This window comes from Diadema antillarum, unplaced genomic scaffold (genome assembly GCF_040938485.1).
Source record: "Diadema antillarum isolate AM-2024a unplaced genomic scaffold, OU_Dant_1.0 seq00001234_RagTag, whole genome shotgun sequence".
In the NCBI taxonomy this organism is placed as follows: domain Eukaryota; kingdom Metazoa; phylum Echinodermata; class Echinoidea; order Diadematoida; family Diadematidae; genus Diadema; species Diadema antillarum.
This window is the reverse complement of record NW_027272022.1, coordinates 1797396-1915224: the sequence shown is the minus strand read 5'-3', so window position 1 is coordinate 1915224 and position 117829 is coordinate 1797396. Positions and strand designations below refer to the sequence as shown.

General features: G+C 37.9%; 3 protein-coding genes and 1 non-coding gene across 5 annotated transcripts; 1 reads left to right on the top strand and 3 right to left on the bottom strand.

Moving 5' to 3' along the window:
• Positions 1-380: 380 nt before the first annotated feature.
• Positions 381-462, bottom strand: Trnal-aag (transfer RNA leucine (anticodon AAG)). The gene has a single exon. It is a non-coding gene; the product is annotated as a tRNA-Leu (tRNA).
• A 16555-nt stretch (positions 463-17017) lies between these two features.
• On the bottom strand, positions 17018-92233 carry LOC139745111 (uncharacterized). Of its 2 annotated transcripts, none has more exons than XM_071655532.1 (7): positions 91142-92233; positions 45421-45709; positions 30762-32207; positions 30080-30343; positions 27661-27781; positions 23123-23321; positions 17018-19636 (listed from the first exon to the last, which is right to left on the bottom strand). In XM_071655532.1, the coding sequence occupies exons 1-7, from the start codon at positions 91205-91207 to the stop codon at positions 19355-19357; spliced, it is 2667 nt and encodes an 888-aa protein (XP_071511633.1). In that variant the 5' UTR covers positions 91208-92233; the 3' UTR covers positions 17018-19354. The 2 variants fall into 2 exon arrangements, with proteins under 2 accessions (XP_071511633.1, XP_071511634.1); XM_071655533.1 differs by having other exon boundaries at positions 17018-19621.
• Positions 92234-97581: 5348 nt separating this feature from the next.
• Positions 97582-99853, top strand: LOC139745134 (large ribosomal subunit protein uL30m-like). Its single transcript, XM_071655553.1, has 3 exons — positions 97582-97623; positions 98874-99071; positions 99544-99853. The coding sequence occupies exons 1-3, from the start codon at positions 97582-97584 to the stop codon at positions 99763-99765; spliced, it is 462 nt and encodes a 153-aa protein (XP_071511654.1). The 3' UTR covers positions 99766-99853.
• A 4849-nt stretch (positions 99854-104702) lies between these two features.
• On the bottom strand, positions 104703-109302 carry LOC139745101 (methionine adenosyltransferase 2 subunit beta-like). The gene is made up of 5 exons (XM_071655522.1): positions 109174-109302; positions 107999-108113; positions 107213-107365; positions 106409-106602; positions 104703-105124 (listed from the first exon to the last, which is right to left on the bottom strand). The coding sequence occupies exons 1-5, from the start codon at positions 109297-109299 to the stop codon at positions 104861-104863; spliced, it is 852 nt and encodes a 283-aa protein (XP_071511623.1). The 5' UTR covers positions 109300-109302; the 3' UTR covers positions 104703-104860.
• Positions 109303-117829: the final 8527 nt, after the last annotated feature.

Below are 117829 nucleotides of genomic sequence, written 5' to 3'. Positions count from 1 at the left end.
CGCATGTCCTGTTCTTTGCACATTTTTGTTCCTGAAAATTGGAAGGGAAAGCAAACTACTACGTATTCGCTACTGAGTGTCTGATGGGATTTAGGAAAAATTCACATACTGCAAGAGGATTATACTCTCTTCGTCAAAGTAAGTTATGAACACATTGGATAGAGCGTATAACTTCTCCACGGCATACATGGATTATACACCTGAAAGGAAAAGGGGACAAATAGATAGTTGCATGATTTCTCCTCCTTCTTGAGCAAGTCCTCCTTGCTCAGACCCAGCGGCAGTTCAGGATGCCTGGACAGGTCAGCTCCCCCGTATTTTATGGAGTGGTTTTCATACAGAAAACGTAAAATCATGTTGTCGATTTTGACAAAAAGCTGTGGCAGCGGTGGGATTCGAACCCACGCCATCGAAATGACTGGTGCCTTAAACCAGCGCCTTAGACCGCTCGGCCACGCTACCTCGGTGGCTGCGGAGGTGTTCGTAACGACGAGATCGATCAATTCTGTCCCAGTTGACATGCGCGTTCAACACACCACAGTGCACAGTGATCTATGGGACACGTGCGAATGGCAGGTTGCCCTTTGAACATACGTGCAGAATCAATGTTGACTTTGGTATACAAGACTTTAGTTTAAAGGAAATATTCCCGACAGAGATGATATAAGTTCTCTATTATGTTGCCTTATTTGAATTAACACTCTTCTTCCCATCATTAGTGACCTTGTCGTCAATCAATTTTCATCAAGTAATATTATAGACCTACGAAGATTACAGAATTCAATAGTGTCCGAAAAAAAGTTTCTTTTTAATGAATTAGTGCAGCACTGGTTATGCAATGCTTCCACTCGTTATCTATAATCATTTATAGCGTCATCACTCAGATCTATCTTTATACGCTGCACATACAGCTATTGTCTTGTGGTAAATATTGACTCTTTGTTGTTGGTAAACCAGCAAGCCTATACACAGTACTAGTATTCATTTTATGATTTCGTCGATTGAGTTATTTTGCGAGCAATCATGGCAATGTGTTCAGAAGATAACTGATATTATAGTCTTGTAAGTCTGTGCTGTATACATGCGAATATTAATTTTTTTGACTTCTGGAATTATTATTCTCTCTCTCTCTCTCTCTCTCTCTCTTAATTTGTAGTTTTCATGCCCTCTAAAAAGTCATATTTACGCCTTTTTTACTTTCACATTATTTGTAATGGTTCCATGTTCTACATTTCATAATCACCATAATTATAATGTCATACAAATCATGTTAATTTCCATTTGATATCAAGAGAGAAAATAACACAATACAAAACAGTTGATTTGTGATGGAAAGAGAGACATATAAACCAAATACAAATAACGTGCGTAATACGAGGAACTTATTAAAAAGCAGAGGCTTGTAAAATGTATTTACAGGCTCTTAAAGTAATGGTTTTAATAGTTTGTTACAATGAATGTCTTAATGACGAAAAATGACGAAGCTAAAGTTAAATATCTTTGTACGGGTACCGATCGTGCAAGGGGAGGGTATACAATGGAAGGGCGTAGCTCCCTCAAACAAGAGCGAGCTTTTGCATTTTTACAATAAATGCAACGATCTGGCGCACACTCTCTTTTTATTTGGTGGAGTATGTGGGAATTTGTCGATCACTATATCGTGAAGTAGGTATATTAATGGTGGAAGATCGAGTGTAAAAGGGGGATGTTGGTGGGGGTATCCCCCTCAGCGAAAGCTTTTGCATTTTTAGAATTGAAATGAAATCATTCTGCTGCATATTTTTGTGTAGCATTTGGACAATTCTTAATCCCCCAAAGGTTTTAAACTTATGGAAGCGAGTAAGAGGGAGGTGGTGGTGGTGGCGGTTGGGGGGGGGGGGGGGGGGGTATCCATCCTCAAATACGAGGGGTCTTTTTTTTTGGGGGGGTGATTCCGCCCGAGCCTTTTTAGGATTTAACTTTTATCTGTCAATATTAGTGAATTTTCTTCATTCTCAGTTCTTTCTTGTCTCCATGTTCGATGCTTTGAACAAGAAAAGAGTAAAGCTGGATATACTTTGAACTACGAAAATATGAAATAGACCGGTTCTGTAATGTATTCAGATTCTGTGCATGCTTTGTTCACAAAAGCTACCTTGACAATCACAAAGCTTACCAGAGGTTTGCCCGACCAAACAACAACTAAGCGAATTTCTGCCTATGGAACTCAATGGGAAAGCGCAGGTGAGTGAAATACTTCCTTATTACTAGGCGGTTAGGGGAAAAAATGTTCAGTCAAGTTACTGCTGAAGCATTTATCTTGAAAAGTTTGTGTCATTGCTCTACGAACTAAGTAGGTCTATATACTTACAGTATGAGTGTAAACACATAAAATTGCTTGTTGAAGTAAGTTCTTTATCGAAATATACGTGTATGCTGAGTTACCTGAGTAGGAGAGAGCGTTAGACACGACCGTGTCAAACATTTTGCAAACACTGTCAGTGTATTCTTTGTAGATATAACACGTACAAAGAGTAATTTGTAGCAATTATTCTACACGTCCTCGTTCGTTTGGAATCACCACGGCTTTAACAGAGGTATCGTTCAACCACATTCATCGAGGCACGTAATGATCTTTGATTACTTTGAGAGCCTTGAAGACGAGATGAGGATAAAACACAGTTTCATCAAAAGACAGTTTCTCAACACGTCCAAGGAAAATTAATGTTTCTCCTCCAGTAGGACATAAATGCACGCAAGGTATCCAGTGAACATATTATTTGATACAATCTTATTTAATTGCAACACATCATGGAGTATTTGGCAGATATTTAGACAATGTGCAACGTGTTTTTACTCTGTTTTGCTGGCCAGCATGTTGCCCATAGTCTGGGTGCCAGAGGCTGTGCCTTGTTTTACTGTCTACCCGATGTTTTTGGATTGTTCTACCCTATTTCGAGGGTGCTGAATTCGAATCTGGATGATGCAACTCTTGCATCCTTGAGGGTTTTGAGATATTCAAACTGGCCGCCAAAATGGCCGCCAAAATGTGAAATTCCGATATATTTCCTAATAAATGGCAAAAAATGGACAAAAAATATTGATGTAAGAACATCAATATTTCACATTTTTCACTGTTTCAAAGGAAATATATGGGAATTTCCCTTTTTGGCGGCCATCTTGAATATCTCAAAACCCTCAAAGATGCAAGAGTTGCATCATCCAGATTCGGATTCAGCACCCTCGAAATAGGATAAAACCATCAAAAAAACATCGGGCAGATGGTAAAACAAGGTTAGGTCCAAATTCTGACTTTGGCACCCAGACTATAGAAAAAAATCATGCACTTAATGGTAAAAGCACCATGTTATACTTGATACACATGTACATGATGCTAATACAAGTCATTTCTGATATGGAAGCCACTCTGATTCTCCCTCTGGCGGCCGTGGTGGCCATTTTTCAAAATGGCCGCCATGTGATACAGCAATGCTGTGTATTTTGGAAACTATAAGTCTGATTGTCGTGATTCTTGTACCAAGTATAAGTTTTGAGGGTCAAGGATTGCAATAAAATAATTTTTGAGAGGATAAAACCATGACAACCTACTTATTGGCGGCCATTTTAAAAAAATATGGCCACCATGCTAGATATAACATATTCTTAAAACGTATGGACAAAGGGTCATGACTCTGGTACCAACTTATATGTTTTTGGGTCAAGGGTTCCGATAAATACAACTGTAAGTGAATATGAATCGTTTCATCTTACGTTTTGGCGGCCATTTTAATAAATATGGCTGCCATACAACAGATAATGAATATTGTATCTTCGAACTCAAAAGATATACAATCACGATTCAAGTGTAAAAGTATAGTTTTGGGGTGAAGGTTTTCAATATAATGATGTTTTAGCAAAGTGAATAGGTTCATCACATCCTTTGTTTTGGCGGCCATTTAATGAATATGGCCTCCCTCCTGTTATATAGCGTATACGAGTGTTATGAAAGCGGGATGCCCATTGTAGATTGATTCTGGTGTAAACGTTTGTTTTAGGGGTCAACAATTACTTGTTCACTCATTTTTAGTATTCTAATTTGGAACATCTGGGCATAGTTAACTTTGTAAGCATTTTGGAAAATATGCTCAACCTACTTTATAGGATTTCTGTGTGTACAGTATGTGAAAAACATGATCTTCACAATTTCATGTCTAAAATACAGATTAATCAATATCATACATTTTTCTAGAAATATAGACTCTCGCTTTCTCTGGTCCCTGGACCATGGAATGAACATCCGGCACTTGTATGAGGTTCATCATTTTCCCTCATCAATACAGAGCGAAGTTTCTTTTTACCAAATTGAATTCTGCATCTCTTATGAAACTTTGCAGAGTTCCTTTGTAATGTAGTTTCTATGCCGTCTCCATCATTAAGGCGTGAGATGTTCAGCGTAGTGGGTAAAGAATCGGCCTCATGAAAAGATATCAGATCTTCTGCCAAAGTTTTGTATCCTTTACCAACATCATTTCTTTTAGACAAAGCTGGACATGATAGGTTTTTTGTGTCATCATCTTGACATAATTATGATGCACTTGGTCCAATCTGTTTCTTTCCTGGGAGCTGGTTTTTCGGTTCAAATGAGTTTTACTTTTGAAGCCATGTTATCCTGCAAATAAAACCAATCACCAATTACTTAAAAAGATAACATTTTATGTAAATGTGCTGAACAGAGGTAAAGTAAAAAACGTATGTGTACATTTTCTTTTTCTAGAAATGTGACAAACATTTTCTTTAAATGGATTTGTGGTTGTGAATTTTACCTTTTGATGTACAATAATTTGTAAAGAACAAGAACAAGGAAAAATCAAATTATCTGTTTCTGTGTGTAGTTCTACTCTGAATACATTACTTGTTATGGTTGATTTATGCATTAATTTTTATCAATGATTTTAGCCTCTTGAACTGAATTTCACTCTACCCTAACCCCAAAGAAATTATACACATTTGATGCATTTGCCATTCTCTTATGGAATAAGGATTAAGGTTTCAAAATTCAAAAGCAACTTCTACAGGTAAATGGACAGTGGGCATTCAAACACAATTTTATAACGTAAGAACGCCCATCCAAAATATAAACTACAAGAAAAATTATGCTTATTTGTAAATTTAAGGAAAACCTCAAAAAATACAAATTTCTAGGTTCATAATTATTGGAAGATAAAACTGCAGAATAAAAAATTCAGTAAATCGATCTTACTTACCGGCACCAGTAGAAATACTGAAGACGTTCTCTGAAGCGCACCTGCATCTACATATATGCATTCACGTTCATCATCGCTCATCAGTGGATGATCAGGAACAATAATTGTTTTGGATTGTCAGAGCTTATTCGATTCCTTCATATGATTCCTTATAATTTTGTGTAACAGTTTTGACAAGGTCATACTATGAAATAACGAATAAGAACTGAAAACAAACTTTAGAAATCAGTAGGTCTTATAAGACTGCAATAATCATGTCTTTGTGGCTGGAAACTGTGACAGTACACTATAGTTGTAATCTCCTGTCTATGCATCCAAAATTGTGGTTAAAGTCTTCTATTCCATTCTCACCATTTATTCTATTATTAAACATAATTATCTTTAGTATTCCAGGTTGCAACAATTGCACTTATGTGATGCATACCTACTTGAATAGTGAATGTGATCGAGGTATGGTCAATCAACAGCAATCAATGAACAATGAAGAACTAAACGCCACATTAACAAAGGAGGTTCATTTTTTACCAGTAATGGGTGAACACGATTCTTGTCCATGGGACAATACATATGGCAAGTAAAGGTGTGTATATATATAGTATATAGGCTATATACAGGGTGGCCCCTCAGAAAACGGAAACGAATATTTTTTTTTTTCAAAACCAAAACGAAATTGTCCAATTTGGTTGAGTGCTTTTCTTTCTAGACATGTTTTTGTTGATCATTAATTTCTTACTTTATTTTATCAAAGCTCAGCAACGGAGACTACCCAACAGTTGAAGGTCAATTTTCGACAATAATCCTATTCAAGTATTCCACATTGTGATATGCTGCCTCAATTCTTTGTTAGTCTCCCAAGGCAGTGGCTTTTGTTCGATGCTGAAGTTTGTTGAATTGAGCTAAGAAATTTACGCTCGACCCGTCTTTACAAAAAAATATGTAGAATGAAAACTGCTCAACCAAATCGGATGATTTTGGTGTCATTCTTCTTCTAGATAAATTCTCTATAACTCTATGTCATTCATTTTTGCATCAAAGTAATGCAAATGTGCAAATATTTGCGAAAACTTGCGTTTCCGTTAATTCTAGGCCACACTGTATATAATGCGTGTGTGTGTGTGTGTTTTTTTGTGTGTGTGTGTGCATACTCTATGTAGTGCGGCAGGCAACGTCATCAAAATTGACATGAAAACGGAATGTGTTAGTTCTCGTCATCAACAAAAGAATGCTTGTTTAAAATCGTTGATCCCAATTAGTTTCAAAGACGTATACAGTATAGTATGTATGCGGTGGCCATGTTTTAAAATGGCAGCCAAAACATAGGATGTGATGGTTGTATACACGAAAAGATGTATCCATTTAAATAATTGAACCTCAAAAACATATTTTTGAACCAGAATCATGAACATGCATCCATTGGTTTTTTAAGATAATATGAATAGCATGTAGAGCGGCAGCCATGTTTTTTTTTTTCAAAATGGCCGCTAATAGGCCTAAGTAGGTTGCATGGTTTTTTCCTCTCAAATCTTTTTTTTTTTTCAATCCTTGACCCTCAAAACCTATACTTTGGTACAAGAATCACGACAATCGGACTTTTAGTTTCCAAAATACACAGCATTGCTATATCACATGGCGGCCATTTTGAAAAATGGCCACCACGGTCGCCACAGGCAGAATCAGAGTGGCTTCCATATCAGATATGACTTGTATTGGCATCATGTACATGTGTACCAAGTATGGTGTTTTTACCATACATGTGCATGATTCACCCTACATGTGCTCTATATCCGTTGGACTGTGTACATTTATTCATCTCTGTTCATGAAAATATAACAATAGATCATGCTTGATTAGGCAGGGTTTTGTGTGTGTGTGTGTGTGTGTGTGTGTGTGTGTGTGTGTGTGTGTGTGTGTGTCTAGACATAATTGTGTGTGTGTCTAGACATTCAGATTATGTCTAGACACCAGAGTCCAGATGGTGTTTTACCATGGACCTACTACACACATGGACTATGAACGCGGGTCTTTCTTTGATCCGACCTGCATCACCGCCACCTGATTATGTGCATTTCGATGATACATTCAGATGTTCGGACAATATTGTGTAATCATTCATCGTAACTGACAAAAGAACCGTTTCCCTAATTTCGGTTTTATTTCGCTGAGGTGCCTTTTCAGACTTAACTGCCTTTGGAAAATCGACAATGATGGGGAGCAGCAAACCTCAAATCCTGACAAATTTCGTGTCACAAAATTAGTAATTACTGCGCATGTAACGTTGCTTAATGGTAAGACATATAATTATGTCGTCTACCATTACTGTCCATGTTTTAATACTCTGAAACAATGTGCGAAAATGGGAAAGATTAGATTACAAATTACAACCAACCCGCCGAAATACTTGCTTTCTCTCGTCAAGCACGTGCATTTCACAAATGAAATTAACTGAGCAATGATTTGCCAATGTATACAACTGCACATGCATTTTTCTTGATTTAAGAGATTTATTATCTTCTGCGCGTGTAGTTTGTAGGTATCTCAAAGCGCCTTCTTGTTTTTACTCCAGGCTGGCAGTCGGTGATGCACGATGAGATCAAAGCAGGAAAGCACCTTTAAAATGTTATTGTGACGCTTTTAACAGAAACAGGTGTTTGAATTAATAAACGAGCGAGGTATGTCCATGTGTGGTAGGTCCTCTTTCATGAAACGGGCACAACATTGGAATGTGCAACTTATTGCAACTTCTGGCATAACGCCCTCACAAGTTCATTTTCAGAACAGGCTAATCACATTAACGTCCTTTTATTTCCCCCGAAATCTTTGAATGCCTCAAACAATTAAATCGCAAAACAATCATTAATACCACGTATGATGATTGCATGTTCTGCAATAAAGTTTAGACCAGAAATTGTAATTGCATACAATAGTTTAAACGGATGGTACAGCTTCGGTTGAGATAGGGTTGAGATTCCCAATTAACGTGTTGTGATGATGGTTTTTTGAGAAAATGATAAACCTCTTAGGAAAATATGAAAGTGCATATAATTCTAAGAGGAATTCAAAGTTTATTTGATTAAAATTGGTTTTGAAATGGCTGAAATATCTAAAACAAAGCAATCTTAATAAAAGGTGGGACCCATCTTTCATCAAGATTGCTGTGTTTTACGTTGTTTTGTGATATCTCGGCCATTTCAAAACCACATTTTCATCCAATAAACTTTGAATTCCTCTTAGAATTATATGCTTTTTAACATTTCACTAAGTGATTTCTAATTGTATCTCACAAAGGGTTAAAAGCTAAATTCTCACCTCAACCAATATCATACCATCACTTTAAGAAACACTGAAATGAAAAAAAAGAATGCCTAGCTTGGAATTTGCATAAGAAAAGGAAACCAGCTGCTACATGGCCCATATTCCCCCTCACCAAAGCCCACATAAACACACAGACACGCATACAGAACACACGCATGTCATTACAAGCACTCCCATGGCCTCACATGCAATGCTACCATGCACCACAGATACATGGATACACACCAACACTTACACACACTCCCACACCCTCACCTTACCCGTACATACCCTTTACTAAACACATACCATGAATATAATATACTTTGGGCTGCTAAACTCAGCGGGAACTCAGAGAATTTCAATATCAGTTATTCAATTTTTTTTAATTCATTTATCTATTATTATTATTATTATTTTTTTTTTTTGGGGGGGGCAGTGATCCTCATGCCATAGGCCTACCCAGTGCTCGACTAGGCTTGCTAATTCCTCCTCCTGCACAGCTAGGCCATAATGTTGTCGACAGAAGCTCCTTGGCAAAACCTAAGGTTGGTATTATTCCGCCTCAAATTACATGCATGCAAGAGCATCTCCCAAGTTTGATTTTATTGCGAGGCATTTTTTTTTCGGTCAAAGTACAGAGACGTATTTACACATATTTTGGAATTGTTCATAAGGCTCAAGCCTTGTGTCAGGATACCATTGAAAGTTTGGATTTATGGGAGATCAGAAAAAGCAGACTACCAAACCATTTATCAAGGCATCAAACAATCTCTCAATGTATACAACTTCTTTGGAGAGATGGAGAAAACTGGGAGAATGTGTAAACATAAGAATTCATCCAGATAAAGTCACAGAAACTTGTCACTAAACGAACATTTATGTGGTGTATATCACCACGCTATTTTTTTCCCAAAAGGTGCTAAATCCACAAAATCCCAACGAGATAAACATTCTTAAAACTCCAGTGTAGATACATATATTTTTTCCACAGCACATTTTCTTTTACTACATTGTGGGGTACTATTATCAGACATAAAAGTCATTGAATGAAAACACTAAAAGCGTGTGAAATAAGTACTGTATTAAGGTTTTTTACCTTTCAATCAAAAGTGGATTTAACACCTTTTGGAAAGGAACTTATACAAAGGGCGGAAGAAAAAAATGCTGAAACAAAAAGTAGAAAATTAGGAGTTTACCTACTAAAATGGGAAGATTATATAATCTGTGTTTTCCACTCAAATTCTGAAGAAAATAAAAGTATAACTCTCTGATTTTACTTACGGTGTTAAGAAGCTGTCATAATTCTAATGTAAGCAGAAAGGTGCTGATGAACATTGGATTTTTAATGCAAGGTGTAAGAGGTCTATGTATGTGTGAGATAGGTGTGGGTTTTTTTCTCATTCTAGATGATATTGCATACAATTACCAATTCTGTTTGCAATTTACATAGTAGCAAATGTAACTGTAATATTTGGTTTTACTATTGTTTTGTTATTACAATTTTTTGAACAAAATCAAGTAAAGATTTCAGAACCTGCCCCCCTTAAAAACAAATAAATGAATGAATAAATAAATAAATAAATAGATAGATAGATAAATAAATAAATAAATAAATAAATAAATAAATAAATAAATAAATAAATAAATAAATAAAGTGTGTAAGTACATATTGCTATGTTCATGTTAGTCAACCATCTCATTGTAACCACCTCACTATTAGGAATACAGGAGACTGGGGACTTCACACACTCTGCATTCACACATCACGTACCCCCCCCCCCCCCCCCTCCCCAGTCATGGACATCCTCCGTTGGTAGCTATGCACTACTCCTATTAACTACGCAAATACACACACACACACACACACACACACACACACACACACACATTGCATCACTTATGCATTTTAGCTTTTCAGTTTAACACAAATTAAGACGAAGTATGACACCTGCAGTGCTGTTGTATGTCATATATTTATTTACATATGTTTTGGTACATGAAACATATATATCAAAGTTCCTGACAATGCCTTTTTGATAAAAAAATCAGCTACATTTAAATTCTCACAATCAAATTTCTGCCTGACTCAATTACATCATTATGATTAGAGGAGCAACTATATCCTCCACAAGAAAACACGGTATTGCTTATCAGACAACAAATCCCCAAATATTATTCATGACGTCTAAGATTTACACCTATAATCACACATACATAACTTTAAAGAGGCCATTCATTGGAAGTTACACCCCTCATTAGGCAAATTGCTTACACAATTATTTACATTCATATAAAACTTCTAGTACGTACCATTAAATGTCAGTTCCAATGCCATTCCATACGCCTTCACTCTCTTCAAATAATTCACCAGATTATATTCAGCGGTCAATCAGCCATAGTTTACCAAAATAATCAGACAGTCCAAATGTCAATTCATCTGACAAACTTTGCAAGAGGGCTCCCTCTTGGGGTGAGGATTAGGCAAAGAATTTAAAGAATCTCTAATGACACTGATTGCTGGTGACCACACTGCAAGGTAAGATTTCACTTATAATATTCGGGGGAGGGTTTTGTGAGTTAAGTGTGTGTGCTTGTGGGGGGGGGGGTGTTTGTTTATTAAAAGTGAGGTTATGAGAGACAAAATCTAAATCGTTTTCATGATCATTTCTTTCTTTACAAGGATTCACCAGTACAAAATGTGCCATCAAATCAACTAATAAACTATGTACTGTAAAACATGATATATTCGCGGCACAAAATTTTCGCGACTTGGAGCTGACGGCCTTTTTCATGGCATGAAATTTTTGCCACTGGCATTCAATGCATATAGAGTAGACAAGAAATTTCACGTGCATTTTAATTTCGTGAATCTTGGCACTCACGAATTTTGTGAAATTAAAATGCACGTGAACATTCCTCGTTTTACAGTAACTTAAATGTAAGAACTTAACATAGACAATGTTTGATACACACAGAATAGTAAACAGGAGCTGATGAATTAGCCCTAATATCAACAACTCTGCTTCCTAACTGTAAATTATTTATGCTCCCACAAGTGACAATCAGTGACAAAAAGAAGAAGAAGAAAAAAAGAACATACTTCAGATTACTGAGAATTCCTTACTTTATACACTGCTAAATCCTGATGTATCTATGGTGATTTGTGATGTCAAAGACTACAGAAAAACAGTTGCAGGAAAACATGGCAAAGAAGGCAAGTTAGTTATTCACCATGCGTATAAAATGGTTACTATGGAAACACCCTACATTTACAAATCAACCCTCGGTAGTACCTATAGTACTGCACAGTCATAGAACTATTGGTGTGTGTTCATAAAATGTTTTGGCAACAAATACATATAAATGTAGGTACTGGCATTTGACTCTGGGAGTGAACTACTGAAAAAAAGTAGAGATATAGAGCACTTTAAAATGTATGGGAGGGCAATAACAACAAGCTCATAAACTTTTTACACTAATGCTTTCAGTTTCAATGACGAAAAACCAACAAAAACAAACTAAAGCAATATCATATCAAACCATATTGACTGATTCACATGGGGGGGGGGGGGGGGGGGGTAAAGTGAAATTGAGGAAATTGAGGAAAACAAAATTGCCACACTATAGACAAAATATCTTCCTATACAAGACTGACCAGCCACTGACTTAGAGTCAAAAGGGTGAAGTCAATTTTAGGTATTCCAGCCATTAGAAGCATAAGAGCAATACTCATTCTCATCTATGACGTGACACTAAAATCTCGAGTTAAATTCACTGATTTTTTTACAAATCATTACAAAAAAGGGCACATGGCAGGTTCTGGGGGAATTTTGCTCCAGAAATCATTATCTTGTCATCATTTGTATTAGAGAAAAAATTGAACTGGTGGAATTCATTAGATCTGCACAAAATCAGGAAGATATTTACCAAAGAGGGACACAGAAACTTTCAATCTTCTAAAAAGGTTGCCAATTTAAAAATCAGTGCAAGATTTACAAATGAACAGCCTTTAAAAAAAGGCTATAAGGCCAGATTACAAGGATTAGAACCAGCACTGGCTGTCGGGTTGAAGTTGGTCAAGTGGATAAGGCGCCTGTCTGGTGATCAGGAGGTCATAGGTTCAAATCCTGCCCCAGTACGTATGCCTATGTTTTACTTTTTGTTTGTGTTTTCTTTCATGGCCACTACTATTAATTTATTCAGTCCTTATTGACATTGATATAGGGCAATTTGTCAATCATTTGCATAGTCTTTTAGATTATCATGCACTATATCTTACAAATTATTTTTATCATTACAAAAAGGAGAGATATTTAGAAAAGAGTTTCTGCTGACTAAGGAGAACATGACTCAACATCCCACAGAAATTGGTTATAATACGAACTTTAAACATAATGCAAGGACACTCGGAATACACTAATGTATAATGCAATGGGAAAGCTGAGAACATACCACTAACAAAAACAGGCATATTTTGTGCACAGAAAACCAAGAAACGAGAACAATAACAGCTACTCAGTGGCTAACTGCAAAGAAAAACAAATATATCTCTCCCTTGATTAATGACAGGTGAAAAGATATGACAGGAATACCTTCATTATGTGTACACAGAAGAAACTGTACTCCTAAAATGGATCCAATATTCTGTGAATTCTAAGATAAACATCATGGCTCAGCAAAAGCTTGAGGGGAGAATGGACAAGTATAAAGTAAGTAATGACCATACCAAGGATCGTATACCATCTAAAGTTAGTATCTGAACATACCATGATAGCTGCCATGGTTATGTAAGTGCAGTTTTGTGTGTTTTGACTCTCACTTTGGTATTACATCTTTCATTATAATCTGATTTGCTCTAAAAATAATGATCCTTCATGCTTCTCTATAAGATATATAAAAAAGAACAGCCATGACATACTGATATTCAGGATAGGAAGGTAATCTTCTTGAAGGGAAGCAACATCACTGTCAAATATTTTCACATTTTCTTGTTTACCCCATAGAGAGAGCAGAAATTTCTGTGAACCCCAAAGTCTTTGTCAGATGAAGAAAGTTATCTAGAGGTCACCACGGGACACAAAAATAAATGACTATTAATACCTCTATCAACCCTCTGAGGGCAACTACCCACAGTCCTCCCCCCCCCCCCCCCCCCCCCCAGCTAAATACTGGTTAGTGATAAGGTCAGAGTAAAGATTAGGGGTAGGGGTAGGTTTCGGGTATAGAGTTTGGGTAAGGGTTAGGATTAGGTTCAGGATTAAGATTAGGGTTAGGGTCAGGGTAAGGGGGTAATTGCCCAGGGGATAATTGCCCTAGACCCGTAATAACATATCAACTTTCTAGGTACAGTTGTACCTCTCAGATATCACAAATACTTTCACTGACAACAAATCAAACAAATCTTCTAAGGAGATAACTGTTCTTCTACGGTTTCTATGGTTACAGAAATTAGACTAAATCTTATTGGATAAAACATTCTCGGGCTGCTGGGTCCAATCAACACAATCAGCAGAACAGGCTGCCACTTGCTGGAAGGTCTCATCCCACTTCATAAAGGGTCATTCTGATCCATGGCAAAGAAATTACAACTCTGGATACACACACACTCAAACTTTGAACACATGGTTCCTTCATAATGGCATGCTGTCTGTAACACAGGCATGTCTTCTTTCTTTTGTAAGTATTTGTGATTTATATTGTAAAATTTATGTGTAACATGTTGGAAAAATATGTCTTGAAATTTCATCCACCTCAGGTTACATGCAATAAAACCCAAAACTGTAAGAATTATTGTATATTCTATACGAGTTAAAAAAAAAAACCCACAAACAAACATGAGTGTTAACTTCTGTGGCAGAATTCCACATGCACATTGACAATTTGTTACAAATACTCGCACATACAGATAGGATTGTAATCGTATCAGGACATATATAAGCTGCATTATCAATAAAATATCACAAAGGTATTGCAACTTTATAGCAGAAGTACTGTTGTTACATTAATTCTTACTCTAAAATTAGTGCATAGGCCAGTTTTTGGCATTTTCCATTTCATTCTGACCAAAATGAGGGCTGTCAGCTCAGCGTACTTCTACGGGAGGGGAGAAACCTCAAGAGGACTGTAACCATGGCAACAGATGCAGACCGCAGCAAGAAAAACTCTCACTTACACAGGTGACTCTATCCCTCTCATGATTCTGCTTGTCAATTTTCATTTTACATGTGGATTTGAGATCCGACAGAAGAGTTTTGTAAAGTTCCCTCCCTTCTCAGGTTTCTTGGTCACATGTCTCTTTCATTTAGAGGACAACTTGCCACAAACTCTAGCATCAATGAAACTGTTTCCATACTTAAAGTCTATACACCCTTTTACTTCTCAATCTTCACTCCAACATTCACCCTATTTACAGCATTTTTAAGCACTTTTGTTCCACAGACATGAGCAACTATCAACTAGCCGTGCATGATTTCAGCAAGACAATTCTATCTGGTCAGTTCTGATGTAAAACCTTCACTGCATTCAAAAGTCCATTGTAACAGCTTAGTTGAGACCAACAAAAATGGGGATAAATGTGTTGAAGCAAAGTTTAACTCCAAAGAAACAAAGACACTACATATTGTACATCTCTTTAATCAAAGACAGCAGAAAATATCCCTTATCATCATATCTTTATGGGAGCAAATGCACTTTTTTTTAACTATATTTTTTACACCATAAGCACTGAAATGGCTCAACACATGAGAGATATATCTGAGTGAAATCACAAATAATATGTAAGGATTGTTATGACCAATGAAATATCAGTGAATGAACTAGAAGTGCACTCTGGACGAGTACATGAAGCTAAGACACTGTGCCATTTTGACATCTTTCATACACATGAAAGAAAGGGTTTCTCAGGACATTAGAGGGTATATGTAGACCAGATGACACACAGATTGCCAGCCATAATGTACACCTACAGAAGAGACCATGATGTGGCCATACACACAGTCAAACAATCACAAGGTTCACAGCTCTCAGCTCATGATGCTTAAATACATTAACCCGTTGAAGGCTAATCTTGAGTAAATCGGTACCCAAGCAGGTGTCTACCAGTCTACAGGTGTTCTCTATGGATTAAGTCATGGATTGCACACACATCTACTGAGCCATACAATAAATACAAATTCTCAACTTTCAGAGTTCCTTCAAACTCTGATGACATAAAATCCAAAATATACAAATAATTTCAATCCTCAGCCCCAACTACTCCTGATCTAGATAAAAGACCACCACCTAAAAACATTTTCTGCACTGCTTGACAGACGTGGAGTGACCTGGTTTGACCCCTGTGATGTCACATCAAATGCTTTGGTTGAATTCCTAATGATATTCTGTATCATCCACTAATATTCTTGGGTGAAGGTATGCTTGCCTTGTCTTTAGACTGCTTCATATGTTCAATGAAAATGTTTCTCCACAAAGAAAGTTTTTCCCACATGAATAGATAAGGCCTTTAAGAAGTATATTAGATGAATTGCTAATACATGGGATCATTTTCATCAATTAGACACACAAATAAAATTACTTTAATAATCCAGTGATTCATAGTATCATCCCCATCAACATTATGTCTTGACATTAAAGGGAACGCAAACCCAAAGAGCAATGTGGATTGAGTGAAAGCAGCAACATTAGTAGAACATTTTAGTGAAAGTTCGAGGAAAATTGGACAATTGATGCAAAAGTTATGAATTTTTAAAGTGTTGGTGTTGGAACCGCTGGATGAGGAGACTAATAGAGGTTATGACGTATGAGTGGACAACAATATAAAGAAAACATAAGTAAAATTCCACAAAAATTCATTTTTCATAAAAATTACAATTCCATCAACTTGATACCGACATATGTTAAGGGCAGCAATTATTCCCCCTGCTTTCTGAAAGCGGTTAGTCAAATGCTCTTTGATAATGCTAGAAAAGTGAATTTTTGTTGCTCTTTGGGTTTATGTTCCCTTTAAAGCTGCAGCTTCTAGGAATGGCCTGATTAGTTTTGATGACATGCAAGAGAGAATTGGGGGAATCCAATTCGTCACAATAATTACACCCATAATCATTATCTGATATCAAACATATAATTCCAGTTCAACTGGCTCCCAACCAACTCCCCATGTCAAACAATCACAAAGGTTTACAATCTAGGTAACCCAATGCTGGCTTTACTTCATCTTCTGCCGACACACTTGTAAAGTCCTCAGACTCTTTTCAAAACGTGATTTAAAACAGACTCATACTTTTGAATGTTTAGCTCAAACCACTTCCACTTTCTGAAGCAGCTCTCTAAACTTGCTCTGTTCAGCTGCAGTCTTTCTCTATACAATCCTGGTCTATGTAGCATGCATAAGCTAGATTATGGCCCCTAATCTAAAGCTTAAGTTGCACAAACATTAATCCTAAATCTTGCTGTTACGATTCTTTCAAACCCCCCCCCCCCAAGAAAAAAAGAAGAAGAAAACACAAATTGATAGCTGGTTTTGGTTTTTGTTTTTATCACTGCAGTGCAGAATCATTATAGAGACTGACAATACTTCATGGCTTATATAAAAAAAATCTTGTGGCTATGATGCAACGTTCTACCGAGAAGTGTGTCAAATCATAGCCCAGGACAATCACTTTTGGTTCCAAATTTACTGAAGCTAGAGAACCTACACCGTGCTCTGGGAGGAAGAAGAGGGAACTCTGTATCAAGGCATACAATGAAGCAGGAAGTTAATAATGGGGGAAAAAAAAGGACTGAAACTCAGCTAAATATGTGATCTGTGGTTAGACAGTGATGTCCTATCAACTCGATCATAGCCTGAAGGAGAAACTGATATAGAGGGAGATGATATGATTTTGTTCTAAGTTGCTCACAACTTTCATTCGGGGTCTTCCATTGAATTCAAGACTGTTACTGAGTCCTTGTAAGAATAGAACAGTTTTGGTACGTCAAAGGCCTGGAAATTAAAAGCACTCTCACAGACAAAGAGTATCATCAATCACTATACATGGCTGATGATAATATTTCCTGCTTCTAGAGTAATTCAGAATCACTGTATAATCCTCTTTCTCCCCTTCTGCTCTTTCAAACAAACTGGTTCTGTTTCAACCACACCTTTTGAACTCCATTCAAATGAAAAACAAAATATTATTATGAAAGTGATGATGCCGGAAACTTGGCCAAGAATATTTTTGCTTAGTCATGCAGGCATGGAAAAATGAACCCATAAATCAGAAATAGTTTGAGTGATGATGACTGCATGAACAGAGAAGGAAGAGCATTTAAATGCCCATGAAGTGACCAGCATGGCATCAAGGGGTTACTTAACTATGATGTTTTCTTGATAAAACCTTGACTGTTCCATGTCTACACACACAGAGAAGAAAACAAAGTGGAGCGATTTATTTTCCCTTCATTGGAAGAAACTTACCAGTGGCGGATCCAGAGGGGGGCGCAACCGGCGCACGCCCCCCCCCCCTTTATTTTTCGTAAAAAACAAAAGAAATGAAAAGAAAAACAATGAAATGAAACTTGGAAGTGGCACCAGAAATATCAGTCACGCCCCCCGTTTACAGAATTCCTGGATCCGCCCCTGCTTACATTATTTTCATATCAGAGAAAGTTGTTCAAAGCCTAGTCCAATGCAAAAAAATCTTACTATGTATTGTGTATTATAGGAAATATACCTACTTCTAGTCCCAAATGGGCATATGAGCACAGGTACATTTAAGAGGTAAATAAGCATTCGTTATCACTTGCCCAATTGTGAGTTTTACTTGCCCTGGACAGGCTGGCAACTGAGTTTGTAACATCTGTGATATTTTACAATGGATGCAGTCATATAGAATACCAATGGCATAATATGTACTGGTAATATAAAGTAAAAAAAAAAAATACAGTCAAATGTAAAACCATTGGAACGTGGAGAAATTTGCTATTTGTGAGTTGTACAAAGGATCTGATGTTTAAATGGTCAAAAAGAACTGTTACATTTGTTTGCCTGAACTTTCTCACGATCACATTCTGCACTTTTTCAGCTTTATTATTCCTTTTATGACCACTTTCTCTCATAGAGGAAATCCTTATTACACAGACAGTTGTCCATCGACTGAGCCAGAACTCCAACATAAACTCCAACGAGCAAAATTCAGCTCAAGAACCCCAACAGAGATTTGTCACAGACATCTGCCACCTTCACAGCACAAAGGATAACATGAAAACCAAAGATGGATGGAGAATGAAAATTGGCATGCAGAAGATATGCTATACTTTGCTATTAAAGAACAGAATATTGATATGAGAAGCTGTTTCTAACTATATCTTTTACTGTAAATCCTTGGTTAAAGTTTGTACTGCAGATATGAATAAACCATACAAAAAACATATTCTAATCATGCTTCTGAAATAGTAGAATATCAAAAACTATGCATAAAAAAACAGTATGATGATATCAGTAACAGAAGAAATGATTCTTTCATTGGTATGTTCAACAGATATATGAACACTTGCCTGTCTGCCTGTTCAGATAAATATGCAATGCCACTTATGCATGAGGGTCATCAGAGATGTGAAATGCCCAATCCCCATTACAATAGAGCTTTTGAAATACGAAACTCACATGAACAGTTTTATGGCAGAGCCGACATGTGTGCACACTGCATACGTAGGAAGGTGTGTTGAAACCTACTTGAGGAGAAATGGGTTATCTTTAATATTCTTATGTTGTTGTTTTTTTCATTTTTTTTTTCTTCAAAATAATGTTTCATTTTTTTCCACCACCAGTAGAGATGGCATCATTTCTTGAGAGTACCCGAGTCACTGTTCTTAGGCCGGTAGCACTCCTCCCGGTTTTGAGTCACCTCCTGCAGTGCTTTAGTCTTCTCCAGATCAAGATGGATGTACTCCACCTGGTCCTTGGGTGAGGTGGCCTTGGGAGGGGGCGCGCTGCTCCCCTGGGTGTCGCTGTCGTGGTCCAGCTCTAGGTACTCTACGGTGTGGCTGCGGGGTGGGAGTGTCGGCGAGTGGGGGTGGATGGCTGAATCGATGCTGGCGTGGCGCGTCTGAAAATGATGAAACTGTCGTTGGTCATATTTGCAGAGGGGGAAAGTGGCAGGTTATTGGTGATTTGGGAAGGTGGAGGAGGGGGTGGGATGAAGATGTTGAGGATGACGGTTGAGGAGACGAATCCCGAGAGGAAATAGTGCACGGCAAGGGAAGAAAAGAGAGAGAAAGAGAAGAACATTTTTGTTTGAATGTACCACAGCACACAGGACAACACCAGCGATTGCTTTCATCAACCTTCTTTTCTTCTACATCAGTTCCTTTTCCTAACTTGAAAAAGAAAAAAACAACAACAACAACTAAGTGGCTATAGTTTGCAGGCAGGTTTGCATATGATTTGAAAATAAAATTTACTAACAGGGGCAGGCAGTATAGGCTAGGTGGATATACTACCATTCAAACTAAATGTGCTAACTTATAGATTGGCAATAAAATTGCAAACTCATTTGTATTTCTTTCATTGAGGACTTTAATGCCCTTTATAATTGATTCCCATTTCCCAATGCATCAAATGTTACTTGTGATGTGTCGGAAATCTCACAAATCATGCATGTGATTAAAATGAATGCTGAATCTAACAGCTTCCCTTTACACCATCTTTGGGTTAGCTGCATCTGTTTCCGATATAATTCTTAAAATCATTTTGTCATGAGGCGAATGCACTTTGCACAGAAGTTACAGCTGTTTCCTTTCCGAACAGGATTTAAAAAAAAAAATATGCCTCTAATGACAGGGAAATATCCATGCCTCTTTATATGTGTAGGAGATGCAAGTTCAGAGAGAAAAGCAGAAATTTGAGTACACTTAAACCCCATGGAAAAAAAAAGAAACATTGAATAGTTCCGTACTTGAGAATGGCTTGAAAAGCTGAGTGATTGTGCAACATAATCTTGGTGCATGTCGTGCTGTGGTGGTACATAGCAAACAAAAACAGATAGGAAGGCTAATGTGCGAGGGTACACAAAGAAACAGCAGGTGAACTAAAGCAATATAACATGGTGAGATGAAAACAAGTGTATCCAAAATAAACACCAAACTGATGATGTCATAACTTGCAATGGATGAAAAATACATCTATCACTGGATCTTATTAGAAATCCAATTCTGCAATCATATGTGACCCGCTACAACAAAAGGATTCGAAAGTCGAGGGAGGTCGATTTTCTGAAAATGACATGGCTTTATTCCCTTACTCTTCTGCTTCAATCTCATATATAACATGACTCATAAAAGTAGCCAGTTGCGGAATGAGACCATGTTGAGTGGTCTAGGAAATCAGCATTTCAAGAAAACCGCATTCAAGAAAACCGCCTTCAAAGTTTTCTTTCCAACCCAATCGTGATCAAGGGGAGGTAAGACAGTTTTCACCTCTTGACAATGGAAGGTCCACTCATAGCAACACCCCCCCCCCATGATCATTCAAGCTTAGTGCCAGCGGTCTACGCATGACCAATCAGTAACCAGGATGCCACGCACTGACCAATAAGATCACTCCCTCATTGCTGGGGGCGGAGTTTATCTGCCGCACTACATTCAAATCTTTGGACACATTACTGTTCCATTGAAAGTCAGAAAATCATGGCCCAGAAAAATGATAATTTCTTGCCTTCATTTGAATAGCTTCGAAAATTTGGCAGATGATAGACGAAACAGACTACAACATCATGCCAACAACAGAAGTTCGGTGGTTCTGACTGATTTTGATGATCTGACTTCAAACTAGATTTTCTTGACTCAGCCGTCAGTGACTTTCGGATCTTTTTGTTGTGGTGGGTCACATATGGGAAATATCATAGCATGTAATAAATAGATGAAGGATGGTAATAACATTGCATGCATAATAAACTAAAAACCAAAGCAAAATATCTTCTATCCATTAATTAATCACATATGATGGAGTTTGGCAAACTTCATCTCATTTTCATTGGGTGCTTGTGGAATTTTGGGTAAAATCAAGATGAAAATGATGTTTCTGCTGTAAATATTGCATTAGAAGGTGCAATGAAAAGATATGACAACGTCTACAAGACCAGCCAAACTATCACAAGCTGCAAGTACCTATTGTCTGTTTACTACCTCTATAAACATTGCAGACTGTATTACATCATTAGTTTAATTGACTCCATATAAAAATCACATGAGAAAACATCACAAACACATACAATACTACCAAAATGTTGTACTTTTTGTATGTTTATATAACATTAAGACATCAATCGCCAGCCATAAATAATGCATCCTATAAACATATATTACTTTGTATAAATTTCATAATAACAAATGAATAACCAACAGCCTGATATAGACAAGCCCACTACAATGTTTACAAAGGCATCTACAAAGGCTTTGATATAACTTCTGGCATACCAGGAAGAAAAGAAAAAAATCTAATCATGGCAGCTTACACAGTGTCATAAAATATATGTCTGACATGGAGACTAAAAACTGGTGATCATTTTGAAAATTCCTCTGAACAGATTAAAGGGAGTAATTCTACACTTTTTGTGAAATATTATGTAATAGATGGGGAAGGTATATAGGGGAACCCCAAAATAACAGGCAAAAATTTTGGGTTCTTGGTGTGAATGTAATGTATGCCCACAGGCATTCTTTTCTCTGTATGAAATTGGAATCAGGCTTTTTGGTTTCAAACAAAATGATAAAAGAATTAAAAGGACACATCAATTTCTCTACTGAAATTGAGAATTATCACATCTTCTTCAGCAACCAACTGTCATCTTAGCAAAAGTTTTCTGACAGGAGTGGGGGAGGAGGTTTGGGGGCTTGCAACATTGGCGGTACTTCCTTGAATTCATTGATAGTGGAGCAGAAACAGGAGATAGCCATATAAGGAAATCTGCAAACTTTTGAGGCTTGGATGCTGATCTTAAAATGGATAATAAACACAGACTGCTCTCTGGGACTCAGGATGCTCAGAGGACTGTCAAACACACATTAATGCCCATAGGAGGAAGTTTGGCTTGGCTAAGCCAGCGACTTACGTCACAGCTTGGCTGGCGTCTTGTTTCGAGCAGTTACACTGTCTGTATCCTGGGCACAGTGACTTCCATACTTTGTAAATGCCTATTTTTCATATCTTTCTAATGACCTTCTGCTAGTTTCAAGTCTTAACAATGCTTCTAGCACCCTGGGATTAGGGGTGGAAGTAAACAAAGCCATTTGTGTCTTGGCCTTGGATGCCACTTACAAAATCTAAAATAGTACAGTCTGTGCATGCTTTGTTGTTGCTTTGTTTTTGCGCTGCCAGGCATAACAAATCTGCCTGCCAGGTACAACAAATCTACCAACTACATAATAACATGGTCACTTCTCACAGGGTGGCAAGTACAGTAGTATGAAGTAATCTGTAGCATTCCCAGCAAAGCACTTGAAAGGAATTTCAGAGCATTGGGATATAGTAGCGGACACAAGTTCATTCTGAGTTCCAGTCACCATTGTCAGCCATTGCTACAGAGGAGGTGCTGTTCTCAACTGCTTACCTCTATCCTGGGCTTTGTGGAAGGCGGCGCGTCCGTGAAGACGTAGGCATCGTCAACCAGAGATGTTGCCGAAGATGGGGGCACTGAGTACGGGTCTACCATCAGCTGGGAGTGGTCCGGGTGGGAGCTGCTGGAAGAGTGGATACTCCGGTGGGGGCGTGGTGGGGTGCTGGGAATGGGCGGAGAATCCCGGTGTCGGCTTCATACAAAGAAAAGAAAGAGAGAGATGATGACAATGATAATGACGAGTGGGGCACATGAGGTTGTGAAAACCAGTAAATGGAGACCCTTAACCTGTTCAGGACGGTTTGATTTTGCTACAACACGCATTTCCCATAGACACTTGCCCGAGTATACTCAGGGCTCGTCCTCATCTAGGCAAAGCTTATTTTAACTCCTTGTAGTGAAAGGAAAATATTTCCAATTAATTTCTTTCCTTTAAAAAAAAAAAGCCCCATCATCATTGGATTTTCTTCTATGGAATTCGAACATCATCTTGGTGGCCTTTAATCTTGACCTTTGACCCTACTACCACCATCATATGCAAATTATGCAAATAATCACTGAATAATTTCTATCCCATCTGTCCACTGACATCACTAAGGGTGGGATTTCACGGAGCACGCGAACGATTTGCAAAGGACGCGAATGACAAAATCCAACATTCGGAAAAGTTTTTCTCCGAATGTTTTCCGACAATGAAGCCGAAAACTATTCTTGCGCAATTTGTGCGAAGTTTCCACGACGTATGTGCGAATGTCGTGTGTATCATTGCTAAAGTACAGCATGTTACGTACACGAAGAACAAGCGACGGAAATGCGAACAACGAAAAATTTTCAATAATCATGGGAGAAAATGTACCCAAGGAGAGGTGGAAGCTGTCTTGAGTTGAATTTTTTTCTTCCTCTATTTCTCCTTTCTTTTTCTCTCATTTCTCTATCGTGTGCTTGCCTACATTCTTTTTCTTAATACCTATCTCCACTATAGTAAGGAGCATTTGATTTTTTTTTCAGTTCCTCCGACACATAATCTCTATAGTTCAAATGAAATTTTACATAGTTAAGATATATTCTAAGTGTATTCTGCGATTTTTTTGTATATCAAACATCTCTTTATCTTTGCTAGTCTTTAATTTCTTTTGTTACTATAGTTGTTAAAGGACAAGTTCACCTTCATAAACATAAGGATTGAGAAAATGCAACAATATTAGTAGAACACATCAGTGAAAGTTTGAGGAAAATCGGACAATCGATGCAAAAGTTATGAATTTTTAAAATTTTTGTGTTGGAACCGCTGGATGAGGAGACTACTACAGCTTGTGAGTCATATGCGTACAACAGGATAAAGAAAATGTAAAGAAAATTCAACATATTTTCACTTTTTTCGCATAATAAAAGAGCACTTGACTTGTCTCTTTCTAAAAGCAGGGGGAATAATATTACCCCTAACATATGTCGGTAACGAGTCAAGGGAATATGTACTTTTTTCAAAAGATGGAATTTTGTGAAATTCTCTTTATATTTTCCTTATATTGTTGTACGCATGTGACATCTAAGTTATTCATACACTGCAGTAGTCTTCTCATCCAGCGGTTACTACACAAAAACTTCAAAAATTCATAACTTTTGAACGGATTGTCTGATTTTCCTCAAACTTTCAATGATGTGTTCTACTAATATTGCTACATTCTCTCAATCCTTATGTTTATGAAGGTGAACTTGTCCTTTAATAATTCTTTGATGTTTAGATGTATTCTACAATTTTTATCTGCAGAAAACGTATAAGTCATGCATCACCCAAACGTGCGCTAAACGTTCGCGAGAATGTCTCAAAAGGTACGCGAACCGTTTGCAATTACGTCGTAAAATGATCGGAAAAACTTCGCAGATTTCGCGTAACATACGCGAGATATTCTCCAAAGTTTCGGAGTCTGTTTGGGGTTTCACGAACATTTTGCGAACATCGCGCGTGTCTTGCGAAGGTCTTGCGCATATGACGAAGCTTTCAAGACAATTTCGAGAACAATTCACGAGCAAATCACGACCAAGTGTGCGGAAAAGGTTCGCAAAAAATTTCAAACTTTTTTGAAATTCTCGCCGAAGTAAAAACGACATTCGCGAACAACTGACGACGCTTCCGAACGCTCACGACCGTTTGGCGAACTTTTGCAGACTAAAATACGAATGCTGGATTTTGCCATTCGCGTCCTTCGCAAATCGTTCACGTGCTCCGTGAAATCCCACCCTAAAGAGCATGGTCAGCTGAAGTGTTGTCAAGGCATGTCTTTCTATTTTTTGCAGAACTACCATACAATTTCACCTTTTCCATTCATGTTTGGCCAGAGGTTTTATGACTTTTGAGCTTTGCTCTAAAGGATTTCCCCCAAAAGCAACTCAGCGCATCTACACCTCATGAAGCATACCTGGGCCAAAGCATTACAAAAAATCCCCAGACCTTGTTTCTGTTTTTAAATGACAAAATCTGCAAAACTGCAAAATCTGGGTGAGATGGACGGAAAGACTGACAGACAACCAGAAGACATGTTGCCTCCCACACTCTTCAGTACAGAGTCATAATTATGCACCAAAAAACGCTTGCACATTTCATGTTGTTTCAAGCTATGAAGTTTTTACACAAGTTCTAAAAGAAACTGCTGAATGCGACCATTTCTTCATTTCAGAACACTAAATATATTGACTCCTTTACTAGCAGTAATGACAAAAAAAACCCCTAAAACTTCCAAATTTGATTCCCATTAGTTTCACACAAGAAAAAGGGAGAAAAATAAGTTGAACAATGCATTATAAGATGCAACCTTGAATGCATATAACATGGTTTCAATGCCTCTGTTTCTATTTTGTAGGCAAATTTCCTCTTCTGCACTGAATATTACATCACGCTGTCAGGGGGTTCCCCTAAACAAGCTTTGTCCATTGTCAGAAACTCTGTTGAGGAATGATTGCTATCTACTAAATATCTTAAAAGACCTGGAAAAGCTGAACTTTAACTACACCATAAAATGTTGTTTGTAATTTGAAGGACAGTACCAAGAAAAAAAAAAAAGGACAGAACCGAGAAAAAAAAAAGAACTCTTAGTTCATGGAGCAAAAAAACAACAACAAAACAATAAAATACAAAAATTTTAAAGAGGAAGGTCCGAGAAAAAAACCCAAAACCAACGTGGCCATGGAAAAAGAAATAGAACGTAATTTTCACTTCCCGCAATTACTATCAAAAATAAAATAAAGATTGCTGTTAGACTGACTGTGAGTGTGGAGCTAGCAAAGGGCAATGCATCTTTCACTGATACAATACACACACCATTTATTTTGTGGGGCTTTTATTTCCATGAATTTCGAGAGTCAGGTGCTCTTTGTAAATTAAACAACACACGAAAATATCAACTCTTATCCCAACATGAATGCAACATCTACGCATACACGTACTGGTTTGTAGTGCACAGTACATAAACAAGGTGCATGAAAATAATATACAGTAGTATAGTAGACACAAGTCTCAGCGTACCTACTGTGTGAATGGATGCACTTACTTCATTATTTCTCCGTCCATTTTCGTACTTCACGATTGCAAATCTAACCACAAGCAAAATCGTTGGGAAGTCCCGATTTGTGAAAAACTAGACTCGCTAAATATACGGTGTATACGGAATTAATCTGAAAACAGTTTGCATCTATATTGAGTGTGAGAGTTCAGTCACCGATGATGCTATGTCCAAGCTTTCTTTCTTCTTTTTTTGTTGTTGTTGTTGATTAAAATAAGAATGACAGAGGAAGAAATGTAATGGTATCACAAGACTTATATGGTGTGATGACTAAGCTACGGGATTTTCTCAGCCAGTCAGCATTCACAGCACACAAAGAGTTGAACGAAAGGGAAATCTTACAGGGGAACTACTAGACCATACTACAAAAGGACTGAACAAGATAACATCGACTCTTTCGATCTTTGCAAACACCCAGTGTGCCCTACAGTACTGCCAAACATTGGCGGAGGAAATGAAAAAAAATAAATGAAAACAAATCTACACTGTATGCGTAAAGGTGCCATGGACAATACATACAGTGAGACGGGGCTGAGTGTGGGACAGGTACCTATTACTTGATATTGATTGTCAAAGACTGTTGCAAGCACAATAGTGTCTGAGCACTAAAAAGAAAAGTCGTAAATGGTTCACTGCTAAGATAGTCAACCATGCAAATGTAACAAAAAAGTTTTCATACATTGAGGACTTCCCTTTTTCTCGAAGAGTTACTCAGACATGCGCATGGCAAAACAAATACACATTTAAGTCATTCATCCTGATGGTAGACTAGCAAAAATTTATGACTGAATAAAAGTGCATGGGAAAGGCTTTGTGATACTTGTGAATGATAGGAAAGCATTTTTAAAACTTGAGATGTGCAAAATGCGCAAAGGAAGGATTCTAACAAGCAAAGATCAATGGCATGGACTTGGTGCAAAAGGCATAGACATTGCCATGGATGTTACCACGGCAACCGCATCCTGCCCATCTCACCTTGACGATTTCCTGCTGAAGCTCTTGGTGCGATGGTTCTGGACGGGAAAGTCTGGCGGAAGCTCCGGTCCCGTTGCATAGAAGCTACCCTCCATGCCAATCATGTCTGGGTTGATGATGCCTGGTTGGTGGTGGGGGTGGGGTGGGGGGAATAATACCATGAATAATGGTGAATACAATAAAAGAGGTTGGCACATCCAGAAGACCACTGCATATATGGCAAGTTTTTATTTTAACAAATTTTGTGAGTCTGGTATACTCTTTGCAAATTTCACAAAGTCTGAATATATCAACACTGATCCCAACATGAATGCTACAATTTTGTATGTGCACGCGTACCAAGACAAGTACTGGTATGCAGTACACAGTACAATAACAAGGTACCTGATAACACTGTACATTGTAATCATGAATTTGACCACTAGCAAAAGAAAGTCCCGATTCACAAAAAATTAGACTTGTTAAAAAAACAAGAGACCCGCGGGTCTAGCGCTCACCTGAGTATCGCAAGTTCACCTTTCACGCAGTCACTAATCTAAATTATTCACAGCTCTACCAAAATTTGACCAGGCATTCTCAAGTAGAAGATGAAACTGTACAATAAGGGCCCAAATTTTTTAAGATTCCTTAATTTGGGGGGGGGGGGATTGGGGCCCCCTGGGGCCCTCTGGGTGGGGCATGGTGCCCATTTTTATAAATTGAGATTCTGACCCCCTAGGGATGCTACCTGCCAAGTTTGATGAAAATACATCATGAGGTTTTCAGGAAGAAGATGAAAATGTACAATTCAGGTCCCCATTTGGACCTTCCCAACCAACCCCCCCCCCCCCTGCCCCCAAGAGGGGCACCCCTTGATCTCCTATGAACAAACTTGAAAATACAGTCATTAATGTACTCACTCATAGTATTATCTTACCTCTATAACTTCTGATTCTAGAGAAGATTTTTAAAGATTCCTTCATTTTGGGGGTTTGGGGCCCCCCTGGGGGCCCCCTGGGTGGGGAATGGTGCCCATTTTAAGAAATTGAAATCCTAACTCCCTAGGGATGCTACCTGCCAAGTTTGGTGAAAATGGGTCATGGGGTTCTCAAGAAGAAGATAAAAATGTACAATTTAGGCCCCATTAGGACCCCTCCTCACCCCCCTCCCCTGGGTCCCAAGGGGGGCACCCCTGATTCTGCCATGAACAAACTTGAAACTACAGTTATCAATGTACAAACTCATAGTATTAACTTAGCTCTATCACTTCTGGTTCTGGAGAAGAAGATTTTTACAGATTCCTTAAGTTTGGGGCGTTTGGGCCCCCTGGGGGCCCCCTGGGTGGGGCATGGTGCCCATTTTAACAAATTGAGTTCCTAACCCCCTAGGGATGCTACCTGCCAAGTTTGGTGAAAATGGGTAATGGGGTTCTCAAGAAGAAGATGAAAATGTACAATTTAGGCCCCATTAGAACCCCTCCCCACCCCCCTCCCCTGGGTCCCAAGGGGGGCACCCCTAATTTTGCCATGAACAAACTTGAAACTACAGTCATCAATGTACTAACTCATAGTATTAACTTAGCTCTATCACTTCTGGTTCTAGAGAAGAAGATTTTTACAGATTCCTTAATTTTGGGGGGTTTAGGCCCCCCTGGGGGCCCCCTGGGTGGGGCATGGTGCCCATTTTAACAAATTGAGTTCCTAACCCCCTAGGGATGCTACCTGCCAAGTTTGATGAAAATCGGTCTTGGGGTTTTCAAGAAGAAGATGAAAATGTAAAAAGTTTACGCACGACGCACGACGGACGCCGGACGACGCACGACGCACGACGCACGACGCACGACGGACGCCGGACGAAGGGCGATCGCAATAGCTCACTTGAGCCTTTGGCTCAGGTGAGCTAAAAATTTACTCATTATAATATACGGTCTATACAGTAAGCTAGCTGTAGTTCTCATTTGCAATGCATGATGTAATGGTTTGGACACATATTATAATAACACTCTCACTTTCTGGTAGAATACATTATTGCTGCACATAACTGTCACATTAAGAGATTTAATTTCCCAATCCAATGAATATGAAAGAATAGCTAACTGATAAGACACTCTGATTGATACCACTTTTGATTACACAGCAGTCCTAAACATTCAAGCTCTCATGATCGTCAGTTTGATAATGAAGCATAATTAAAATTTATATATACTGCAATCAATCTTTAGTTATATACATACTGCAGTCAATCTTTAGGTATACATAAAGCAATCAAACTTTTGTTTCATATGGGCCAGGAAGGTGAAATTTTATCTTTTTCCAATAAAACGGACTAAGGAGCAACAGTGAAGCTTTATCTGCAGCTGGGCTACTAATCACCGAATGTGAAATCATGTAAGTGGAGGGTGCACTCAGAGGTAGACTTAACACTACGTAGAGCGACATACTAGAGTCTGTACTCCTGGGCTTGTTTCTCCTGTCAATAGGGGGCGGCACACTGTCGCCACTCGTCGTGGATGAGATGCTGATGGTTGAACTGGTGCTGGGGCGGGGCGGCCGTCGGGGCACGGCTGGGGCGGCAGAGGGAACCTGGGAGTTCATGTTGGTGTACATGTCTGGGCTGGCCTCGTTCTGACTCTGCATGGGCATGTAGCAGTCCTCGGTGATGGCGCCCCCTAGAGGCAGACCCATCTTGGGACTCTCGCTGCTTCCTGTACAATGACCCATACACATATCCATTGAATCAACATACTTTAGCTACGGTACAAAATCATTGCCCTAGCGAGATCTGAAATCAATGTGGTGTGAACATATTCTAAGTTGGCTAAACTTTGGTATATGAACATATCTTTTGAATGGAAAGTATACCCAATACTTCAAAACATTACCTGTTGTTGGGGCAAAATTAGGAATGCAATGGACTTAGTAGTAATGACCATAGAACAAGTATGGATGCCATGAGATGAAAAGAAAAGGGTCTTATAAAAATGAAATGCTTCTGACTCAAGGTGTGCATTTAGGGACGTTCATTTCCAGTAAATTTAATGCATTCCTAATAACAATTCTCATCTTCTTATCTTGCAGACAGGTTGATCCCAGAGAGTAAAGAATGAGAGTGCACTACTATACCTTGCATGGCCATGTAACTACCAGGTTGCTGCTGCTGGCCTATTGGGGAGGCACTCTGGCCATTCTGAAAGCCCAGTGGCACACCACTGGCTACTCTCCCACCAGCCAACGTGTTGGACCTCATGGCCAGGTAGCCTCTACCAGGCGGCATGTGGGAGTTGGGCCTAGCAGCAATGGAAGAACTGGAGCGCTTGGTGTTGATGTAACCCACGGGAATATGCTGTTCTAGCCACTTGTGCTGGCCTCCCATTGTTGGTGGGAGTGGACTGTTCTTCTGGGGAGGGGTGGACCCACTGTTTAGCTCCATGCTGCCCAACCTCCTGCGCACCTCTTGGGGAGAGATATGGTGGTTGGACTGAGGCGGGATGCTGTAGGTTTCGTCCACACTTGGTGGAGGTGTGGGTGTGCACATGTAGGAGGGCTTGGCGGGGCGAGGAGGGGCCTCCATGGCATCCGAAGCCGGGCCCATGTCCCTGAACATGCTGAATGAACTGTTCGACCCGATGGACGAATTTAGGTCCATTGCTGGCACAGGGTCATAGGTAGAATGTTCAAGGTCTCCGTTCGCAAAGGACTGATGCGCATTGTTTTGAGAGATCTCTTCAAAGGACCGCGCCAAGTCATCGGTGGATTTGCTGAGTGGTTCTGACGGCCTCAGGTGCGAGGGAATGGGCTGCTTTGGGGTTTTTTGAAGCGGACTTGGCAAGACATCGTACGTGCTCTCAATTGGTGGGGACATGGGTGGAATATCATAGGTATTCTCTTGCTGTTGGTCAACACTGCCCCTCACAGGAGGTACCTGGTAGATCTCGTCAGTAGTTGGAGGGGGTGGGGGTCTCGGTGGAGGTGCATCGTAATTTGACTCCATGACATCACTCTCGGTACTCTCAAACATCATGCCTGAGTTCCTTTCGCTTGACCCGCGCACAAAATCATAAGAAGAATTCCCACCAGTGTCATCCGAATTTGAAAAGGACCCTCTACTGCCCGCAGAAGAGATCTGCCTATCAAACTTGTAGCTCATTGGATCCTTTGTTCCTGGGACCACTTTATAGATGGACTCCTCCGTTCTAGGTCTCCGCGGGACAGGAGGGGCATCACTTATCTGGGCTGGAGGTACATCATAAATATCCATAGCGCCCTCAACCTGCGACACTGGTCTGGATTCCGGTGGAGAGGGCGCTGTATCACTGGGTGCGCTACTTGACGTGCTGCTCAGAGTGTCCCACTTCTTCTGATGCTGCTGCGCCTGCAAGGCGGCCGACAGCTGGCCGTTGACCTTCGGAGGCAGCTGGTGGTTGGACGAGGGGTTGTCACCCGTGTTGCACTCGTCCAGCTGGATGTACGACTCATCTCCATTTGTACGTGCGACCGGCTGTGCTGTCACCAGGGTGGTCTCCACCGGTTCTGGTGGCAGGCCGTCAGGTACATCACCAATGTCTGATACTGTCAATGCAAAAAGGAGATAAAAGATAATGATAAGAGGATCAGCTAATGAAAGGACATAGTAAATCCTCTAAAGCTGCCAGGTACAAAAGTTTTGCAACCACATGGGACTGTTATAAACTTTACTTAATGCCACAGACAGAAATATGGACAAATGGGAAATTTAGCTCCGCAAATCATCTATCAGTCTACATAGCTTTATACTCTCTGCAACCACTGAAGGGAAAACACAATCCATTTGGAACAGAATACCAATTATCCTACGAAAAAGTAGAATGAGTAAAGTATGAAATCTAATGAGTCTGACACACACAAATCATTGGACATGGCTTTCAAAATTGAAAGGATAACATCTTGGAGTGAAGAAAGTTTTATTCTACTATGATTGAGCAAAAGTTTTTTTTTTCACTGCCTGGAATGTTTCTCACCGCCCTGATGATTTACTAAAGCACCAAATGCAGCAGACAAAATTCTGACATCCTTCAGGGTTATCTACTGTGTCACTGATAATCACACTGACTTGATTAACAAGACCATACTGTATACGCTGAATATTTTGCGAGGTTTTTATTTTTGCTAATTTCGCAAGTCAGGTCCTATTCGTGAAATTAAAGACACGCAAAAATAATGACTCTGATCCCGATATGACCATGATGCACACGTATACATTTCTTTATTCAGTACAGTTGTACTCCACGATCACGAATTTAACCACTTACGAAATTGTTGGGAAGTTCCGATGCGCCAATTATTTAAAATAGCCTCATATATGGTGTATACAGTATCAGATGTCAATATTGCAACTGTCTGCCTGGTCTGAACCAGGTACGACCATAAAAGGTGTCACACAAAATCACTGAATTGATCAAGTTTTTTGCTGTTACTTTACATCAGTGCTATATAAGGCTTTCTTTTTTCATCAGTGCCACCCTTTTTTTTTACATTCATACATTAGGGTAAAGATGAGCGCTCTATTAAATTTCTTAATCTTTTCGGGACAAGGAGAGTTAACTTCGTTTTTGTGTGTGTATGTGTGTGTGTGTGCAAAATAACAAAAGCCATTTGCTGGCTACACCGCTAGCTTTTACCCACGATGCATCTGAGACATGAAATACTTAAAGCTAGTCTGTGTGGAGCTTCTTATAAATGTTTGAGCACTATCAAAACTAAACGTCAATAGCTCTTCCTGTATGTGCCCAACAACACATACCATGTACACACACGTTACACGCAAACACACAACACTGATAACACAACAAACACACATTTACCACAGCACAAACACTAACGCACTGCATGCAATTTTGAGTGCAGACATTCTATTCACTACCCTCATGCTCTTCATGACAGCTGTACTTTCATTAAAACAAAACAAAACAAAACAAAACAAATTTTCCTGAAGATCTGAAATCTGAATCCTGCTCAGTTAATCAAACATTTTGAAGCTGACAATATAAATGCACAATACATACTTCATATCAACACATAGTGGACTACAAGTGTACCTCTATGACGAGCATGGGATTGATGTCCTAACAAAGCACCATGGATTGGGAGTTAATCGTCAAGCTGTACTAATTGGGGGAGGGAGGATTACTTTTTCATTTCTTGGCCCATCCAAAACAACACTTTAGCTTTAAAAGATAGTATAGTTTTGGTTGAGATGGGTTTCATGTTTCCAACTTTTTTTGTGAGATAATGAGAAACTTCTTATGAAGTGTAAAAGAGCATACAATTCTAAGAGGAATTTAAAGTTTATTTGAAGAAAATATGTTTTGAAATGGCTGAGATACCCAAAAACAAAGAGGTCCCAATGAAAGGTGGGACCCACCTTTTATTAGGACAACTTTGTTTTACTTTATGATATCTCAGCCATTTCAAAACCAGTTTTCATCAAACAGACTTTGAAATAAATAAACAACAAACTTTGAATTCATCTTAGAATAATTGTATGCTCTTTAATATTTCATAAGTGGTTTCTAACTATCTTGCAAAAAGTTGAAATCTGAATCCCCATCTCAACCAAAACTATACCATCCCTTTAAAGCAATAAGGAGCATTTCACTTAGAGCTGGCCTCGGAAGATGTCGCCATAGATACCAGGAGATACCCTGGATGACATCAAACATTAGGCCTCTATCATATTAGGTTTTTATGTTGCAGTGTTTCTGTTTCTACTCTCGCTTGCATTATCTTGACTTTGTAATCACATAATATCAATCATATGCCCTGCCCATTAAACTGATACGGGTCCCTTTGAGGAATCTTGGGTCTTTGAAAACTTCTTAATCAATACCTGCCAAGGATAGCAAGTCATTTACTTTGACATCTCTTCTTTAAACTGCATCATATAAAGTGATCATCACTGTTCCCTGGTTCCATGAAATTTGCTCCAGCGACAATTGTTCCCATGAAATATCTGCACGCTAAGCCACACATAAAACCTACTCACAACATAACCCTAATCCTAATCCTCATCTGCGCATTAAACTAAATCTAAAAGCCTATCATACCCTTACCCTAACCCTAAGTCCTTGGAAAAAATTACACCGGAGCAAATGTCGCAGGAGCAAACCTCGTGCCACCCTGTTCCCCAGCTCTTTAAAGTAAATATCAGTTTGCAAATGAAGCTTTAAGTCATACAATTATGCCCAAAATTAATCATTTTGACTAATTCAACAAAAGTCTGAATATTGGATTGTTACTATCACCATCATTACTATCAGTCATCACTATAAGGAGCAGTTGTAGTAGTGGTCATAGTAGAAATAGTAGTGGATTAGCATAATTGTCATTGGTCCCTTTTCTTCTTATTATTATTATTCTATTTGACACTTCATAACTGATAGATTTCTATGTAATTTAAAACGATATAAAATGCCCATAGTGATGATATGTGTGAACAATTTCCTTTGCATCAGTCTGAGCTGACAGAATACTGAAACAGTTGAAATGATAAATACAAAGTAGTCCTCGGACCTTCCTCAGTGTGGTCAGACTAATGTCTAGTCAGTAATATAATATGTCATATACATATATCACTTTGTTACCAGTCAAAACTGGTTCCATGACATTTGCTCCTGCAACAATTGCTCCCATGAAATATCTGCACGCTAAGCCATAAATAAATTCTACCCACAAACATTATCCTAACCCTAATCTTAATCCTCATGTCAAACTAATCCTAAAATCCTATCACAACTCTAACCCTAAGTCCTTGGAGAAATAAGACTGGAGCAATTGTTGCAGGAGCAAATGTCATGTCACCGAGAAACTATGGAAAACAATTGCTCGAGGAAATTACATGCTTAACTGTCTATCTTTTTTTGCCAGTGTGGGCATAAGAAATCTCACCAAGTAGCATGTTCAGCATCGCAATCCAAGTTTCAGGAAATCTTATGATTATTACGGAATTTATCAGGATTATTTGAGAAATAGTGCTATAATTTGTACCACAGCTAGTGTCTGAATGCTGGAGCAAATAATCTATTAGATTTTCTATTCAATCATCGAACATCACAATAGCACTTCAACACAAGGGAAAGGGTCTTCATTTTAGCAGATTTCAGACATGTGCAGTTTGGTTGACATTTTATCGTGATTGTAATTAGTGGGACATTTCTGTCCATAAAAACAGGCACAAAAATTTTGGTATATGGATCATGATTGACATCCTACTAGTTTGTCCGTGTAAACGCGTATTGACAGTTCACATGTCACACAAGATAGCATTCATGTATCTTTCTTAACCCACTCCCCCCCCCCCCCCCCCCTTCCTGTTGGTATAGATACAAGTAGCTACTTGTATGCAACACTTTTGTCTATTGCACTTTGAACAAAAGACAAACATTCATGTTTATTGACTCAAGGTGAACTTCTGCACTGTGTTGACTGATTTTATGGGCATGTGGGATATTGTGCACAAAAATATGACATCTTTCTTCCTCCTTTTCCTATGGGGAGTGTGTACTCAATGTCATGCTTTATTTTCATGTTGGAATACTGCCCAATGCTATGCAAAGAAGTATAGGAAACTAATGTTCAAGCTGGTTGCTGGTACACAAGCTATGAGAGGAGAAACTGGATGCCATTCTAGTGCTCGTATCCCATCTAAACTCTCGGTATCGCTTGCTGCCAGAAGCTTTAAACCTCCACATCAAAGCGCACTTTATACAGCGACAAATTGTTGTATGCAGGCTGGAAGGGGAAAGAAAAAGTGTTATAGCATTTTTGAAAATCTGAAATCCTCTCAGCCACCAATATGGCATATATAAGTAAAAGTGCCAAGCGGTATGGTTCTTATGAAATATGCATTAAACGAAACACTCAGCCTGGCAAGAAGGATGAAGTGAATCTTGATCTCATATGACCATGAAATGCAGCAATAGGCTACATCAGAGTACCTTTATAGTTGGTAGTGAAAAGCACGAAGGAGTTAGTACATTGCTGCTCATAATGCCACTGTGTCAATGATTTCTTATCACTGTATTTCTTTTTCCATCCGTTTCTTCCTCTTGCTATGGGATTATAAAGTGTCCCATCATGTAATAAATTGTGCACAGTGATCCCCTACCATAAATCAATCTCAGTCTAAAATGAAAAACAAACATCAATACCATGAGCTGTATGCTTAAAATATGTTCCCTTTGAATACTGCTACTACTACTATTACTACTACTACTACTACTACTACTACCACTACTACTACTACTACTACTACTACTACTACTACTACCACTAATAATAATAATAATAATAATTATAATAATAATGATTATTTACACAGCACTACATCCACATGCTCAAAACGCTTAGAAGTGAAAATGGAAAATGCTATAAACAGGAACAATGTACAACAAACAAACAATATAAATGAAACAAATTCCTTACATGCAAATTTAAAGAGATATAATTTTACTTTCACTTTAAATACATGAATATACTGTGTGGTCATATGCTTTTATGAATTGCTTTAATCTTTGATAAACAACATGCTCGTGACATGAAAACTTCAAATGGGCACAGCGCCACATTCATGCTAAGTTACAAATAATTAACACATATGGGTATACTTTGATTCAAGGCCAGTGAGTTACATATCACAACAGCTAATAGTACGACTGTTTAATGCCTACACCTCCTCTGAATGAACTCATTACGAGCTGTATGCAGTAACTCTCTTTTAACGTTGCAACAGTACCAGGAATTCAGATGCATTTCGTCAGGCAATCGCTTCTTTTATGCTTCAAAACAAACCTGGTGTGTAGGTGTATAGGGGTGGGATGCTTGACTTTCAATGATATGGGCAAGTTCAGGGTGAATATGATAAAATGCAGATTATGAATGAAGGCTTCCACGGAAATCAGCTGGATATCATGGTACATGTGTACTACAATTGTAGGAGTTTAAGGCCATCAATGAAAAGTTCCCTTGTGATAATGAGCTATAAAGCATACAAGGAAAACAAGGAAAGTTTAATAGTAAACAGATAAACATCTTAATAGGCACGAATTAATGACAATCAATGACTTTCAAGCTGGTTCACAGAGTCATAATGTAGAAAAGACTGCTGAGTACATAATGGACATGTAAAACTCATTTCAATGTGGCTCCTGACAGTAATGAGCTGACAAGCTTTCTAGTTAACCCCATAGTAGCCAATGGCAAAACTGTCATGTACAATAGCAATTGTATATATTTACACAATGGCTACAAAAGGGTTAATCCCTGATTACTAAAAGGTTTCTCTCAATGCCAACCTCTACTCCATGAAGGAAGCAGTAAGTCCAAACTTGTCACAACTATCTAAGGAGATTTTATAGAATGGGTCTAGAAAATTCTGCAATTTCATTGGTCGAGAGCAGTGTATCAATTTTTACTGGCTGCACGTTCGATATCAAATAATCATCGTGATCACACACTTGCTATCACCTGTAATCACACACTTGTAGCAAAGAAGTTCATGCACTTAGCAAGAGATAACTAGCCATGCATCCAGTAATAACAAGTAGCAAGAGTTTGCACACTTAACAGCATGCGTTCAAGCACCTAGTAGAGTAAGAAATGACTAGCTATGCAACCGGTAAATCTACCGTGCATCCAGTAATTACTGAAGCACCGTTGCGTCTATGGCAAGCCAAAAGCAAATACATCCGAGTAAACTGGCCAAGCATTGTTGATTACAGCAAATATGACTAAAACAATGGATTTCTGGCAAAGATTTGTCCCCCATTCTATAAAACAGATGATGCACATGTCTTTTCATGTGTATAATTGGAATAGTGTGCAAGCAGTGACTACGGAATCTAGTCTAAGCCTACTCGGCTTCACCTCAAGGGTTAAACAATTCCATAGTTGTAATCAATTCTGATTGATGCACTCAGACCAGTGGACCACTTTATAAAGCCTCTTGAGACCACTAGCCTAAAACATATTGACTTGTACAACAAGACCCGTTCCTGACAGGACTGAGAGAGTTAACTTGAAAGAGAAGGAAGACACAGGACTAACATGAACCAGGCAAAGGAACACACATATCATCACAATCCTACATCCGCCACATACAAACAGACGAAGGGCCTACACAAGTGTGGAAATTTCAGCGGTGCTGCAGGTGGTTCTGTGATTTTCAAGAGGGGCAATCAGGAGTACGCAAAGTGATACTATCTGTATCTCCAACATTTGCCAGCTGAAGTTTACATGGGCTGTTATTTGCATCTGAAGGAACGCCCCCTCGGCAACAGGAAAAGGGTAAAGTGCCTGTGACTCTTGTAGTAATAGGCTACCATGGCAACTGCAAAACACCCGCTGATGTGCGCTGTTACTGCACTAAAACTTAGTCTGTGAAAGCCAATTTTGGATCAGCAAAGCTGAATGAGAAATGCATATGTATATCTACATATATATACACTGTGTATATACAGCTCTACATATTATATATATATATATATATATATATATATATACATATCCTTCACATTTGGCAATTGTTCACATCCTCCTTCGCCTTACTTGCTTCCATTTCTCTCTATCCATCATCAACCTGACATCACTCTATTTCTAAAACTGTTCACATTTAGCTGCTCAGTCAATCAGCAAACATAAAAAAGCGACTAAATCATTCACTAATTCCTGCACAAGTATTATTAGCTCGGAAATTGATATAGATGTCAATGTATAACTTGTTTACATGGAGATTAAAAAGCTCTCTTGTATGACATGGAGCAGCTACCATATGACTGAATATTATCTTGTATGCAAATGAAAAGAATCAAAGGCCACTTAGGAGTTTTTTTTTTCTATGAAATTTTTAAAAGAAGTTGATGTGTAAACAGTAAATGCACAATGCTATGTCGTACAGTGTACAGCGTATGTCAGTTGGTTTTATATTCATAGCAAAATGTGAGATACATGTATGCACAAAAGGAAAATGCTTCATCTTCAGCTACATTGCCTAATTACAACATTGATGAAGGTATAGGGGCCTACTGGAAAGGGTAGATGGACATGCTACTTGCAAATTCTGATAATGCACACTTTGTTGTACATATATCTGTATAATGGCCAACATTCAAACAAAAAACAAGCTGTGACTTATTTGCTACATTTACAACTTTCTCTCATCTTTGTTTTAAATGAAAATGAATTTTCCAAGAATATCCCAACTCCACATTTCAAAACCATTTCATCATGGAATGTGTCCCATAGGCGAGACATTGTGTGCTTTCATTGTGTGTCATATTGTAGAATGTTCCCTTCCATTTCTTTGGTACACTCCACAGTCCACATTCGAAAATCGGCTCATGAACTTTCACTTGGGCAAAAAAAAAAAAAAAAACCAACAACAACAACGCAGAATAGATTTCTATTTCAATATATTATGAATATTCTGCGTCATTTATATATCAATATCATCAGCGACAAATGTAGAATGTTATAAAGCACCTATTTTTCTAATTTACAAAACATGACTCCCAGAGTGAAATGCAATTATTGAGCCTTCTACTCATACTTGAAGACGTATGATCAGGCCGCTGCTCTCGTTGTTATCAGTTATAAGGCCAACAGTAGCCATTACAGGCAGTAAAATGAAATGGGAGAAAGATAAAAAGGTTTTATAGCTACATGACAAGGAGGTACAGTACACTTGTAATACAGGGTAAAGCTTTATATAACTGCTATCATTGCACAGAATGCCTACTTGAAGTAAAATGAGGTTGTTTAGCTGGTGGCCTGCAACAGACATTTGGATGCCATGCACTGTAAAGTCTGCTCAACATTCAAGGAACTTTTTTAAATAGACATGAGCAAACGCAAGCAAACAGAATGGTATGACATTCATTAGACGTCACATAGATATAGAAGTTTAGAGTTTCATATTTTTTTCTCGGAACAGTGATATCGATGAAATTAGATATGAAAATTTAACGAGGCTATAATATCATACTTCAAAATTATCCAACTGTGATATGAGCAGCAACCGGATGTATGCGCATTAGACAAGGAAATAATGTTATACCACACAACTCTCAAACTTGGTTTGCACCCAAAACATTTTTCAGATCATGCTTACTTGATTGTTTTGTGTTTGTGTTTGATGATTGCAGCCACAACCCAAATTGTCCATAGTTCTCGGCAGCTATGATTCACAGGGTTACAAACCTCAACAAACCAACCCCCCTGACTACAAGCAAGCAAGAAAGAAACAAAACACACCCATGAAAAACCCATACACTTAACTCATAGTAAAAGCATTTTCTGAAGGGGAAAAAAAAATTCATGAAATAGGAAAAATTATTTTTATGCTAGATGAAAGCTTTGAAACTGAACATTTTCCTTTTTTCCTTTTACAGCAATATTTGCTCACTTTTGATGAAAAAAAAAGCATAACTGTACTAAATATGGTACAAACACACTACTTGGCAACACTGTGGATTATGCTTTTCAGGTACAATGTTGTAACTCCATAACTCTAAATCCAGAAGAATGAGGGTCCTTATTGGCCCCAACAATTCAATACAAAGACCTCACAGAGACCACTGGGAGGCAATACCATAGTCCTCCCAAACAAGAGATTTACTCCTAGTAAGATTCTCACCCTTTCAGTCTGAGAAAAAAAAAGTCAGAGAGGGAAATCCCCTTTTGGCCTGTCAAATGTTTGTGAGACATTGTTGACAAGATGGGAGATCCCCTTGTGGTGTCCAGACTCTCAGGCATGTACACAATGGAGCTACACCTCCTGCGTCAGTAGTGGAATGACGTGTATGTATTTGTTTCAGTGACTTCCCTCTTTACCAGGGGGGAGAGAATCTACTCTGTGTTCAAGTCAACTTTGAGAAGAAGAGCAAACTCAAACAAAACACCTCAGGTTTCTGTAAAAATTGTTTCACTGAAATGGTACAACCAAAAATATGAAAGTTACAAAATACATGTTTCTACAAGATAGTGGTAATGGTCCCAGTCAATCACAAGAAATCAGATCGTGAATTTCGTGAGAGCCAAGATTCGCAAAATTAAGATGCACGCAAATGTTCTTTTCTTAACTATATGCATTGAATGCCAGTAGTAATTCGCGATAATTTCATGCCGCAACAAAGGCCGTCTGCTCCAATTTGCAAAAATTTCATGCCATGAAAATATCTTGCTTTAGAGTATGTAAATTAGACGAGGGGATGACATGGCCTCATGGGTTTCCTATTTTGCTCTCACAAAAATCTTCACTAAATAAACTTCTTTTATCTTTCAAATTTTGCATGAATTCAAGAAGGTGGAATCACAGCTCACAAATCATATTGTTCTGTAGTTGTAACAATCTAGCTACAATGACTTTGTGAAGAGGGTATTACACTCACTGTATTCTTGACAAAAGACTAGACAATATGCATGAACCATTTGCAGAGCAGTGAGACAATGACATCAGAGTCTTATCTAATTTGCATACAGGATGGTGACCATGGTTACTGTCCAACAAAAATAAACATAGCTTTTCTTCACTCTTCCTTTACATTATCCCACTAATCTGTTTGTTTGCATTCATTCTCTTCATTACAGTTCGATCTTTAACTTGGAGTTGAGTCTCCCTTTAATGACAGCTCATCACATTGCAAAACATGGTTGTCGGGTTGTTGTTTTTTTTTTCTTCAGTTGCGTATTTTCCAAAGTGCTCATTGCATTAGAAGTTAAATGAGACAATGCTAGCTTGTTGTATTGGACATCATGGCAGCTCTGATGAGGTACTAACAAGGGTATTGTAAAAGCTCTTTCTGGTACAGCTGTACTTATTTAGGACCTCCATTGTGGACCATGGAATATTTGAGCTTTTGGAGTTCTAAATTTTTATGTGGGGTGATTTGCACTGACCAATACCAGCCACTTAAAGAAACTAGATGTTATGCAAATGCATGATGACTTGTGTTGACTCCTGATACCCTCAGCATTATCTGTATTGCCAAATGATTATCTAAATACATGCCTTATCTTTTATGATAATTTTTGACTTTTTTACTTCAGATTACTTAGATACATCTACGAAAGAAATAAAATAAAACAAATTCCTAACCAAATTCTGTCAGTGACATCATCTGTCAATTATTGCTTTAATAAGCAATAATATGATTAACAAGCCACTGGCATGCATCTTCCCCTAGACCAAGAATAACTTGCATAATTTCCTGCAGTGTGCTTTGTTAATCATAATTAAGTAACATGGCAAAATTATAAAGCTCTTCAAAGAATTTCCCTATAAATGCCAAGGGCACTGAACGCCATTCCATTGACATTGACACGACATCGGACTTATATCATACACAATATGTCATGGAAGGTAAAGGTACCCTTACCATGAACCTCCATGTGTGTAGTTCTTCTCAGATACTTGTTCTTTTTCCCTTCCCAAGCAGGAGAGGTAGCTAGAAGTAGCCTTCAAGACTAGCTCATGTAACATCTCTGATCTCCGCCTGACAAAGGTACGTTGTCAGGGTGATACTACATGCATCTCATCAAATTCCAGGTAAATCCTTCATTTCTTCATTTCATCACCCTTACCCATGCTTTGCGTATTTGAGGCTACCATGAACTTTAATGGCGCCAGCACAATCAATGCCGGCAACAAGTAACAACAACAAAATCAATCTAAATCCATCAAACAAAATAATTGATCATCGAAAACAGGAAGCATTCCTGGTGCACAAATCAGCTGTATTATACCAACGGAAATGCTCTTCTGACTGCTCTGGGAAACACCTTTCATTTTGGACACTCATGTTCACTTGCACGGATAAGTAATACTCCAAAGCCGACATTATGATGTGTTCATGCATCACATCCACTACATCCGTGAAAAATCCTACAATTCATCCGTCAAAACAGGACACAGAGCTCATCCCATTGCCTTCTTTTCATTTTCTCTCTTTAAACGAGGAAGGAAATGCCACACTGTGAAAAATCATTCATATCAGAAAATCACTTGTTAACGGACTGTACCACTCAGGGTACAAGAGATCAAAATCAATCTTCCACAAACAGGAGAAAAGAAATGAGAGAAACAAGTGATCATCATGCCAAAATATGGGACATAAATCCCCTGAAATGTAGATTTAGCTAAACCTATCATAGTACTGTCTTTTTTTTTTAAAACCACAACCTATATTCAGACAGGTCTGTGTCATCAATACCTGTGTAAATGTAACATGTTTTAAATACCTTGATTAGTGCTTGGAAAAGTGGTTAAGGTCTAATATTAGAATTGGGAAAGGATTTGGGAAATGTACCATAGAGTCAAGATTTCTCTAGATGACCTGGAGAGTAGGACCTTATAGACCACACAGAATTGGATCACATCAATCTAAACCTCTGTAGACCACATACAAATGTTCACTTTTTGACAACAAAAACGTTTGTTATCAGGTTTACGGATATTCGTTCCTAACTCGAGTCGTGAGATGTTCAGAAACTGCAACCGAATCTCCTTGGCAACCACAAACTATAACCAACATTTAAAGGGGAATTCTAAACCAGTTAAAAGTTAGTCTTATAAGAGAATAAAATTTCATAAGCACAATAGTGAAAACCTGATCAAAATCAGATAGAAATTAAGAACTTTATAAATCTGTGAAATTTTGTTAACTTTCACAAGACAGTTCTTGAACAGTGAATATAAATATTCATATGCATGTAAGTGAGTTAATCATATTATCACCTAACAAAACATGCTATACAATTGTGTATATGGAATATTTTCCATATACACTGCACAGTCTCTCAATGGAATATATTCCATATACAAAATATTGAAATTTCCAGTGGTTTTGTTCAAATATAACTATATCCTGGTCTCAAATCCTGACATCTGACTGATCATTAGTTTGAAGTTATTCAGCCAGGAATAACATTATATTTCACACTTTTATAGCAGATAATTGACTTTTTGGCAGTTTTTGTACACAATTACTCGAAGTTGGTGAAGTAAGAACATCACAAGCTGACGCATTTGCATATTCACATCAACTATAACTTGAAGACTGTCTGGCTAAAATTAGCAAATTTTCCCAAATTCTTAACTTCCCTAATTCTTATCTGATTTTGATCAAATTTACACAGTTGAGCTAATAAAATATTACCCTTTCTTTTCAAACAAACTTTTGACCAATCATAGATTTACTCTGCAAAGTGCAAAGCCAGTCAGTCAAACATGCACAGTCTCTCAATACTCACTACATGTGCACATACATGCACACACAACACACACATTTCTGAAGAGTATCTAGAGTTAGCCATTAACAAGGGAATACATGTTACCTATGTATTTTCACATAACATGGCTTTATATAACTGGAACAACTCATAACACCTATTCTTTTGTTGTAATTTCTGAACAAATTGATTCATTTATCCATAACTGCTCTAAACGCAAACTTTGTCCACATTCTATTGAAAATGCCTAACAATGTCTCCTAGAGAAAATCCCAAGATGTCAGGGCATTCCGACAATATGCTGAGAATGTTCTCCTACAGTTAGGCATGACCTTGAATGTGTTTGCAGGAAACAAAGGGCATGCAGTAGGAGGATGAAAATCCTTCGGAAGTTCTTTCCGCACTTTTTCTTTTTTAATAGCCAAATTATCATGAGTCACAGTTATCTCGAGCCACACATGAACTTGGATGTAAACAAAACACAAAACATGCAAGGATAAAACATCTAGGTCTTTCTGCTTACATGAATCTTCGGACTGGAACCCGCAGGCCGTGCAGATACTCTGTACCCAGCGAAGCATGTCGGCCTCAGTCTCCGTGACCAGGAAGTACTTGCGGCGCTGGGTCACGATGTCAAAGATGTGGGCATCCTTCAGCTTGCTGCGTGTCTCAAAGGAGAGCCCCTGGTCCACCTGTTCACACTCCCTCAGGTTGATACTCCCCTTGAGTTTGCTGCAGGTGTTGTCTTTGAAGTACTGCAAGTATAACTCGCCGTTTGAACTGCTCAGCTTGAAGTAACGCCGACACCACCGCTGTTTTCAAAAGAGAGCAGCAACGAACAAAAATCATAGTATTATTTTATGCACATTCAAAGATATTTCAAAATTTTACACATACAAAAAAAAATAATTGTTACATCCTCAAGTAATGGGGAAAAAATTAGGTGAAAATATATTGCTACCATATCAATCATATGCCCTAGCTCAACAGGCATGTTCATTTTTTAGTTTATGACAACACAGGTTCCAACTGAAAGATGATTCAGTTTGAATGAAACAGAGTGAAGTAAAAGCATCATGTGAAATCCTAGCACACACGCACACATACACACACAATTCTACCAGTTTTCATAGACCACTACTCTGTCTACAGATAATAATACAGATGTCCTACAAGAAAGTTTTCTTCAAAAAAACTTTAAAATCATCGATATGGCACAGTGGGAAGAAAAAAGAAAAGTTTTTTGATGATATCTCACAGCCACTGGATGCCACCAGGTCAATCAAACTTAACCAAATGATTTATTTACCAGTAATTGTAATTATGAATGAAATATGGTCAAATCTCACACACCTATTTTGTGTGAAATTTAAACTACCATCCTAAATACCACAGTATTTTGCGATGTTTTTCATGGCATAATGCATTCACATTACAAATTCCCATGCAAAATACCATGTATTTCAACGTAAATGTTAATGCACAGCATGATATGATCTCATTTCTTCTCTTCTCTTCTCAAAGTACCTCTCTTTAAATGTCTAAGGGCTGATTTAACCCATTGCTCCTGAAAATCTGGTGTGCTCTGTACCAAATCTATGGGACATTACCCATATCTCAGAAGCTACATGTATGAGTTAAAGGGAACGCAAACCCCAAGGGCAATGTGGATTGAGTGAAAGCAGCAATATTAGTAGAACATATCATGAAAGTTTGAAGAAAATCGGACAATCGATGCAAAAGTCATGAATTTTTAAAGTTTTGGTGTTGGAACCGCTGGATGAGAAGACGCATAGAGGTTATGACGTATGAGTGGACAACAATATAAAGAAAATATAAAGAAAATTCCACAAAAATTCATTTTTCATGAAAATTACAAATTCCATCAATTTGATACTGACATATGTTAAGGGTAGCAATGATTTCCCCTGCTTTCTGAAAGCGGTTAGTCAAGTGCTTTTTCTTAATACTAGAAAAGTGAATTTTTGTTGAATTTCCTTTATATTTTCTTTGTATTGTTGTCCACTCTTACATCATAACCTCTAGTAGTCTCCTCATCCAGCGGTTCCAACACCAAAACTTTAAAAATTCATAACTTTTGCATCGATAGTCCGATTTTCTTCAAACTTTCACTGATGTGTTCTACTAATGTTGCTGCTTTCACTCAATCCACATTGCTTTATGGGTTTGCGTTCCCTTTGATGGCTGACTGGTCCACATATACAGAAGCACTGGCTCATACTAAATGCATTGCTGGCAATATACATGTATAGTTTCCTTGGGTCTCTGAGAATAAGTGTGGGAGATCAACACACAGTGTCAGACAGACAACATTGCACAGAGCAGAGGACATCAGGGCCAACATATAATGTTTGCCAAAGGAAACATGGACTGAAATACTTTCACTGAATGTCTAATGACCCATTTAAAGGGATGGTATAGTTTTGGTTGAGAAAGGGATTCAGATTTTAACTTTTTATGAGATAATTAGAAGCCACTTTTATGACATATTAAAGAGCAAACAATTCTAAGAGGAATTCAAAGTTTATTTGATGAAAATCAGTTTTGAAATGGTTGGAACCCACCTTTTATGAGGATCACTTTGTTTTACTTTGTTCTTGGATATCTCTGCCATTTTGAAGCCAATTTTTATGAAATAAACTTTGAATGCTACTTAGAAATGTATGCTCTTCCATATTTCATAAAGTCATTTCTAAGTATCTTGCAAAAATTAAAAAGCTGAATCCTCACCTCAACCAATACTATAACATCCCTTTAACTGCTTTCATGCTTTCAAATGCCAAGATAAAGAAACAGCAAACCAAAGCACAAGAACAAGGAATTATGGCAGACTTTGTCAAGTAACCAGGATGATTAAAACTTCTATTTTGTCTGAAATTCCAGTGCACAAGAATCAATACTAAACATTAATACATTCAGACAAATATCACAAGCCCAAAGGGGCAGACACATCTGCTGTTAACATGTTCATCTTGGATTCATATAGAGGAAGTAAAACCGCATTCTCCAACCTGTACAGAGAGATTGCTTCTGCTTAGAGACTACGAAGGGTAACATGAGCTTTGCCAAGAACATTTTGTGACCATTCGAGACGCAGGCTTTACAATTATAAAATGGGATGAAGTATGTAGCCAATCAGAAGCAATGAAGAGGGGTCATGCGTACCCTCTTTATTTTTTTGCTTACGCACGTCAGTGTCCACAGATAGGTACTGAAGTCACACCACAGGCAAAACCTGGTCATCAGCCATTTATTTCCTGGCAGTCATGCCATTACAGTACCAACGTCAACAGCTCAAATGACTTTATATGGATCAGCTAAAGGCTGGCACACACCCCCAGTTTTTGAAACACAATCTGCAATAGCCTCCAACTAGTACCATACAAAAGTACTTTTGTTTACAGCGAAATGTCATCATAAAACCATGAGAGCGTCATGGGAGACCTCGTGCAAACTTTCCACGTAAAGCATCATCGCCCTTTGTGCCACTAAACAATGACCTGCAAACTTAATCGTATGGCATAACATAAGTGGCCTTGGTTCCAGGTTTGACTTAACAAGATTTTCTCTTCCAACATAGAGCAAGAAGTAACAAAGTGGAACTCACGTCATTTTCATTGTTATGACTACAGAGTTCTCGCAATGATTTCGTCATTTCAGAATTATCTAAAATGAAACTGCACTGCAACACCACTAATATGATATATATGCTGAATACTTACCAGCACATTCAAAATCCTTCCCAAACGTTTGAATTGCGCACAGAGCCTGAAATGTGCAAAATATCATCGGCTACAACTATTGCCATGTTCCAACACTGGTTCCACACGGAGAATGAAGTATTCACACAACAGCAACTTGTTAATGACTGTTCATAATATGCCTGTTTACTTCCAAACCCAAAGTGCAGGCTTACAAAGCAGGAAAATGCTCTCCAAAAAATATATCAGACCCAGGCTTGGCCACAGCTTCCACTGTGGTTCACTTCACTTATATCTATAGGTTAATCAAGTAGAATCTAGTGCCATGTACCATTCAGCGGCTTGCACTATCACAAAAACATTGGACAAGCATATCCTGTGAAAACAAGTGGGTTTTAGTATGACACCACTCAGCAATGATAACAAACAATCTGCTCTTCTTTTCCTTCCGTTCCTCTCTCTCTCTTCTCCTTCTTCATCTTTTCCTTTTTAAACAGTAAGCGTAGTCAGAGAACGATAATAACCTCCCTAACTCATGTCCACCCCTCCTCATCTCAAGTAAGCGTTGAGTAATTTCCTACTGTATGACATCATCTTTCCCCCAATATACAGTCTTGATAGGATCATGAACATGATACTTCTATTTTCCCTACTTTCATTTATTCAGCCGCCAGAAATAAATAGCCTATTATTCTTTCAGGAAGTTTCTACTGCGGCCACCATTACCCATGTCAATCAGACACAGGAAAGAAGGCCATTATAAAGAGGTACAGTATTTTCTGGATAAATTACAGCTGAGAGAGGAAAAAAAACCAAGAACCCAAATGACAACAAACTTTCATAATTCAATTGTTGTATGCATGACTTCCCCTATTAGGGAGTAAGCTTGTTCTAGAATATTGGGGAAATCCACAGTTTGTTCTAGAATATTGGGGAAATCCATAGTGATATCCAGAACTCCAAAGTGAAAGTGGTCAGTCATTCACACAGACAGTGACAAGATACATTAGAAACATGGCAACTGATTGACAAATTGCCCTACATCGACGTAAATAAGCACTGAATTGATCAGTGTTTTAGTAGTAGCCATGATAAAAATCATGGGCGTACATACTCGATGTAGGGCAATTTGTCAATCAGTTGCAATGAAAACATCTCGACGGAAGAATTTTCATGAATTTGAATAATCAGAAACATTGCACAAGTTGCTACACAATAATACCAACAGTATGCATTTCCTTGACTTGTTGCTGAAATATTTGAAGGAAAATATCATCACCCATGCTTTCTGAATGAGTGAGGTCAAGTGTTCCTTGAAGTGTCCTGGAAAACTTGACTTTTATAGAATTCTGTTCACATTACCTTCATATTGCTCTATCATCCTGACGTCACAAATTGTATAAAGTTTTCAACCAGAAAGGAAAAAGAACATGCATTCTTGACCTACTACATCATCAAATTTGATGGGTTCATAAAAACAAAATTCACTTCCTAATATTTCTGCTATCCTCCAACCCACCAAGCCTGGCCTGAATGATACTACAATTCTGCTTGTATACAACCCAGTGTCTTGTGGCAATAATGCTCTATCACATGGAAAGATAGGCGCACCATAATAGACAAAGCACATTACTGCTTATATTCAAACTTTGGTGCTGAAGATTTCACAATGGAAGAAGAAGAAGGCAGAGTAAGAGAATGTGTGATAAGCACAATCTTTCCTACAAGTTCCTGAAAGGCTAGAAGAAAGGGAAAGGCAAAGGTCAAACGAGGACGGAAACCATGATGAGCTCACTTCCTGACATTGTGACAATTAATGGCAAATTGATGTGATTTTACTCTTTTTTTTCTCTCTCTCTCCACTGAGAGGCTATACACTTACACAGCCATTCTCTTTTGCAGATTTATAATATTTATCAATTTATTTATTATTTACTTATTTTGTGTTCATTATACAGTGTAGTCTCTTCAATAGGTAAACGCTGCTTTGCAAGAGAGCCCTGGATACATAAAACATTTAAAATCTAAAACAATTTTTGAACATTGAAATATCATACCTGTCCATAACAATACAATTCATATATTAGAATAGGTTAAAATAGAGGAAAAATATGTAGAGTTGAATACAGTATAGATCTCTCCATATTTGGAGCTCTAAAGACTCCAAAAATAACTCGAGCTCCTTGTGGCATCAAAATCATCTCTTTTTACTGATGCTATTGTCTGAAACAATTGATAAAAAGGGAAAAAAGAAAAGGAGGGGAAAATGGCTATTTTTGTTGTAAATATGACACAAGCTTGCAAGCAAATTCAATGTGAGAAGCACCAGACAAAGTAGCAAATCCAGAATATGATATCTATTTATTTGGGCACCCTGCCCATCTTAATTAGCCATGGCAATCATATCATTACGTGGTCACTGTCCCACTGGTTTGCAGACAAAATATTGTAAGTCATGCTATTAGTTGATATGTAACCAACACACCCCCATCCTCTCATACCCACCAGTGTCTAGTTATTATAACACAACAATGTGCATGACACAAGGTTTTCCTTTGATGTATTTTCTTTGATGTAAAAAAAAGGAAATAATTCAGCGCAGGTTTTCAGTGAATGGGAGACTTGTGAAGTGATGACATAATAACCTCATCTAAGTTGCATTTATATGGCTGCGACTAATATCACTGTTTAATGAAAACAAGTAAAACTGTAGAGTTTCCTCTTTATTATAATCCAATTTCCATAAAACTTCTACCATTCATTTCTTGGAGTTTACTCTTTGTTATTTTATTTCATATTAGTTCATATTTTTCTTTGTTTATTTTTTCAGGATGGAATAGGATTATAACTAAGTGGGCAAAATCCTTCCTATGCATTTTTAAATTTTTTTTTTTAAGTGTCTGTGCTCTGGGGCAACTGCAGACTTTAAGACTTGCTTGGACGGCATTGAATTTAAAAAAAAAAAATCATAACAAAGCAGAAAACTATGCAAATTTAGATTCTGATAGTTTGAGTGCTCTACAAACATGACTATTTCCCTGGATTTTCAGCAGCCATTTTTCATGCAAGTTCTCACACACAAGGTTAGCGACAATGCTGCTGCTGTGGTGGGGGAACGTTGAGAAATACAGCGAAAACATCGCTGTACTGACATTTTGGCTAACACAGGGAGATGCTATTTGCAGAGACAAACAGGATATTTTAACGTGCTCCTCGCTAGCTCAACAGGAAGTGCCGACCTCAATGCAAACACTTTCACGTGAGATTCATACCAACAGTGGCTCTTTGATAAAAAATTCTGAAAAACATGTGAATTAGCAAGTGCATATATATTCATTCCCCCATCAGGTCTGGCTTGAATAATCCCTTTTTGTTCTGCAATTTGAACAGTTGGTTTTGATTTCCTTGTTCTTTTCTGTTTGCTGTTGTTTTGGAAGTGAAGGTCCTTTAGTAAGTCAGGACAGGAATCCATGTAATTGCCACAAGTCTATCTAGTATTGAAAGGAAATGTCAAATTTCCATAAAGTGGTGAAAATTTGGTGGGTTTAAAGGATCCTCACTGTCATGGATTATACATAAATGGGAATATAACAAGAGACCCGCGGGTCTAGCGCTCACCTGAGTATCGCAAGTTCACCTTTCACGCAGTCACTAATCTAAATTAAAATTTGACCAGGCATTCTCAAGTAGAAGATGAAAATGTACAATAAGGGCCCAATTTTTTAAAGATTCCTTAATTTGGGGGGATTGGGGCCCCCTGGGGCCCTCTGGGTGGGGCATGGTGCCCATTTTGATAAATTGAGATCCTGACCCCCTAGGGATGCTACCTGCCAAGTTTGACAAAAATCCATCATGAGGTTTTCAGGAAGAAGATGAAAATGTACAATTCAGGCCCCCATTTGGACCCTTCCAACCACCCCCCCCCCCCTACCCAAGAGGGGCACCCCTGGATCTCCTATGAACAAACTTCAAACTACAGTCATTAATGTACTCACTCATAATATTATCTCAGCTCTATAACTTCTGATTCTAGAGAAGATTTATAAAGATTCCTTCATTTGGGGGGTTTGGGACCCCTGGGGGCCCCCTGGGTTGGGCATGGTGCCCATTTTAACAAATTGAGATCCTAACCCCCTAGGGATGCTACCTGCCAAGTTTGGTGAAAATGGGTCATGGGGTTTTCAAGAATAAGATAAAAATGTACAATTTAGGCCCCATTTGGACCCCTCCTCACCCCCTCCCCTGGGTCCCAAGGGGGGCACCCCTGATTCTGCCATGAACAAACTTGAAACTACAGTCATCAATGTACTAACTCATAGTATTAACTTAGCTCTATCACTTCTGGTTCTAGAGTAGAAGATTTTTGCGGATTCCTTAATTTTTTTTTGGGGGGGGGTTGGGCCCCCTGGGGGCCCCCTAGGTGGGGCATGGTGCCCATTTTAACAAATTGAGTTCCTAACCCCCTAGGGATGCTACCTGCCAAGTTTGGTGAAAATGGGTCATGGGGTTCTCAAGAAGAAGATGAAAATGTACAATTTAGGCCCCATTAGAACCCTTCCCCACCCCCCTCCCCTGGGTCCCAAGGGGGGCACCCCTGATTCTGCCATGAACAAACTTGAAACTACAGTCATCAATGTACTAACTCATAGTATTAACTTAGCTCTATCACTTCTGGTTCTAGAGAAGAAGATTTTTACAGATTCCTTAATTTTGGGGGGTTTGGGCCCCCCTGGGGACCCCCTGGGTGGGGCATGGTGCCCATTTTAACAAATTGAGTTCCTAACCCCCTAGGGATGCTACCTGCCAAGTTTGATGAAAATCGGTCTTGGGGTTTTCAAGAAGAAGATGAAAATGTAAAAAGTTTACGCACGACGCACGACGGACGACGCACGACGGACGACGGACGACGGACGACGCACGACGCACGACGGACGCCGGACGAAGGGCGATCGCAATAGCTCACTTGAGCCTTTGGCTCAGGTGAGCTAAAAACTTACCACTGCATGATATCCTGTCAAATTGCAGAAAAAGCTTTCTATGTTTTTATGTTAATTATGACTTTCCATCTACTGATATATAATACTTCAAATGGTATTAGAAAATGAATAGTTCAAAACACAATTATTTAATTCCATGAATTTGTCTTCAGTTTTTACTGCTGAAAGTACATGGCACGTCACATGTCCCAATCAAAAAAAAAAAGGAAAGCACTAGTCTCACTTCCAGGCTTAGGATATAGTAAAAGAAAGACTTTTCCTGAAATTGGAATAGAAATTAGAGCCATCTTAGTGAATTTGGTGGTCCCTTATGGCCAAGGAACTCTTGTTTCTATCCAGAAAAGAGAAGAATCGGGTACATCTCTATGGACCTGAAGCCATACGTCTTGAATCTTCGCTCCCTCCACCAACTGTGTATTACTCTACTGCCCTCTTGATGACGATAAATAAACAAACATAATGACAAGGACTCTGTGGTGTCATGAATAATAAATGACAATATGAAATGCTCATAATTTGGTTAAAAGCGGTGATCAGGCTGCCCAAAATTGAGGGACATGGGTGTTTTAATTACATTGGCAGGGCCAACAGGTTTCAGGATCACTCACCTGCGTCGTCACCCAATGAATTTCCTCCTGTGGGGATATTATTGGGGAGGTATCTACAACATGTGTCAGTTAGGTTTTGTCCCTTTCATGACCCCCTGAGATCGACATGACACATTCACTGTCATTATTCACGCACATACACACCCACACGCACGCACACAAACACACACACACACACACACACACACACACATGTGTCATTAATGCAAGTGATGTTACACAATGGACTTCTAAAGGAGACAATTACCACTCTCACTACACACTTAATGGGACAATATCAAGAAGAGATGATGTATTGCAAAGGCTGGCCCTATTCGGAATATATTCATGAGTTCCTGCAACACTTCAGAAAAAGCTCACACAACCAGCTCTCACAAGCGGCCCAGTTCAGATACGAAAATAAAGCAGTTATGGACTTCTGTAGGCCAACTTCCTAGTCTATGCACAAGATTCATACCATAATTTACTTTCAGAGCATGATGGGCAATTCTATTCTTGCAGGCCTGAGTAAGCCATGGTTTTCAAATGTACTACAGTGGCAGAGACTCCAACCCCAAGCACCTTCTGATCTGGAGATTCTCCCGCCTGAAACCCTAGCAAACGGGAGACTCCAAGTTGATGTGTGCGAAGCGCCAAGTTCCTAGGGTTCTAGATGCTCTCTTGTGCTATTTAAGGCTTATTTTTTCAACATACGATAGAAATAAGTAAGAAATTCTTTCCAACGGGAGACAAAGAGCCAGGGCGGGAGAAAATAAATCTCAAGCGGGAGAACGGGAGATTTTGCAAAAATGGGTTTTCGGCGGGAGATCTTCCGTCGAAAACAGGAGAGTTGGAGTCTCTGCAGTGGACGTTGAAAATGAAGATCAGTTCAATTGAAGAATGACATCTGCTGATCAGTTCCCTTTAAAAGGACACTACACCACAAGTTAACATCGATATGAAAAGAAATGAGAACAAGCCAATCCTATCAAATGCAAAGACCAACTCTATCACGAATGTGCATTTCTGTATGAATGATGCCTAGAAATTTGACTTATTTGCATGAGTGTTTGGTCTGTATATTTTTTTTCTTCATGAACCTGGTATGTGGTATAGTACTCTACTCCTTTTTATACAATTCTTTAAAGCATTTGATGTACTTTTATGCAATTCAAGTTTGCACCTTTTCAGCTCACAACAATCTGCATTAATGCCCTTCTGCTTCCAATGAAACACAAATCTGTCCCCGTTTTTGCTTTGTTTCCAAATAAGAAGATTTAATCTTTAAAATGTTTTCAACTACAAAAATAAATAGCAGAATTATGTTAAACAGTTATAACAGTAATATAACCTACTCTACAACCTACTACCTCATCCTATGCATAAAAAAAGAAAAAGTAAAGTAAAAAAAAAACAAAACCTAAGTGACCAACTCAATACCATGATGCATAATGAATCATTAACACAACTAAGGGGCCATTCACAATTATCAACATTTTCACAAGCGTACAAACCGTACACTGGGGGGAAGGGGTCAACACCCGGCGTACACTTTCCAATTTCGAAAAATGTCTACACAAACTGAAAAAAAGGCAGACCAAAGGGCAAGCAAGAACTGAACACAGTGAAAATAATGCGAAAAAAAAATCAAAATTTTTCTTCGTACACTTTAATGGGGGGGGGGGGGGTCTTGAAAAATGTATGGTTTGTACACTTATGAAAATGTTGATAATTGTGAACGACCCCTAATATCATTTACAGAAGCCAACATTTAGGTTGTATAGTTGACATATATTGATCTTATGGACAATGTTGCATCACATACTGTAAAACGAGGAATGTTCGCGTGCATTTTAATTTCGCGAATTTCGCGAGCGCCAAGATTCGCGAAATTAAAATGCACACGAAAGTTCTTGTTTACATTATATGCATTGAATGCCGGTGGCAGTTCGCGAAAATTTCATGCCGAAAAAAAGGCCTCGGCTCCCGTCGGCTCCAATTCGCAAAAAATTCATGCCGCGAATATATCATGTCTTACAGTATTACTGTCTGATGCTAACCATATAAGACAGAGCCTTCTGTACAAAGTGTGATACTGAAATCTGAAAGAAAGCATCATCTTCATTACAACAGCACAATAATCATCTGGCATGCTACCTGCCAATTACAATGTCCTGTTCATGTTTTCTTCTTCTTATTACAGAACAGTAATTAAGACTTTGTGGTGCATACACTTACTACAGGCTTTTTTTATGTGTGATAGGACTGGGAATAAACCCCCGCTGACAGACTCACGGTCACTTTAATCATATTACATAAGACTATCAATTGATCCTGATGCCAGGGTAGGAATGAGATATTTATTGGATGCGCCCTTAGAACCAATGTTTTATTCACGCTCTGACCTTCTGTCCAGCTAAGACTCAGCTGTGTCACGAAATTTACCCTCACCCACTTACTTCACCCACAACTGTACATAAGTAATGATGATAATGCCGGTCTCAAGGCTTCCCCCACACTCATTAATGAAAGAGAGGGTAGAAACGAAGAGAAGAGCAAGCAGAATGGGAAGAACTGAAGGAACAAGGAAAAAAAAAGATGAAAAAGCAGAAGAAAAAAGAACAAGGCATATCCCCGGCTGAGAACCAGAAGGCCGTTATCACTATTTTTTTTTTTTTTTTTTTTTTTTTTTTGGGGGGGGGGGGTATTGAATTACTGGTATCATGTTGTAGAGCTTGATCTCGTCTACATCATGGTATCACTTTAATATTATTTTCATTTTCAGTAAAATGTTTAAAATCAAAAGCACAAGGGTGCTATTTCACCCAATATTTAGAATAATGCTTATAAAGCTACCCACTTTTGATTAAATAAGCTTTTATTTTTTTTGAAAATTGATTGTTTCATTTTTATTCACGCTCAAATCTTAGAGTGCAATGGCGCCCTTTTGGTTCTCAGCTGACCATATAGGCAATTATAGTAATAGAAGACAGCGAAGAAGAGTGTTTAAACATGATGACGAGATTTGCATGAAGAGCCCTGTATAGGATTAGGAAGAATGCAGTTTGAGCTTCATCACAGTCCGTAGTACGGTAAAACATTAGGCCCTATATTTTCGCAGCATGAAATTTTCACAAACGGGAGCTGATGGCCTTATTCGCAGCATGAAATTTTCACGAATTGCCTCTAATCTAACATTTAATGCATATAGTGTAGACAAGATCTCTAGCGCGCATTTCAATTTCGCAAAACTCTGCTCTCGCAAAATTTGCGAAATTAAAATGCATGCGAACATTCCTCGTTTTACAGTATATGCACATTTCAGCTGCAGACAGTTTTAGCATCAAAACAAGATGATTCCAGGATTCACAAGGGAGAAATTTAGGCCATGGTCTGGCGGAAGAGAATTTGACAGTCCGGAAGATTTTATGATTGGCCACTGATTACATGTTGTAGCTGACTGAGACGGGAGGAAATTTGACGTATGCTTGTAGATCATCCCAGCCCAAATGGCGAGTTGGGAACAAATCAAACAGATCGTTACTACGAGTATGTTTCCTAGAATTCATTACCATAGAGAGAGATCTAGAGGGTAATCTATTTGATGCAGGCATCACCTCTGGTTTCATATCCTGTGATTGCCAAGCTTTATGTTGTCTCCCTCCCTACGCCCCTCTACCACTCCCCCCTCCCCCCCCCCATCCCTAAGAGAGGTTAAAGTGAAACCTCATCCACTATTTCAGCTGAAATGTATAAGAATAATACAATTAAACCAGCAAACTGTGACACTTTATTCAAAGTGCACAAAATATGAGTTATTGAAAGTAAAATAATTATGTCACATATGATATGCCAACAAGTTATTCTGGCCAAAATCACATTTCAAGTGTGATGTCACTACTTCACATGTCTCTTTATACTGCCCTGAATGCAATTCCTTGATCAATCAATTCAATATCTATATTTTGTTTTGTTTTTATGCAACTGTACTAAAATACAAATATTTTGCTTGCTCTACAACATTCTTATTCAAAGGTAACAGCAGCCGGGATAAAACTTCTTTGGGGATACTCTAAACTAGTTAAAAAGTTAGTCTAATAAATTCTATAATCACAGCACTGAAATTTAGTCAGAATCAGAAAAAAAAATAGGGGAGTTGTAAAATTGTGAAGTTTTGCTAGTGTTTGCAAAACAGTTCTTGAATAGTTGATATGAATATGAAAATGAGTGAGCTGATGATGCAGTATTCCATTGATCACGTAAAAAAAAAAAGAATGACATTAATTCAATTTTCCTGCTATGAAATGTGTGTAACACTTCCTACCTGAAAATCTTCAAAACAATGATCAGTCAGATTTAGAATTTGAGACTGGGGCATCATTTTTAAACAAGGCCCCCACCCCCTCCCCTGAACTTTCAAGATTTTGTGTAGTAAATGGTAAATTGTGAGGCAATGACATCATCTACTCACTCATTTACATACTCCTATTGACTGTTCAAGAAGTGTATAACGAAAATAAGCAAAACTTCAAAATTTCATTACTTTTTGAACTTTTGTGTGACTTTGATCAAATCTTTACTGTCATGCCTATAAACTTTTGCTCTTTTTTATCAGACTAACTTCTAACTGGTCCAGAATCTCCCTTGAAATAGTACAAATATGAACTAGAACAGAACTAAACCTTGTCATTACTGGCTGTATCTTCAAAGTGACACAGCCAGAGCCTTCATGCAATTTCTGGTTGCTGCTGCCATCAACTTTCAAGGCTTGCTCAGTCAGAATAAACCACCAAATGTGTTACACAATCCTGTTTCTTCTCTCAATCCCTGGGCGGGAATCTCATCTCAACAAAAGAAACAAAATCTTCCAGAAACTAATGTCTCCTTTGAGTCTCATAACACACAATCTTTTCATCAGAAAATAGGAAAAGAAAGTTCATAGCAAAAGGTTAATTTCCTTTATTTATCAAACATTCTCTTCCTACTCACATATTAAGGACGTGCTAAGATTAACACTCTTCACTAATCACTAGACTTAGTACGTCTATGTATGCATGGTTGGTAATTGCCTGGAGGGGATAAATTTTTGCGTACTTTTATCCCCATGGTTGCTTCACTGTCGAATGGACCACACGATGGAGGAATTCCGCCCCCAGAAACATTGATTATTCTCACAAAAATAACTGTGTGATTTGAAGTACGGTTGGTTGACTATCACTGGAAAGGTCAGAGTTTTATAAAAGAGAGACGGAAGGTTCTGTGGCTTTGAATGTCAAGAAAGGGTGTGCAAAACAGCCCGAGAGAGCATAATCATTAAAGCAGTCCTAGCCAGGATGTCCAGGGACATGATGAAAAAATGGCAAAATGGACTCACAGTTCTCAGTGTGAAACAGCTTTCACATTCAAAAGACTTCAGTCACATTGTTGTTCAATTTATTGTAAAACCAGAAATTTTCACAAATTTCGCAAGCCAAGATTCATGAAATCAAAATGCATGCGAAAGTTCTTGTCTACACCATCATGCATTGAATGCCAGTGGCAATTTGTGTATAATTTCATGCCGCAAAAAAGTCCATCAGCTCCAATTCGCAAAACTTTCATGCCGTGAATATTGCTGGTTTTATAGTACTACATATAGAGAATAATACACAAGACAAATCCCTACACTGAACCATACTGTCTGAAGACATGCACTCAACTTTGTGTAAGATAACAGCATAAGACAGCAACCAAACGTAGTCTGTTCTCGTTTCCTCTAACAATAAGTTTTTACACCAGAATGACATTGCACTAAATTCTATGTTTTACTGAGAATCTGGGGTTTTAGGAGGCACAGTGGTATATATATAAAGAACTTTTTTTTTAATTCCAGATTTTGCCCATTTTCCCCCCAGCCAATTTGGTCAATTGAGAGGGATATTATATGTAAAATTATATATATATATTTTGCAATGTCCTGCATTGCTCAGAGAACCACTAAAACTAACCAACGTCACATGATGTGGGTGATAAAACTCTTACCTGCTACACCAACATCTGTTGAATTCATGTACACATCCTGTGTGTATATACTCTAGAAACTTCTTGGCTGATTGTTCTGGGAAAGTGCATTGTTTTATCAGAGGATAAAACAGCATTGGTTTCTTGGATGAAAAATGCTGTTTTTCCATAGAAACAATGACACCTACATGACCACGACGGCTCTTTGATGTTTCTAATAGGATGCCACACCACATGACTCACACTCAATTGACTTGATACATTCACAATGACATAACCTTCTAAGCATGTCAAATTTAGTTCATATTTCATTAAACCAGTTGTTTTAGTGTATCTGCTCTGTCTACATCAACTTTCTTGGTGTGGTTTCCATGCTTGATTGACATAAAGTTGTGAGTTTTTGTCACTGTCATGGACACTTACTCAGTGATTTGCCTCATATGAGGGATATTTCTAAAGTTTGATGAGATTATAGAGTATCAATGGTGAATGATGATACTTTCACCCATGCCTTTGTCTTGTTGATCCATTTGATTGAAGAAAAAAAAAATAATCATCATGCAAATGTCTGGTTATACTTTATCCCAGTACCAATCTTTTAAAAATAAATCTTATCCAGGGATTAAATCAATTTTGTAGTCACTTGGAGCCATTTGAGACACCTGCTCAACATGAAAATGGCTCATTGAATCCATAAGACAATCAAATTTATAAGAAAAATGAAAATCTGACACCCCCCCCCCCCATGAGGGAGAAAAGAACAAGCAAGCAGTATCATATCATTGGCACAAGTGAAGTATGAATTGCTAATATTTTGGATGTCATTATAATGACAGCCTAACCCTCAAGACCTTCCAATGTTTGAGTTTTACTTTGACCTTTTCGGTTGAGGTTGGTACACTGAAACCTCACACTATCAATATAAAGGGCTTTTTACACTTGTGTTTCTTAACCCCGGACTTTCTCTGACCCAGGACTATCGTTAGTCCCGTACCAATTTTTTCAGCTTTTTACACTCGCCAATTAGTCCCGTACTATCTCTTGTCCGGGGTTAAGGAGAAATCTGACCTTTTTACACTCGTATTTCTTAGCCCCGGACTTTCCAAACAACATGAATATTCATAATTACGCTGTGTACTGTACACGTACACGCACGCACCGGCAGCACTTGATTACCTCGTTTCTGATTGGTCAGTGAGGGTCGGACTTCGTCTCCGTCGCTTAGCCCAGGATTATTTTTTCGTTCTGTTTACACTCACTTGCTTGGCACCGCAATTGCGGTGCTAACCCCTGCTATTTTGCAGGGCCAGATAGTACCGTACTATCGGTGGGGCTAGCCCACTTTGGCAAAAACGAGTGTAAACAGAAAGTGGGCTAAGGATAGTCCCGTACCAACGGTGGGGCTAAGGCCCCCCCTTAGCCCCACCGTTGGTCCGGGGCTAAGCAAAAATTTACAAGTGTAAAAAGCCCTAAACATGCTCATGTCCTCCACCAAAACCACAAGCAGACAAACAAACAAACAAACAAACAAACAAATGTTTGTAAAATGACAATTACTTGCTCATTCTCCCTCAAGGTTGTGAATTATGAAATTAAATGATAATCAAATAAAAATGTACTACGGATCAATGGCTCGTAACACTTGCCCACGCATTGCTACTGCACATTGTATGATCACTCAGTCATTAAAAATATTTGCATTTAAATTAAATTCAAGCTTTCAACAGTATCTCCCTCTCTCTCTCTCTCTCTCTCTCTCATTCTTAGAAACATGTTTTACAGTATAGCAATCAAGCAGTGCTGAAATCATTAGTATCCTCACTTTCTATATCTTCCTTTCTCCAACTGTGCTGACCAAAATTCCTAATCTGTATCACTGTATGTGCTTTATGTTTTTCCTAACTCTTTGCACAACTTGTTAGTGCTGTTTTTTTAATCCATAAGAATATGAATGTACAAAGTGACAGTCTGTTAAGAGTTGGTCTAAGGAGGAAAAATGACATGGAAATCAAAATCACCCCAAAACATAAAATTTCCTTATTGCAGCTGTGAGCATCTTTAAAGTTAAGTCTGCAATGTGGGCAACAAAATACCTACAAGAGTTTACTATAAGGTGACAAGTACATGTATAACGTATACCTCACTTGTTTTTGTTTTTTCTATCATTTTGAAAATTAATAATATATTGCTTTTCAGTTACAAAACCAAAATATGCAACAACAACAAAAAATTTGTTGCTCAAAGCTCATTTTTTGGGGTGCCGTAGACCTACAGGAAATCATTGATTAAAGTCTGATTAATGTATCATGAACAGGATCTAGGGTGTAGTGATATAACGCCAAAGACAACATCAGCAAATTACCTACCGGTAATTTTTTACTCGGAGCTCACTGACAAATCGGGTGTGACAAGATTTTCATCCTGTTCGTTGTTTAACACGCAAGTTTAACACGCAAGAGTGCAAATTAATGAATCGACAAATACTCACACGCAAACGCTGGATATTGAGTAGGATCAAGATCCCATTCCAACTAAAGTTTCCACGTCATGAAAGCACATCAAAATACCAGTGAAAGTTTATACACTCCTGTGGATGTCTTTGACACACAACCAACAACTGACACACACAAAATTGAAAGTGACCAACTCTTTGTCACTTACAGAGGAAAAAGCTGCAGGTTGATCTTTTGCTCCTAGTCCCAACACAGATGTTCAAAGTAGGACTGTAATCACAGATATGTTGCACCAAAATCCAGTATTCAACAGCAAAGGTTCTCTGCACCAAAGAATTATCAACAGTATCGGCAAAAAAACTCCACACGATTGATCTCCCCCAAAGCACACCGCATCGCGCCCCGAATGGCGAGGACGCGATTGAGAAGCCACTGACGTCTACGATTCTGGGAGGGATGAATCCGGCAGGAGGGGGACTCAAGATGGGTGAGAGGAATGGCAGGAAGGAGATATCCTGCCAATCTAATGAAGGCATCAAGGTATGCGCCATTAAATCCTCCGCTGAATCACGGAACACGGACACGCGTGCACACACATATTAACGCACACAGCGCTGGCAGGCAAATTGAGGGGTAGAAAAAGTGAGAGAGAAAAAAATTGAGGTGCATTCACACAAGCTATCTATGGTTGCTCACTGTGTCCAGTGTGAACAAGACACCCCCTGTTTAATCCACTTTATCCCTATCATGATGTGATAACAATATCCATCAGTCCATTTCAATTTTGGCATTCACAAGGTAATATTTAGGGAAGTATGTTATGAATCAGAATGCCAAAATTACTGCTTTTTTTATTGAATGATCGACTTTGTCAATAAATAATGTAATGAGAAGTTTGCTTTGCAGCTACTAAAATTTGGTGACTGGTTCTACAGTGTGATGGTCTTTAAGGGTGAATCTTGTCGACCAACACACTTGCTGTGAACAGAACACAATATTATTATGTCCTAAACCTGTTAGTTTTAGACTGTTCAATGAACACAACTCCAGATAGAAAGTGAAATACACTATAATTATTCAATCTAAATTAAAGATGTAGATTCATGAGAAGCATTATATGCATTGACTTGAAAGCATTGCAACTCCAACTCATGTTTTGCACACATTCAAAATATCACAAATGTGGACCAAAATGATGAAGCATTGAAGCGAAATGAAATTAATCAAAACTCAAACAAAGGCAATAGACCATATTTTGTAAGTTAAAACAAAAATAAGAAATTAAAATGCAGGCTGCTACAGAATCAGTCTCATGGGAGTTTTCCTTTTCTCTCTCTCTTTGTCTAAACATCCGAGATTCTATAGACGAGGCAAAATATCATATTGCTCATAAACTGCATCTTCAGTACGTGCTGAGAATGTCTCCGAGGTATAACATTTATTGCAATAATTATCATTCATCACAGGCATTTTCCCGCGCTGCATGAACAAAAGATTACATAATGAATGCTATCTACTCCCTGATCTCTCTTCCAGTCCTGGAAGATTGATGATGATGATGATGATGATGACGATGATGATGATGATGATGTTGACGTGGATGATGATGATGATGATGATGATGATGATGATGATTATGATGATGACGGTGATGACAGCTATGATGGTGCTGTCACATTGTTGTGGGGCAATGTCACTATGAAATCATTCCTTCTCAACTTGTGAAACAAGGTTAATTTTAGCTCCTTGGACAGTCAATATGACAGCATTACATCACTTTCATCATTTTGTCTAATTTAATTTCTTCATTCATGTTGATGGTTTGCATCAGAAATAAATAAATCTCTTAAAAAAAAAAAAAAAAAAAAACTTTGAAAAAGAGAAAAGAAATAGCCCCTCGCCTACCACCTGTATGATGCCCTACCCATTCCAAAGACATTGTATGAATGAAGAAAAGAGAGAGTGTCTGTGTGTATGTGTGTGTGTGGATGCACCAATGGTGAGTGAACAAAGAGCTAAGTGATGCCCAGGCCTGGGCCCCTGATGATGATTTAATTTCCACTCCAAAAGATCAGACATCTCTAATCAGGCGGGGATGGATAAGAGTGTACATTTGTTAGCCTCCTCACAAGTCTTGAGACCTTTTGATTTCAGTTTCATTATTTCCTATGAAAGTGTTTTCTTGTGTCCCTGTGCACATTGATTTCAAGTTTTATATCAATATACAGAAAAACAACACACACACACACACATATTTTGCAATATAAAAGGGTCATCTTCTTCTAGATCTTGGTTGGTCGTGCCAGTTCTTTTTCATTTTCTCTATTTCAGTCTAAAATTGTCATTACTTGGCACATTGATTTTTACTCTGTAAACTGTAGTTGCTATCACATACACACACACACACACACAAAAAAAAAAAAAGACAGAAAAAGAATAATCAATTTACGGTACATATAATAGCTGAACCAAATTTGTTGAATGCCAGAGTAGAGATATTTCGTGACTGCATTAAGAACAAAAAACTGTCCTCTATCTCCACCTATAACAAAATATCGAGGGTAAAGAGCACCAAGTTAAATGATACGAGGACCTAAATGTGGACTTTTTCAGGAAAGGGAGGCAAAATGCACATGAACATCTTTCTTTTTTATTTGGGTTTTAAAGATATGGAACTAAAACCTCAGTCATATGGTCAAATGTAGTTTCCTGATCTATACTTCTAAATCCTGTCTTTTAACCCGTTGAGGACGAGTCCCGAGTATACTCGGGCAGGTGTCTATGGGAAATGCGTGTTGCAGCATAATCAGTCCATCCTCAACGGGCTAACTACAGTGCCTGCAAAAATTACATGTAAAAGTCCTTCAGAGTCTATTATCGAATTCATTACATTGGGTTATAGTTCTACACATCTTCAGTTCTGATATTCTTTCTTTTTTTTTTAAATGCTTTCCATGAAGATGTGGCAATGTGGATTTATACTTCTTTTTTCTAAAGCCGATGACTAATGCTTTGTCAGTCTGTATGAAAGTCACAACTTTGCTAATATGGTGAAAATTATTTTTGTTCACTCTGCACTGAATTCAAATCAAAACCCCCTACCAACAACAGATATATACCATATTCCATCCCTTGCCAGTCACACTGACAAAGAAATTTGTTTCTCGTGTTTCTATGATATTCAGTCACCTGATATGAATGCACACACGTGTGCACACTCAGGGTTGGTGTGATTACGAAAAGAGTGCTGTGAAAGTACAGCCTGGAGTAGAGGCTAAGGCCAATCTGGAAGTTGACAAATCCTGTGCAGCCGAGGACTTCTCTCAGCCTTATCTCTCGGTGAGGAGCGTGTCCTCAATTTGGTACTCATCCTGCCTTCAGGTCTACAATGTCTCATTAACCCATCAAAGTCCTCATTCTTCATTTATTTTGAGACATCCTTACTAGATTTACAGCCAGGATTTTGTCCTCACTCTACCTACCCTCCCCCTTTTCCGCCATTCTCATCTATTCTGTCACCTGAAGACTTTACCCATCACAGCAGTTATCAATTTCCTTACAAATTATTAGTGTGCTAACGAGTTGTCAATTTGCTAACCTGATTTGACATGGATATTGTTGTTGTGAGAAAAAGAAAATCACAAGCTGTAGATCAAAAATTCACTGCTTTAGTGCTTCAAAATAGTTCTAAAATGTGAGATAGGGATAGAAACAACCAATGTAAAAAAATTTAAAATTCGTAAAACCGATATTAAGTATTGCTAGATATACAAAATGTGAACAATAGTTATAAAAATGTTTCCAGACTAAACCATCTACGGTTACAGTTTATTGAGAAAAATACAGATATCTCCTTATATTTTAGGTTTTACCATAAAAATTTTATATGATAGCATGTTTTGTGGTACAACAGACCTACATATATGCATAAAATGTCATATCTTGGAAAATTTGAAATCACTGTCCCCAAAAGTAAACAGGACCTCTGACTGAACGAGGGCACCATAGAAAACCCTGTTGTGTGTGTGATTGGCTAAAGTGCTAAAGGTTGAATTGGTTCATTTCTTCTGTTGTGACACCTATTTCTGCCATCAGAAGTGCCAATATTGCTGCCTTGATAAAAAGATTGACCCTGCAGAAACAAGCTAGTAATTTTGCAAATTATCTTTCTTTCTTTTTTCCCCAACAGTATTTACTTGCTTTTTTTATCTGTCCATCATTTTTGTTCACTTCTCGCAGCAACAATATCATTATAATGCCCCAGCAATAACTGTACACCTAAATGCAATCCTCTGAATTGCTGCTTATCATTTTCAAGCACCTTTTTTCTTCTTGTCATTCAACTCTTGAACTCACAAATACAACCCTCCCCTCCCCCTAAAAAAGAGACAAAAACAAATAGATGTCTGTGAGTGCGACATGAGAGTAGATGTTGTTTGTGTAACTGTCTACTTTTAGATTTGTATTTTTACAAGCCTGAAAAAGTTTGTACATCCTCCAGCAACCCAGCTCCCAATCGTTGACACTGTCAGCCGGCCATAACTTGTAAATCACCACCAATACCATGTTCAAGTTATCTACCATTGCAGTCAAAGTCAAGTCCATCCCAAAGTTTTGAGTGTTTTTATTTCCACATGGACAAAGCCATTATGCTGCTCAAGCCAAAATTGTCACTGCGATGAACCGCAGTATAAAGACTCGTCAATCTTTGTCTGGAAAAAAAAAAGAACAGTTAAAGAATAATTGTCAGCTGAGAGCTAGTAAGTTCTAAGATTTGAGTGTAAATAAAATGAAACAATTAATTCTCATACCATGAAAAGTGTATTTAATAAAAAATGAGTAGATTTATAAGCATTATTACAAATATAGGGTGAAATAGCACCCTTGTGGGTTTATTTTTTTACATTTTACTGAAAATGAATATAATTTAAAAATGACACCATCATATAGAGGAGATCGAGCTCTACAACACGATATTATAACTCAGTATCCCCCAAAATTGCGATAAAGCCCTTCTAGTTCTCAGCTGACAATATCAAGTTTAGCATTTCTAATTACTGCTGCAGCAATACTCAATACAGACAAAGCACCACAAAGTGTTTTTCAGTGTAAGTGTCTGAAACAACACAGCGTGTTTATCTGCTTGGTTTGCCCACAGATCCATTCCCCCTATGTGACGTGATAAGAGAGGGAGGCGTCTCCACTGGTACTCCAATCATCTACTGGAAGGGAGAAAAATTAGAAGTGAAGGAGGCCCTCTTTTGACTCAGGTTACACCCCTTATTTATGACGAGGGTAGCTTACTTTCCATGATGTATTTGGCAAGGACACACCAAGCAAGTTTATTGTATGATATTTCCTGTACAATTTGTGTTCATCAAGTGGACAAAAAAAAAAAGGCAAAATGATTTGCTCCTGTAGAAATAATATACGATCCATCATTCCTCATTTTGAGTGAGAAAAAAAAAAATAAGAGAAATATGAACCAGGCTTGGGTCAGAGAGCTGAAGGATAAGGACCCTGCTAGAAGAACATGTTATGCGCAAGTCTTTTCTTACCATTTTTGGCATAAGGGTAAAAGACTAAGCAACTTATATCAAAATAAACCAGTAACGTATTTAACAAAACATAGAAGTTTGCCATGTGTGTATGTTTCTTTTGGTTTTCCTTAGATGTTCCAGGGAAAATACAGCTTTGGGAGATAATTACTCACTGAAAAAAATAATAGAGAAATAAGGGCAAGACATTAATAAACTTTGGGAATAATCAAACAAACTAACATGACGTTTTGGTGTCCAACCATAAATAATTAGACCGTTTCAGATGTGTCTAAATAGATATGTGTGGTAAAACATACTTGAATATTAACCAGATATTTAATTGATCAATTACATGAATATCATACATAAGACTCAATCAGCCTGGGCAACAAAAACACACGAGTAAAAAAAAAAGTAATCATACACTGGTAATCCAAATAGCTCTGGCAAAATATTTGTTCTTTCTGTAATTTGTTTGGATTTTCTGCACCCAAATTACTTTACTTGGTTAGTTCTACAAATGTATTCTTTGAGAGAACTGTTCATGATGGCTGATTCAGCAGTGCATACAACTCCATGAATGCAATACATTGTGTGAAATGGAAAAATATGCATTTAAAATATAATAAAAGCTTGCTTTACAGAGACATTGCATGCTAGAAACCATTAAGAGGATACAAGGGTTGAGGATCAGATCTTTTTCATATGATTGTTTGCTGATTTGACATTTTACTTTTGTTATTTGTTATGGTATTTAAGCACTTTTTCCTTCAGCTTTGTGTTAAAAGATATGCACTTCTTTCAAATGTTCTGGTTTGTTTATTTGGGTTTTATTAATTTTTCATGGGGGATTTCATTGTTGGAAAACATCAATTTCCCAGCAGTATGCCCAAATAATCAATTGGTCCAGAAAATAGCTAATTCAATATTAAATTTGTCAAAGAACAATCTAACTCAACACCTTAAAAGAGGCTAATGACCTTCCTCAATTCTCATATTTCTGTTTCTTGGTTGAGAAAGTGCGCAAATATGAGGTGTGTCTGACAAAGTGGGGGCGCATTTCTTGGGACTGTTTATCCAGCTTGCTTCATCAGAAGTTCAGTACATTGGCAGCCCAAGTTCCCTCTTATTATCCATTTCCACCACTAGTTAAAAATCACATAAAAAAAAACAACAAAACTGCAAACAATGAGGATGAAAGTTGCTAGGCAACAGTACCAAACACCATCCAACATAATGCCTAAAAAAATTACAGACTGGAATGCAATTTTACTAATTTTGCTGGAACATTTTGCAACGTGAGCTCTCACAGGAGAAAAATTTTGATATTTTCCACCCAACGTCTACTCAACATTTGGATCCCTTCCTATGGCTACACACAAAATATGGCAGCCCTGGCTATTCTCGCAAGTTCTCGCAATATTCACAACTTTGCAATTTTTTGTTGCAGTGTGAAAGGAAAGGCAAATCATCAAGATTTTAAATATCACAATATTTGGCAGTCAGAATGGGTTACGTGTCTGGCTCTTCAATCACAAAGTCCATTAGCTGCGCTTTCAGAAGGAAATAACTAGCACAGAAGAAAACAATTCCTTCTCCTAGCAAATTTTCCTTTATACTCTATCTTCATTCTAAAAGACATTTATGGTGAAAGACAAATGGATCTATAATGGATTGTAGTATTGTCACACAATGGTGGGACTGTACAAAAAAGGTGAATTGAATTTAAAAAGCATTTATCTTGTTCATCTTAAGAGCATCATGCCTCATTCTATCATTATCAAGAATGGAAACAATATGGGAGAACGTGGGCATGTTATGGCTTTTAGCCATTCAATTTAGTGACATGAAATCCCTCAAAATGTGCAAATTCTATGTAAAAGTTACCCATTGTTCCTCAAGATTACCCAGAATCTGCAGAAAGTTTTTCCTCTACATAGTTAAATGAAAACTTGACAAATGGCTAACTAAATATAGAGAACATAGGAGACAGAGCGAGAGAGAAAGAGAGAGAGAGAGAGAGAGAGATAACTACTGTGCGGTGTTCATAACTGGTTTCTCAGTTTGTATGTTTCCATTAATTTCTAGTGGTTACATTCCACATAAAACAATACTCTTTGAATGAGACTCATAAACCTGAATTTTGGTGTCACGCACATCTTTCCCCTGCTATTACCAGTGCTAGGGTGAAAGTATGCCAAAGGTCAAACTTGCCCTGCATATCGAAATGTACACATGTAATGTGAAAGCACGGAGAAGCATTTATCTAATCATTTAGGTGAAGCAATAACCTGTTGAAGACAGTTGAAGACAGTCCCAAGTACACTCGACAGGTGTCTATGGGAAATGCGTGTTGCAGCAAAATCAGCCAGTCCTCAGCAGGTTAAGTTTAGGGAGAAAGTACCCCCCCCCCCCTCCAAAAAAAAAAAAAAAAAGAAGAAGAGAAAGAAAAAGATAGTTTTGACAATAGCACTACTTCCCATACTTTCCATTTACCAAAAAAAAAAAGGGATTACAATGGTTTTATTGCAAGTTCAGATGAAATCCATTTTCCCCTTGCTACTGTTGTCCATCACAAAGCAAGTAAACAATACTCAGTCTTGTGACTTTGGATGGTATTCTTCACAGCCTATGGATCTATATATCACATGACGCATTGATATCAGAGGGGGTGCATTAAAAGCAAAACATTTTTGCATGATTGAGTTCCTACGCGCATTCAAGAAGGATAAATGCAACATGTTTTAAATTTCACTGACCGACATTTCCAATAGTGTAAATTCATGTAGACAATCACCTAGTTAAGAAAATATTCACATGCATGCTTTTTTTTTCCATTAGTCTCAAACAACATCAAATGTGTGTTAAAAAAAAATCCACAATCCAAACTATATTCTCTCCTTACGATAAAGTACTGTCAGCACTTTAATATTTTTCCCCCATTTAATTCACTCATCTGGTGCTTTGAAAAACTTTGAAAAACTCTTGTACATGAGGATAAGCCTTCATGTAATACTTTATGGATGGTGAATGTTTATTTACTCTGAACCAAAACAAGAGTGAAACATGATCTACATTCATCCATAAATTTAGACAACCCCCTAAAAACAAATTAGTGTAAAAGAGTGTGAAAATCAAAACCAAACAAACAAAGATATGGGAAAGGTAAAACAAAAAACATAACAGCATGCTCACAGGTTAGTTTACAGGGTCAGAGAGATGGTAGAGAGAGAGGGAGAGAGAGAGAGGGAGAGAGAGAGAGGTCACTTTAGGACAAGGATAGCGGGACAAATTTAAAGGTCAGTTGATCAGAGGTCATATGTGACCTTCAGTTGATACTAGGCTAGGATACACAAAGACTGTTTGTATATCCTAGGTTTCATGTGCCATAGCATCATGCACAAATGAAAGCTAACTTGCTCAACATGACAAATAAACATACAACTCTCTTTGCTACATAATACATACCAATTCAGTATCAGGAAAAGGGACCTTGTATTCATAGCATCTTTCAGTTTCCCTCGATTAAATGTTGATGTGACATCTTTTATCAAAGCGACAGTATATGAACACCTCTCTCTAGACCTTTTAACACTTCAACAACGCAGAGACTTGCTACTTCCAGGGTACTAAAACCACTTGCCTGGTGTACTCCATATGTGCATATAGTATTCCTTCACCACAGAAGAGAGTTTCGTATCACAGATGCTGAACCGGTTAGCTTCGTGCCCTCCCCTCCACGACGATCGAGAATCACAGCATATATCATCAAAACAGATAAAGGTCAAAAATCACATGCACCGCTACCAAATTCCACACATTTTTTCCTCCCAACCTGATGTTTGACAATGGACCTCTGCAGGGGACCTCTTGCTACTACTCACTGCTACCAACTTTAGAGATCTTCCATGCACAAGCACTTCTTCGTTGCATGAGCTCTGCTCAACTTTGGCCAAATATCTGTGAGATTCCAAAATCTCTTCAGCTCTGATCGAAGACAGAATGAGAAATTGTGAGGACGACGATCAAAACAGCATCTCCCCCCTCTCAGCTACAACATTTCTAATGAAGTATGTATGAGTACCAGCAGTGTAGACGGCAGCAATGATATATTCCGGGGGTATTTTTGTTGTGTTTTTTTGTTTAATCCCACTTATTCCACAGGACTGCAGGAAGAGACAAAAAAATACCCTTATCTCTGTGCAGGGTTACTTCTCAGAAAGATCACCCTTCTATGGTAAAATAAAGAATAAATCACTTTATGTTGTAAACATCCTGTTTCTCTGGGTAGTGCTTTTTTTTCTCTCTCTGTTTTCAATATGGTATGAAAGGATTGATTTACACTAAACATGATACTAGCTGCCTTGTGTGTAGATACACAGATTAAGTTCACCTTGGGCTATATTAAAAGTGAAAGTTTCACTACAATCAGACTAGAAATATGATCTTTATATAAAAAATTTATCATGTACACAAGTCAGCTGTTCAATATGTTTTCAGGACAGTGTTATATTGGCCACAGTTTCAACGCAAAGGGTTATCAATGACATGATAGGCGCGGTCAGATTGGCGCGGTCAGATTGGCAAAAGATCGCGAAGTTTAAGATCGCGATCTTTAAGATCTCAAAGTTTTGCCAGTGTGACCGCAAACTTCCTGCGAAACTTCCCACGAAATTTCTCGATCTGTTCGCGTTCGGTGCCTCCGAAGTGCGAGGCCACTGTCATGACAGATGTGCATTGTTACGTCACAATCACTAGCCATCGGACGGCGCACTCTTGCTTGCGCGCGTACCAATGGCCCAAACTTCGCGATCTTAAACTTCTCGATCTTTTGCCAGTCTGACCGCGCCTAATGTAGCCTCACAAATCTTGCACTTTACTTGCACACAAATTTTCACTTAATCTTCCATTTTCTGACATGATTCACAAAGATGAAATATCCTTGACTTAACATTGTTCTAGAGTTGTAATGATTCAATGATACCAACTTTGTACAGGGGAAAGGGCAATAGTTTTTAAAAATATTGACAAACAAAAATGATCTAGCTGTTATAATCTTATGCACAAACAAGTGAGAAAGTTGTAGGCTGATGGTATCCAATGTTTAATTTGCACAGTAAATGTGATCCGAGTCAGTTTCACACAAATTTTAACTTGAATCATTGATTTAGGGTTTTTTTTTTCCCCAAGACAACTTTAATGTGGAGGATTATGATTTTAAAGCAAAAAAATGCAATGAAAATTCTGCTAAAACTTAAACAAAGACAGATACACATGACAAGCAGTTTGCGACCACACCTTCATCAAAGAAATCTACCCACAGCTTTTGTTCTACAATCACTGAAAATAATTACCACACCTATGCAAACTACGATGTTGCCTGCCAATGACACAATTCTGACATGCTTCACATGGGTATGTTGATGATTTCAATTTTTCATGAAAGAATTATTTTTGCTATAATCTTGCTTTTAACACAGCATGAATGTTAACTGCACCATTTCAGACACTCGCTACAAAAAGTACTGTAAACAAATACTTTAACTGTGTGCAAAGTTTAATGCATTTATCTTGGCATGGAACCAAGGAACCACAATAAAAAGAAGGAAATATGCATGCAAATGTTCTGCTCATTTTTTTTCTTCTAATTTGAACAAACATACAAGCCAGTACGCACTCAATGGGCTCAAATAACAGTGCACTGTACTAATATGCATCGGATGGCTACATAGTATTGCCATCCTGCAACATTCATTCCACATACAGGCATGCAATTAATGTCTGAATTTTTCATCAAATTTAAAGTAAATTGCTTCTGTTCTGCTAACAAAAAAGTGACGAAACAAGCAGAATTTATTCTGTTTGACTGGTGAAGACAAAAGTGAATGTAAAAATTTCCTCTCAGCTTTAGACCCTGTGTGGTACACTATGTACATCATGGTACTGCATTTAACAATGCATGGGTGAGTTTCTTTCACGTCACGTTTAACAGATGCAGTAATCTTCAAAGGAATTATTGATAATAATAATTTCTCCTAACATAAGAGACAATCACTTTTCAATTATGGATGAATGTGTTCTCCACTGAATGCAATATTCACTGTGAATCATGGGAATTCTGGTTCACTGCACAATCCTCCACTTGAAACAAATTTGACATGATTTCTTCAAGAATACCCTTAGCGTTGACGTAACTTATTATTGATCTGATGACTGTGATGTAGAACTATCGAGAGGCCCAGTTCATAAAGGGGTGTGCAATTATTTAAAGTCACAATACTGCGATCACTTTTCTTTCTTTTTTTCTAAGAAGAGCTGAAAACATTTTCTAACTTGATTTCTTGGTCATATTCTTGCTCTGCACGCTTGGCATCGTTCAAATAGCCTACAATATATGGAATCAGATAGTGTACAATGATAGTCATACACCTATAGTTATTTGTGCAAAGTCTTGGCACATTTTAACCCAAAAGCCTACTTGTGTTTGTATTGGGCTGCAATGGTGCTTTATATTTAAGTGAGGCCAACTTCCTCTTCAGACAGTGGGTCCACAAATGTAGATAGGCCTGTGTCTCGTAGAAAGATCCTGTTACTCGGGGCGTTCGTTTCTGTACAGCGGGCATATCATAAGGAGAAGCACATTGACCTTGTGAACTCTACAGTATTTCATGAATATCTCCTGCTCAGAGATTCTCCAAGGTATCATTTACATATTTTGGCAGACAGACTGGCCATGGCCGACAGAAAAGTTTGCCAAAAAACAGTGAGGCTCTACCAATCTAGCAGTGTGTGTTGTGTGGTGATACAATTTGTATGTGTCCCATCTTGGATTCTATATATAGGGGGAAAATTTCAATCCCAGACTTCTGATCTGTAACAGCAGTGCGTGACATGACAAACTTTCAATGGAATATACAAAGTGAATGCTTGTACCAACATAAATGCATACTTACACCCACATTACACAATACACCGATACACACACATACACGTATTTAATACATTGTACATATAAACAGACCCATACTTTGATTATGCATACATACACACACACCATTTTTAAACTTTATCCTCAAAAGACTGCTTCCTAGCCAATGTCTGCATTCCTAACATGATTTGAAAGTACAATATATTGCAATTTTTTTTTTTTTGGTGAAAAAGCAGAACAAACAGCATTCTATAAGGCCTCCCACAGACATGACTTCATATAGGGCCTACATCTTTTAAAACAGTGGAATTGATTCTTTTATGTCAGTTGAAGATATCTATGGGCTAATCATTTTGTGCAGGTGGACAATGTATGACATTTTCTTTATCAGCAAACCATGATACAGTTAATATTCTGATGTTGTTAAGAATTTATTGTATACTAATGTTCAATTATATGACTCACCGATACATTTAATTTATTACTTGTTTGTTAATGTTATTTTCTTTTGAATGTGTCTTTGTACGTAGCTGTAAGTCATCTTTTATTTTAGTTCTTAGCTACTCCCCCCCAAATTGCCCTACAAAAACAAACAAATTTACAACAAAAAGATTACTAAGGTATTTAATCTCAATTCATTCAGAGTGTATTCTGGGGGACAACTACATTATTTGCAAGCTTGTAGAACCAAAGCAAGCAGAGCACAGGGTGCATCAAAGCAGCACTCACAAAAGAGATGGGTTTTAACACTTGTTTGTTCCTGCCCAAAACCTTTAAAGGGGAAATCCAGTCCAAATATAAGTTAGTCTCATAAGAAAGAGTAAAATATTACGAGTTCAACAGTATAATTTTGATCGAAATCAGAAGAAAAATAAGGAAGTTATGACATTTTGAAGTTTTGCTATTTTGGGGGGAAAGAGTTCTTGAACAGTCAATATGAATATGCAAATGGAAAAGTGAGCATGTCATTCCCTCACAACTTACCATATAGTTTGTACATAAAATTTTGACATTTCCAATGTTTCATTCAAATGCATATGCCCGGGGCTCAATTCCTCGTATATCTAACTGATCACTATTCTTAAGTTATTCAACCAGGAATAACATCATGTTTCAGACTTCAATGACAGAAACGTTGAATTTTTGTCATTCTTTTTTTATACGATCAATGGAAAATTGTGAGGGTATGACATGGTTAGCTCACTCATTTGCATATTCATATCCACTGTACAAGAACTGTTTTGCGGAAATTAGCAAAACTTAAAAATGTCATAACTTCCTTATTTTTCATCCAATCTCAGTCAAATTTTTACCGTTGAGCTCATAAGATTTTCCTCTTGTTTATCAGACTAAAGGCCGTGTCACACCAGCCTTGCGTGCGACTTGCAAAGAACAATTTTGACTACCCGGAGGTCCCCGTAGATGATCCGCAAATGACAGTACATACACTATTGTAGCATATATCTCAAAAGTAGTCGCCCGGAGGTGCGCACGCATATTTTTTTACCCGCAACCGTGTTTAGGCCCTGTCACACCTTTCCGGGCAAGCTACTCGGGCTTGTTACGTGTAGGGATTTTCTAGCATACCGGACATTCCTGAGGGCGGAAAAGGATTTGTGCGAGTCAGCGCATGTGTCTTACTTGCTTGACGCGTTATACTTGCGAGTATACTGTGTGACCTTTGTACGAGTTGCGTGGGGGCTGACAACTCAGTGAAGGAATTCCTCTAATGGAATGGCTGAAATCTCACAGAATTTCATGATCTTGGCTGCATACGGGACTGCGAAGTACCTGCGTGGGAATTGCCTGGGAAGTACTGCCGCCAAGGGTCTCCTACTGCCGTTCTGCGTGGACCTCTACGGGCATTCCCGCGACTCACCCGGAAAAAGTTTTGGTCATGCTCAAAACTTGGCTGCGGTTAAATCGGACTTGCGCGAGCACCTCCGGGCAACTACGCGCTAGATACTGTCAGGTGCGGACCAACTGCGGAGAGCTCCGGGGAGTAAATTTGTTTCCCCGCAAGTCAAGCCGCAGACGTTCCCCCGTACGGTATGACAAGGCATGAATGAAAATTGCAAACATTCTTGTTCGCCCGCTGAAAATCTTCTACATGCTGGAAACTACCTCCTCGCCACAAGCCCGCGTAGCTTGTCCGGAATGGCGTGACACGGCCTTGACTTATATTTGGACTAGATTTCCTCTTTAATACTGATCCACTGTCTTAAATTCACCAGAGAGGTGAGAGGCCGACTGAATGCGCATTAAACAACTGTCTTGGGAGGTGGATTCCCATCTAATAATGTTTTCTAACAGCAAGCAATGCGATACTGTCATACTACGCTTTTAACTCTTAAGATCATGACATTAAATACCACTGACATCTAAATGCAGTACAGTTCTCTGAGTAAAGTACTGAAAATATGATCACTTAGCCACAGACATTGAGTCAAGTCCCCCCCCCCCCCCCCCCCTCCCCCGACTGTTGGCTGATCTGGCAAAGTGAAAGAAATATAAGAAACCTGGTTACTTCAGAACAATATGCAATACCCACAACACTTAATCGTTCTTTGGGTTTTGTGTAACAATAGCAAATTCATGTTGTATTCTACAAAGTTCATTGGGTATCTATGTACATTGATTCCTCATGAAGGTTCATAATGCCTAAGAAGGTCAAAAGTTGTTATTTTCATTTTTTAATTATGTTCAAATTCATTTCATTTTTTTCCCCCTTCTGAGAGGGGAAGAGACGAAGGCGCGAGAAGTTTCTCGGAAACGTGGTTATTTCCTTCTCAGCTTCCCCTTCAGTGCACCGCCATGTTCCCTTAACCCATTGAGGACAAGTCCCGAGTATACTTGGGCAGGTGTCTATGGGAAATACACCTTGTAGCAAAGTCAGTCCATCCTCAATGGGTTAAGAAAGATACTACCTGGCAAGGATCAACATCGTGCTGACCTGGAAATGAAATCTACAGAGGTTCTCGCTACTTTGACAAAACAGGTGAGTGCCACGTGCGGAGTGGTACCATAGGAATAGGATGTTAGACTGTGAGTGTGATTGGGCATTCAGCTGTGAGACACCTTTGTGCTTCTCGTAACTTCTAACAGCAAACTACTTTGTGAAGTATAGGTGGATGGTACTGAATTGCAAGTTTCAATATAACGTCACTTTGCTTTTCTGAAGTTTTGATGAGACAAAACTGCATGTTTTCATTTGCAAGCATGGGTAACTACTATGTACAGCGTGGCATTATACCACTGTAGTCTTCATTTCTAGTATATTCATAGTGTTCCATACCACTCAAAATTGATTTCATGGGTGTTTTTTAATGTGTGTATGTGTATATATGTGTATGTGTGTGAGATTCTGTGTGAAAGCACGCATAGTTTGTACTCTGTGTTGGAGGATGTCTATTCTGTGTTGGAGGTTTAAAGGGATGTTTCAGTATTGGTTGAGTGGAGAATTTTGCTTTTAGCTTTTTGCGAGATACTTAGTGTAAACCACTTCCTGAAATGTTGAAAAGCATACAATTCTAAGAGGAATTCAAACTTTATTTGATGAAAACCTGTTTTGAAAGGTTGAGATATCCAAAAACAAAGTAAAACAAAGCAATCCTAATAAAAGGTGGGTCCAACCTTTCCTTTGCTTTGTTTTGGATATCTCAGCCATTTCGAAACCAATTTTCATCAAACAAACTTTGAATTCCTCTTAGAATTATATGTTCTTTCATATTTCATAAGAGGTTCCTCATTACCTCAAAGAGTCACCAACAAAAAACGTTGGAAACTTCAAGCCCTATCTCAACAGAAACAGTACCATCCCTTTAAACTGCCTAGATTACTGAGAAGAGAATGATTAAGTATCTTTTTTCAGAAGTTCTAAATCAGTGACATGAACTGGCTCTTCCTCCTTTTTCTTTTCTTATGATAAACTAGCATCATGTTTCCTCATAATGCCATTTGACCTGGTCCCTGTATAAAGATCCTGAGAGACCCACTAACACTTATTTTCATACTCATATTACTATTGTCTAGTAAATCTTCTTCTATACACTCTCACTTATTCATGCCATTTCACTTTCGTTTCATTCTTTGCATGGGGATTTTCCCCCATATCTTTTTCTTTGAAGCATACTTCTGAGCTACTTTGATTGCTCATGGCAGTTCAAGTTTTCTTTCATAATGCAAATCACCTAAATCCCTATTACCTTAAATGGACAGAGGTAAGTCAATCATACAGAATGGTAGAAACTTTATATAAAATGGCCTTAAAGGCATAATTTACCATTTGCAGATGAAACAAAAACCCAGCAGTAGTGCTTCAAAATAGTGCTAAAATGTGAGTTAGAAACAGAAACAACCAAAGTAAAAATTTGAACCAGTATAATCCATGTAAAGTATTGTTATATAATATAATGTGAACAATAGTTATAATATAAATGTTTCCAGACTAAACTGTGTACAGTTATGCATTTATTAAGAAAAATAGTGATATCTTCTTAAATTTTAGGCTTTATTGAAATAAATATAATATGGTAGGATGTTTTGTGATACAACTGACCTACACAATGCATTAAATGTGATACCTTGAAATTTGCTTAAATCACTGCTCCCAAAGGTAAACAGGACCTTTGAGATACAGAATGCATGTTTCTGACAAAACAAAATATCAGTTGCAACCACATCCTCAGTTACAGGTTATGTTGCCTCACGAGATGTCCATTGACCTGCACATAAAATTGAACTGAATTCCATTTTTTTTTCTTTTTTAGTTCTTTACATTTACAAGAAACAAGGAAGAAAAGGGGTTTTATTCTTGGCATTACTTTGTGTTGTCTGAAGCTTGTAATTAAGAAGACCTGTAGGGGACTTGATGTTGCTGAATTACTGACTAAAAATAGAAATGTGATCATCTTTGTGCCTGCAAAGCAATGGAAGAGTATGGACGAGATGACATCATTACCTCATTTGAGGTGCACATGTCACAAACATTGTCACTGCTTAGTGAAAACATAGACAACTCTAAAACATCCAGAAATGTGTGTCAGAAGCAATGATTACTGCTGTACATGTACAAATGGTATTGTACACTGTTCCAAAGCTTCTTTTAATAGTAGATTTATGTTGCAGACAGACACCCTATTATGGTACGTCATCCTGAGCAAAAATATGCATTGGACCCACCACATACATTTTTTGCACATGGGCAACAGAATACAAATTCTATGTCCCATCCCCATGGTATATGATCACACTTAATTGTAGACAAGTTGTATACATATACACAACTGTATTAAAAATAATAAAACAGAATACTGGTACCAACTTTATCAGGGTTTCTTTCTACACCCTAAACCCAGCACTCATTACAAATTAGTGAGACTTATTCACTCCAGCATTCCCTTCACATGATTTGTCTTTACACTCACACACATAAGTTGACTTTTATACAGTTATGTGAAGAATATGCAGGCAATATTCATATTTACACACATACACACACACACACACACACACACACACACACACACTCACAATGAAGCTACCATTCATAGTCACTGACTGGAACATGGTGTCTTCGCAAAAGTATGCAAGCCACATTGTAATCCCACTATACACCACAAGTCCATGCCGCAAGTCATCTAAATTTAACTTTTTACAATACTATAGTAACTCAGGATGGATAAAAGGTGTTATCCGGGTACAGAAAACTGAGGGACACACCTGTACATCAAACAATGAGACATGCAGTACAGTTGTATCTGAACGCAGCCCTTTTCTGTCAAATGTTAAGACAAACATTCAGACCTGAGGTACTCTTTAAAAGTTGATAACTGGGCTATGTTGATGCTCTACATCAAAAAGCTCACAATTCCCTTTCTGCTATTTCTCAGTAAGAATGACAGCTCAACTATAATTTCAATACAACAAAATATCAATACTGAATAAATACTATATGTCAATACACCACTTCATCATTGTATATCACGGGTGCTTGAATAGATTTCATTATTAATACAATGTACAACTGGCATAGATCATATGAATATATGAACAGAGCAAGGTGTTAAACTTATAAAGGTGCCTTATACTGTAACCACAATAGGAAATAAATCACAGGTGAATCAGACTTGTGGGCAGATTAACATGAGGAGAACTCATGACTAGACAACCACTGAATAACAAAAAAGCTAAAGAGTAAACAGAATACGTATCAAATACCAGTAAATGACTTGTCAATGAAGGAGAGATATCTTTACACACTGAACTTTATGTGTGTTTTTCCTTTTACTGAAGACTCTGAGGTCATGTACAATGTACAATGTACGTTGTTTGAATTAAATCTCACAGATTTTCACTACTGTAAAAGTGGATATTTTCGCGCGACTAATTTTTCGCGCTTGGCCGGGTAAGAAGAGTTTCGCGTGTTTTTAATTCCGCGGAATCAAGACATCACGTACAGGAACATATGGCAAGTAAAAATATTCGCGTGCTTTTATTTTTGCGCTAGTTTCTGGTTGCGCGAAATGCGCGAAAATTTCAACACCGCGAAAATTTCCACTTTTACAGTATATCTCTGGCTTACGATAATGAGTACTCTGCTTCCCGAGTACTTCTTCCTCTACTTCTACTCCGCTTCCAATCAAAATGACAAAGAGAAATGTCAGAGTGCTAGGGAGAACTTGCAAGTAATCACATGAATACATGATTTTTCTTAACATGTTACTGTATAAAGCTGTTATTTTTGCGTACAAATATTTTCGCGAATGAGGAGATCACAGACATTTTCGCGAATGGACACCAATGCTAACATTAGTGCACTAACTATGAAATATCTAGCGCGTGTCGACATTTTCGCGTGTTGCTAATTCGCGGTCCAACAGTGATTCACGAAATTCGCGAAAATCAAACCCTCGCAAGAATAACAGCTTATACAGTAATCACGGTGAGCTCTGAATCTGAAATGAGTTTCTTTGCCATCTACTGCATTTAAATGATATTTCCAGCACCGACTGCACCACATGCTCCATAAAATGTTCATCAAACATGCAACTCTCAACACATGTATTGTATAGGGATGGTACAGTATTGGTAGAGATGAGAATTGGGCTTTTAACTTTTTGTGAGATACCAAGAAAACACTTATGATATAGTACGGAGCATACCATTTTAAGAGGAATTCAAAGTTTATATGATGAAAATCGGGTTTGGAATGACTGAAACATTCAAAAACAAAGCAAAACAATAGCAATCGTAATAAAGTGTGCGTCCTACACTTTATTAGAATCGATGTTTTTTTTGGATATCTCGGCCATTTCAAAACCAATTTTCATCAAATAAACGTTGAATTCCTCATAGAATTACATGCTCTTTCATATTTCCTAAGAGGTTTCTCATTATCTCACCAAAAAATGTTAGAAACCTGAAATTAGGTCTCAACCAAAACTGTACAATCCCTTTATCTATGTGATTTGATGTTCTATGTAGTTTGCAAACATCATAGCAAAGGGGAAGTAAACACAAGGTCAAACTACATGTACTCTCCAGCTCTTTGAACATTATCCTTGAGGTCACACTGTTCACATCACAAATGTGTATCCAGAGTTGAGCATAACTCGGGTGAAACCACAACTGTCATGGCCAAACATAGGTTCATTAAGAAACATGTTTGGGAAGGACACATTCAAGTTTGTTTTAAGACACAGAACGATTAATTCTTGTTTCAATAGCAAAAAAATCGAAACGAAACAAAACAAAAATGTGTTTCTATTTAATGTTTGCTTCCATAGATCTCTATCACTTACATTATGTACATACATGTACGTAATGCATACTCCTCATATACAGTAAATCATATATAATTGTTTTTGCAGCATTAACCACTGGGAGAATAGGGGGAACACCATGATATGTCATACTTAAAAATACCTACTTTTTAAATGCATGAATTGCTTTGCCATTTTTGTTTGTGTTTGTGTTTTTCTTTGTTTTGGCAAGCAGCTAACAAGCATGGGCAAATGCTTATCTAAGCACTGCCTTTTTTATTTGATTACTTTCGTCCATCCTGACACAGGAAAAGAATAATGCCACAAGACCTTGAAGCACAGTGGAAACTATATCAATTATAACTCCAATTGTTTCGAGGTTTTTTATGAAAAGATTCTTTCAGCTTATCAAAATATTGAAGAGGAACCAGTCTGAATTATTTTGATTTCTTTATTTTCGCAAATTTCGCGAATCGCCTTTAAACTGCGAATATAACAACGCGTGAATAACAAAGTTCAGTTAGACCCTGGCAACTGCGAAATTAACAACGCGCAAAAATGACCGCCAAGTAGCAATTCGCGAAAATATCTGTCCGCGAAAATATCAGCTCATGCAGTAACAGAGGATGAGCTGTATACTCAACTTCACCACTGTCAGCAACTGTTTGATGAGTTAGAGGTTCTGAAAGTGTGAAGTGTATTAAAGCATGACCAAAATGTGCTTTGATTCCTGGAAATAGAAAGCAACGACCTGAACACAGGTAAGCTCCATTTCTGGGATTCTGTTTTTCCTACACTGTAGGGTACTATCAATCATGATGAACCATTGTGTAAGCATCTAACTTTAGCTACCAGAGTAACTCACAGAATCCTGATGTATTTGTGTAAGTCCTCATTAGAGATAGGTTCACAGGAGTTTGAGCTGCTTCCAGAGTCCACACAGTATTATACTCAGCATTTTACAACTTTTACAACCTTTTACAACTTTTACAGCCATTTCATTACACAACTTTTTACTACGTTATATTAATTCAATGGAAAACTACAAGCTCAGCTTACTAGCAGCCATAATTTAGTTTCTTGTTAGGCAAGATACATTGTACTTTTCATCTTGTTGGCATTAAGCTTAATGGCCATTCAAGGACAATGGAAATGCATGCAGTAAGTGCTTCCATTCAGAATTTGAAAAAAGATATCATGCCATTTCACAAATATGATTTTCAAGGAACCATCCATAACAGCACAAGTACATTGTAGCTAAACTGATGGGATACCAGGAATTTGGGCTACTCACTAGCAACCCATTAGCTCACAGGCTAACAGCAATTTGGAATCTCAAGCCATTTCAGTGTTGATGCTGTTGTAATTTTGGCAAAGCAGATATGTAAGGTACATGTAAGAATACACACGAATACACCTGGAAGAATGTATGTCAAACCTATTGCAGACTGACTTTCCATGTACAGCTGTACCATGCAAATGGCTAACCACAGGTAACCATTATTTTTGCTGGTGGTCAAGGCTCAAGTAGAGGGGGGGGGGGGGAGAAAAACAAAATGGCAAACTTGTGTGCAATGCACCAAAAACAATCAGAGCCTTGAACTTTTTGTACAATGATGTTTCAGAGCAATTATGCTCCCCCATGTACTTGCTCCTTGCCCCAATATCTTCATGTATTCTTGGCAGGAGATGTGTTCATGTGGTTTGCAAAGGTAAACAGAAAATACACCACTGTTGTTATTGTTTTGGAGAGGCACAACTGTATCACTGTCATGAGTCTAGAACTGGACTGAAGGATCCACAGGTAATGGCAAGACAGAGATGATTTACTTTTGCCCAACATCCCGACTTCCAATCCATGAACACAGATTGGTAAGTTGTCACCATACATGGAGCTCTGGAAACTGAGGCAGTATCAACATACAGTTTCTTGTACACATCAAGACAATAAATTCTATTCACCAAAAGTCATCATACAGTCATCTTCCAGTGACACGTACAGAAACAATGGGTGTCAAATCAAAGTTGACACTCACCATTTTAAAACAATCCCAGGTGGTTTATACATCATAGACATGAGAGTCTCCATCAAACAGGCAATAAACTTGATGAGTCAACTCACTTTAATAAATAAGTTTACATAGCTTTACTTCTAACTGCAAATTCTCCTCATCAAAGGTGATTCACACATGCCTACTATTTTCATGTTTGAAACATTATCAAAACTACTGTAAATGTAACATGCAAAACAAATGCACAATCATAATAATAGCATCTAATCATTGCTACTATTACACAGAGTATATTCTTTTAATAATACAAGTTGTAATCGATGTTGAAAATAGTAGTAGTAGTGGTAGTAGTAGAGAATAGCAGTAGTAATAATAATAATTGCTATCAGTATTACTACATGTATATTATTATTATTATTATTATTATCATTATTACACTGTATATCATTATCATTATTATTTTGACATTGATAACAATAATCATAACAAAAATAACATACATGGTGCTACACAGTATCAATCCACTTCCTCGTAACATGCTGGATACATGAAGAAAATATTTTCAATACAATGCCCTGTAATAATAATAGAAGTAGTAGTAGTAGTAGCAATAGTAGTAGTAGTAGTAGTAGTAGTAGTAGTAGAAGTAGTAGTACACCTGTAGTAGTAGGAGTACCTTTAGTAGTCAAACTTACATGTACAATAGCAGTACTAGTAGTGAGTAAAAATAGTAGTCATTCTTTTTTTCTTTTTTTTTTCTTTTTTTTTTGGAAGTGTGGAACTGTACAAATTGTATTACCATGAGGAACATTGGGCATACTCTACTATAAAACTAGGAACATTTCCAGCATGAAACTTTTGCAAATACATCGTAGGAGCAAACAGCCTTTACTGTACACAGCATGACACTTTCGCGAGTAAGTCACTGGCATGCAACGCATTAGGTAGACAAAACCTTTTGTGTGCATATTTACTTTTGCAAATCTTGGCTCCTACACTGTATGTGAAATTTGCAAAAGTTTCACGCATGCAAAAATGTCTGGTTTTACTGTATCACTTCTTGTGTGTGTGTGTGCATGCGTATCTACATTATGTATAGTACCAGTATATTGTAAGATTAAAAACCGTTACTATGTCTCATTTAAAAACAGCTTCCAGTTTGGTTGGTGCAGCCCACTTCCTGCGCTGAAATTATCAGCTGGAATGAGCATCATTGAGGAAACTGTGTATACAGACAGTCATTGGTTCTGAATCTTCCCACTGGAAACACACGGTGCAGACAGATGACTACTCATATTCGTAACCAGACCGGCATCAGATCTTCCTGGTTGAGAAGGTCGGTAATTAATAACTAGAATCCAGGCAAAATGATCCACATATGGTAGACTGGTATAGCAAGGACCTGAACTTTCACTTAGTATACATATTCTGAAAAACACTTTTGGCTCTGATGCATAATGGTGTTTAAAATCAAAACCATGGTTTTAAATTTAGACCATGGTTTAAAATGAGAGCAAAATAGGCATAAATTGATCATACATGTACTTACGTCAGGATGCATTCATCACAAAGTGGATGTTTGTTGCCATTTGTAATCCATGAATTAGATTTAAACAACTTTAGTGATAAAGACAGACTTAACCTCATTATAAAACGTGTGGTATACATATAAAGTTAATTCTATTCATTCTTTCTGTTTGAGGGAGGTCAACTTTACAGCTCAAATGCCACTTTGCTAAATATTTTGCAACACAAAACAAAACAGAATTTGTACAAAGTTTGCCTCTTTTATTATATCCACATGATGAGAAAAAAAAGGACCTTACTACACGTAGCATTGTTCTAAGATACCACTGATGCAAAGAATGAATCCTAGACTACACCTATTTCAAAGGTTTTAGTTCAATATCTAGTGTTGTTGTTGTTTTTTTTTCATTATTTTTTTTTAAGCATAATCGACACAAAACAATATCAATAGATATTGGTCCCAATCTATTATTCTGTTGGTTGGTAGTTTTAGTGCATTAATTTCTGGTTTTTGCCAAACTATTTTCAACAACAAGATGCTAATACATTAAAGAAGACTGTACTATGAAATAATGTTTGCCATAATCACATACCACCGTACATGTACATGGAATGAAACTTAAAATCATAGAACAACCCAAAGCCATTAAAAAAGTGCATGATTTGACACAACACTATAAATGTTTATGACAATTTGAAGGTCAGCAAGTGCTCAAATAATATTCGTTTGCCAGCAAAGATAGTTGCTTCGTACATGCCACTGTGGAATCATGTGACATTATAAAACACAACTTTTCTTTTATTTGAAATACATGTACATAAATCAGCATGCTCTTGTCTTTAATGATGTTCTTGACAATGCTACGCAAAGTCCTGAAGTCTCCAGAATTAAAGGCATTAGTTATCATTTGCAGATGAAACAAAAATTCAGCTTTAGTGCTTCAAAATACATTGTAGTTGAGGAAGTTCTACAATGTGAGTTAGGGATAGAAACAACCAATGTGAAGATTTGAATCAGTATAATCAACATTAAGTATTGTCAAACATACAAAATGTGAACAATAGTTAAAATAAAAATGATTCTAGACTAAACCGTCTACAGTCATGGTTTAGTGAGAAAAATAGTGATATCTCCTTATAATTTAGGCTTTACTGCAAAATTTGTTTATGAATGGTAGGATGTTTTGTGATACAACTGAGCTACTGCATCAAATGTGATACCGTATCTCGAACATTTTTTTTTAAATCACCAGTCCCAATGGTAAACTATACCTTTAAGTCTGCTGAGAAAAATTTGCTATTAAAAGAAATAATCCTACTTGAAAAAACACAATAAAGGACTCTAACTTAATATGGCGGCGACTTGTTTTAGAAGTCAGCTGAACCCCTCATTTTGTAAATTATGATCAGTGATCTCCACTCAAAGACAACAGCAAGTTGAAGTCATTGCACACTATTTTTTGTGTAATCCAAATTAAACATTCTGACTTTTTTCTGACAAAAACAGGAAAGATTTGAGTGTTCCTGCACATGCGCATTTTCTGAAAAAAAAAACAGAAGGAACAATTCTGGTTCTTCTGGCAGTGTAAATGGCACATATCAAAAGATTCCATGACATTTGCTTCTGTGACAATAGCTCCCATGAAATATCTGCATTCAAAGGCAAACATAAATTCTACCCACAAACATAACCCTAACCCTAATCCTAATCCTCACATCAAACTAAACATAAGACCCTAGATCACAACCACAATCCTCACCCGAGGTCCTTGGAGAAAATAAAACCGGAGCAATTGTTGCAGGTGAGCAAATGTCCTGTCATCTATTGAAAACCTAGAGTTTTCCCGATTCCACTTTTTTTTTTTCAGTGTAAATGCCCATCTCGTCTGTTTTAAACATGAAATCTTATTGATAGAGTCATTAATAATGCCAGTGAAAATGGCAGTAACAAGTAAACGTTGTAAAGGGAACATGTAAATTTCAGTGAGGTCATGAAATGTAGTAGCCTGGGGAAATGAAAGGGGGGTGCCACCTGATATGAAGCATTGCATATCATAGTATGTTATAAAATACACTTCTCAAATGGCACAGTGTACACACTCAAAGCCACAGGAATGGCTTAAACTTGAGGGTAAATCCCACTTTAGATCATTCAGTGCTAACAATAATGGTTTTTGGACTTTTCATTGCTGGTAATGACCTATACATGATTTAAGCAGATCAATGCATCCCTGGTTTCTGAAATGCTTAAAGTTCGTCTGATGTATAGATGTCACATTCAAATTTGCGCACTGTAATGACGGCATGTTGACTAAGACATATTTTCCCTCCATAAAACCAGTATTTAAGTGAAAAACTTGGAATCCAACCATATCATGCTACACGTAAGTCTAATCAAACATGATCTTACAAGCTCAGTAATTTGTCTCAATTGCTTCCTCTTGGCAAAACATCTGTTCCAAAAAACCTCTGGACAATCATTTAAGTATGTAGTGCAGCAAAATAAAAACAAGTACATACATGTATTCAATGAACCTTTGAACAAAAACATAGTATGAGGTTGCTTATCATATCCTAAAAATTAATGACAGCATACTTTGCAGAAAATCATGGGTAAGTTCCCCTTTTATCAAATGTAACATGAATATTTGTCATCCAAATATTCCAATGAACAATGCACAAAATACAACTTTAAACAAACAATGGATACTACCACAACGTCATCTTGTAGAGCTCTCAGCAATGGACAAAATGTGAACCAAAGAGGATCAACAATGCCTGGACTTTGGTCAACCATAAAAAACAACTTAAAAAAAAAAACATAAAAATGCGATGATATTGTCAACAATGATAGATAAGGTGATTAAACAGTGAATGACCAACTCATAGATATAAATGAGTGTCGTAATGTCATGTGAATGCATCCTGACATGAGAGTCAAATATAAAAATGCATTTAAAGACGACTGGATCATTAGAGTCCCGTATAATGCCTTTATTACACTGTACCTCACAAAGCATGGGAGTTTGTATTAACTGACAACACAATGCACAAAACTATGAGTGTACTTCTTTAGGATATAACACTGATTTTAAGCTACCACCACGACGAATGATATGCTCACAGCCAACAGATAACTGCCTTGATGTTGCCAAATGGTAAAATCAATCATTAAACATATTAACAATTGTCAAAAGCCATTCCTAAATAGACCCTCTCAATGTAAGGCTCATAAGTTTGAAGTTGGTTTCCTTGGCAATCTATTCAGCTGATCAAACAAATGATCTTGGATGAGATAAAGTTAGGGCTGGTGTACAAATCTGAATTTATTCGAGGTTTCATAATGCTTTAATGAGAGAGGGAGAAGTGTTCTCTCTCTCTCATCTCTCTCTCCTCTCCCTCTCTCTTTCCTTCGGTCTATCTCTCTACACTTATCTTTGTGAATTCATGTGTATCCAAACTTCATTACAATATCTTGTAAATATTGCTAACTTGCTTTAGAATACTGTCTATAAATATATTTGTGATAGTTCCTATCCCATTGTTGTCCTCTTAATTGCCTCTGGTTTGAGCCATGGCAACAACAACAAAAAAGGGAAAGAAAAATAATATACACTGCAGGATTTCGAAGGTCACTGAAGCTGAGCTGGTAAAACAATCTTACTTTCATGCCTTTGAGGGAAAGCAAGTTTCAACCACAAAGTTGGTTAACTGTTTCATCCACTCCCCTCTATAAAACAAGAACAGGAGCACTCATCCTGCGAGAAGTTACAAATCACAGGCAGATGTTAATATTTCATATTTAGTCCAAATAGGATCAAGACACAAAATTGGTTTACATAGTTCAGTCAGACGCTCTCACATGTACTACACCGTGATGTAATGTTTTGGTTAGTTCTCTCTCTTTCTGATCACACCATCTACTAACATGACAACAGCATACTATATTAGTTTCTCTCTTGAATGAAGTCTCTCTGTCACTCTTGCCCACTGCCAGATTTGCACTTTCCCACCCGTTGACGACTACCGGTAGTCGCAAGTATACTCAGCCAAGTGTCTATAGCAAAATGAGCCAATCCTCCATGTATGTAATGGATTACGAGATGAAGGGAGACATACTTGCCACATTTATCTGTGTTGTGTGAATTTGTGTATGTGTGTGTGTGTGTGTGTGTGTGTATTTTTAATGGGCTGTTACATATAAAACCTGAACATACAACTGAATGAGAAAACAAGCCCATTACTTGTTGTATTAGTTAAGTAAGCAATGGAGCAAATTTCTAGTCTACATTTTTGGCAATCAGATTCTTTTAGAACTGTGGGTTTGTGAGTGGCCCTTGACACTAGTGACATGTACTGTAGTCTGTAACATTCTGATTAAGCAAAACTCTACTCTGTGGAAAGTTGTTAACTTTACAAATATCAGATGTCATATCTGATATGACTACCAAAAATAAAAACAAAAATTGCTGATGGAATTAGTTGAACAATTGAATACATACTAGTTAGTACAACTACACATGGAAGATACAAATTAAATGAAATGTAAACAAATGTTCACCGATGATGGGATGGTACATCAATTAATCACTCTACTAGCACATGAAACATTTAAAAAATTGTAAAAAGTGAGAACATGACTACTTTAGACAAACTAGTATCATACTAACATACATGTACAACAAAACAAGCATACAAAATCATGCAAAACTTACGGCACGATTGATCTTGTGTTCCGGTGGTGACTTGGTCAAATATCCTTCACAAATCACAGTAGACATCTTGAATGTCTTCCAAAAGTACTTTGCTTGGCTTAATCGGATCCACAAATGTTTATGGTCATCAATAGCATCAAAATATAGCCACTACACCAGTTAGCACTAGTAAATTTGACCCAGTCTGGTCTGGGAACTTCAGTTCTCTTACTGTGTCAACTCAACCACAGCAAACACAGCTCTCATTTGAATTGTATGATTTGTATGCATACCACCACTTGCTAGTATTTATTCAACATTGTTATCCAGTTCGAATAATTTGATGGTGATCATCTTCCAAGGCGAGGCCATAATATAGATCCACATTTAGCAAGTCTGTTGCTAGCACTAAGTAGCAGTATTCCATTAATTCAATTCACACATTGTTGGAATGGGTGCATTGATTCATCTGTATGTATTACACACCAACTCATAACAATGCACAACACATCATAATCACCATTGATCACTATTCTCAGCGGTGGTAGTGCAATGGTAATCAAATCCGTCCTCCTCCTGTGGGGTTTGGTCTGCTGGTCGTCTTCGAGCTACTGGAGTAAATTCAACCCTCTCTTTGGAGAACACCAATAATGTTTATTGGTGGGTTAAGTGTCCGCAGAGAGCAGAGCAAATCATGTAAAATGCCACATATGAATCTTGAATATGAGGAGCTGAAATACAGCTTGCTTGGAGTTACTGTCATATATTACTAGACAGATCAGGTGCACGTATCATTCGTTGTGTTGTACAGCGGGCGTGTACCGGGCGAACAGGTCGAAGAATACCGTAAACAGACTGGAGACGAGCAGTAGCGAAGCCTCTCTTTCACGCGCATGTAAGCACTCTCCAACAGCTTTTACAGCTCCAAACTGTTCTCCGTATCACCATCATATCCTGTCCTCTGCATTCTACTTCTACTGGATTTGTTTTCAATCAAGGAAGGTGATAAACGTTCCAGGAAGTACCTTGAATTACATGACCATTCCTCAATCTCACAGTGAGGTCATACCGTTTTCATATGAGACTGGTATACGCGTAACTTACAGGTACATAAAGCATGTTAGGTTGTGGTGTCGTTCCGTGAGCTTATTCCACCAGCGCTTCCCCAATCTTTGCCGAGCTTCCGAGAGAGGCAAGGCGAAAATGGGTGCTATACACCAAGAGAGGCGTAATTTGATTGGACCTTGAGAAACGAGTCCACTCAGTCGGGAGTTCAGAATTCTATACTTGGCATTACGATTTTGTTAGATAATGGTCACTAATTACCCCGTTAGCTTTACAAATTAATTTTACGATCACACTTCACATCAGGTGTAAATTTCAGTGTCCAACACTCAATAACTTACAAACAGCACTACAATACCTACGGCTTCTCTCGACTGGGACGAAGCCATCGGACCAGCGAATCAAAATCAGCCATCGAAGAAGATCGGCTGGATCCGGAAGTAAACAAAAAGCGTGTGACAGATCCGAAGAAAGAGAAGTATGGACGAGATTTCAAAGAACTCGTTTTGCTTGGTTCTGAAAATGAAATGCCCGTATTACAAGAGTTTACCTTTACTTATTAATAGATAGGGGAAGCATTTCCTATGTGCCTGCTGGAATCGAGAACTGCAGACAAATTGTTTAATTTCCATGGATTAGTCTGATAATTAATTGAAGTAACCACATTATTAGCAAACGGAAGCGGACAATCTATCGCGGTCGTTAAAGTCAGAAAATCATTAAAGGGAAATTTAACTCAAGCGCATTTGTGGTTTCAGTGACAGCGTACCGGTAACTTATTAGTAACACACATACAAAATGAGCGCTTTGAATAAAAAAGAAAAGTGGAACTTGGTAGGAATCCCTTTATCATTTTAAGTTTTTTTTTCCTTCCTCTTCTGTGACATTTGGGGCCTGTTGCATAAAACTTACCATTGAATTTCAATGGTAACTACCGTCAAAATTAGGCGTCACAGCCAATCAGCATCAAGGATTATAAAATTTACCGCTAATTTGAAAACTTACCGCTAGAAAGGAGCGATTTAAGTCCAGCGGTAAGGGTTTTATGCAACAGGGCCCTGGACTGTTGTAATCTCATTATCCAGGAATGATGGCACCGGGTAACCCAAACTTTCAAAATGCATGTTTACATCCGTGGAACGGATCGCCTTATTTTTTTTTTTTAACTTCACTAACCTCTTCTTTGTTGCTGTTGTTGTTGTTCTTGTTGTTGTTCTTGTTGTTGTTGTTTTTGCATTCACTTACTTTGCGAATATATGTTTGGGATAAATTCGTGGGAGCATTATTTTTTTGAATAAATTAACTACAACATTACACATGCAGGCGGAGAAACTGAATTCCCCTAATAAAGTGGACATTCTTGAAGGCGATTTAGGCCCTTTATCGTTTGCAAGAAAACCATGCAAGAAATTAGTATTGTTTTTTTTTTTTTTTATAACAAACGATATATCTGCCCCGGAGTGATCGAGGCTTTATACTTCTTCAGTGGCAACTATAAAAGTGTTTCGTTTCTCTCTTTCTCTCTCTCTCTTTCATGCGCGCGCGTGACGTGTGTGTGTATGTAAGTATGTGTGCTTACTGATCTCTGATTGAGTGTATCATATCATAGTGTTATAACTGAGTGTATTACCCTCTGATCTATACTAAAGTATAAGTAGCTGTAGCAACGTTGCCAGAGTTGCCATAATTATGCTTTCTGGCATAATTTTAGACGTTTCAGCATCTGGCATTATGCTAGGCATAATTTAGCTGTCTTGTTAGCATAATTCTGGCATAATTTCAATTCAATTTCAATTCAATTCAACTTTATTTCCACATAATCATTAAAAGGATACAAAGGATACATAAAATGTGATATAATAAACCTCAGTTGGAATATATAAACTAAAAGAACAATACACATAAGATACCATATTCACCAAAAGGTGTTTCAGCAAACACAAAATGAATTACAAAGAAAGGAAATAACAACATAATGGATGATTTGTGGAGGGATCATGAGAAGTTTTTATGGAGATTCCATAAAACTTATGAGTAAGATCCCCAAAGAGTACTGAAATAAAAGAGAGTATTACAGTGTGTGTGTGTGTGTGTGCGTGTGTGTGTGTGTAGGGGGGTATTTCGACAGAAAGGAAATCTCTAAGCGGTTTTTGTACTGTGGTACCTCTCTTTGGTTGGTTTGTTAGTTTGTGTGCCGAATTTGGACGAAATTGACGCCAAAAAGTTGTGAAGACGTGTCTTTTCAGGTGTTTTGTTTTGTTTTGTTTTGTTTTGTTTTGGCGATTGAGAGCCACAGTTCAGTTGGGAGCATTAGAAGTTGGGGACTTTTTTTTATTTTTTATTTTTTTATTTTTTTATTTTTTTATTTTTTTATTTTTTTGCTTGTCAGGTGATTGGGCACCATAGGCTTATTCGTGAAATATGAGGCCTTGTTTTTGTTTTTTTATTTGTTTTTTTTTTTCTTTGCTTGTCGGCTTATCGGGCACCACAATAATTGCAGTAAAAGATGGGAGGACGATTGGGCACCACAATGCGCACGGGCACCACAATGCGATTGAGAACCATGATGTGATTGGGCACCACAATTCAGTTTCATTTTTATTGGTTTTTTTTTTCTTGACAGCTGATGAGGCACCACAATTGGTTGGCTTGATGTGACATATAATTTCATGGCAATTTAGCATAATTTTAGGCCGCTTCAAGCACAATTCCGTGTTTTTAGCTGGTCACACTGAGCTATAGGGACCTGGAGCCTGTTACATAAAAGTTATCATTATGGTAACTTTGCCATCCTATGGTAACTTCCATGGAATTCTTGATTCTGATTGGCTGTTGAGTATTGTTACCATGGTAGTTACCACTGGATGACAAAGTTACCATATAGCTTTTATGCAACAGGCCCAAGATAGGCAGTCAACCTAGTATGGTATAATAGTAGTAGTATATAGGCCCTAATGAAGAAGAAGAAGAAATAGTGTGGTGGTAGTAGTACCCCTCCCCCCCCCCAATAGTATAATTAGTAAAAGCAGTGGTATAGTAGCAGGATATGTAGGCTTAGTGTGTATAGTTATTATACATACGAATAAACCATGCCTTCATCAGTTTCTGGTTAAAACTATTGGCGGAAGTGACTCCAAAATAGTACAATTCACTGCAATAGGGGCGCAGTACCAGAGTGAATAGTGCTTTTGGAGACACCGAGGTCCATAATTTTCATCCAGAAACAAGCGAAATTGAGCAGGGTATATGGTTTTATATTTGGGATTGAAAAAATAATCAAACAAAAGAAGGGAAAAATAAGAGGTGATAATTCCAGCCGTGGAAGCGATGCTGTGGAGCGATCTTATTATATACATAGTGACCGTTTTGTTTTGTTTTGTCGTAATAGAAAGTTAGTGCTTTTCTCATTGCACTGAATGTATGCGTTTTCTTCCGGTCGCGATCCTGATTAATCAAAAAAAGGAGAGACACCTTACCGACCATGATTTAGTTCATTATAACTTTCAATTTATTCAACAGTTCCTTCTTTTCCTGTCCTTTTAATCAATCTTTCATCATGCATACGACATCTAATAAAGGCTAGAAGGTATTTGTTTTGGTTTATGTGTGTTCAACATAATAAATGCTTTGTCATTATTTTATCCTTAGATTATGTTTATACTTCCGTCACATCTTTCGGTTTCGTTCTAAGTTAAATTGTGTAAATATGCGTCGCGAAAAGATGTCAAAATGAGTGATGTGCATCTTTACTTTTTCACCCATATTGAGTTAAAAAAGTAAAATCAATCGAGTCGAATAGTAGGACGGACATAAAAGAAGAAAATGATGAGATTTCGTTAAAAGTTTTATGTCACATGCTTTTATGAAACGGTGATATTAATCAAAAGCATTCTGCCACTAGCACGCAACTGAGGTGCGATATGTGTGATGATATTATATTCAAAAGATGAAATACATGTATATCCTTTTGATTTGCTAATAAAGTGAGACTCCTTTTAGACAAGAAATCAAACAGAATTAAAAAGTCGAATCCTCCGCTTTGTTGTTGTATAGGCATGCATAGAGGTGCAGTTTCAAAGGAGAAATATAACAGACTTGGGGAATCAACGTTGACTGCAAAACTATGATTTCTGGGCAGTTTCAATGTCACACCAATGAGACAGTTCAAGGTGCTACGTAAACATTATAATCGTCTCTGTTTACTTGTAACTTGTACATGAATTGTATAGTTTCGAATGATTGCACTGCTTTGAGAAAAGAAAAAGATGTAACATCATGCCTCTAAAATGTGACAGCGTTCTTATCTAACATTCGATCGACATGAGACTTATATACATTCATGTACACTTCATATTCTTTTCAAATCTGATTAAAGTCATGCAGTTTGAACTGTCACAATATTATATTCGCCATTCCGAAGGTTCGTAATTCCGGGAATGAAATGAAGTTCGTTATTCCGAAGAACTAATCCGAAAGTAATATTAGGCTCGTTATTTCGAAGGTTCGTTTATCCAAAAGAAAAAGAAAAAGAACAAAGAAAAGAAGGTTCGTTATTGTATGCCACCTTTAGTTCTATATTTTCGGTTTAACGAACCTTATTTCATTTTCTGATTAACGAATCAAAATTGCGAAAATTACTAATAGGGTCAAGAAGTGTACTCTTGCCACGTAGCCCAAAAAGGACACACCATGCAGATGGCGTCATAATTACAAAACCATTCACCGAAGCATAACTTCAGCAACGTTTTTGATACGAAAGTTGTGATGGGATTGAGAATATTATAGGTAATATCATTTGAGTTTGAATACAGCAGTACACTATAGTACTATAGCAAAGATGATAGAGCGCTCTTACCATCTTTGCTACTTACATTCCAAAAGGGGGGTCCAAAAGGACCCATTTTAATTCGTAGGCCTTTTTGCCTAATACCCCCATTCCACAGAGATTCTCATCGGTCACTCGTCGGAAGCAAGTGTTGCTTCCAGCCATTTACCGAAGTATGTCGGATCGCAGTCTGATGAATCCGACTTGATTGGTTGACTATCAGGTGAGTGTCAGACGTGTGGCGCATGATCCTCATCGGACGATCTTGCCTTATCGGATCATTGATATCACCTGATAGTCGACCAACACAAGTCGGATTCATCAGACTTTAATCCTATTCACTTCGGTGGGTGGCCAAAAGCGATAAACTTTGCTTCCGAACTGCTTCAGATGAGTGACCGATGAGAGAAAATCTCTCTGGAATGGGGGTAGGACCTACAGGTACATGTGAAATCTCGTAGAGCTAAGAGGTGTACTGACGGTTGAGGGCAGCAGGCACTGATTCCCATTCCAGTGAATTCACGTAACATTGCATGCTGTGTTGCTGGGCCGATGTCTTGGATGTGACACCATGAACGCAGCATCGCTATGTCCCGTTACTTTCAGGAGACTGGTGAGTACTCAATTAACTTTGCTTTAATTTATAGACTGCTGAAGCATGTACTAGTGATTAATTTCACTTGTGAAATCTCTGTAGTGGTCAGTTTCCAAGCGGTCATGTTCGAGCGACCCTGGGCCGTGCACACATGGGGCTCAAGTATGTGTAGTCCCACACGTTGAAAATTGCGGTAGCTTCTTCTTACGAATTCTTCTTTGCTTGAATTCCTCCACCCAGTCAGGAGAACTACCGAAGTTGCAGAGTTGTCTAAAACGTGAGGTTTTAGCATATATGCAGAAAGCAGCCGGCCGGCATAGACTTATTTACTTTTTTTTTTCTTCTTCTTTATTTTTCATAGGGATTGCAGCTGATACAGGCCAGGGCGTGCGGCCATGCGCGATGCGGGCGCAGGCAGGAGCACTAACCGTGAAATTTACTCACTATCTCTGGCTTTGACCAAGTTGAAAAATGAGTTGGATACTGTCATATAATATATAGGCGTGAAAGTTAAATCACATCCATAGACAACTCTTTTACTACAACAATACAAGTGTCCTGAAACTGGAAAGCTAGCCTTTGCTTAGTATTGGGCGTAAAGTTAAATTTACTTAAACCAAACTTATTTGCCTCTCTGTGTCATCATAACATTAAATTAATGTAATAGAAAGTGTCTAATACTCTTTAGTAGGCGTTGTACAGAAAATGTATCGCACTGACAAAAAAAAAAAAAATCTCTTTGGGGTTATATTTTGTTCTTAATATTTTGACACCAAAACCTCTCTAAATTAGACTTGAAATTATGCCAATACATCGTATTACCTAACACCCCTCAAAATGTTTTTTTTTTTTAAAGAAATATGACTACATAACAATGATGAGCTGCTCTATTAAATATTTGAATGTTGGCCAGATTGAGGGATTATGTTGTAGAACAATTTTCAAATGCAGTTCAAGTGAATGGTGCATAGGTCTTCTGACATCTGATCCAGAGGACACTTGGCTATTTGTTTTTGTTTTGTTTTTTTCATTCAATTTTGAACTTGTTCCACAGTATATTGAAAAGAATATTAACATCTGAGGCTACGACATGTATGCTTTCATTGAATGAGTAAATATTCATTGTGCATGCTTTATGTACACGTGTATGTTTATCAGTCCTCTTTTTTGTCAGTAAATACCTAATAATAAGTAATATTACTAAAAATCAAGACACATGGTGTGAGTGCATCTCATGCATATTTTCTCCCTCAACCCACATCAATCAGCTACAGGTCAGCTGTGCCTGTGTGAGGCAGTATGTGCCAGTGGCCAGGTCTTTGAGCAGTCACCCTCACCCAACTAACCCCGAAGAAGGGCAGGAGGAGACAGACCCGCACCTCCTGCATGCCGTGTGGCGGATACGGTCACTGAAGGGCCGACCCTACTGGGAGAGGCGCATCATGAAGCAGCTCCGCCTAGAGGATGTAAGTCCTGACAAGAGTCATACCAGTAGTCACCATCAAAGACAGTACCTAACCACAGCTATCAAGTATTCAGTAAAGTATTAATTCATGTTTGCTTAGTTATTTAGGACCTACTCTAAAACCCCCACCCCCTCCCCGAAATAATGCATTTTCATATCTGTCAAGACACATTTAAGTCTAGACTAGAAAAAATCTGCAGTCAACTTTGCTTAACCCGCATAAGTCAAATAATCCCCCGAGTCAAAGGTCTTTTCAGGTCCTCTTCTCTATATATTCTATTGATTTTGATCCCTCATAAGTCAGTTTTTCTCTAAAAGTCAAAGCTCTTTCTTCAGTCCAAATAGCTTTGACTTAGACAAGGTTGACTGTATATTTCACTGTGTTTTAAAATTGGACTTTGCATACTCCCTGTAATTCCAATCTATTCATTTAATTTACATGACTTTATATTTTGATCTGCCCATGCTTTCAGACACGCAAACCTGTGATACACAAGAACACACCCCTAGTGAATGAGCTCCTGACCAAAGTACGACACCTGGTGAGAATCAAACCTGTCAATCCTGTGTATGGGCTCCCTGATGGTGACTATGAGGAAACGCTTCTCAAATGGAATGGAGAATTTGTTGTGAAGAGAAAAATTGAGCCCCTTGAAGCCAGGAAAGCAGAGTTGTCAGATGGCAAGGACGTTTGACAGCAGGGTGGAGAGGAACAAAGTGTCCCAAGGAATGAATGCTGATGAGCTGTGATCAGACCTTACTAGACTGATGCTTTTATTTGTGTTGATGATGACCTTAGACCTTTAGAAGCATCCGATCAACTATTGTGGATTCTGGACACATAGCTGACAGCTTGTTGGTCTATCATGGTTAACTGTGCATCCATTTCAACAACACTTCTTGAAGGCGTAGTAAATCCCCTGATGCTACCTGTTCGGAAATGCTTGATATGTAGAGGCAAGACTCTTTGAACATAATTTCTCTGTAATCGTTTGAGAACCAGTGTGCACTGAGTTGACTGGCATGGAAGAAACTCCCGTGGATTGTCATTCACACTTCATACAATTTCATAACTTCCTAATTTCTTTCTGATTTTGATCAAATTTACTCTGTTGTGCTTACAAGATTGCAATCCTTCTTTTCAGACTGACTTTCAACTGGTCTGGAATTCCCCTTAAACCAAAGTGTCAAGTGTGACACCGTGATAAATATGTGAGATGGCAAATTGTGCAGTAATCCTTGCATTAATGTAGGAGCCGAGGACTGAAAATGAGTTGTGGCATTTGTTTACATTCAACATTGATGAGGTCTCATTCACCCTATACAGTGAAACCCTGTTTTAAAAGAAGTTGTATATAACCAAACCCTCTTATTACAGGGTGATTTCACAGGTCCCAACTCTTTATAGTTCTCTGTTTTTGTACCCTGATCACAGTGAGAAACCTGATGTAACAATATAAATGTCAGTACATGTACCTGGTATAGTCCTTAGGTCCTCGGTTATAACGAGGTTCCCATGCACAGGCAACTCGCGTTGTAAGGGAAGTCCTTGGGACTGGTATTTTATCCCCCCTTATACAAAACATGTATCGAAGTGTTGTTCAGAATTGAATTTTGCAACAGACATTAATGAAAATGATTTTAGGACCTGAATATTCACTTTAATGTGATGTAACAATATTTTGTTATAATTGTGTTTGTGTAATGGGAGCGCCGTGAATTGGTGTGTACAAGATGTATTCCCTCATGAGAGGGTATTAAAATACACGCCTGTAAATAAAACTTTGTGACTATGCCACACATTTGATTTCATGTTTCAGAAGGCATTGTTCATAAGATATGTGTTCTATTTTGTCCATCAGTTTGGCTTTGTGGGTTTGTCGAATTTGGCCCGTTTGCTGCAGTGAAAATTTCACTGTTCTGTTTGCTTTGAGTTTACGTTTATTAGAGTCAGCATGAACATGAAATGCATATTTGTTAATGCCATAGACAAAAAAAGTAAAAAAGAAATGCATTCCCTTACAGGTGAAAGTTTAGTACAGTAATGGTGATTGCTTTGAAATGTCTGAAGTCTATTTTGGTGTATATACTCAGTGTGCAATGATTGGTTATTTTTTTTCAGAGGTCAGAGCACACTACACGTACTTCCTAAATTCTTCTGTTGACTTCTATCTTTTTCTAATGGCTTGATTGTGAGTTTACAGAGAAAAAAAGACTAGTGCAGCTGGCCCAATACATCAAGTGGACTTGAAGTACATACAACGTACATACCTTCCATATTTTTAGTTACAGAATACAATACTGAAAACAACAATGACTCATTTGATGTCAAATACAGTGTACGGGGGCTTTATTGATTACACAAAACAATGGCAGTGTCACAAGAAATGAGCAAAATCAAAAGAGAGGAAGACTTGAATTGAACTGATTTGAAATGAACTGATTTGAATTGACTTCCTACAATGGTTTGCAATATAAAATTGTGATCAGGTTCAGATAATAAAATGACAAACCTGGCCTACCAAAGCCAAACATACAGATGAAAACGAGTTTTGATATTTATGAAACATTCACATAATTGGGCTGCATTTCAAGAACAACTGCAATACATGTAGCTACACCAATACTTTTCTCTCACAGTGTAAAATGCCCACATGGTCAATTGCCAGGAAACGACAAAAGTCCAAGGTTACCACACCTCCATTCAAATTATTTCACTGAAGCCCCCTTACAAGTTTTGCACACAAGGTACAGCATAATTGCACACACATCTTCAATACTAACCTATAAAGCCATTGGCAGAATCTCGTTTCCTTGTCTTTGTTACAAGCCTTGCTGAGGAAAATTGTAAAATTGCACAAATTGTTTCCAATCATCATGAGAAACCAGGGTTTAAAGGGGATGGCTAGTAACTGATCAGTGGGAATCGGTGGGAATGCTGAGGGATGATTGTTCCAATCCTTGTGGGATTCATTTAATAGTACATTATATATCTACTGTTGTGTGAAAATTATTTGCTTCAGAACAGTCTCATATTCAAGTAATGTGCAGATTAATGCCCTGTCCCTGACCAGGCACGCTAACCTGGAAACATTAAACTGCACATAACTTGAACATTATACCATTCTGAAGCAAATAATGTTCACACAACAATAGATATATAATGTACTCTTAAATGAATCTCACAAGGATTGGAACAATCATCCCCCAGCATTCCCACTGATTCCCACTGATCAGTTACTAGCCATCCCCTTTAAGTTGACCTACATGCAACCTAATATCTAGAGGGGAGATACATGCACATTTGAAATTGGGCGAATTGAAAAATGGGTCAAATCCTGCATGGTGAAAGCACTTCCCCAAGTCATAATTTCATGATAAAAAGTTTAAAGGGTTGGTAGAGTTTCAGGCTTCTGGTTTGCACATTTATTGCTGATGATTTTTTTTTTTCTTTTTGAGATAATAAGAAAATTCTCATGAAATATGAAAGAGCATATAATTCTAAAACGAATTCAAAGTTTATTTGATGAAAATTGGTTTTGAAATGGCTGACATATCCAAAACAAAACAATCCTGATAAAAGGTGGGACCCACTTTTTACTAGGATCACTTTGTTCTACATTGTTCTTGGATATCTTAGCCTTTTCAAAACCGATTTTCATGATAAACTTTGAATTCCTCTTAAAATCGTGCACTCTTTCACATTTCATGATGAGGTTTCTAAGCATCTCACAAAAAGTTAAAAGCTGAATCCTTATCTTAACCAATAATATACTGTCCCTTTAATCACCAGTTCTAACGACAATATGCAAGACCTGATGCTAAACAGACTGGCCTCATTGTTCTTTCTTGTCCACTGAAGAGATACATGTAAGTAGTGGCCATTTAATTTCACATGGCAGTGGGCACTTCTTGCCTGGTCACTAGAGTTTGAATGCCACAAAATGTGCTATTAGATACCATAACCTCAACCACTGCCCATTGCAAGGACAAACAACTGCTCCTGTTAAAACTATACAGTAGATGGTAAATACTCACTGATCCAATTACAAGAATTAGAACTTCACTGACCTATACATGATACAGTGTACACCGTATAATACTCTACCCATTGCTCTCCCCTTTCAGTCTGCAGCTTTACATAACTTCACCTTGAAAGGAAAATATAGCAACTTTCTTTAAATTTTGATGAATATACAAAGTGATTATTCTTTGGCATCATATATTCTATAGACCACCTCAAGATGAGAATTGTTGGAGTAAGTGTTTCTGAGGATTATTAATGGAAGGCAGCAATAAAGAAAATATAAGTCCAATTTCATTTTCACAGGCTAATGCATCTATAAACCTACTGAAATATGTTCATATTGCAAATTTATAAAGCTTTGTTAATGACTACCTTATTTGCAGCTCAAATCAAGGTAAAGTTGATGATCTAGGGTTATATATAAATATTTGTTAAAGGGGAGTCCCGTTAATAGCGAGGTCGCATGATACAATTCATATCAGCTCTTAAAGAGGTAAATCATCACGTTCAAAATAATCTTTCTGTGCTGACCTGTGGGAATTCGAAGTTTCTGTGATTGCATGTGAGATAAATTATGGGCTAAAAAAAGAATAAGGAAGAATTTGTGCGAATACAAAATTCTTGTCCCAAGCCAAACAGCAGGCAAAATCCCACATCTTGTAAAAACCAGCAAATTACTATTGAATAATCACTTTCTATACCTGTCAATATGAATGCTGTATGCTTGCAGTAAATAAATCTTCCAATGATTGTCACACACATGTGTGCTCCGTGCTATGTGAGCTCTCACTGGCTGAATAGTGAATAAGAGTAATGTGGGCCTGTCAATTGCTTGGGAGATGTCACTGTCTGTAGAAGTATGATTGACTCGGAAACATCCACACTTGACACTGTTGTTAGAGGGATAAGAATGTGTGTGCTTTCCATTCGTACTCAGTATACTTTGCATTCATTGACTGAAACCATGGTCATGTAACTGTCAGATCAGAAGCTAAGAAAAGTGATGCATTATTCACGAGCATAAGTTACAGTAGTCGCTGGCACTGCTTGTGTACTTGTGAGAACTCATTACGCTCACAGGTCCATATTCAAATAGCAGATTGTGTTTTGTTTTGTTGTTTTTTTGTATTTGCATACCTTCGTTACCACAAGTTTGCACCTACACAGCACCGTTGTATAATGTGATTGAGATGATATAAAGACGGTCTGTAGATGATGTCTCGATTCATTTACATACGTTACAAAAGGCAGGTCTTGTCTGAGACATGATCATTGTCAAATATAAAACATTCAACAGCAAATGTCAAAAAGTTGTTTTTTTTCTTTTTGCACTTTCCTGTCCCATTTCCTGTTCATCAATATTGCATTGTATTGTACTATGTATACAAGCCTAAAATACGAAATAGTAGATATGTCCATACAGTGTACGTCTATGGGTGTGTTTAAAGTGTACGGATGCAGGGGTGCAAATACAATAAGGTAAATTAGCAAGACCCAATGACCTCTATATAACGGGACTCCCCTGTATATTTTTAATTACATTTCTTCATATGAAAATATACTTACTGTAAAAAGTTAAAAATACACTTTTACATAAATCTCTGAAATATTCCTCTAGCCTCTAAAATCAGCCTAGTAATACAAGGTGTATGAAGCTGTAAATGCCACCAATATTTGAAATGCAGATTTCTACACTGTATGTCATTCACAGCATTGTCATCCCTCCTTTTCTCATTCAATATATTTTGTCACAAAAGTTCTCTTCATCTTTGATTCACAAACGACTCCAGGCTGCCTTTGATGCCAACCCGAAATGGCGTATCTGATACTTTGACCCCGAGACTGGTCACGCTTGATACATCCATGGCGGCATTGGCAGGGCGGGGCGTTCCCGCAGCAGGGGCACTGGTATTTGCAGTGATGTGGTGGCTGGGGAGCTGGAAGACATCTGTGATGATGGTGGCCATCTGGTATCTGGTCAGCTGCTCTGATGTGTTCCAGTGGAAGATACCCTTTACCTCATGACCCTGCGAAGATAGATTAAACAGGGATGAGGTACCATAGATAAACACAGAGATTAAAACAATCAATACCCTGCCATAGGAAGGCATGTGACTTGCACATTATTTCATTCATATTTCCTCTGATTATCATGAATCCTGAATTCTAGAGTATTCAAACATACATCAACCTGATCATTTTAGAGGTCTCTTACATTCTGTTGATAGAACGAAATCAAACACCAAACTTCATGGTTCCCAAGCACTAGGAGATCTATGAGGGGCACAGTTAAAATTATGGGCCCAAGGTGATGTGAAAACCATAACTATGCCCGAAGTGAAGCCGAGGGCATAGTTATGGTTTTCACATCACCGAGGGCCTACATAATTTTAACCGTGCCCCGAATATCAAGCTGTCATTATATGTTTTATATACTGAAAATATAGATTCCGAAATATAGATACCGAAAATATAGATTCTAGTCTCTTTTACAGCACTCGTAATCAACGCTGATCGACAGCGCGGCGGTTGTATCATTGGTGCGTACATATGAGTGATCTATGTGTACGGGGTTGCGACTGTCTCCAAACCTATTTACAGGGCACAGTTGATTCTATGCCCCGGGCACAGTAAATCATGACGTCATTTTGGTCAAAAATGGGGCACAGCTATTTTCATGACTCCACTTTTAACCAATCAGATGAGAGGAATCTATATATGAGGTATATTAATATTTCTGTTGACATTTCCAAGCTCAGACTCTGCTAGTTAAAAAATGAAATTCACACAGCTTGTTCAGGCATCAGCTTGAGATCTATGGCACTAAACAATGAGAACATCTCACTGACTTTCTTCACACGCACACACACTCAAAAATATATTACTGCGCACCATGAAAGTCCATCATCAAAGCTGGTAAACAGTCAATTTCATGGTCTGGTGTTTTGCAGTTACAGATTATAAAAATTATTCTAAGCTCTCTGATTAGAAAATATACAATTTTTCTCACTTTATTTCCAAAAGCTTCCAAAGTTTTGAGAAAATTAACTTTAAAGTTAGCTGGAGTTGAGCCAGCCAGAAGTTAGCAATCTAAATACAAGTTTATGTACTTCACACACCAATTCACACTGTCCACTAAATCATCTCATTTGACATTCAATATTCCATGATATATCATTTGCAATCTATTTAAAGTAACACGGCGATGAGTCACAAATCACTGGACATAATGTCATCAATCAAGGTGTCTGAAAATGTTTGTGAAGCATTATGATGGACAATATTTGTGTATGGACATGTTACATGCTCACTTGTGAATATTTTTCAGCCATCTGAAGGAGAACTTGGGCAACATCATTCACGTGGGTCGGCCTGCGCTGCTGGTAGTTGCACATTTCAACCACTTTGCTGGTGTCCGTTATCTGGGATAGGATGAAGGTGGCAGAACTCTCATTCAATCGCTCCACTGGACCGTAGAGGAGGGGTAACCGCAAGATGGCACCACCTTAAAGAGAGAGATTAGTGACACCATTATCATCACCTTTATCATCACCATGACAGTCATTACCATAATCAACATCATCAATAGCCTCAACATCATCATCAATGCTCGATATTAGCAGTGGCGTAGTAGCCCAAGGCCACCAGAAATACATGTCAGGCCACCATTTTTTAAGAAATATGTTTTGGTGGCGTGATCGGGTCACATTACCTTTATCAATGCCACATAATACACAAGCATCACATACCATCATCACCACTAGCTACCACAAGTGCTTGTCCTGGTTTGACACCATCGTTTGGCACCATTAGCACCATCCCTCATATGTTTAAGACAGAAAAATATATCCATGGCAACCACTCCTTAATACCACCGTATTACTGACAGTAGTGTCTTTGATAACACACCATCTCGCAAATGTGATAGAATTATATTTTGAATGGTTCATGACTGGCTTTTTTAACATTCAAAATATCAATACAAAAACTTTGAGAACTGTTTGTATAATTCTTTCACACAAAGACATTTTATCAATGAACAAGAAATTTATCAAGAAACCATAGAGTGTACATTAGTCTGTATCAAAGTAATTAGCTGAGAAATGAGCCAATACCTGGATAGTTTGTTTGAGTGGCAATTTCTCCATCTCGCTTGCTCTGCCCGTATTTGTTGAGAGGATTTGGTTCATCGGAGGTCCTGTATGGAGCCTTCTTGCCATCAAACACATAGTTTGTGCTGATGTACACCAGCATGATGCCTCTTGAAGCTGTACATGTAAAATCAAGGAAATTCTTGATGACAATGACCAATAACGTACACACTTTCAAGCAGCACTCTATGATTTATGTTATTCTGTTCTCCCTTTCTAACAACGATTATGGGAGCCAAGTTGGCAGGGGAATACATTTTTTTTTTCTATAATGCAAATACAATTAATAGCAACTGAACAAGTTTTATCTCAATGGCAATCCATAGATGCTACTCTTTAAATTAACCCATTGAAGACGGGTTGATTTTGCTACAACACACATTTCCCATAGACCCCAGTCCAAGTATTCTCAAAGAATTGAGTTTGTAGTGCAGAGTTTGAAAAATTCTGTGCGCAGCAACAGCTGGTAAACAAAAGACAGAATTCTCAGCCTGTTTCCTCCAACAACACATCATATTAAAAGAAGTCAAGAAATCAGGACTTTTCATGGACTAGTAAGTTTCAGCTGAAAAACAATCAACCAAAAACTTAAATGTCAAGGCTTTTTCTTCACAACGGGCATATTATGTCTTTCAGTTGCCTTACAACCATTCTTGACATCTGAACAGCATAATATTGTAATTTTCCACAATCTTTGAAACATCAATGATTATACACCAAGATGAGAATCATGGCTTGATAGGTACTTACCACACTCTTGTGCAATCACAGCAGTTGCAGCCACATTCAGTTGCTTGACGTCCTCTGGATTTCTCTCTACAACATCGGTCCTCCTCTCCGCAGCAGCATGAATGACAACATCAGGCTGAAGGATGGACAGTGGAAAGTGACAAAACACTGATTAACACCACTCCACTTTAACCCATCAAGTCCCGCAAAACACATTTCTGTGTCATTGCTAAATTGATAATTGATTCTTAAATTGGCTTCATATTTTGGAAGATTGAAGTTCTTGTTTCTCTTTCAAATGACAAATATTTGTGTCTTCCTGATTCTATGCACCTGCACTGACTTTTATCAACACCATCTTATTGTTTTCAAGAAAACATATACTGTAAAAGTGGATATTTTCGCGCGACTAATTTTTCGCGCTTGGCCCAGAAAGAAGAGTTTCGCGTGTTTTTAATTCCGTGGAATCAAGACATCACGCACAGGAACATATGGCAAGCTAAAATATTCGCGTGCTTTTATTTTCGCGCTAGTTTTTGGTTGCGCGAAATGCGCGAAAATTACAACACCGCAAAAATTTCCACTTTTACAGTAATTCAGTGTTGCCAATCTAATGAAATAATGATCATTTCTGAGGCAAGATTTCCCAAGTACTCGATGAGTTAAAACAGTACAATGGCTGGAGGAGAATACCAAAAGAAGACATGCTGGGCTTTGTTTGCTGAAATGCTTGTATTTGGAGGTATAAATCTGTATGGATATTTGTCAATGAAATAAAGTGAGAAAGAAGATAAGTAAATATGCTTAGTGCTACAAACCCATTGCCCATGACGTGCAAAACTCACTGTTAGGTGAGTAAGATGAATGGGAACTAGCCAGTTTAAAAACAAAACAAAAATAAACGAGTGGAGTGCTTGCCAGAATACTCATAGATTTATGTAAGTGGGAAGAATTTCTGTAGAATTACCCAGATAATGTGGTTACATATCATTTGCATACACAGAATTTGACATTAATTTTGTATGAATTGAAAAACAATGCTACGAAGACCCCCCCCCAAAAAAAAAAAGAAAAAAAGTTGGGTTAATTAATATGCACATATGAAGAAATTAAACTTTCATTTCAAAGACCAAATGGTGCAAACTGCTGTCATTGAAGTAAGTCACGCCCAACCTCATCACTCAATTTTTCCGTACCTGAAATTCTCTAATCACACTCCTGATGGCCTCAGAATCACGTAGATCAACCTTCTTCAGCTTCTCACCGGCCCTTGAGAAGCCCAGGCCAAGGACGTCCCACGAGGCTGACAGGAAGGTGGCCATCACAGCCCGGCCCAGGAGCCCTGAGGCCCCTGTGACCAGGACCTTCCTGGACATACTCCTCTCCACTCCCTCAATCCCTGCAAAACAACCTTCAATACCACTGGTACTGCATCAGCTACAATGTCTCTGCATGTTTCAAAAAGTATCAATACCAAGAAAATATTCAGTAGTGAATGTTTAAATTGTGCATTCTGCAAGGCAAGGGTATGAGATTCCTTCACATAAATCTAACAGCAAAATGGGTGGAGAATTTTTTTTCACTACCGGGTACCACAAGCAGTTTTCAGCATTGTTTGCTAGTTATGTAAGAGTATTAACGACAGATTGAAAACATTCTTCATGTAATCAGCCTTTCAAGGCCTGCCTGCACAAATGCAATTCTGAAGAACTTGCCGACCATTCTAGCAGTAAAATCTTGTTCCATACTGTGTCCTTACTTTGCTCTCAACTCGAGCTTATAACTTTAAAAATCAATTCCCATAATTTTTATCTTATGTCTCAATTAAGTTGGGGTGTTACTTAAGTACCAGGTATATGACCCTTGGGCGCTCCCCGAGTTGTACAGTTGTCTTGTAAACTGGCGGGGGGGGGGGGGGGGGGGGGGGGGGGGGGGGGCTTCGCGTTCGGCTGGTCGCAGTTAGGGGGTCACCTGTCTACTAACTATCATCCTTCGCTTCAAGATGCTTCATAATGACATAAAGAGCGTCAATACACCAAATCTTAAGAAATCATTGACACTACATGGACACAGGTAGAATTTAGAACGAGTTATAGTTATACAACCATGTTATTGCCCTACTATAATCAATATGTAATATATATGATTAAATTTAGGTGGCTTGAGGATTAGTAGGGTTAGTAGAGTTTAGGAGTAGGGTTAGGGTTCGGTTAGGGTAATAGAGTAACGTTGATCTTGGTGCCCTTGCCTAGTCTTAACTCTTATTAGGGTAGGTCTAATGCGGTGCAGACTTCAGAATCAGAGCTATTTACACACCCCTTTCACTGTATTAACAAGTGTCATGCTTCGCACTGCATCTGGCTCAGGCTACTTCAGAGCAGGAAGGTTTTTTCGTCTCACCTCCCTGTTCAGAGTATTAAATTAATGGGGGGGGGGGGGGGAGGGGAGGAGGGGGTAACCCCGGGGCGCTCCTTGTTATGTACACAGTTACACTGTAACACTGGTTAGATAGTGTAGATAGACGTAGAATAGACCCTATCTCCGATGATCTAGACTAGTAGGGTAGTAGGGCCTACGGCTACGTACAGCTGTAGAACTCTTTCCAACAACTTTGTGATTGTTGTTATCTGCAATATTCAATCAGTAGATCTATGGCTATGCCTTCCTCTGACAATTACGCGCTGAGATCACAAGCCAAGTTAGTTGCTGTCGACGTGGCCCGCAACTATTCACCGTTTACTCTTCGAGGGATGTTCCGCGCGCCGCGCCGCCGACAAGTCTGGGTGGGCGCTGCTCGCTCCGCCATCGCGCCATGGCATGATCCACTGTACGTGAACATGGTGAAGCCACAACTATACAAGTCACAATTAGTCGGCAGCGGAACACCCCACCAGAAGCTACAGGTTTTGTTCGTTTATACATACTAACATTCTTGCCTGCACTCATGTCTCAATTGCTACAATATATCTTACATAATATGATCGTCTTCAAGTAGTTACCAAAGTGCTGCTTTCACCACTACCTCATCGCGCCACGCCGACCGAAGGACTCTGCTTGGTTGGCGTCTGCTACTGCTAGGTTGTACATTATACACACAGCGTTAACTACGAGTGGGATCAACAGTGGCCGGTTGGCTGCGCGCACTCGAGGCCTACGGCCTAGGAAATGCAAAGTTTCCTGACGTGCCCTTCGTCACACCAGCCTGGTTGGTCGTTAGTTCAATTCGGGTTTGGGGTGCTTGATGATAAACGGACGCATATTATGGGTGGTCTGTTTTGACTGGACGTGATCATCGACCGATCCCCGATGCATCTCGTCTCAAGCAAGGAAGAATACCAGTACGGAATATTAAAAAAGAAATGCAAAGATGATACATATTACTCTTTAGTTTCCTTCATTGTTTGCATATCAATTGCAGGGCTGCCAACATTGGAAACTAGTTGAGAGTGAGACTCCCATAGGCCAATGCTATAATTTAGGAGTCAAAATGAGTGAGATCAACAGAAATGCATGCAAATGAAATAAAGTTTTGGAGTGAGAAAGGACCAAAATGAGTGAGTCTCACTCTCGATGAGTGAGAGTTGGCAGCCCTGATTGGTCTGAGTCAATAAATTGTTTTTTTCCCCTCCTAAATAGGCAATGCAACTTGACTATACTGTATGTGGTAAAGTTGTTGATGATGATGTTGTTGTTAATGATCATGACATAATTTCGACTTTCTATATTTATTAAAAGGTGTCCCAAAATATGATTTTTTTTTTTTTGGCATTTATAATTTTACAGATTTCATTACAACATGTATTTTGACAGATCTCCCCAAAAGCTCTGCAAGATATTTTATGTCAGTTCAATGCAGCATAACATCCATCACACTCCCATACATGTACTGTGAAATGTATTCAATGACATCTGAATTTCCCTTATCTATGTTTTTAGTCATGATAACAATTGATGCTCTGGTTTGTACTGCTTCCATTCAAAACATAACTTAATTCTCTGCTGCATGAAAGTTCCAGTGAAGAACACAAGGAGATAAAACCGTGGCTCCAAAACTTACAATTCACAAGTAGCCTCCATTTATTGAGATTGGACACACAAAGGTAGAATACTGTAGCATTATTCCATGACAACACTTAAAATTACAGATTACAAAAGAGGTTGTGATAATCGCAAATTTTATAGGCACGCACTGGAAGATGCATTGCAATGGTTTCATACTTCTCTACTGGACCACAAGTAATCAAAGGGCACTATTCTATATTATATTTCACTCCTATTATAAAATAAAAACATATTGATACTTTCATGTTCCATCTCCTTCTAAGCCAAAAAAGTTTCCAGGAAATCAGCGGGATATCTAGGGCAATTTGAATGCAGCTCAAAGTCAACTAGGATGCCTATGATTTCTCATGTGATCAGTGTATTCTCTCACAAGTTTAAGCCCTTTCCTGAATAGAAAGATGAATGCAATGATCTTGACCTTGAAAACTGACCTTTTAACCCCTTTGCAGAAAGTAACATTTCTAAATACTTTTATTCCCTTGTTCTCTTTCTAAGCAAATTGCATAATCATCGATTACCCAAATTTGATAAACTTTGACCATTTTATTCTGCACAATTGTTTATCTACATGTATTTCTATCCCTACACATTACAAAAGCATATTCAACATTCCTAGCAGAAGCCTTGTGACCTTTAACCTTTAACACAGAAATTGTGATGATATCCCAAACTTGTCAATGTAATCACTTGACATACAATTTCTTGTAAATTAATGTCACTTCCATTCTCTGCTCCCTGTTTAAAGTGGTGTCAGCATCTGCCTTTAGATACATATTTTGTCTCCCCCCCCCCCCCCCCCAAGAGCACAGAGATTGGCCTAATCAATCTTAGCTAGTCTTTCAGACTTATTTTGTTGTAGCTGATGCTGTTGCCCAAAACTGTACAACTTATACAACTATACAGGGGCTTTAAATACATTTCAGTTTTTACACCAGTTGGTCAAATAATTCAAATGTGAAGTAACAGATAAGACTATTTTTTTTTCTTGTTTTCGCCCACAACTCTAAGAAACACAATGATACTGATACGCTGGGTATGTGCTGTAATGTCGCAAATATATGATTTGTTCCTGAACGTCTTATTTCCAGAACTCATGGATGCGTGTTAGCTTTACAGCCTATACAAGTCTTTTCAAAGATATTTTTTACAATTTCTTCCCTTGCTTAGTTCTGCTTATTCACCACTGTCAGAATTGCTTATCAATGGCAACTCTTAGATTTGCTTAGATATGACTTAAATTGATGAAATGCCAGATATTTCTATTTGCCCTCATATTGTAGAACCACATTATTGTGTAAAATTTGGTAATTGTCATGTAAATATATGTGCCCTGAGTACAAGAAGAAACATCATGGTAACAAAATATTCCTAGTACTGAAATGAACTGATTTCCTATCATTATTGTTAAAAGAAAGCTTTTAACTGTCTGGAGGGGAAAAAAATACCTCAACACAACATAAGCATCAGAGGATCCACAAAGATTCCACATCATGTTAGCTAATGTTCTACAATTAGCCATGTTGTATCTTAGCCCCCCCCCCCCCCAAAAAAAAAAAAAAAGAGAAAAAAAGAAAAGAATAAATCTTAGGTACCATTCCCTTAATATGTTTGGCTGAATTTTATCAAATTCCGTTATAGGCTTGTTTGCAAAACACTGCAAAATATTTTATTCAAATTTTGACCTGTGACCATCAATCAACGAAATGGATATATATGGCTCAATCTGGTATGCTGCTTGTACCAAGTTTGATTGGATTTTACAGAAGTTCTCTTCATATCATTGCTATGATTGCAAACTATTCAATTTTGTTCTTGACCCTATGACCTTTGATCTCTTGACCTTAATCTGCAAGGTTTACCATCCACGGTCACACACAAAATAACCACATTTTATCTTGATACTTCCCATCCCTTTTTCTTTTTCATGCTTGTGTGGTAACGAGACACTGTTTTTGTACAGACAACCTGAAAACATTACATCTGGCATTGCATTATGGTAGAAGCTTAATCAAAATATTCATACAAAACTTTTCAACTGACATTGTCCGCCATGCCAATTTTTCTGTTACACGAACACATGCACTTTCATTGTGGCATTATGACAACTCGTTCCATCATGTGACTTTGCAATGAACTTCCATTATTGCTGAGACTACAAATATGATTATATAAATTACTAAAGAAAACAATTCGTTATGAGCAAAAAAAAATAAAATAAAATAAATAAATATATAGATCTTTAGACAAACAAAGCCACGTATTAAAAAAACAAACAACAATTTCCTCATTAGTGGCATGATCAATTTGAAATCCTTTCTATCTTTGGTATCTAAGATATCAAATGGACATTCAACAAATGTTAAAGAAAAAGAAATGACGACAAAAATTATCTTAATACCCTGTCCAAATTCCTGAATTCAAGTATCAGAGAAAACATATGAAAGAAGAGTTTGTGTCATTACATGCACATTTTGAAACACGACTACTGTTATGATAAATTACTAAAATCTGGTTCCTGTAATTGTGGCATGGTTCAAAATTATTACTGTAGCTTCTGTAAAGAGACAGTTTTATCACTTGTATGGGTGACCCTCACACCCTAGTTACTTACTTCAAGCCAAATTTGCTCTGCCTGCAGACTGCTAAAGGACACCTGCCCTACAAACATTCCTACAACTAGCTCAGACTTGTACAATGGTCAGACTCGACCACCAACAGTTTTGTATCATGAAGCAACACATTAACCAAGTTCCTTCACATCAACCTTTATCTCCTTTTCTGTGCCATTGTGATTTCTATAATTCAACATCTACAATATCACATTTGTATTCATGAATATGTAGCAAAACTTGTGCTGCAAATCACTCTAGGCAGTCTGGGACCTCATGCATACAAAATGTTGATTGACCACTAAAATGACAGCATGTGTAACTTTGCAATATAAGCGAGTTACAATCACATATTTGGAGGCTTGCAATTCGTCTGTCATCTGCAGCAGCAACAACAGCATTGCTACGTTTCAGTAGCACATACCAGTGGATGTACATGTGTTGACATTTCATGCGCTGCTTCACGCAGGTATATTACAATTGCGATTATTTATGAACTGTAATCTTGGTAGTATGCATTCAATATTGCACATGAAAGTGATAAGAGAACAAAGAAAATAAACAAACCTCTCGGTTTTTACATAATGCTCATACTCTACAGACTGGATGATTACTGTTTGCACTCCTTTCTTCTTTCTCCTCCAACAATACAACTCCTGCTCGAAATCCACTCACTCTTTACTAATCAGTCCATCGATAATTGCAGTCTTTTCAAGTACCTGGTAATGAGAATCAATTTCATTTTTGAAAAAAATTAAAGGAAGCAAGCAACATCAGAACATTGCAATCTTTGCTTTATAAATCAAAATATACAAATGTGTTAAGGTACAAATATAGAGCTCAAAGTGTAAAGTAGCTCACAAGCTTTAAGCTTAATAATGAAGCACAACCTAGGTGTATAGTAATACAGGACAGGGCACGATTGAGATTAAATGAGAATTCTACAGGCTCTGTATCACAGATAGCATGCTATCATATTCACACTTTATCAGTGTACTTTTCATTTATGAAAACATTTTTTTAGTGGTGACTTTGGGCTTGACTGCACTAACTATGACAAAAAAACATTGGCGCAACACATACTGTATTAGCCATATATTTCGCAAAGGTTTTTATTTTCGTGAGTCGGGTGATATTCTCAAGTTTAACTACATGCAAAATTACTAACTCCGATCTTGACATGAATGTGACGTGTGTGTATACATTTCTCCATTCATTACTGTACTCAACAATCGCAAATTTAACCACTTGCGAAATAATTGGGAAGTCCTGATTTGCAAAAAATTAGACTCACTAAATATATGGCATATACAGTAGGCAATCTTTGGACCAATGCCTATGTGAACTTTGGTTTTCTTTGCATGGCTGGTTCATATATGAATCATTTCAGTTTCCCTATGGTAAGGATCTGCCCACTTAACATTACAACAGCTGTGGAGGAATGCACAAATGCTATACAGTACTTCTTGGCATATCCTCTTAAAAGAGTGCACAGCCCAGGGTTCATATGCTCACAATGGACTTCCTAATCCCTCTGATGCAGCATGACATAGATAGAACATATGAAATCAATTTTTAGATCTCGAACTTCAAATGTCCTCTAAAAGCCATTATTGAGCAGTCATTGCAACTCTAGGATGATTTGACACCAATGATATCTTCAAAAACAATAATCCCCCCTCAAAAAACAAAACAGAATTTTGGCAAGTACTGTATAACCAAGAATTGTGTGTGCACAAAACTTTTGAGAATTTTGTGAGGATCTAAGATTCACAAAAGTAAAACACACATGAAAGTTTTTGTCTACGAGACTCGTAATTTTTTCATTGTCATCAATTCACGATATTCCATGCCACAAAAGAGGCAGCAGGCTCCATTTTGTGAAGTTTCATGTCACAGATGTTGCGGGTTTTACAGTACATAGGTGGAAGTGAATGGGAGTGGTGACAAGTTATGATGCATTCCTTCATCTAGCTGGCATAAAGTGCACATATTATGACCATTGCCACTGCTTTGAGAAATATCTAAAGATTCTAAAATCCCACAACTTTGCTGGGTAGTTCTTTTGTGCAGATTTTATGAAACTATACCCTTTCCGTTTGCGTGATTTCACTCTTTTAAGTAAAGAAAGTTTAAACTTGGATGAAAATTCCATGACGATCACCGATATTTTAATTCTCCTTTATTTTCCTACTCCAAGCTCCAGATTTTCACAAGGTCCCATTTGAAATTGCAATGGCAAGAAAATTCTGTGTGTCACAAATGGCATGCAATTATCCTAATGTCTGATTTAAAAAAAAAAAATGACAAAACAATTCCTTTCATTTCCACTGATTTTCTTTGGTACTTGAGGAGACAATCTCTTGAAATCAAACAAAAATCTGAAATACCATACACCTACTGGATAAGTACTCATCACACGATACAGTTAAAGCTAATTGGTACCATATATTCCTCATACAGCCTTGTAAACAATGGTTTTATCTATATTCATGTAAAAGTCAGCTGGCACTATAACCCCATACAAATATTATATGTGTTCATGGAGCACAGTCTTCTATCATTAATAGTCATAGCAAAACTCCAGGAAATATCCAAATGTCCCCCGCAAAAGTGATGTAGTGTGATTTGCCTTGTTGACTTATAATTTTTTTGTTTCTGTGTTTGAAAGTGCAATTTGAATGTGATAGTTCATTCATCTCTCGCAGTATTTTACGCATGAAATTTTCATGATGAGGGAACACAGTTGCCTGTCTTAGTAAAGGTGTCTGGTGCTCCAAAATGGCAAAACACTTTGACCCTGTCTATCCTTTGTGGGTAGCTCACTGTACTTTTATCCCTCTAGTCATCTTCATTTTGTCATCAATGAATGAATGTGTAGAGATGCAATCTCACTTTATGTAAATACCGGTATTTCAATACATAAAATGCCATTTCATGCACTCATTCATTAATATGACGTTGCTGAATGAAACCTATACCTGCATGATCCTGGGCTGATCAATATAAAGTCATACTGCATTTTGCCAAAAAAAAATCCTTAGGGCTTGAAATACTGCCTACTTCAAGCATCCGTGACGTTGAAGCTTCATGACAGTCCCGATTGCTCTCTAAGAAAAGAACTCTGACACAAGCAGACGCTGAATATTGGTATGTTGTACTTCCTGCAGTCTAGGGAAGA

What these genes read in the sequence shown, in the direction of transcription:
- LOC139745111 (XM_071655532.1), bottom strand. Translation starts at nt 91,207, where the DNA reads ATGTCTACTGTGATTTGTGAAGGATATTTGACCAAGTCACCACCGGAA. An exon ending in TAGTTACATGGCCATGCAAG is followed by an intron (nt 30,344 to 30,761) that starts GTATAGTAGTGC and finishes GTCATTGTACAG; the next exon opens with GAAGCAGCGAGAGTCCCAAG. An exon ending in GCCCAGGAGTACAGACTCTA is followed by an intron (nt 27,782 to 30,079) that starts GTATGTCGCTCT and finishes ACCACCAACCAG; the next exon opens with GCATCATCAACCCAGACATG.
- LOC139745134 (XM_071655553.1), top strand. Translation starts at nt 97,582, where the DNA reads ATGAACGCAGCATCGCTATGTCCCGTTACTTTCAGGAGACTG. An exon ending in CCGTTACTTTCAGGAGACTG is followed by an intron (nt 97,624 to 98,873) that starts GTGAGTACTCAA and finishes CACATCAATCAG; the next exon opens with CTACAGGTCAGCTGTGCCTG. An exon ending in AGCAGCTCCGCCTAGAGGAT is followed by an intron (nt 99,072 to 99,543) that starts GTAAGTCCTGAC and finishes CCATGCTTTCAG; the next exon opens with ACACGCAAACCTGTGATACA.
- LOC139745101 (XM_071655522.1), bottom strand. Translation starts at nt 109,299, where the DNA reads ATGGCCACCTTCCTGTCAGCCTCGTGGGACGTCCTTGGCCTGGGCTTC. An exon ending in CACTCAAACAAACTATCCAG is followed by an intron (nt 106,603 to 107,212) that starts GTATTGGCTCAT and finishes TCTCTCTTTAAG; the next exon opens with GTGGTGCCATCTTGCGGTTA. An exon ending in TGGCTGAAAAATATTCACAA is followed by an intron (nt 105,125 to 106,408) that starts GTGAGCATGTAA and finishes CTATCTTCGCAG; the next exon opens with GGTCATGAGGTAAAGGGTAT.